Source organism: Ovis canadensis, chromosome 14 (genome assembly GCF_042477335.2).
Source record: "Ovis canadensis isolate MfBH-ARS-UI-01 breed Bighorn chromosome 14, ARS-UI_OviCan_v2, whole genome shotgun sequence".
Taxonomy (NCBI): domain Eukaryota; kingdom Metazoa; phylum Chordata; class Mammalia; order Artiodactyla; family Bovidae; genus Ovis; species Ovis canadensis.
The window spans coordinates 64,988,758-65,123,509 of record NC_091258.1 but is presented as its reverse complement, the minus strand read 5'-3'; the positions used below and the strand labels follow the sequence as shown (position 1 = coordinate 65,123,509).

The window sequence follows — 134,752 nt, the reverse complement described above, 5'->3', positions numbered from 1 at the left end:
TACTGCATCGAGAATGTGAATAAATGTGTTGATGCTGGGAGCCAGTGTTCGCATTGAGGTAGAAAAGACACATTCAGTAGCAATTCAATAGGAATATTGCAAGAAGAAAGGCAGAAATGCACCCATGGAGTTTGATCAGAGCCCCTTTTCATTCTAAACCTTTCTGGTTTGGAAAAGTAATTGTTCATGCTAAGCAGAAACTCTGGAAGTCATGAAGGGGAGGTATGTGACTGAAACATGTGTGTCAAGTACATAAAAACAGGGGAGGATGGCAATGTTCTAAGTATAGTACTTCATGTGATACTTCAACTTACTAATTTCTCTTTTAAAATGGGCTTCCCTGATAACTCAGCTGGTAAAGAATCTGCCTGCAATGCAGGAGAATTCCTGGGTCAGGAAAATTCCCTGGAGAAGGGAATGGCTACCCACTCCAGTATCCTTGCCTGGAGAATTAAATCAAGGGAGGAAGGCAATGTTCTAAGTATAGTACTTTATGTAATAGTGTAACTTACTAATATTCTCTTTAAAAATAAATGTTGGGATTTTCCTGGCAGTCCAGTGGTTAAGACTCCGTGTTTCCACTTCAGGGGGCATGGGTTTGATCACTGGTTGGGAAACTGAGGTCCTTTAAGCTGTATGATGGGGAATAAAGAAATAAAAGAGGTGTTATTATCATCATCTGTTATAGATGAGGAAAACTTAATAAATTACCTGAAATTACAGGACAGTAATGTAGGAACCTTTGAATCCAAGCATGGCTTCTCCATGTCTCCTATCTCAACTCCTACTTTACAGCTAAAGCACAAAGCCGTCTCAGAAAAGGAGGAATTAAACAGCATCTTACTTTCAAAGGCTCATGCCTTTGGTAGTTCTGAGGAAGCAGCTGTTGTATTTGAAGGAAGCGGGGAGGGCTATAGATTAGCAGTACGACCTTAAAGTCCATTTTTACTGGGTTATGGTAAAAGGGCAAAAAAAAAAAAAGGAAGAAAGGAAGGGAGGAAGGAAGAAGGGAGGAAGGAGGAGAGGTGTCATTTTCAACTATTCCCATCAATCAATTTCCAAATATCCAGGAATAATGGCCCATGGGAAGACCTTCACGCCATTTCCGATTTCCAGTGCCAAGCACAGGATGCTGAAGGGACACACACACACACACACACACTCCATCTCAGAGATGTCTTTGATAACTGGAACATCAGTTCTTAGCGGCTCAGATTTGGGGTCTCGTGCCTTTAAGCTAAGCCTCTTGTTCATTATGAAGCGGGATAATCAGCATTTTAGGTCAAGTTCCCGTGGAGCAGAGCCTGTGATGGAGAAGCTGTCAAGCTGCTTAACTGAGAGAACTCTCAGGAGAGAGGGAGGGAGGGAGGCAGGTGCCGCAGGAGAGAGGCTAAGCAAGCCTGTTCCCACAAGGGGGCCCTGGTGCACACACTGTTCAGTTCAGTTCAGTTAAGTCGCTCAGTCATGTCTGACTCTTTGTGACCCCATGGACTGCAGCACATCAGGCTTCCCTGTCCTTCACCATCTCCCGGAGTTTACTCACACTCATGTCCATTGAGTCGGTGATGCCATCCAACCATCTCATCCTCTGTCGTCCCCTTCTCCTGCCTTCAATCTTTCCTAGCATCAGGGCCTTTTCCAAGGAGTCGGTTCCTCACATCAAGTTGCCAAAGTATTGGAGTTTCAGCTTCAGCATCAGCCCTTCCAATGAATATTCAGAACTGATGTCCTTTAGAATGGACTGGTTGGATCTCCTTGCAGTCCAAGGGACTGTAGCACACTGTGGCACAGAGTTAACTCCTCACTGAGACCATAGGCTGGGTTTACAGACCCCACTCCTGTCAATCATTAATCACTGGCCATTCAGGTAATAGCCTTGTTGGTCAGGCTGCTCTTTAATGAAGGGCAAAACTCCTGAGAGATATACAGGTAAGAAGCTTTAGTAGCCAACACACACAGCAACTGGGGACCAGCCAGATTTAAGGGAGTCCCCCCCACACACACTTCAATCTGCCTTGAAGCAGTACAGAGCCATGAACACCAGGGCAGATCCTGTGATAATTCCACAGAATCCCATGTGTTGTGGTGCATGAACACAAGTCATTAGGAACAAGTACAATGCAGAGAGGGGCTTCCAGGTGGCTCAGTGATAAAAAGAACCCACCTGCCAATGCAGGAGACGTGGGTTTGATCCCTGGGTTGGGAAGATGCCCTGGAGGAGGAGACTGCAACCCACTCTGGTAATCTTGCCTGGAGAATTCCATGGACAGTAGAGCCTGGTGGGCTACATACAGTCCATGGGGTTGCAAAGAGTCAGACATGAGTTAGCGACTAAACAATAACAACACAGTGTGGAGATGGAAAACTAGACATGAGATAATGAGAATTAAAAATGTGGAATAAGAACACAGACATCCAGGGACTTTCCTGGTGGTCCAGAGGTTAGGACTTGGCATTTCCAATGCGGGGGGCCCGGGTTCAATATCTGGTTGAGGAACCGAGATCCCACAAGCCAAGCAGTGTGCTGAGAAAAAAACAGACATCCAGATATTTTGGAGTGAGCTTTCCTTTGTCAAAAAACAGCATTACATATAAGGGAAAGAAAGGAAGAGTGAGTTCAAGCAAGTGGTCACATACTCAGACAGAAAAGACAGTCCCCAGGTAAGAAGGGTAATCAATTTAGATTTTCTTTCTTCAGGCATTGGCCTTCAGCCAGCTGGGGGGAAGCAAGGTGGCAACCTTCTCCCTGCAGGCACCAATGACTAATGTTAAAAATATTGGCATGTTCAAATCTAGAGTGGATGTATGTTTATGTATAACAATCACTTTGCTCTATGCCTGAAGTTAACACAACATTGTTGTTAAGGTAACATTGTAAATCAACTAGACTCTAATAAAAAAAGTTTTTTAATAATAAATAAAATAGTCAAACTCAGAACAATAAATAAAATTGTTAGAAAAACCTTTTAAAAAGAAAGAAGTCTGTTTGGTTCCTTTTCTTTTCTTTTTACTTTATCTTGATATTCTGAGAGTTTGGGGCACTGCAGGGAAACCAGGTAGAGAATGAGATCCAGAGAATGACAGAAGGCAAAGATTCAAAAACATCTGGGCCCTGATAACATCATGGAGCCGCTTTAAATAAAAAAGGCATATAGCCTCCCTACCTTCTGGACTTGTTACATGTTACAATAAATCCACTTTGCTTAAGCCAAAAAACAATCATTCCATCATTTCTCATTCAATGGGCTCTTTGCCGGGCCCGGCCCTGGCACGTTTCATTTCCTCTCCAGCACCGAGGGCAGGGTGCGGTCTTATCTGGGCATGTGAGAGGGAACCATCCTGAATTAGAGCCCCAAACTCAGGGCTTCCTGTCCTAAAGTCATGGCTCATTTTGTGACTCGGGCTCAGTGACGACAATGTGGTCCATGAGTGGCTTTACATCTATGCTTGGCTCTGGGAAATAAATTCAGGAATACATCTCTCCTTGGACTTCCCGGCTGGCAGGTGCAATGAATAAGAATCCACTTGCCAGCACAGGGGACATGGGTTTGATCCCTAGTCCGGGAAGATTCCACATGCCTCTGGGCAACTAAGCTTGGGCACGTGCTGGCTGAGTCCATGTGCCTAGAGGCCTGCTCTACAACAAGAGCAGCCACCACAATGAGAAGCCCATGAACTGCAATGAAGAGCAGCCCCTGCTTTCAGCAGCTAGAGAAAGCCAGCACGCAGCAGCAAAGACCAAGTGCAACCAAAAAGAAAAATAACAAATGAATACATATATATTTTTAAAGGAATACATCTCTCCTTATAAGACTCAGAGTCAACAGTTGCATCTCTTCCCTATGGTCTAAGAAGAACTTGAAAAGAATAGGCTTTATGCCTTTTCCTCACACCACCCAAGGGGATAGCTCTTTATGGTTGTTTTTCTTTCTTTTTTTTTTTTATGGTAGTTTTTCTAAAGCTGATCTTGATCCCAGAGAAAACAAGAGAGAAAAAAAAAAAAGAACCAACATTTTCTGTGTCAAAGCCAGACATTTATATATTTATTCTTCACAATATTCCTACAATGGAGGTCCTGTGGTCCCCAGTTTTAAAGAAAAGTTTTAAAAGCTTGGAAGGAAAGGAGAATTCTAGCAAGTCTAATCTTGAGAAAGTATGGACAAAAGAGGTCTCAGGAAGCCAAGAACAAAAAAGAAGATGGGGACTCTTTACCCCCTCGCAGTGTCTATGCTAAGGGCTTTGTACTTTCCTCCTCTCTAATAAGTTCTATCCTCTTGCTTAAAAAAAATAAAGAAGAGAAGAGTAACACAGTAAATGCCATAAACAGGCAAGAACTGGGACTTCCTTGACCATCCAGTGGCTAAGACGTCACCTCCCAGTGCCGGAGGTCTCGGGTTTAATTCCTGGTTGGGGAGCTAAGATCCCACATAACTTGGGGCCATAAAACTGAAACATAAAACAGAAAGAATATCGTAACAAATTCAATAAACACTTTTTAAATGGTCCACATTAAAAAAAATCTAAAAAAACCTGCAAGCGCTAGTAGAGTCCTCACGAAGGTCATAGATTTCACTGTAATCTTCAGATTTAAGGTGACACACTGCTTCTTCCCAACTAAGAAAGCATAGTAGGACTCCAAGATAAAGTTCCAACACCAAAAGTCACTTTGGGGGACTTCTTCTAAAAGGAGAGAAAAGAAAAACATACTCACCAAGCAGCCCTCTGATATATGCCTGGTGAGCCTGTCTCTGCCAGGGTTCATATCTCAGGGTGTGAGAAAGCACCCCAGTTATAGGTTAGAGACACCATGACCTCATTTCCCACTAGGACAGTCATTATAATGTCACTGGTAGCGGTGACATTGTCTGCCAGGAGAATTGATAATACCTCTGAGAAATGGCTGACTTTGGTTAAAAAAAAAAAATAACGACATGATCAATTACTAACACTTGATGAGAAAAATCCAGGAAGACCGATGCACCATGCAGGAAACTTTCCTGTGATGCAAGGAGACAGACATGTCCCTAGGGTGGAGCAGAGGGGACGTGCGTGACTTGCACACAGACTGTGCAGCAACAGAATCAATGACAAACTCCCGTGTCCCCATGCTCACACTTTCTCCTGTGTTGATCGTCTCCACATCCAGCTCCACAGTCTTCTCCCTTCAACCCTCCAACTGAGCCGCTCTGGGTCCACTGCCTACCAGCCGGTGAGGCAAACCTGACTTTTCAGCACCCAGGAATCCCTTTTGCCTAATTGAAGCCTCTTGTTTTCCCACTGTTGGAAGAAAGTGATTGCTTTTAAAAATCCAATTGTAAGTCACCAATACTCTAATAAAATTTTAAAAAACAGATAAACAAAGGGCTTCCCTGGTGGCTCAGTGGTAAAGAATCCACTTGCCAATGCAGGGGACAGAGGTTTAATCCCTGGTCCAGGAAGATTCCACATGCCTTGGAGCAACTAAGCCCAAGAGCCCCAACTACAGAGCCTGCGTGCTGCAACTACTGTGGGCCTCATGCCTTGAACCCAGGGCTCCGCAATAAGAGAAGCCGCTGCAAGGAGAAGCCCGCACGTGGCAATTAGAGAGTAGCCCCTGGCTGCCACAGCTAGAGAAAGCCCGCACAAAGCAACAAAAACCCACAGCAGCCAAAAATAAAGAAATAAAATTATAAAAATTTTAAAAAAGAAGTAAAATTCTAGCTCTTGAGGTAAATGCCTGATGTCTAACTGATACACTGAATGTGGACAAATAAATCCCACTATCTGTCAGATATTTGTCTCTGTGTTGACTATAGAGCAGGAATTGGCACATTTATCCCATAAAGGACCAGACAGTAAGTGTTCAGGACAGGGTGTCTGTTGCAAATACTTGACGTGGCCACTGCAGTGGGACGGCCGCCATTGGCGAGGTCTAAACAAACAGCGGAGCTGTGTTCCCATCACACTTGATTTAAAGACAGTGAAGTTCAAATCGTAATAATTTTCAACTCGTCACAAATCTGTTTCTCTCTCTTTTAAAAAAAGTGACAACCATTTTTTTTTTTCTTAGCTTATTAGCTGTACAAAACAGGTGGTGGGTCAGACTTGACCCAGGGTTTTTTTTTTGGTTTTTTTTTTAAGTTATTTTTTGCTGTCCCACCTGGTTTGTGGGATCTTAGCTCTCCAGTCAGGGACTGAACACACACCCTTGGCATTGGAAGCATGGAATCTTAACCACTGGACCGCCAAGGAAGTCCTGGGAACATAGTTTTCTGACCCTTGCTATCAATGAATATGGAGGAGGAAATGGCAACCCACCCCAGTATTCTTGCCTGGAGAATCCCATGGACAGAGGAGCCTGGCGGGCTACAGTCCATAGGGTGGCAAAGAGTCAGACACGACTGACCAACTAACATACATCAATGAATAATCAAAGAGTCACAACGTCTGACCTAATGGACACTTTATTTGACAAAGAACACAGCCACAGAATAACCCAAATATAAAGAAACATAAAATCACACATTGTGATGAGTTGTAAGAACAAAAAGAAAAGGATTTCTGGAGAACTTGTGATGGGTAATCATGATATGTGAGTGTAGGGAAGGCTTGAAAGAGAAATTAGTGATTAAGCTGCTGTTCCAAAGATGAGAAAGAGTATTTCAGGGGAAGATATGGAGGGGAGAATTTCTGGCGTTGCAAAGACTTTGCAAGGGTAAAGTGCTTTGAGATTTTGAGAGGAACTGAAAGGTCAGAGGTGTGTGGGGGCACCACTTCGGGGCGTGCCCCTCATCTATCCTTCCATGAAAATTTAGTTCTAATGTAAGTGTCGTTTGGCTGGATATCCTCCCTGAACAGGCTTCCCAGGTGGCTCAGTGGTAAAGAATCTGCCTGCTAAACAGAAGAGATAGGAGACACAGGTTCAATTCCTAGGTCAGGAGGATCCCCTGGAGAAGAGAATGGCAACCAAAATTCTCGTCTGGAGAATCCCATGGACAGAGGAGCCTGGTGGGCTACAGTCCATGGAGTCACAAAGAGTCAGACACAACTGATCATGCGTGTAAGTATCTCCCTGAAGGGTTCCCACCAACAGTTTAGTTGGCTGACATCATTGCTGAGCTCCTCCACGACTAAAATTATCTTTCTTTTACCTTCATTGTAAAGGATATTTTGCCCAGTGTGGCCGTCAACGGTGACGTGCTGTCCAATAGCAATTTCCTTTTTTGATGACAGAATTGCAGTTTTGTTTGGTTTGGTTTGGTTGTTGTTATTACTGCTGGTTCTGTTTTTGTTTTGGCCATGCCATGCAGCATGCAGAATATTAGTTTCCCAACCAGGAACCCGTGCCTCCTGCAGTGGAAGTGTGGAGTCCTAAAACCAGTGGGCTGCCAGGGAATTCCCAAGGCTTGTTTTGAGTCATTAAGTTTCAGGGTGATTTCCTGTTGTTGTTGTTCAGTCCCACAGTCGTGTCTGACTTTTTGTGACCCCGTGGACTGCAGCACGCCAGGCTTCCCTGTCCTCCATCATCTCCCTGAGCTTGCACGAACTCATGTCCATTGAGTCGGTGATGCCATCCAACCATCTCATCCTCTGTCATCCCCTTCTCCTCCTGCCTTCAACCTTTGCCAGCATCAGGATCTTTTCCAATGAGTCAGTTCTTCAAATCAGATGGCCAAAGTATTGGAGCCTCAGCTTCTTCAGCATCAGTCCTTCCAATGAATATTCAGGACTGATTTCCTCTAGAATTGACTGGTTTGACCTCCTTGCAGTCCAAGGGACTCTCAAGAGTCTTCTCCAACATCATAGTTAAAAGGCATCAATTTTTTTGATGCTCAGTCTTCTTTATGGTCCAACTCTCACATCCATACATGACTACTGGAAAGGCCATTAACTTTTACTATACAGACCTTGGTTGGCAAAGTAATGTCTCTGCTTTTTAATATGTTGTCTAGATTTGTCATAGCTTTTCTTCCAAGGAGCAAGCATCTTTTAATTTCAAGGCTTCAGTCACTGTCTGCAATGATTTTGGAGCCCAAGAAAATAAAGTGTCTCACTGTTTCCACTGTTATCCCTTCTATTTGCCATGAAGTGATAGGACCAGATGCCATGATCTTAGTTTTTTGAATGTTGAGTTTTAAGCCAGCTCTTTCACTGGCTTAAAAGCTTTTCCTTTTTTTATATAGATTTCCTATGTATCAAGAACAATTGAAACTTTCTCTCAGATGTATAATTGTCTGTGTGCATGCCTGTGTGCTCAATTGCTCAGTCATGTCCAACTCTTTGCAACCCTATGGACTGTAGCCCACCAGGCCCCTCGGTCCTTACATCCCCTCTATATCCTAGCACTCCCTACCTAGAAAAAAAGACTGAGGAAGCTGCCATATTGGATAGAAGTTTGGGAACCTTGTGTTGCAGGAGGACGGGGTGGATTAATGCTCCCTAGAGCTACTATCCACACTCATCACTCCTTAGGCACAGATTCCTCTGGGACCGAAGATTTGCACCTGCTTCTAAACCTGAGCACCCCTGGGTGAATCCTGTAGCTATCTCTGGGGAAATGATCCCATGACATGGTCTTGCCAAAATCAAGGATTTGGTCCACGTTGCTAAGAAATGATCATTCAGAGCACCCATTTTTCAGGTCTTTTATTTCTTTATTTTGACATAGCCCTCCTTGTCCTGTCATCTGGGATTGGTTATTGGGAAACAGGAACAACTAGAACATCCAACATTAAGGAATTTGTTGGTGCAGTTTTAACATCCAAACAATGATACATTGTTTAATAAAGTACTGAAGTACAAAATGTTTGAATGACGGGGGAAAGCCTGTGAATTTGATGCATATTAGGTGCATCAAACATGACCTGGGACTCTACTGCAGAGTGATGACAGTGTTGGCGCTTGGCTTAGTGGAACAAAGGGTATTTTTCCTGTTCTTTTATTTGTATTGTCTTCTCATTTTAATGAGCAGACATTGTTTTTGTCATTACAAAATAAAAAGAAATACATTTTACAAAAACATTTATTGCTGTGGTTTTATTTATTTTTGGCCATGCTGGGGCTTCGTTGCTGCATGCAGGCTTTCTCTGGTTGCGGCGTGCAGGCTTCTGATTGCAGTGGCTTCTCTTGTTGTGGAGCACAGGCTCAGTAGTTGTGGTGCATGGGTTTAGTTGCCCTGCAGCATGTGGAATCTTCCCAGAGTAGGGATTGAACCCATGTCCCCAGCACTGGCAGATGGATTCTTTATCACTGGACCACCAGGGAAGTCCATTGGGATTTTAAATTGATCTCACAGATTTCACATTTTCTGATGCCACAATTCTTCGCTGTTTGACTTTTCTCGTCAATTCCTTTTGCTAATGCTTTTCAGTGAGGAGAAAAACAGTAAGGAGTGAAGTCTTTCAGTATATCAAGAAAGTATATCAAGAGTATATCAAGAAAGAGTAAGCATCTGAGAGGGTAGAAAGCAGCATAAAATCTCTCAAAACAAGTAAAATTATCCATTTGGACTTAGTAATACTGAGTTGATTTTAGTTTTTAAATATTCAAACAACAGAGTCCATGGTGTCACAAAGAGTCGAACATGACTGAGCAACTAATGCTTTCAATATTTCCAATACAGCAACTGGTAGTCACACTGACTAACAAGCATTTGAAACGTGACTGGTTTGACTAAGGAACTGAATATTAAATCTTATTTAATTTTAATGACTTTAATAGCCACAAATAGTTATCATGTTGTTCAGCAGAGACTAACATGTCCTCAAAGGATTAACCAGAGATTAATTTGGCATGACAGGCATGGCTTCATTAAGCCTTACTGTATTCACATCTTCTTTCAAGTCAGAATTTTTGTAAACTAGACTCTTATATGTAACTGCTAAGTCACTTCAGTCGTGTCCGACTCTGTGCGACCCCAGAGATGGCAGCCCACCAGGCTCCCCCGTCCCTGGGATTCTCCAGGCAAGAACACTGGAGTGGGTTGCCATTTCCTTCCCCAGTGCATGAAAGTGAAAGGTGAAAGTGAAGTCGCTCAGTTGTGTCCGACTCTTGGCGACACCATGGACTGCAGCCTACCAGGCTAGTGGTGCCATTGCCTTCTCTGTCTTATATGTAAAAATGCTGGTTTATTAGGGGTTTGCTTTCAGGCATTGTAATAATTATATCCAGATGAATTGCAAAAAGACTGTAGTCGTTCCCTATGAGAGTTCTCATTCCCCCACATTCTCGACAATACTGTATACTACATTTGTTTTTGAAATTTGTTAAGAGACATCATTTTGCCAACAAAGGTCTGTACAGTCAAAGCTATGGTTTTTCCAGTGGTCATGTATGGATGTGAGAGCTGGGCAATAAAGAAGGCTGAGTGCCAAAGAATTGATGTTTTTGAATTGTGGTCCTGCAGAAGACTCTTGAGAGTTCATTTGACTGCAAGGAGATCAAACCAGTCAATCCTAAAGGAAATCAACCCTGAATAGTCATTGGAAGGACTGATGCTGAAGCTGAGGCTCCAGTACTTTGGCCACCTGATGCGAACAGCCGACTCATGGAAAAGACCTTGTTGCTGGGAAAGATTGAAGGCAAAAGGAGAAGAGGGCGGCAGAGGATGAGATGGTTAGACAGCATCACTGACTCAATGGACATGAATTTGAGCAAATTCTGAGAAATAGCAGAGGACAGAGGAGCCTGGCATGCTGCAGTCCATAGAGCTGCAAAGAGTCAGACATGACTCAGCAGGTAAACATCAACAAGCGAAGACATGGTAAGTCATTTGTTTCCATTATTAAACAATTGCCTCAGCTCGCAAAGGTAAGCTTAACCAAAAGAGGGCACTAGAAGGACATTGCAGGTGGAGGAGGTAGGACTCTGGGAAGCTCCCTCATCCCCAGACCAACAAAACAAAACATCAAGTCCTCATTTGTAGTAATTACCAATACCCATGGTGTTAAGTGTCCTGTGATGGCCAATTTCTAGCTACCAATGTGGTATCACTGAAGGTGGAGCTGGAAAGAGATGTCCAGTGAACACCATGATACAGTTATCTCCACCCTACAGACACAACAGACATAATCTCAAGAGCATAGATAATAGTTAGGAAGTGATGTATTGAGTATTTACTACCTTAGTTTTCTAAACATATTTCTTTTAAGTCTATGTAACTTTTAAATATAATCAGCCCTCCATATCATAGGTTTAGCATTCATGAATTTAACTAAGCATTAATTAAAAAAAAATTTTTTTTTAATTCCAAGAAGTTCCAAAAAGCAAAACTTGGATTTGCTTTGTTGTTGTTATGTGGTCACTATGTCATGTCAGACTTTTTCAACCCCATGGATTGTAGCCAGCCAGGCTCCTCTATCCACAGGTTTTTCCAGGCAAGAATACCAAAGTGGGCTGCCATTTCCTTCTCCAGAGGATCGCCCCGACCCAGGGATCAAAACTGCGTCATTAGTTATTAGGTAAATAATATCTAATACAAGTAATCCACAGATGACAATGTGTAGGGAAGGATATGCACGGGCCACATGCAAATACTATGCCATTTTATTAAAGGGACTTCAGCATCCTCAGCACTATCCATAGCGGGTCTCCAGCAGATACTGAGGGTCTACTGTAATGGTGAGGCAGGAGGTAGATGGGCCTCCCTAGGGTAGATACTTCAAAACAAGAATGGCAGGATAGAGAGAGGAGGCTGGGTCCTGCCCAGATAGAATATAAGAGACCACATATTTCTCATTCTCCAAGTCAGGAGACCGCCCCAACTACACATGCACAGAGAGGCTCCTTGGCGGTCAAAAGGGGAATGATGCTAAGTGACGTTAACTACCCATAGGCCTCTTCACTGGAATCCATCTCGGCTAAGAGATGCATAGAGGGGAGGATCCTGAGATATACCAAATATGGACTCTGAACCAGACAAATCAAAATGGTTAGCCAAGGAAAACCAGAAGAAATGCTCCATATAAGTAATTCAAACTTCCATGAAGGTGAGACTCAGCAACTGAGTCTGCCCATGTGTCTATCCATGTATATTGTACTCATTTTTTCCTCCTAATAAATCCTTTGTTACACTACTTTCCATCATTGTGAGAATTCCTTTTCTGCAAAGCTCAAGGGCCAGGACCTTGTCACTGACCATTAGTCTAGTGGCTGGGATTCAGTGCTCTCACCTCCTGGACTGGACCTTGCTCTCTGGCCAGGAACTGAAGCCTTGCTTCAAGCCAGTGCAGGACGAGGCGCTCCAGATCAACGGTTGTGGTAACACGTTTCAATTTTTCTGAGCATCTGACTGTAGGAACCAGCTCCAGAACACCGCCGCACCCATCCAAAGCCATTCAATCTGTCCCTCGCCTGTCACAGTAACCCAGAGTCAAACACAACACTCCTGTTGGGACTCCAGGTGCTTGCGCCCCTGAAGGGACCTTCAGCCTACACTGGGCCTTCCGGAGCGCAAAGGTGCACAGGCACTCATATCGTCCAGCACCTGCTGGCTTCGGAACACTCACCCTTGGCACCCAAGACCAAGGATGGCCAGATCCGGCGCCTGCGCACTATGAGCCCCGACTACAACTCCCAGAAAACTCCGCGGCGAGGATGCTCCAGGGCCCTTAGGCTTCCGGTGTCTTCTGCTTTCCCGGCTCTGGACTACATTTCCCACAGGTCACAAGGCGCGAATGACAGGCGGTCTCGAAAGTCCCCTTAGAGCGGTCTTGTGGTTCTTGGGCTCCGGTTGTGAGCCGGTCCAGTGGAAACAGAAATAGATGTAGGGCGTGAAAGGGAGGACTTTGCTAACTCGGACCCCAGCCGGCGGTGGAGGTGAGAGGAGGGTAGCTGTCCAGGTGAACGCGAGCTGCGAGGGAGGTGATGGTGCTACAGACAAGAAGGGAGGGGTGGTCAAAACAGATGAGGGTGTTTCCTGGTTGCGTGTGATGCAGAGTCAGGCATGGGACAAGGTCGGAGTGTGCTTCCGTGATAGTGAGGGACAGGTGTGGTGTAAGAGCTGTATGTGAACACTGTGCACGTGGTAGGGCCAAAAGTGGGTCACATTGTATGAAAGGTGATACTGTATTTGCATGACTGTGCACACGACAGGGCTGAGATGTCCTGTGACATGGAATTGGGTGTGTGGGTGTGTGTAAGCAGGCATCTGTGCCTACGAAGTGGCCAGTTTGTTTTTGAACTTCAATTAAGTTCAGTCGCTCAGTCCTGTCCAGCTCTTTGCGACCCCACGGACTGTGACACGCCAGGCTTCCCTGTCCTTCACCAACCCCCGGAGTCTGCTCAAACTTAGGTCTGTCAAGTTGGTGATGCCATCCAACCATCTCATCCCCTGTCATCCCCTTCTCCTCCTGCCTTCAATCTTTCCCAGCATCTGGGTCTTTTCTAATGAGTCAGTTATTCACATCAGGTGGCCAAAGTATTGGATCTTCAGCTTCAGCATCAGTCCTTCCAATGACTATTCAAGACTGATTTCCTTTAGGATGGACTGGTTGGATCTCCTTGCAGTCCAAGGGACTCTCAAGAGTCTTCTCCAACACCACAGTTCAAAAATATCAATTCTTTGGCACTCAGCTTTCTTAATGATCCAACTTTCACATCCATACATGACTACTGGAAAAACCATAGCTTTGACAAGACGGACCTTTGTCAGCAATGTCTCTGCCTTTTAATATGCCGTCTAGGTTGGTCGTAGCTTTTCTTCAAGGAGGAAGCGTCTTTTAATTTCATGGCTGCAGTCACCATCTGCAGTGATTTTGTAGCCCAAGAAAATAAAGTCTCTCACTGTTTCCATTGTTATCGCATCTATTTGCCATGAAGTGATGGGCCTGGATGCCATAATCTTAGTTTTTTGAATGTTGAGTTTTAAGCCAACATTCATAAGCTTTGTATGAGCTTATCTGTTGCTTATGATGGAGTGGGAGTGTTTTTCTATGACCATGTGACAAGGCCATATATGTGCACCAGAGAGAAGAGACAGGATGACAGGACTGGGATGAATCTGTGACTGTGGTGAAAGTGTGTGTGTGTTTGTGTGTAGCATGACAGGGCTAGAGTGTGACTGCTGTGTGGCCTGCGGCATATCTCTGTGATTCTGTGTTACATGTGTATGTATGGCCATCTATGCATGTGACATGTCAGCGTATGTCTCTGACTATGTGTGATGGGCATTGTGTATGTTTGCTGAGTGGGTTGTCTGTTGGGTGGGTTATTTAGTATGTTTGCTCTAACTTTCTTTTTTAAAAAAACACACACTCTTAATCCAAAGAAATAAGTTCATTGCAATTATTAGTTTGCTAAAAAAAACTTCATAATTATTATTATAATTTTCTGTTGATTGTTTTAATCAGATGTCTTTTCTGTGTCTACTAATACGACCGTAAAATTTTTCTTCTTTATTTTGATAACATGGTAGCATACCTTGATTTTTTTAAATGTTAAACCAACCTTCCTTTTTTGGAATAAGCCAAGGGAGGGCGTGATATAAGATCCTTTTTGTAAATTGCTGTGTAAGTGAAAGTGTTAGTTGATCAGCTGTATTTGACTCTTTGCAACCCCATGGACTGTAGCCCACCAGGTTCCTCTGTCCATGGAATTCCCCAGGCAAGAATACTGGAGTGGGCTGCCATTCCCTTCTTCAGGGGATCTTCCCAACCCAGGGATCAAATCTGTGTCTCCTGCTTTGCAGGCAGCAGATTCTTTACTGTCTGAGCCATCAGGGAACCCCAAATTACTGTGTACCTCTCTTAATATTTTGTTAGTACCTTGATTTATATTGCTAGCATGTTCTGGGAAATTCAGGCTGAGAAATTAATATAAAATCGATCCCGGGCTTGGAGTGCCAGGGTGTTTGGAAAAATCATCAAGGAAATTCTCTGGAGGATTGTAACTTCCATTCATACATTGAAGAGCTTTTACAGACAACCTCAAATTTAATGTAAGGAAACAAGCCACTATGCATTACAGTAGCAAAAACAACAAACAATATAAGTAGAACACCAAGAAAATTAGGTATTAAACTTAAAATACCAGAATGAGTAACAGGAATTGGAGCCAAGCAAGTGAATTAATGAAGCATAAGCTAATTAAGGAGAAAACACTGAAAGGAAGGAAGGAAGGGACTTCCCTGGTGTTTCAGTGGCTAAGATTCCACTCTCCCAATGCCAGGGGGGCGGGTTTGATCACTGATCAGGAAACAAGATCCCACAGGTGGCAACTAAGACCTGTTGCAGCCAAATATATAATTTTTTTAAGCGGGGGTGGAGGGGGGAGAAGAAAGGTAACAGATGACATAAATTCCTAGAAAGATACAACTTAAAGAATTGACAAGAACAAATAGAAACTTGTAATAGGTAGTTAATCACTAATGATAATAGTGTCAGTAGTTTAGGATCTAAACTCTTAATCATCACCAGGCTCAGATAATTGTGTAGAAGAGTTTAATTAGGGGAGCATTCAGACAGGTCTTAGGCACTACTTCATTCGTAGCCTCTCAGCCTCACCTGTGCCTGGGGCCTTTGGAAACTTGTTTCTCTTGATTCCCTGCTGTGGCAACCCTCCCTGCATGAATTCTGGTCAATTCTACACGGGTACAACCCAGGGTAGTGCCCAACCTCGTGCCTGACCTCATGCCTGCACTGGGCACCTCTTGCCTCAAGGCATCTGGGCCTGTCTGGTTGCACTTTTATCTTGATCACACAAATAAAATAGATTCTCCAAAAGGTTTTAATGGGTAGTGTGCCTCAAACCTATAACTTCTTTGTGGGCAAGAGTTCATGTTTGTGAATATTTCTCTTTGTTGGCCCTTCATTCTTGTTGCAGTTATTGTGTGAATGGGAGATAAATGACTGAGTTTCAAATCATTTAGCTCTTTAAAAATAGCCTGCAGAACTTAAGTGTCCAACAGATGAATAAACAAAGAAGATGCAGTATAAAACGAACTTATTTACAAAACAGAAATGGGGTCACATACTTAGAGAACAAACTTATGGTCACCAGGGGGAAGGGTAAGAGAAAGGGATAGTTAGGGAATTTAGGATTGACATGTACACACTGCTATATTTAAAATGGATAACCAAGGGACTTTCTTGATGGTCCAGTGGCTAAGACTCTGCACTGCCCATTCAGGGGGCCCAGATTCGATCCCTGGTCAGGAAACTAGATCCCATGTGCCACAACTAAAAATCCCACATGCTGTAACTAAGATCTGGTGCAGCCAAATAAATAATAAATAAATAAACATTTAAAAAAATAATAAAATGGATAACTGACAGGACTGACTGCATAGCACAGGGAACTTTGCTCAATATTATGTGGCAGCCTGGACAGGAGGGGAGTTTGGGGAGAATGGACGCATGTATATGTATGGCTGAGGTGCTTTGCTGCACACTTGAAAGTATCACAACATTGTTAACTGAATAAACTCCAATATAAAATAAAAAGCTTTTTTTAATGTTTTAAAAAAGAAGATGTGGAGTGTGTGTGTGTATATATATATATGAAAGTGAAAGTGAAGTCGCTCAGTCATGTCCGACTCTTTGTGACCCCATGGACTGTAGCCTACCAGCCTCCTCTGTCTGTGGAATTTTCCAGGCAAGAGTACTGGAGTGGGTTGCCATTTCCTTCTCCAGTATATATATATATATATATATATATATATATATACACACACAGTGTAATCTTAAACATAAGAAAAAATGAAATGATGCCACTTGCAACAAGACAGATGGACCTAGAGATGATCATACTAAGAGCAATAAGTCAGACAGAGAAAGACAGGTATCTTATGATGTCACATATATAGAATCTAAAAAAAAGATACAACCGAACTTATTTACAAAACAGAAATGGACTCACAAACATAGAAACAAACTTATGGTTCCCAAAGGGAGAAGAGAAGAAAGCAGGGGTTTGGGATTAAAAGATACACACTAATATGCATAAAATAGATACACAACAAGGACCTACCGTATAGCACAGGGAACTATACTCAGTAATAACCTCTAGTGGAAAAGAATCCAACTCAGAATATGTATGTGTCTGTATAACAGAGTCACTTTGCTGAAATACTGAAACTAGGAAAACATTGTGAATCAATGACACTTCGATTTTAAAAGATAGCCTCCAGAGAGGGAGAGGGAGAGTCGTACTCGGGAAAAGATTCATTGCCTACTCCAGGGTTTATATTTAGAAGTTGAGCAAAATGATATCTGCCACTTGCTTTTACTGGTTCAACAGTAGTAGGAAAATAGAGCAAAAGTGCCAGCAAATTTGGAAAACTCAGCAGCGGCCACAGGCCTGGAAAAGGTCAGTCTTCATTCCAATCCCAAAGAAAGGCAATGCCAAAGAATGCTCAAACTACTGCACAGTTGCACTCATCTCACACGCTAGTAAAGTAATGCTCAAAATTCTCCAAGCCAGGCTTCAGCAATACGTGAACCCTGAACTTCCAGATGTTCCAGCTGGTTTTAGAAAAGGCAGAGGAACCAGAGATCAAATTGCCAACATCCGCTGGATCATGGAAAAAGCAAGAGAGTTCCAGAAAAACATCTATTTCTGCTCTCTCGACTATGCCAAAGCCTTTGACTGTGTGGATCACAATAAATTGTGAAAAATTCTGAAAGAGATGGGAATGCCAGACTACCTGACCTGCCTCTTGAGAAACCTATATGCAGGTCAGGAAGCAACAGTTAGAACTGGACATGGAACAACAGACTGGTTCCAAATAGGAAAAGGAGTACGTCAAGGCTGTATATTGTCACCCTGCTTATTTAACTTATATGCAGAGTACATCATGAGAAATGCTGGGCTGGAAGAAGCACAAGCTGGAATCAAGATTGCAGGGAGAAATATCAATAACCTCAGATATGCAGATGATACCACCCTCATGGCAGAAAGTGAAGAGGAACTAAAAAGCCTCTTGATGAAAGTGAAAGAGGAGAGTGAAAAAGTTGGCTTAAAGCTCCACATTCAGAAAACGAAGATCATGGCATCTGGTCCCATCACTTCATGGGAAATAAATGGGGAAACAGTGGAAACAGTGTCAGACTTTATTTTGGGGGGCTCCAAAATCACTGCAGATGGTGATTGCAGCCATGAAATTAAAAGATGCTTACTCCTTGGAAGGAAAGTTATGACCAACCTAGATAGCATATTGAAAAGCAGAGGCATTACTTTGCCAACAAAGGTCCATCTAGTCAAGGCTATGGTTTTTCCAGTGGTCATGTATGGGTGTGAGAGTTGGACTGTGAAGAAAGCTGAGCGCCGAAGAATTGATGGTTTTGACCTGTGGTGTTGGAGACCACTCTTGAGAGTCCCTTGGACTGCAAGGCGATCCAACCAGCCCATTCTGAAGGAGATCAGCCCTGGGATTTCTTTGGAAGGAATGATGCTAAAGCTGAAACTCCAGTACTTTGGCCACCTCATGTGAAGAGTTGACTCATTGGAAAAGTCTCTGATGCTGGGAGGGATTGGGGGCAGGAGGAGAAAGGGACAACAAAGGATGAGATGGCTGGATGGCATCACTGACTCGATGGACGTGAGTCTGAGTGAACTCCGGGGGATGGTGATGGACAGGGAGGCCTGGTGTGCTGCAGTTCATGGGGTTGCAGAGAGTTGGACATGACTGAGCGACTAACCTGAACTGAACTGAACCATGAATTGGTCTTGCCCAGTGGCTCAGGGGTAAAGAATCCACCTGCAATGCAGGAGACACAGGTTCGATCCCTGGGTCAGAAAGATCCACTGGAGTAGGAAATGGCAACCCACTCCAGTATTCTTGCCTAGGAAATCCCATGGACAAACAAGCCTGATGGGCTACAGTCCATGGGGCTGTAAGGAGTCGGACATGACTGAGCACAGCACACACACACACACACACACACACACACACACACAGAGGATCTTTTAAAAAAATCCCTATTGGTATCTGTGCTTTGGCCACGTTCCGTGTTTCATATTGCAATTCATAGTTTCTGCTAATTATTTACTATACCAGACTAGAAATACTGAATTCCAAATTTAAACCCATATATGCTTTCACTTGGCCTAAATCTCTATATAACAACTAACATTTGATTAGGGTGTTAGTAATCCACAAAGAATGTAGGTGGGTGGAAATAAAAGAGTATTACACAGTAGTCTCTTATCTATATTATTACAGTAGTTGCTAATTATTGCTTTAGAAATTTCATCAGCATAAAAACTATTCTAAAAATTAATTACTTGTTATTTACATGTTGTTTTAAGGCGTTAAAATTTTTTAAAAATTAGTCCTATCTGACATCTATCACCTGGAGAAGGAAGTGGCAACCCATTCCAGTACTCTTGCCTTGAAAATTCCATGGACGGAGGAGCCTGGTAGGCTACAGTCCATGGGGTCCCAAAGAGTCTGACACGACTGAGCGACTTCAATGTCAATGTCAAAAATGACATCTATCAAGAAGGAAAAACAGGGAATTCCTTGGCAGTCCAGTGGTTAGGACTCGGTGCTTTCACTGCTGTAGCCCCAGGTTCAAACTGGTCAGGGAACTAAAATCCTGAAAAGTCAAAAAAAAAGAAAAATAATAAGGGCCAGAATATGGAAAGCTATTACAAAACTAATTGGATCACTGAATACATTTTTGTGAAAAATAAGGTGGTGGGTTGGAGGGACTGTCCCAGGTGTTATTTCAGGTGAACGTAGATGAATCCAGATCCATTAATGATTGGTCTGAATTTATCTTCTACCTCCATTTAAACTATGAAGGAAAATTTTCAAGAAATAACTAGAAGAGGAGGAAAACAAAGAATCCTTTAATCTAACTTTTTTTGCATACTTAATTCAACCCAAGGACCTAGCCATGTAATTTGAATATTAGACTCAAATCTAAACTCTAGAAATTTGAATGTTTGGATATTAAATGCAAATTTAAATTCTTAAAAATTATTTGCTTTAAGTAAGAACGTTGGGACTTCCCTGGTAAATTCACCTTGCAATGCTGGAGATGACGGTTCGATCCCTAGCCAGGGAACTAAGATCCTACGTGCCTCAGAGCAACTAAGCCCGCTTGCAGCAACTACTGAGCCCTCAAGCCACAGCTAGAGAGCCTGTGTGCTGTAAGGAAAGATCCTGAATGATACAGCGATGATCCTGAATGCTGCAGCTAAGACCCAACACAGCTAGATTAATTAATTAAAATAATGTCATTTAATTAATTAAGATACGGACGTTTAACTTGCAAAAGATAGAAATGTTGTTTCACCAAATCCTTCCCATTGAGGAATAAATTATCAGATTCAGGTGAGTTTATTTCATCTCAAAGATTCTTAAAATTCATCTTTATTTCAAGCTCTGGAGATGGAAAAAATATACTAAGAAGAGAATGAGTAGAGGATGGTAGTTGCTGTGATTTATCTCTAAGATCTTTTTAGGGATGAAGAACTTGCTTCTCATCTTAGCAGGTTCATGAAGAAGCTGCTAAGAACCCACACACTAGAGCTTCCCAAAGTGGACTGAACCCTTTGTGGGGCTGAACCACAGCCCAGCTTTTCCCTCTGCCCAGCCCTGCCCCCTTGGCTTCCCTTCCATGGCTGTAGAGTCCCACAGTCTTGATCACTTGCCTCTCAAGGAGTCACCTCAGAAATTGACAGACAGCCTGGATCACATGTTTGAAAATAAGAAAATGAGGGGAACAATCCACAAAAGCTTGCAATATTCAAAGTTGGGATCGGATTTAGTATAAATACCAAAGAATTGAAAGAAAGGTCCCCAACTGATGGCTGTACACCCATATTCATCGCAGCCGCATTCACAACAGCCAATAAGCGGAAGCAATCTATGTGCACATCAACGGATGGATGATTAAACAAAATGAAACAGATAAATACAACGGGCTATTACTCATCCTTAAAAAGAAAGGAAATTCTGACACATGCTATGACGTGTGCCATGGATGAACGACAAGGTACATGGACTAACCGTGAGAACTACGTGAAATAAGCCAATTGTAACAAGACAAACACTGTTTTATTTCATACAGAGTAGTCAGATTCATAGAAACACAAAGTTAAATGGCAAATGCCAGACTTTGGGAGGAGAGGGTAAGAGAAGATACTGTTTAATGGGTCTGAATTTTCAGTTTTGCAGCATAAAAAGGTCTAGAGATTGGCTGCACAACAATCTAGATATGTTTAACACTACTGAACTGTTTTAAAAAATTAAGGTCTGATCTGAAAAAGAAATACTGATGTAGCAGAGTCTATGTGAAATAAGAAAATACTGGCACACAATATACACAATTCAGCTTTGGGTAAGGCTGTGACTAAAGTCCCAGAAGAAAACTCCACAGTTCTGATCATGTATGTGAAGAACATTTATGCAGAATATAAAAACTGGCAGGGACTTCCCTGCTGGTCCAGTGGCTAAGACTCTGTACTCCCAAAGCAGAGAGACTGAACTCAGTTCCACTGAAATAAAACGAGGTGGGGGGTGGGGTGGTGATTTCAGCGCTGGACAAACTAGTGGGAAAGTGCCGGAGACAGAGGGGAGGTTGGTCCAAGGGATGGTCCAGCACAATGACTTACTCCTGTGTTTGCAAGTGTTCTTTGCTGTGATCAGGCATCTGTGTTTGCTAATTTGGCTCCTGCCCCGCCATACATAGAGCCTGGGGGACAGGGGTACTATCTTAATGATGACTTTTCGAAGGGATGGCTCCCAGGTCCCTGAGAAAGACATTCCTGGGCTGTAAAACTGGCAAGCAGCTGGGAGAGGATCTACCTACATTTTAAAGGAACAGGGAAAGAATCGGCAATGACAAGTTTTCTAAGGTAAATGCTCTAAGAAAAGGGAGGCTGGGGTCTCCTGTAGTCAGGAAGAAACCCCGTGTCGAGTTTAGTCAAGCTCAGGAAACCATCAAGGCTGTCCTGGTCACTGCCTCTGCCCATCCATCTGTGGGCTCATGACTCTAGGTCTCTGCATGTGCCTGGTGCCCACCCTGTATGGCACAGTGAGTGGGTATGACCCCAGCAAGCAAAGCCTTCAAGCAGCGAGAAGCAAGGCGGATCAGGCAGTGAGGACCTGGGCTCTCTGTCACAGGCCCCACTGCCCATCTGGAAGTCCCCATCTGCCCAATGTCTGAGCGTCCACGTGGGCGTGTCCGCATCCTTGGGCAACAGGGTATGTCTCCAATCATCTGCTTGTGTTTGTCCCCTCCAGTGTTTTGAAATTTATTCATTTAACAATCTAGGGATTTCCCTGGTGATCCACTGACTAAGACTCCACTCTACCAATGCAGAGGGCCTGGGTTTGATCCCTGGTCAGGGAATTAGACCCCATATGCAGCCATTAAAGATCCTGTGTGTCACAACTAAGACCCAGCACAGCCAAATTAGGAAGAAAAAAAAAAAAAGAATCTGACTTGCAATTCAGGGGACATGGGTTCGATCCCTGGCCAGGAACTAAGACCCGACATCCCACAGAGCAGTTGTGCCATGACTAGAAAGTCTGTGTGCCACAACCAAAGATCCCACGTGATGCAACTAAGATCCAACACTGCCAGATAAATAAAGTATTTAAAACAATCTAATAAAAGCCTATCAAATACCTTCTGTGGGCACGTCCGGTTCCTCAGGTCTGGGTTGATTCGTCTGCACAGATTTGCATCAGTCCATACCGGGCGTGTCTGTTTTTCTGCATCCCATGAGTAACTGCCTCTCTGGGAGGCTCTGTCTCCCTGTCAGTTTGTCAGGTCTTTGATTCACTCATTCCTACATCATCACAAACATCCCCTGAGACCCCTGAGGAATTCACAGCCTGATGAAGGAGAAGGACATTAGCCTAACCCAGAGTGACCAAGGCTGGGAGACAGGGAGGTGCTTGAGGCCGAGGGTGGAGGGATGATTGTTGGGGCGGGGGTGCAGGTCAGGGAAGGCTTCAGGGAGGAGGTGACGTTTGCTTCTCTGGGTCTGGAGGCATCGTCCCCTACAGGTGGCATGTATCAGGGTAAAGAAAGAGAAGTTGGAGGCCACGTGTGCCCACCTCAGACTAGGGCTAGGGGAGTGGGGTAGACAGCCCCCCAAACACAAATCCCCCAAAATGAAGGGTTACAAGGCCCCAGCCCCTCCTCTCTCAGACCCAGGAGTCAAGGCCCCAGCCCCTCCTCCCTCAGACCCAGTGTCCAGGCCCCCATCATGATTATCTAGGAGGAGACTAGCCTAAGCAGGGGAGGGCGGGGGTGGAGGAATGCCAGCCTGCCTGGGTAGCCAGGATGCCTGGGGCTTGGCTTGGAGAACCAGCCAGGCAGAAGTCAGAGCAGGAGGAGCTGTCCTCCGTGTCTCCACTCAGGTCCACAACATGGCAGTGGGAGTCGCCAGAGTCATCCTGCTGGGCCTCTTTGGGCCTGTCCTCTGCCTGACCGATGTCCAGACTTCTGAGTCCAGTGGTAAGAAGGGCAGTTGGGTGGGCGGAAGCAGGACTCTTCTGGGTCTGAGGGAGCAGAGAGAGTGGGGGCCAGATTCCAGGGACTCAGGGAAAAGTGAACTGGAGGCCCTGACTCCTGGTCTGGGGGAGGAGGGGCTGGGGGCCTGGACCCCTGGGTCCGAGGGAGGACGGGCTGGGGGCCTGGGCCCCTGGGTTTCAGGGAGGAGGGGCTGGGGGCCTGGACCCCTGGGTCTGGGGGAGGAGGGCCTGGGGGCCTGGACCCCTGGGTCTGAGGGAGGAGGGGCTGGGGGTCTGGATCCTGGGTCTGAGGGAGGAGGGGCTGGGGGCCTGGACCTCTGGGTCTGGGGGAGAAGAGGTTGGGGGCCTGGACCCCTGGGTCTGGGGGAGGAGGGGCTGGGGGCCTGGACCCCTGGGTCTGGGGGAGGAGGGGCTGGGGGCCTGGACCCCTGGGTCTTGGTCAGGGAGACTGTGTCCTCTCCCTTCTCTTCCCCTCCTCTGGTCTTTCCACATCACTCACTTGCTCCACTATCTCTGGTTCACTACTCCAGCCTTTCTCATCCTCTTTGCCCATGTCCCCATTCATTCAAAGGTACTTCTGGGGAGGCATGGGGGCTCTTTGTAGAACTGGCAGGAAACCTTGACTCAGGCAACCTCTTCCCCTACAGGGACACAGTCATATCAGGATTGAAGTGGCTACAAACTTGAGATATTTGAGAGATGGGAAGGAGGCTATGCCTGCACACAACTTTGTGTGCATGTGTGTGTGTGTGTGTGCTCAGCCACAGAAAGAAGAGAGTTCTATTTCTGTGTGTGTCCATGGGTCAGCATGTGCTGTGGGTCTCTGTGCTTGTGTGTGTGTATATACAGCAGGTTTTCATGTCTGGGTATTTGAACAAATATTCTCATGTGTCTGTTCATCTCTGATCCTCACTTTTCTTTGTAAAAGAGATGTGAGTATAATTTTGCATCTCTGCTTCTCTTTGTGCCTCTCTACGCCAGGTAGGCCTGTATTTCTCTCTGTGTACGTGTGTTTGGGTATTATGATGCGTGTCTGTCTCTCTGTGTATCTCTTGTGTGTCTCTGTAAATCTTGTATCTGAATGATTTTAAGTTGTCTGATTTCGTAGGTCTCTTTTTTTTATGTATCTCTATCTTCGCCTAATTGTAGGCTCTGATTTTATTTGTGATTCTTGGGTCTGTATTTCTCTCTCTCCGGGTATGAGTTCCTGTGTTCCTGGGTCTGTGTGTTGTGGCTGTTTCTGTATCCACACATATTTCTGTCTGAGAGTCTGAATTTTGTGTGCATAAGATACCTTGGTTTAGAGAGTTTCTATTGGAGGGTCTGGGTGGTACTTGTTTTGTGTGTGAATGTAGAACTCTACATGAACGCATACAGGGTCCTCTGTGTATATTTCTGATTGGCATGAACCTGCGTCAATTTTGTTATTTTGTGTTTACGTCAGTGTGTCAGTGTTCTGTCCAGGTACTGCAGGGACTGGCTGTGCGTGTGTGTTTGTAGCATGAGATTGCACACCCCGCTGCTAGTACTAGAGTATTTGTTTTCCATCAGCAGCCTTTTAGTGCTACTGGATGTTGTGCATTTTGGGGGGAGAGGGGAAAGCAGAGCAGGAGTGAATTGCTTCCTCCTTTATCAAAATCTTAAAGGGCTTCCTGAAAGAGGGTGGAAATTTGAAACAGTCTGGGGGGAAAAACTGGACTGGCAGGTGCAGAGGCCAATACCCTTGCCAAGAGTCAGGCACAGTCATGAGCAGCCACACCAGCAGACCCTGCTTCTCTCAAGGCAACAAGGCCTGTCACCTCTCAGAGCAGAAGGGCCTGGTTGTCACCTTTAGGACGGAGCCCCAGGTGCCTGGCCCAGGCTCATCGCGGGCCTGCTCCTCTCACCGCACCCCTGCTCTCCCCAGGGTCCCAGGCCCGGCAGTGCTACAGCTTCCAACACATCTACTTCGGGCCCTTTGACCTCAGTAGTGTGAACTTCAGCAATGTCTCCTGTCCGCAGGGATGCTCTGAGGCTGTCTTGTCCCTGAACACTGGTGAGGGGCAGGAAACACAGAATAAGAAAGGGGCGGGGGACGGGGCACGGGGACGGGGGTGCACATCAGCCAGGTGGGGGTGGGAAAGGGGGGACGGAGTAGGAGACAAAGGATGCGGAGGAGCTGGGTAGAGAGGAGAGGAAAGGCGGCGGCAGAGATGCGGAGGTGGAGGGAGGAGGAAGCCGGAGAGAAAGAGGGGATGAAGGGGTGGGAGGTGGGAGGAGGCGACCGTGTGGAAGAGCCAGGAAGGGGCGACGGAAGGGCAGACCCGGGAGAGAGAAAAGGAGGAGAAAAGGGCTGGTGGTGTGGGGCGAGGGGGCGCGGCGGGGAGGGATGTAGGGACAGCGGAGAGGGAAGCGAGGGAGGAAGAGAAGGGCAGGGCAGCAGGGAGAAGAGAAGCCAGGCTGAGAGGAGATGGAGGAGGAGAGGAGACAGGAGGGGGAGACTTGAGACGAGAGGGAGAGGAGTGGGTGTGGGAGAGGAGGGCGGGCTGGAGAAGAGGCGGCGCCCCAGACTCCATCCCCTCGCCCCCAGGGTACCGCTCCTCAGTGACCTTGGTACAGAAGGGCTGCTGGGGAGGCCCGCTTACGGGCCAGATGCTGTCGGATGACAAGTCGCTGCCGCCTGACTACTCGGTGGTGCGCCGCTGTGCCACCGACCTGTGCAACGCGAACCTCCAGAGCCACGACTCCCTCCCCAATCTGAGCCCGGGTATGAGAGAGGGCGGGGCTGGGCGTGGGGCGGGACGGGCCCCGGCGTGCGGGGGCGTGGCCTCCGCCGGGCTCCTCCTCCCAGCGCGCTGGCAGTCCAGCCTTCCAGGCGCGCAAGGTGGGCGCCCTGCGCACGCCCCACGCCCGGACGGCGGGCGGTGACCTGAGTGTGCCTCCACGCTCTCTTGGCAGCGCCCAACCCGCCGACGCTCAGCGGCACCGAATGCTACGCCTGCGTGGGGATCCATCCAGAGGACTGCACCCCGGAGAAGTCCCGGCGGGTCCAGTGTCACCAGGACCAGAGCGTCTGCTTCCAGGGCAATGGACGAATGACCCTTGGTGAGGGGCTGGGAGGGCCTGGGCAAGGGGCGTGGAGGCAGGGCAGGACTGACTGAGACATGGCCCTGATCTGAGGGAGGAGGCGTGGCCCTGGTCTGGGGAGGAGGCGTGGTCCTGATCTGAGGGAGGAGGCGTGGCCCTGACCTGGGGAGGAGGCGTGGCCCTGACCTGGGGAGGAGGCGTGGCCCTGGTCTGGGGAGGAGGCGTGGCCCTGGTCTGGGGAGGAGGCGTGGCCCTGGCCTGGGGGAGGAGGCGTGGCCCTGGTCTGGGGAGGAGGCTTAGTCCTGATCTAAAGAAGGAGGCATGGCTCTAGTCTAAGGAGAGGACTGGAAGGAAGTCCGAGGACCCAGTCCTGGCCTTGGCCTCTGAGGTGAAGGTTCAGCTGTGGCTGCCTCCTTCGGTCCTGACCCCTCATCACCACCCGCCTCCCAGGCAATTTCTCAGCCCCTGTGTACGTCCGAACCTGCCAACGGCCCTCCTGCACCATCAAGGGCACCACCAGCCCCTGGACAAACATCGACTTGCAGGGCTCCTGCTGTGAGGGGGACCTCTGCAACAGGGACTCCCTGACCCAGCCCTTCACCAGCGCCTCGGACACCGCCGCTCCCCGGGCGCCCCATGTCACGGGCCTGCTCCTCATGGTCTCCCTGCTGGGTGGCGCTCTGGGAGGACCCCTTGGGCTCTCCTCATAGTCAGTCCCTCCAGCCTCTTCCTGAGTGGGGGCAGGGCACACATAACTCCTTCTCATTGCTTCACTTCCTGGAATGTGGAAAATCAGAGTTACACACCTGTCTCTCTCTCCCTCCCTCCCTCCTGCTTCCCTACTGATGCCTAGCAGGCCTGGTCAGCAGGCCTGGAAGAAACTGGGCAAGGTCCCCAGCACCCCAGGGTGGGGAGCAATGGCCACATCCCACATAAAGAGCAAACCTGATCCCATGCTGAGCACCAAACAGGCCCAGCCTCCCCACAGCCCATTTCCTGTTGTGGGTTTCCTGGTCTGAGGCTCTCCCAGAACCTAACCAGCTCCAGCAGGGAGCTACAATGATGTCTTTATTAGAACCATCATGGGAGACTTGAAAGGCAGTATAACCAGCATATCCTAGACATTAGGAGTCCAGACCCTGAAGCCAGGCTGCATGGGTTCAAATCCCGCCTCTACCATTTAGCCTGTGGGTGACCTTGGGTGGTTACTTAACCTCGCTGAGACTATGTTTCCTCACCTGTTGGGCAGAGGTGAAAATAAAACCTACGATAATGACAAGACCTACTTCCCAGTGGTCGTGGTCAGACTTTAACAAGATGAACATGGAGTACCAAGGACAAAACTGCCACCCATTGTCATGGTCCTCACGTCACAGACGAGCGGATGTGATGCTTGCAAAGGCGCCTGATTGACCTCATGTATCTCAGGCGTGGGGAGCGTGACTCCAAGCCCTGTGAACCACTAGGCAACTCTGCCTCACAAACACATGAATGTTGACTGACTTGATAGAAAAACACTTGAGACCCCGCAATCCCACTATTGGGCATATACCCTGAGGAAACCATAACTGAAAAAGATCTGTGCCCCAGTGTTCACTGCAGCGCTATGTACAGTAGCCAAGATATGGAAGCAACCTAAATGCTCATTATAGATGAATGGATAAAGACGGTATTGCACATCTTTATCACTCATTCATAAAAAGGAACAAAATTGGGTCATTTGTAGTGATGTGGATTTGGGCTTCCCAGATGGCCAATGGTAAAGAACCAGCCTGCCAATTCAGGAGACTTAAGACACAGGTTCGATCCCTGCATAGGGAAGATCCCCTGGAGGAGGGCTTGGCAACCCACTCTGGTATTCTTGCCTGGAGAATCCCATGGATGGAGGAGCCTGGCAGGCTGTGGCCCTTAGGGTCTCAAAGAGTCATACACAACTGAAGCGACTTAGCATGAATGAACCTAGAGTCTGTCATTCAGAGTGAAGTAAATCAGAAAGAGAAAAAAAATCATATATTAACACATATATATGGAATGTAGGAAAATGGTACTGATGAACCTGTTTACAGGGCAGGAATAGAGGCAAAGATGTAGAGAATGGGCTTGGGGACTCAGGACAGGGAAGGGGAGGGTGGGACGAACTGAGAGAGTGGTATTAACTAGTGTCCATGTGTAAAACAGATAGCTACTGGAAAGCTACTCTATAGTACAGGGAATTCAGCTTGGTGCTCCGTGACTCAGAGGGGTGGGGTGGGAGATGGGGGGGGAGGGAGGCTCCAGAGGGAAGGGATATACGTATACATGTGGCTGATTCACTTTGTTAAACAGCAGAAACCAACACAACATTGTAAAGCAATTCTACTCCAATGAAAAAAATCAAAATTAAAACAAACAAACAAAACACTTGAAGCAAAGCTGAACCAGGCAAAACTCTCTAACCTATGGGGATCAGGGAAGATATCCCAAAGGAAGTAAACAAAGGATAAAGCGTGCGAGCTCAGTCATGTCTGACTCTGGGATCCCATGGACTGTAGTCTGCCAGGCTCCTCTGTCCATGGGATTTCCCAGGCAAGAATACTGGAGTGGGTTTCCATTTCCTTCCCCAGGGGTTCTTCCTGACCCAGGGATCCCACCTGCGTCTCGTGCATTGCAGGAGGATTCTTTAGCACTGAGCCACCTGGGAAGCCCAAAAGATAAAGAGGAACTGGCAAAAAGAAGTAGGAGGAAGGGCATTCTAGATGGAGGAGATAGCCTGGACAAAGATCTGGAGGTAGCAAGGGACTCAGCGTGTGTGGGACATTTACACAAGCTCGTGAACTTCATAGAAATGGAGCCCTCCAGCACATCTGTTTGCACACAGATTTTACAAAGTCCCTTCACATCATTTCCCCACAAACTGAATCCTCCCAGTGACCCAGTGAGGAAGCAAAAAGAAACCTCATGCCCATTTTGCAGAGAACTTGCCCAAGGCACAATGAGAGTAATTTTCAGAGTAAGTGATGTAGCAAGAGTGTATCCTCATATCTTCAGCTTCACCCCAACAGGCAGCCTTGTGGGGAGGAGGGCATCTCAGAAACACTCCTACACTCCTCTGAGGTCATGGGGAGAAGGGCTCTCAATGCCTGTACATCCTGACTTAGGCAGGGAAGCTGAATGTCATTATCTATTCATTCATCTTCTTTGCTGAGCACATTCTGAGTGCCACCTGATGGGAATAGTGACTCACTGGAAAAGACCCCGATGCTGGGAGAGATTGAGGGCAGGAGGAGAAGGGGGTGGCAGAGGATGAGATGGCTAGATGGCATCACCCACTCAATGGACATGAGTTTGAGCAAACTCTGAGAGACAGTGAAAGACAAGGAAGCCTGGTGTGCTGTAGTCCATGCAGTCGCAAAGAGTCGGATACGACTGAGCAACTGAACAGAACTGAACTGTGTGCCAGGCACCATTCTCACTGCTGGACATATAGCAGTGAGGAGAACAGGCAAACATCCCTACCTTCAAGGTAATGACTTTTCTCGTGCGGGGTGCAGAATTGGAATTTTATTACAAATGTGGTTTAAACCTGGGCTGGTCAGTCTGATGTGGACTTGTCTAGGTTAGGCTACAGTACCAGTCAGTCATTCAAATGCTAATCTCAGTGCTGCCTGGGAAGTATTTTTTAGATGTGATTAAAGTCTGTGATCAGTTGACTTTAAATTCAGTAGATTACTCTAAGATCATCTGGCTGGGCCTGATTCAATCAGTTCAAAGGCATCAAAAGCAGAGGTAAGGCTTCCCTGCAAAAGAAATCTACCTAGGTGAGACTTCCCTGGGGGCTCAGTGGTTCAGAATCCTCTTGCCAATGCAGGGGACGTGGTTCAATCCCTGGTCCAGGAAGATCCCACATGTGGCGGAGCAACTGAACCCATGCACTGCAACTTACCAAGCCCGTGCTCTGGAGCCCTCATCCCACAACTACTGAAGCCTTCATGCTTAAAGCCCATGCTCTGCAACAGGAGAAACCACTGCAGAGAGAAGCCTGCGCACCAAAACTAGAGAATAACCTCGACTGGCTGCAAGTAGAGAAAGCCCATGCACAGCAACAAAGATTCAGCGTGACCGGAAACAATAAATGAGTAAATGAAGATTGCCGGGGTCCAGCCCCGGTGGATCCAGGGTGATTCGAAGGTGGGGACGGAGTCGGCGTCCTGGAAAAAACGTATTTAATTTCAGATATAGAGGGAGATTGGAAACAGATAGTGTAGTAGGAGAATTAGTGGAGAAAAGAGGCTGAATAACTGGTTTACATGGAATCCCAATCACCACCTATGTAGGCCACAGGCGTCTTTCCATTCTCCCGAAGGAGAGGAGGCACTGAGGCCTCCCTGGTCCGATCTCAGAAGCCCAGGCGGAATTAGCAGGCTTGGTGAGTACCCACATTTCAGATGGGAATTCAGCCAGGAAAACGGGGAGTGAGGAAGAAACGACACGGGGGAATCAGTCTTTCCAGAAACTGATCCGATTTCTTTATTTTTCAGGTTTGTTTATATACCTTTTTGTTATACATAGGGATGAATACAGAGTCACGCGGGGGTCAGCAGACCTGACCCTTGTCACAATCAGGTGCTTCATATAAAATCATACAAAGGTCTTATGAGTTTCATCATCTTTTAGCCATGAGGTCTGCTGACATTTTATGGCTCTTTCTGATACCGGTCAGTTAACCAGAAAACTTATTTTTCCAGGGGTGATTTTTTTCTTAAATCAGGCGCCACCCTCCAAATAAAGTTGCATTCCTATAGGGTGAGGGTGTAGTGAGTTACAATCAAGAAAGGAATTTACTTAACCTAAGGTTTAACAAGATTAATCTTAAAGGTTAATACTTATTTCTCCTATATGCTAGTTATATTTATTATAAGGGCAGGAATATGAAGTTTTAGCAGCAAATTTTGGCTCAACAAATGTAAACCCTTCACCAATGTTCCCCTTAAGATCTGTTTTGTCTTAAGATAGTTAGAAAGTTACATAGCGTAGTGATTATAGTGATTTATAACAAAGTACAGTGATCTATAACAAAAGAGAAGATTCATTAACTCAAAAGTCTAGTATTGCTAACATCAAAAACTACTATATTTCCTTTTCTATATTCCAAATACATTGATTAATATATTCCCAGGTGCCTAAGGATATGGAGGCCTGATGGCAATCATTGACTCATCAATGAGAAAAGCCCTATGCTAATACTCCAAACTCTCTGTGCTGTTTGTGGCTGAGAGGCTGTCACACAAGCTAGTCTGTCAGCAGAGAGGTTTGACCTGAGACATCCTTGTCACACCCAGGGCAGGGAATCAGCAGTAATTATTGGCAGGATAAATGAAAAAAACCCTTCACCAATATAATTCCTAATCATTCTACTAATACTATGCTAATGATCTTCTAACTTCTCAAAAGAGTCTGTTTTTAGAAAGTTTTAAAACATCCTGTGCCTCTCACAGTTGGGAGGCTGTAAACAATCACATGCGGCCGGACGAGCCTGATCAGGCAGGCCAGAGAACCTCCAGAGTTCATAAGTTGAAACACTCTTATCACGCCCAGGAATTTTTATTAACTGGAGCTGCAAGTTAACTCCTTCTCTAAGATAAATGGTTATGGGGGAGAGCTCCCCGTAAAGTACTCTGGTTTTGGGGTAGATGCTCGGGAACAGGGGGTTTCCTGAGGCTTGATCACGCCTTTGCGTATGCCAAGCTTCCTTCCTCATGGCCTTTGCCATGGGCGGAGTTCCTCACCCTGGCTCCCAACAGAAAATGTTTAAAAATTTTAAAAGCACACAAAGATTCTGGGGAGTGGTGGCATTCTCTCTATGTGTGTGGTGATTTCATGGGCATCCACAAATGTAATTTTTTTCAAAGAATTAATTTATTTTTATTGGAGGAAAATTACAATATTGTGATGGTTTTTGCCATACACCAACATGAATTGGCCACGGAGAAGGGGCACCCCACTCCAGTACTCTTGCCTGGAAAATCCCATGGACAGAGGAGCCTGGTAGGCTGCAGTCCATGGGCTCACTAAGAGTCAGGCACGACTGAGCGACTTCACTTTCACTTTTCACTTTCATCACTGGAGAAGGAAATGGCAACCCACTCCAGTGTTCTTGCCTGGAGAATCCCAGTGATGGTGGAGCCTGATGGGCTGCCGTCTATGGGGTCTCACAGAGTCGGACACGACTGAAGTGACTTAGCAGCAGTAGCAGCAGCAGCATACATGTGTCCCCGCCATCCTGAACCCCCCCCCACCGTAATTTGTCCAGAGTTCTTAGTCACTCATTCGTGTCTGGCTCTTCCGACCCCATGGACTGTAGCCTGCCAGGCTTCTCTATCTATGGGATTCTCCAGGCAAGAATACTGGAGTGGGTAGACATGCCCTCCTTCAGCGGATCTTCCCAACCCAGGGATTGAACCCAGATCTCCAGCATTGCAGGCAGATTCTTTTTGTAAAGAATCTGAGTTACCAGGGAAGCCCAAGAATACTGGAATGGGTAGTCTATCCCTTCTCTAGGGGATCTTCCCAACCCAGGAATCAAACTGGGGTTGCCTGCATTGCAGATGGATTCTTTGCCAGATGAGCTACTAGGGAAGCTCCTATTTGTCCAATATATATCTCTACTTGTATCTACTTTATGCATGTGTGGTATACTGCATTAAAAAAATACTAATGACAACAGTAAAGTCAGACCTAGAGCCCAAGACTCCCACATTATGGCTCTTTAATCTTTGGTGACAGAGGTCAGGATACTGGCCATCTCTGGTGCATCAGTTGGAAGAGGAGACAGGAGAACCTCTTGAGATAATGGAGTTGCTCTATGACTTGCTTGAGGTGACAGTCACACATGTCTACACACAGGCAGAACTGCATCAATCTGGACACTTAGGATGTGTGACCTTTCCAAAGCGTAAGCCATACCTCCACAAAAGGAAGCAAAATTAAAAGTATGACATATAATTGAATGATCTCATTCTGGGATTTGCATGAAAATAATATAGAAAGTGAGGAAATGGGTGGAGGCACTGATGAAATGCAATTAAGCATGAGTTGGTATTTGTTAGATGGGTACGTGGAGGCTTATTATACTCTTCTGTTCACTTCTGTTTGTTTGAAGTTTTCCATAATAATATACGTGTCTCTGTGTGTGTATACATGAACAGATAGATGGACAGAACAACTCCCATTTGAGTCCAGTGACCCAGGCACTCCCTCCCTTCAGAACTCAGATGCCTGCCTCCTCTCAATGGTCTACATGGTCCAGTGTCTGGATCCCGCTCCCATCGATCACCCTTCTCCTATGAGTCCCTTGCCCTCCTCAGGTTAATGCAAATGGGAGCCTAGGTCAGCACCAAGGATAGATCTACACACTGGGTCTCAGAACCACAGACAGCAACTCAGCTAATAAGTGGGACAAAGGACACTGCAATGAGGAAACGACATCCTTCCCACTTCCAGGAGGGTGTGGTACAGGGTGAGAGGGCAGAGTCAAAGGAGAGCCAATCAGTACTACTGAATGAGAGCAGTCCTTCAACCAATAGCCACTGAGCACCTCCTGCGCCCACCGCTGTTCTAAACGTTCGGGATGGCAAAATCCCTGTCCTGAACAACTTGAAAGAGAAGAAAACAGGGTCATTTAATAATCCTAAGGGCCATGATAAAGACATAGTAATGAGATGTGATACAGAGTTATTTATGAGGCAGGAGAGAACCATTTCTAAGTTGTATTTTGTTTTCTGGTATTTTTGTGGCGGGGAGAGGTGCTGTGGAATCTTAGTTCCCTGACCATGCCACTTGCATTGGAGGCTTGGAATCTTAATCACTGGACCACCTGGTAAGCCCCAAAGGGAAGTGGATCTTTTTTTTTAGGTTGCACTGGACAGCACGCTGAACTTCCCCCACCAGGAATCAAACCCACAGCCCTTGTGGTGGAAGCACAGAATCTTAGCCACTGGACTACCAGGGAAGTCCAGGGACCATTTCTGAAGAAGTGGTCAAGGAAGAGACTATATTGAACAGAGAACTGGATGAAGTAAAGAAATGATCCAAGAGGAGACTGAAGATCAAAGCATGCAGGCAGAGAAAAGTAAGCACCAAGGTGTTGAGGCAGGAAACAGCACGGCATGTTTGAGGATCAGCAAGAAGGTCAGTGTGGTGGCGCAAAGTGAGTGAAAGGGAACGTGGCCATAGGGGTTTTAGTAAGATAGACAAGATAGGAATAGACATACAGAGAGAAAAAGATAAAGAGAGATGGGGAAATAGGAAAGACAAGCAGAGACTGAAACAGTAAAAGCAAGACCCAGAGGCAAAAAGAAATTAAGGACTTCCCTGGTGGTCCAGTGGTTAAGACTCTGCATTTCCAAAGCAGGGGGCACAGGATGGATCCTTGGTAGGGGAACTAAGATCCCACATGTTGCACAGTGTTGCCAAAAAATAAAAATAAATTTAAAAAGAGAGAAACAAAATAACACTAGCTATAATTTGTAAACTGTAATTTCTATTATCTATTGCATTACCTATTCACATATACATATTTATGGGCTTCCCTTGTGGCTCAGGTTCGGTCCCTGGGTTGGGAAGATCCCCTGGAGGAGGGCATGGCAATCCACTCCAGTATTGCTGCCTGGAGAATCCCCATGAACAGAGGAGCCTGGCAGGCCACAGTCCATGGGGCTACAAAGAGAGAGCGTCACATGACTGAGTGACTAAGCACAGCACACAGCATATTCATATATACATACTTTTATGATGAAACACTTCAAACAGAAAAGTGAACAGAAAAGTGTAATATTTATTGTTTATTGTATAACGAACCACTTCAAAATTTGGTGTCTTCTTTTTGATAATTCATTGTATTTTTATTCTATTTTTAAAACGTATTTATTTTTAGTTGGAGGATAATTGTTTTCGTGTTGGTTTCTGCCATACATCAACAGGAATCGGCCATAGGTATATGTATGTTCACTCCCTCTAGAAAGATGGTACTGATGAGCCTATCTGTGAATCTGCAGGGCGGCAATGAAAATGCAGACATACTTGTGGACTCCGAGGGGGGCGGGGAGGGGAGGGGGCGGAATGAATTGAGAGAGTAGCAGAATTTAGTGCCTTAAAGCAAAAAGTTACTTCTCATGATTCTGGGGGTTGACAAGGCAATCCTGCTGATTCCTCTGGAATTTACGCATGCAACTGCAACAGATGGGGCTGGGCTGGGGCTGCGGCCAGGGTGCTTTGTACCTCCTCTGCAAGGCCGCTTCATGGGACAAGCTTGGGCTTCCTTACAGCATGGAGTCTTAGAGTTCCAGCTTTTCGTTCTCTTCAGAACTGGACCTGGATCTGGCCCAGCGTCATTTCTGCTACATTTCTATGAGTCGAAGCAAGTCACAAGCCAGCAGATGGAAGGAGAAAGGACACAGAGTCTACCTGTTGGAGGGAGACGCCACCTGCCAGCACAAAGGAGGAGGAATTACTGGAGCCAGCTTGGGAGACAAAGTGCCACAGGGGCTTAACATATGCCAGGCCCTCTGTGTGTGTGTGTGTGTGTGTGTGTGTGTGTGTGTGTGTGTGTGTGTACTTAGTCGCTCAGTTGTGTCCCCATGGACTATATAGCCTGCCAGGCTCCTCTGTCCATACATTTCCCAGGCAAGAATACTGGAGTGGCTTGCCATTTTCTCCTCCATGGGATCTTCCCAACCCAGGAATGGAACCTGCATCTATGTCTTCGACTGGTAGGCAAACTCTTTACCACTGAGCCATGGGGAGCTGCACCTAATCCTCAAGCAACCTTGCGACACAGGGTATAATCACCCTAATTTCACAGGTCTCACAGCACACACAGCTAGGGACAGCAGAGCTAGACATGAACCTGGGCCTGTCTCTAAACAAGGCTGTATGTGTGTTATTCTGTTCCACCCAAAAAAGTCAGTAACGGTGGCCGTGTCAAGATTTAACCCAACTGACCCAAAGTCTCTAAACACCCAGATTGTGAGACTGATAGTTTAGTTGTTAAGTTGTGTCCGATTCTTTGCGAACTCTTTTGGACTCTAGCCTGCCAGGCTCCTCTGTCCATGGGATTTCCCAGGCAAGGATACTGGAGTGGGTTGCCACTTCCTTCTCCAGGGGATCTTTCTGACCCAGAGATCGAACCCTGGTCTGCTGCACTGCAGGCGGATTCTTTAAATATACATATATATGACTTAATAAAACAAATTGTTTTTAATTGGTAGGGAACACAGAAATACAAAGGATAGTATAAAAACAAAGAGGCATGCATTTGGAGACAAAGACCAGGAGACAGAAACTCAGAAGCAAGGCCAGTGAGTACAGAGAGAGAAAAGCAGATTCACAGAGACAAAGCAAAAGCAAGAGACAGATTGACAGAACCACAGGCTCTCCCTCTTTAGCCAGGAAGCTCCATGGGGCAGGGATTTTGTCTGTGTTGTTATTACTGTACCCCAAATGCTTACAGCAGTATCTGACACTCAGTAGGTATTCAACAGATGGATTGTTTAGTCCCTAAGTCATGTCGCTAAGCCTGCCAGGCTCCTCTGTCCATGGGATTTCCTAGGCAAGAGTGGAGTGGGTTGCCATTTCCTTCTCCAGGGGATCTTCCTGACCCAGGGATCGAACTCTCCTCTCCTGCATTGCAGGCAGGTTCTTTCCCTGGTGGCTCAGATCGTAAAGAATCCGCCTGCAATGCAGGAGACCCAGGTTCCATCCCTGGACGATCCTCTGGAGAAGGGCATGGCTACCCACTCCAGTATTCTTGTCTGGAGAATTCCATGGATAGAAGAACCTGGCAGGCCATGGGGTTACAAAGAGTTGGACATGACTGAGCAACTAACACTTTTTTTTTTCCTTTACCGTCTGAGCCACCAGGGAAGCCTAACAGATGAACATTATACTGGAAATGAGTTTGGGTAAGCTCCAGGTGTTGGTGATGGACAGGGAGGCCTGGCATGCTGTAGTCCATGGGGTCGCAAAGAATCGGACACGACTGAGCGACTGAACTGAACTGAGACTGGAGAAACAGAGAACATGCAGTTCCCCCAAAATACCGCCAGGTGGCAGGATCCCCAGGCCCTGACGCCTCCTGATGTGTAAATCCAAAAGACAGCGGTTGGAGGATTTGACGCCACAGGCCTCAGACTTTCAGGATGTCTTCCCCCGGGGCTGAGCCCCGCCTTTCCCTGCACGAGCCCTGGGCGAGGAGTGACCTTTCCGTCTGAGACAACCTCTTCACCCGCTCCACCACCCTGCCGAGTTAAACACCTCTTTGTCTTGGCCCCTTCCGGCTGCGCCCCAAGGCATGTGGGTCCTTTCCAGGCCCGGAGATGGGGCTGGGATGAAGGTGGGGCAGCTGGGAGGAGGCCAAGTGAAAGTCCTAAGGACTTGCAAATAAGTTCTAGTCTTCCCGGACCAGCGCTGCGGGATTGAGGCCCGCTCCGCCCCCAGACCCAGGGGTCTAGGCCCCAGCCCCTCCTCCCGAAGACCCAGGATCCAGACCCCCCAGCCCCTCCTCCCGAAGACCCAGGATCCAGACCCCCAGCCCCTCCTCCCTCAGACCCAGGAGTCCAGACCCCCAGCCCCTCCTCCCTCAGACCCAGGAGTCCAGACCCCCAGCCCTTCCTCCCCCAGACCCAGGGGTCCAGGCCCCAGCCCCTCCTCCCCTCAAAGTCCCAGGCTGCAGCCCCACCCCCTCCTCAGGGCAGAGACCTCCTCTGGAGCTTCCCCTCCCTCTCTCTTCAGAGACCCCTCTCCCCCTGCACTCCCCGCTCCAGGACTGAGAACAAGGCTGAGTCACAGGAAGCACCAGGGCCCTGAGTCACCAACCCCCTCTCTGGGCTGCAGGGAGCTGGCTCTGGAGCTGCGTGTCCTACCAGCTGACCCCCACAGCCCAGAACTTCCCTGTGGAGGCAGGTGCCCTTCCCACTGAACCTCGGCTGCCCACCCTGGCATCTGCCCCGCCTGCCTTCTCTCCGCCTTTCTCTTTTGGTTTTGGTCTCTTTGGAGGCAAAATTCCCCTCTGCTCCACCTTCCAAGTCTTTGGTTCTGACTCCTGCTTTCTCCTCACCTTTGGGTCTTCTGTCTCCATCGCTCTGAGTTTGTAAAAAGAAAATCCCCTCCCCCCCACCTCCCACCTTCCCTCCCTCTGTTCCTTCTCTGTCTGTCTGTCTCTCTGCCTCCCTCTCCTCTGGCTACATTCAAGCTCTCATTATTGTCTCTCTCCCCTCAGTGTTTCACAGTTGCCCGCACGGGCGCACGGAGGCAGTGCAGGGCCTGCGGCTAGGAGCCCCATCTGTGGCTACCGACCCTCTCAGGCAGCTGCAGGCTGGGTGTCTCTGGCCTTTGGCCCCTGACGCGAGGCGGAGGTGGAACGGGGAGGGGGAGGCAAGGCCGTCCCCAGCTGTGTCCCTGAACAGGAGAGGGAAACTGAGGCAGAGATGAGCTTAGAGAGGTCCAGAGACACAGAGCTCTAGAGACAGAGAGAGGATGAGACAGACAGCAAGACACAGAGACCTGGAGTGGGGGTGGGGATCCTCTGAGGTTCAGTGGTTAGGACTCTGCGCTCTCCCTGTTGAGGACCTGGGTTCAATCCCTGGTCGGGGAACTAATACCCCACAAGTCACGTGGCACAACCGAAAAAGAAAGAGAGACAGAGCCCGGAAGACAGAGACACAGACAGTGGGAACACTGAGGAGGGGCATGGACGCAGAAGGACGAGGACAGGGAGAGAGAAAAACAGAAAAGCAGAGGGGTCGCCGGGGATCACCTATATATGGAGTCTTAAAAAACCGGCACAAACAAACTTACAAAACAGATACAGAGTCAGAGACACAGAAAACGAACTTACGGTCACCAAGGTAAAAGGAAAGTGAAGTTGCTCAGTCGCCTCCGACTCTTTGCGACCCCATGGACGGTAGCCTACCAGGCTCCTCCGTCCATGGGATTTTCCAGGCAAGAATACTGGAGTGGGCTGCCATTTCCTTCTCCAGGGGATCTTCCCCAGCCAGGGATCGAACTCTGGTCTCCCGCATTGCAGGCAAAAGGAGGTGGGATAAATTGGGAATTGGGGATGAACGGATACCCACTCCTGTATATAAAATAGAGAAACAAAAAGGACTTACTGTATAGCATAGGGAACTACATTCAAGATCTTGTAATAACCTATCCTGGAAAAGAATCTGAAAGAAAATGTACATTTACACACGCACACACATATATATAACTGAATTACTTGCTGTACACCAGAATCATTGGAAGTCAACTGTACTTCATAAAAATGTTAAAAAGCAGTGAGACAGAGATGCTGAGAGACACAGAGACACCAATAGAAGCAGAGTGAGAGAGAGAAACGGAACCACACAAATGCAGACTCAGAGGTACTCTGAGAGAGCGCGAGCCGGGAGAGACAGAGGGGCTTAGAACAGAGGAAAACAGAGACCGAGAAAGACAGCCGGAGACAGAGATAAAGAGGAACCCGGAGGCTTCCAGAGTGGGAGAGACAAGAGGAGTCGCGGAGAGGCCCCGCGGAAGCCGAGAGGGAGGAGAGGAGAAATGGAGGGCTGCAGGTGGGCGGCTGGGGCAGCGGGCTGCAGTCTTGTGACCGCCCAGAGGCGGCAGCGTCTCCTCCGAGCCGGCACACGCGTGCGTCTCCATCAGCCTCCCGCCGCGTCTCAGCCTCTCATCCCGAGTGGGAATCACACGCGCGGCACGGGGCAGCGCCCCAGCCTAGGTTGTGTTTTTGTCACCGGGTGTGTCTGAGTTTGCGGTTTGGTGCCTCTGGGCGTGTCTGTGTGGGTTGTGTTGGTGTGACGCCAGGCATGTCTGTGTGTGTCTCATTGCTCGGTGGCTGGCGGGTCCATGTTCCTGCTTGACATATGACTCCGGGGAAGGGAGAAGGGTTAAAGTCTTGGGTGTCCCTCCTCCCCACCCAGAGTGGTGTCCGTGGGTCCACGGGCCACACCCTGAGAGGGCTTTTGTGTCACCCCGCCAGCAAGTCCTCGTGCGTTGCTGCGGGAGGGCTTTGACCTGTGCCCAGCTGTCTCCAGCAGAGACCCCTGCGGGACTTCTATGCTGCTGCCCGTGGGCACGTGGCTGTCACTCTGGGAGTCGTCATGCATCACTCTGCGCTGCATTTGCTATTCTGTACATCAGCACACGTGTTGTGTCTCTTCATAGGCTTTGTGTGTGTAAAAGTTGTGTCTCACTCAGCAGTGTGACACGGTGCTCTCCTTCAAGGTGTATGTCCATGTTGGGGGCCTCTCATCTCCCTGCCAAGGACGCAGCCCAGGGACCACTCTCAGAGTGTTGTGACCATGTGGCTGTCTGTTACACTGTACCGGAGGGTGTCCCCCGGTGCTGTGTGGGTGTTGGTGCCGGCCTAGGTGACGGGCGTGTCAGTGGGCCTCGTCCGCCGGTTCACGGGACAGTGTCTGTGCCGGGCAGACTGCATCAGCGCTTTTCATCATGATGTCTTGGCGTCGTGCCGTGTGTATGTGGTGTTGGTGTGGCCCCTGGTGTTGGAGTGTATCATGTGCATGGGTGTGGAATGTGCTGTCTGTCAGTCTGGGGCAACGGTTGGTGTTCTATTCCGCGTACGTGGCTCTTGGGCATCAGGGCCTATGTAGCCTGTGTGCCGGGCCTCCCTCCCCCGGGTACCATTCTGTTGTGTCCTGGGTGATGCAACGAAACAGCTCAGGACGTCTTACGGGGCGGGTGCCACCTGGGTTTCTGTGTGTGGCCTGGGTTTCTGTGTGTGCCTGTGGGCCTTTCCCTACACGCATCCTTTCCTACTGTTCTCTGACTGTGTATTTGAATGGCAGCGTGTGCTCCGGGTATATTGTGTGTTGAGGTGAATCCGTGTGTGTTGTGAGTCATTCCGTGAGCATACGTGCTGCAGTCACTGTGCTAGGTGAGTGCTGACTGCGATGGGTGTGTCACTAAATGTGTGTCTGCATGTACTGGCTGCTGGTCCACGGATGTGTGATGGCTGCGTGCCTTGTTCGTACAGATATGCTGTGCGTGGCACTGGGGGATTGCTAAGTCAATACAGATTGCGTGTTTGTGGAACACTCGTATAGGTCGTGTTTGTGTAGCTACTGACGGGCATCATCCCACGTGCCGTGTCTGAGTGTGGCTGTTTGTGTCAGACGATGTTGTGCCAGTTTGGACTGTGATGTCTGTGCTTCTGTGTGGACAATATTTGGGTGGCCCTGGGTGCCACGGGGACGCTGCCTGCTCGCTAAGTGCCGGCGTGTGTCACACCGTGTGTGTGTGGTGTCTGGGTGTGGCTATGGCTTTCAGAGCTTGTCGGGAGTTGTGAGTCACTCGGTGTCAGTAGTGTTGTGTGCCCATGGGTGTGAGGTTCCGTCTCTGGCCATGCCATGGTTCAGGGTGTAGTGTTGCGTGGTGTCCGGGTGTGGCCCAGAGTAGGTGTGTATTATATGCTGCAGACCGCTGTGTGTCACAAAGCCCATTGTGTGTTGGTGTGTGTGTGTCTGAATCCACGTGGATGCACGCCTCTTCCTTGCTCTGCCCTAAGACACACCCCCGCCCCTCCTTAGTCTGAGAAGGGGGGTTGGGGAGCCTCCCCTCTGCCCGGGGGCCTCCCCAGCACCTCCCCGCCCTGCCCAGCAGTCACCACCTCCCAGAGGGCACAGACTCTGCTGCACCTCAAAGCACAAGCCCAGAGCAAGGGAGCAGAGCAGGCCGGGGGCCTCAAGCCACCGTGGCTGCCCTCTGTGTGCTGCGAGGTGGGGGACCCTGGGCAGGAAGCTGGCTGGGCCCCAAGACCCCGGGAGCCATGGGCGGGGAGCTGGTGCCGGGCCTGGGGGCCCTGCGGCGGCGAAAGCGCCTGCTGGAGCAGGAGAAGAGTCTGGCCGGCTGGACGCTGGCACTGGCAGGAACTGGCATTGGGCTCATGGTCCTGCATGCGGAGATGCTGTGGTTCGGGGGGTGCCCGGTGAGTGGAGGGTAGAGGCAGAGACTTCTAGTCTTGAAGGAGGAGGGGCTGGGGGCCAGGACTCCTGGGTCTGAGGGAGGAGGAGGCGCTGGGGGCTGAGACTCCAGGGTCAGAGGGAGGTGGGGCCGGGGACCCCCGGGTCTGAGAGTGGAGGAGGTTGAGCGCTGGACTCCTGGGACCCAGGGAGGGAAATGGTAGGGGGCCCCCTCTGCAGATGGAAGGGAAGAGGGGTGACAGGGTGTCAATTTGAAGATACTGCAGTCAGGCAGTTGGAGGTCCAAGGGGTGGCTGGTCAGATACTGGAGTCTCCTAAGAGCAGATTAGGGGAGGGGTAGCCCCAGGTTCAGTGAAGGGAGGGTGAGGAGAAAGGCTGACTTCTTCCACTAGGTGGAGGCTCCTTGGTCCTTATCTGAACTCAAATGTTTGCCCAGTATCTCAGAGGCAAAGGGCAGAGATGGAAAAAACTGGCTGGGGTTGGGGGTGCTGGTTGGGGGGGAAGAAGTATCCCCCCAGCCCCGCTGCCAATTCCATCTCCATCATTGAGAAGCTCAGCTTCCTCAGAATTTATTTAGTCTGAGAAATAAGGGAGAAGTAGGTTTCTCGTAGGCTGGTCTCCTGGGTCCCGGGGAGGAGAGGCTGGGGGCCTGGGCTCCTGGGTTTGGAGGGGAGGGCGCCTTAGAGGATGTGCAGGGGCAGAGGCGCGGACTTGGAGGATAGTGTGAATAGGGAAGGAAAGGACAGGTGGGCCGGGACAGGTCTGAGCAGGCTTCCAGCACATTCCAGCCCGGGTCCGGGCTGTGATGGGGGCAGATGAAGGACACGGGTCAGAACTGGCAGCTGGAGGACGGGACGGAATTGCTCAACAGGAAAGGAGGGGCTGCAGATCTGTCTGGGGTAAGGGGCGTGGAAGCGTGGAACTGGGCTCATCAGGGGGGCCCTGGATTTGAGGGTAAGGTGAGGGCATTCCCAGGGACAAGGCTCAGGCTTGGATTTGGGAGTGGGAGAGGCAGGCAGCTTTGAAGTGCCCAGGAGCCCCACAGAGGGTCGGGGCAGGCTGGCTTCCTCTGGGCGGGTGAGGGCAGCGGGCACTGAGGGGGTGGGGCCGCCGAAGCCCTGGCCAACAGGAAGCATGGCTCAGCTGACCCGCGCTCCCAGGCTTCAGCACCCCGCCCAGCAGGGGAGGTGAGGCTAAGGGGGCAGATGCGATGGGTCGGGGGTCTTTCCTTCACCATCCAGGCCCTCCGCCCTCTCACCTCCCCCTGCTTCCCTCCACCGCCCACCAGGCTGCTGCCTCCAGCAGGGCGACTCTGGCATCTGCTGCCTCCAGCAGGGCGACTCTGGCATCTGCTGCAGCTCTCTGGGGCCATTTTGTCAACTGGAAACTGGGGATGAGGGTTGAAATAGATGACCTGAAGGGTCCTCCTCAGCCCCCTTTCTATGACCGCCTTGACAATACCCATGCCCTCTCCCCACCTCCATCACAATCCATCGCAATCTATGAATTCATTCTGCAGGGATCCAGACACCTGCTGGTAGCAGGGAGGGGCTGGAGGAGAGGCGAGGCCCGCGCCCACTGAGACAGCGGAACATGACCGATGCAGCCGGGCAGGAGAGGGAGGGTGGTGAGGGGTACCGAGAGGCTACCCAGGTGGTGCTAGTAGTAAAGAACCCGCCTGCCAATGCAGGAGACATAAGAGACGCTGTTTTCATCCCTGAGTTGGGAAGGTCCCCTGGAGGAGGGCATGGCAATCCACTCCAGTATTCTTGCCTGGAGAATCCCATGGACAGAGGAGCCTGGCGGGCTACAGTCCAAAGGGTCACAAAGGGTCGGACACGACTGAAGCGACTCAACACACGCACAAACACACAGAGGCAGAGATACACAGAAAGACGAAGACAGAGAGAGACCAAGGCAAAGATGCGGTGAGAGACAGCGTGCTACAGACAGAGAAGGGGGTGCAGGATTCGGGGCAAAAGGAATTGAAAGGAGAGAGGACCTCCAGAGAAGTAGACAATGGAGCTGGGAAAGGCTGGGTCAGGTGGGGCGCTGGTTGAGACAAACTAAAGAAAGGGACAGGGAGCTGGGGAGCCATAGAAGGATGAGGGGGTGGGGGAGGGCTAGGGACAACAGCACCATTGTTCAGGGAGGGGTGGGGGGGCAGGCCCCCCGGGGCAGGAAACTGGCCCTTTTCCCCTGCACAGGGGCGGGGCCCTGGCTGGCAGGGAGAGCTGGCAGCGTTCTAGAAGAAACAGGTGCTGAGCTCATTGGGGGCGCCCAGGTGACCCTTTCTCCCAACATCACCTTCCAGGCAGGCACCCCCTCCCAGCCCCTCCTAGGGAATCCAGCAGTCCCATTCCCCTCTAAATCTCTCCCTTAAGAATTCTAGATTCCTCCAAGATATAGACGCACAAAGAGAGGGAAAAAAACTTCCCGTGGTTTCTGGAGGCCATGTGCTTCCGGCCAGATCTGCCCTGGGCTTGGAGCCAGGAGAGAGGGCAGGAGGTGGTAGGGGGGAAGGGACACACAGGGCAGGACTGGAGGCCTTTCTCAGAGCTGGGATTGGGGTCTCAGGGACCCCAGGGAATGAGGGCAAGGGAGGGTGTCATTCATTCCTTGGGGACTGAGTGACAGTTTCTAGGCTCCTTAGGAATTGGGTTGCTGGGTGGGGGGAGACTTGAAGTTGCTTTCTAGGGCAGAGACCAGCTGGGGAGGAAGGGAAGAGGAGGGACACTCTTTAGAGGCTAAATGTCTGTTTCTAGACACCCCTCCGCCAACTGAGAACTATTTTTGATGGGGACCCATAAGCGGCAGTTAGGAAGGAATGTGCATTTTGAGGTCTTCTCTCAGGGGTGTGGTCTTAGGCTGAGGAGGAGGATGAACCCTACGTCTAGGCCAGGGCTGTCCCCTTAGGAAGGAAGAGGGTGCTCTCCTTGGGGACCCGATGACAGTTCTGAGGCTTCCCCAGACCTGGAGGCATCAGGAGACAGCTGGACTGGGGGTGGGGTTAGGAGCCTAGGAATGAATGGGAAGGGAGAAGGGTTGGTGGTTTGGGAGGAGGGTAGAGGGGGCAGAGCCGGTGGAGACCTAGGATCTCATCCCTTTCTCTCTCCCTCCCAACAGTGGGTGCTCTACTTGTTCCTGGTTAAATGCTTGATCACCATTTCCACGTTCCTGCTCCTCTCCCTTATTGTGGCCTTTCACGCCAAAGAGGTCCAGGTAGGGCAGGCCCCGCCCCCAGCCCCTTCTTGCTCCCCTCAGCCCCCACCACGCCCTGTCGGCTCACACTTTCCAGCCTGCTGGGCTGAGTAATGAGCTTCCTCCACCCTGAGATGCATCCACACCCTTATCTACCCGGAGGGGACGAACCATGGACAACAGACAGAGCCTCCCAGAGCAGCCCTGACCTTCCTCCACCTGCTGCCCTCTGACTCACCTGGCAGGCACATCTGTAGGTGCTGAGAGTTCCTGCCCCCAGGCCTCTCTGTCCACTCTAGCTCCAGGCTGCCTCACACCAGGCCCAGCCTCCCAGATCTCCCTTTTTCAACCCTTGGGCCCCCACCTGTTCCGGTCCCAACAACTCAGATCCTAGTTATGTGCCTGAAGTCCTTCCCCACGCCTGAGCTCCACACCTCTGTGCCAATGACCCCCAGATCCAGGCGCCCTTCCCACCCACGTCCCACCTCCCATCACATGTCTCAATCCACACTGGGCTCCCCACCCCTTCCCCTCTCCTCCCATCTTCCACACCCCCAGATCCTGTTCCCTTCCGCCACAACCTTGGTGTATAAAATGAGGGATATTGGCCGAGTGTGGTATGCCCCTTGCAGAGACTGGCATACAAGACATGCTCAGTAAGAAGCACACCTTATCATTCATAGCAGTCATTTCAAGTAGTTAAGCGGCCTGCCCAGCTGTGCAGCTGCACCTGAGCGCCCTGGGCCTCAGTTTCCACATCTATAAAATGGGGGTAAGAATACCTTCAGTCTCACTGTCTTGTGACCATTCCAGGAGTCACAACACCAAAGGGTGCCCCGCATGTGTTGGCTATTGTCACTGTAATGGGATGATGCCAGTTACACTGCTGGGTCCCCAGAGACAGGAGTAAGCCTGGCTCCATGGGTGTGGAATGTAGGCTCCTGGGAGGAAGGCGTTTTTGTCTTGTTCACCCATATCCTCAACATATCTCAACGTCGGGCACACAGTAGGCACTCAATAAGTGTTCCTGGGCTGGAGGTTCTGGAAGTAGGCTGCGCGAGACACGGGAGTGAAGGTGGAGAGATGTCTTCCTCGGGTCCTGCCGTGTCCCTTCCCCACCCTCCCCGGCCCCAGGCCCTGCGCTATCTGCCTCCCTCTGCGGCCCCGCGGGTGCGCCCCCCTTATCTCCTCGCGCAGGCTGGGGAGCGGGCGCCTGACCTTCGCGTGACTCCCTCCTTCTCCGTCCGTCCTCCTCCCCGCAGCTGTTCATGACGGACAACGGGCTCCGGGACTGGCGCGTGGCGCTGACCGGGCGGCAGGTGGCGCAGATCGTGCTGGAGCTGGTGGTGTGCGGGCTGCACCCGCCGCCGGTGCCGGGCCCGCCGTGCGTGCTGAGCTCGGGGTTCCCGAAGACCGCGGCCACGCAGTCCTGGCCCAGCTTCCTGGACCAGGGGGAGGCGCTGCTGTCGCTGGCCATGCTGCTGCGCCTGTACCTGGTGCCCCGAGCCCTGCTCCTGCGCAGCGGCGTCCTGCTCAACGCCTCCTACCGCAGCATCGGCGCGCTCAACCAGGTCCGCTTCCGCCACTGGTTCGTGGCCAAGCTGTACATGAACACGCACCCCGGCCGCCTGCTGCTCTGCCTCACGCTTGGCCTCTGGCTCACCACCGCCTGGGTGCTGTCGGTAGCCGAGAGGTGAGGGTGCCAGGGCGGGTGGGGATGGAGGGTACCTGGAGCCTCTGGAGGAGCCGCTTACAACCACGCTTGCCCTGCACGGTGGTACAGATCAGGACTCCCCGGGACCAGCCCGCGGAGAAAGCTATCTGTCCACACTCTTATGCAGCAGGGTGGGAAGAACCAACAGACCAGCCCCAAAGCCTTTCGTCCGCTTGCAGCCTCCAGTCTCCCCCACCCCAACCCCCCAACACACATATACCCTAGGAAGCCCTGCCCTTCCTGCCTCAAATCTCTCCTGCTTCCAGAGTCCAGGTATAATGCAGGCACTGGGGCCTGGCTGGCCAAGGGTTGCACCTGCTTTGAAGGAAGGAGACTTTCTGCTTTTCCAAATTAGCTCACCTGCACTGGTAGGTGCTGCTAACCACCCCAGGGCTGCCCTGGAAGAAATTCCCAGCTGCCTGCTGGACTCTGACCTGATGCTGGAACTGTACCCCATCAGGGCCTGCACTTACCTTTGTTGTTGCTTTAGTCACCAAGTCCTGTCCGACTCTTTGCGACCCCATGGACTGTAGCCTGTCAGCCTCCTCTGTCCCTGGGGTTTCCCAGCAAGAATACTAGAGTCAGTTGCTATTTCCTTCTCCAGGGATCTTCCCAGTCCAGAAATTGAACCCACGTCTCCCGCATCAGCAGATGGATTCTTTACCACTGAGCCACCAGGGAAGCCCCATTTATCTTACAGATAAAAGAAATTAGGGGTAATCTTAGCCAGTGGTTCTGGGACCAGCAGCATCTCCTGGATTCAGTTCAGTTGCTCAGTTGTGTCTGACTCTTTGCGACCCCATGGACTGCAACACGCCAGGCCTCTCTGTCCATCACCAACTCCTGGAGTTTACTCAAACTCATGTCCATTGAGTCTGTGATGCCATCCAACTGTCTCATCCTCTGTCGCCCCCTTCACCTCCTGCCCTCAATCTTTCCCAGCATCATGGTCTTTTCCAAAGAGTCAGTTCTTTGCATCAGGTGGCCAAAATATTGGAGTTTCAGCTTCAGCATCAGTCCTTCTAATGAATATTCAGGACTGATTTCTTTAGGATGGACTGGTTGGATCTCCTTACACTCCAAGGGACTCTCAAGAGTCTTCTCCAACACCACAGTTCAAAGCATCAATTTTTCGGCACTCAGCCTTCTTTATAGTCCAACTCTCACATCCATACATGACTACTGGAAAAACCATAGCTTTAATTAGACGGACCTTTGCTGGCAAAGTAATGTCTTTGCTTTTTAGTATGCTCTCTATCTCCTGGGAACTGGTTGCAAATCCAGATTTGGAGGCCCCACCCATATCTATGGAATCCAAGACTCTAATGGGCGGGACTCAGCAATCTGCTTTTAACAGTTAATTCTGATGCTGGCTCAAGTTTGAGAACCTCTAGTTTAGTACATCAAGCAAAGGATTCTTGAGGGGAGGTGGAGAATGGGACCATCTGCCCTGAGATTTCTCCTCTCTGAGCTTCTGAGAGGCGGAAGTCCACAAACTGGAGTGTACTTTGGGCTGAAGTAGGGGGTGGGGTGTTTAACGATACATTCAGTCCCCACCTCTGGGCACTAACTTAGTGGTTTTGAGGTTTCTGGGACCCTGGTGAATGATGCTTTCTATGCTCTGGGCTAACTATGGGTCAGAGTTAGACACATCCTGATTTTCAGTCCTTTCTATAACTGGACCTAAATATCCCCTTCCATGAAGGGTGGGGAAAGAAGAGAGTCCCCCCGCCAAAGCCTTTTTAGAGTCCCACGTTTTTAGTCCTGACAGAGCCACCTGTAGGCAACAGAGAATCTTTGTGGAAATCAGAAAACCCACCCTTTCTCTGGGTGGAGGCAGTTCCCTGCCAGGGACTGACAAGTGAGCTTCAGGTTGGGTTTCCTCCCCCTTTCAATCCCTCAGTCACATTAAATGCAGCAGCCCTGGTAGCCTAGCTGAAACCAAATGGTCTTGGGAATTGACAGGATCCAGGTTCAAAGCCCACAGTGACTGAGCATCTTGTCTAGGTCACACAGCAAAGAGGAGGCCAGGCAGGCTTGCCAAAGCCAGGCAAGCTTTGAGTGCTTTTTTTGAGTGCTTTTTTTGAGTGTGGGTGAGTGCTAAGAAAAAGGGTATCAAACACCACAGGAACCCCAGAACTAACCCGCTCTTCCCCTATAGGCAGGCCGTGAATGCCACCGGGCACCTTTCGGACACACTGTGGCTGATCCCCATCACATTCCTGACCATTGGCTACGGTGATGTGGTGCCAGGCACCATGTGGGGCAAGATTGTCTGCCTCTGCACTGGGGTCATGGTGAGTACATCCACTCAGGGACTCCTGCACTGCACACTGCTCACCCCCCGGGCCCCAGGAAACCATGGAGCCAACTGAGGCACTCAGGGACACCCCAGGGAACTTGGGTGTCTGGAGCCCCACAGCCTCACTCCCTGTCCAGGACACAGTCGTTGTGGTTCAGATGCTAAGTCGTGTCCAACTCTTTGCAACCCCATGGACTATAGCATGCCAGGCTCTTCTGTCCTCCACTGTCTCCCAGAGTTTGCTCAAATTCATGTCCATTGAGTTGGTGATGCTATCTGACCATCTCATCCTCTGCTGTCTCCTTTTCCTATTGCCTAAAGGCTCTCCTAGCATCAGAGTCTTTTCCAATGAGTTGGCTCTTCCCATCCAGTGATCAAAAGTATTGGAGCTTCAGCTTCAGCAAGAGTCCTTCCAATGAATATTCAGAGTTGATTTCCTTTAGGATTGACTGGTTTGATCTTGCTGTCCAAGGGGACTCTTGAGTCATCTCCGGCCCCACAGTTCAAAAGCATCAATTCTTTGGCACTCAGCCTTCTTAATGATCCAGCTCTCACATCTGTACACGACTGCTGGAAAAACCATAGCTCTGACTACATGGATCTTCGCTCAGAACACAGACACCAGCCCTATTTCCTTTGAAAATCCCAGGAATCCATCCCCTAAAGTCCTAGCTCTCTCTGGAATCTAGCACCCCAGACCTCATCCTCCTTGGGAACCTCCCAGCCCTTTTTCTCTTTTTCCTCCCAGAATTCAGGAATTCAGCCCTGAGTTCCCCCAAGGCTCAGCATCTTGCTCTCTCCCCTCTTCACCCTCTCAATCATCCAGGACTCAGGGTACCTGGTTTCCCAGTGCCAGGTTCCTTCAGGACCCAGGGATCCAGTCTCCCAGTCTCCTTTAAGGCAATCGCATATAGATATCAGGAGCTTGCCTGTGGGCTCAGGCTGCTTGAGTTCAAATTCTATTTCTGCCACTTCCTAGCTGTGAGTCAGCCATATAATCTTTCTGGGCCTCAGTTTTCTCATCTATAAAATGGGGATGATGATATCAGTGTACTGCTCCTGAGAAGACTAAATGAATTAAACCATGTAAAGGGTCTTAAAAGGGCTTCCCAGGTGGCTCAGTGGGTAAAGAATCTGCCTGCAATGCAGGAGACACAAGAGACACCAGTTCGATTCCTGGGTCAGGAAGATCCCCTGGAGAAGAGCATGGCAACCCACTCAGTATTCTTGCCTGAAGAATCCCATGGACAGAGGAGCCTGACAGGTTGCAAAAAGTTGGACATGACTGAAGTGACTGCGCATAGCACAGCGCAGCACACAAAGGTTCTCAAGCACAGGAAAGGCTCAGGAAATGGGCCAGGGGTGGCGATGGGGAAGCTGTTATTGTAGCTATTCCAAGCACGTGGCTGTCTACTATCCTGGCTCCTGTGCCCTCAAGGATGAGACAGAGGGCTCCCTAAGCCATAGACCCAAGCCTATTCCCCAGAGTTGGCCTCCCTCTGAATCTAGACACCCACCCCCTTCCCTTCATAGACCCAGCACCCAATGCCTTGGCCTCCACCTCCCTATGAGATCTGGCTCCCCTCAAGCTCAGGAATTCAAGCCAACAGCCCCCAGCCCTGATTTGTCCCAGGAAGGACATGCTGAACCCCCGAGTCCTGGGTCCACAGGTGATGCATGGGGTGGCAGGGAAATGCGGCTCACATATACACACAGACACAGACACACACACACACACACACACACACACAGAGTGGTGAGTCCCTGTGACTAGGAAAGAGGGGCAGGGATGCAGCCAGGGACACACTCTCAAAGGGTCAGGGGCCCTCGGGCTGCCTGGGACCTCCTCCTTCATTTGAGAAAGGGAGAAGCTGAGAAAGAAAACTCTCTCATGGTGAGTTTTGCACTAGCTTTGCATTAGAGTTCACAGCCTACTCCCGGCCGAGAGGTTCCAGGGTGCAATAACGGCTAACTTTTATTGGGTCCGTACTCTGCCAGGCTCTGCTCTCAAGGTGCTAACTGACGGAATCCCTGGAGTAATTCTGTGAGGGCGTGCACATTTCACAGATAAGAAGCTCAGGCACTGTGAGATTAGATAACTTGCTCCAAGCTGGGCTTGGAACCCAAGCGGTCCCTGTAGCTAGTAAATTGTTCCGAGGGTCAAAAGCTGAAACATAATGAGATGGGGACAGACTTCAGATGAGTCATTCTAACTCCGGGGACAGTGAGCAGGTGGTACAGGGCAGTTGGGATTTGATGGGGCCTTGATGGATCAGAGGCCTCAAGAAGGAAAGGATGAGAGTGAGGGTTTGGGACAAGGTGCTCAGGCAGGTGAGGGATGAATTGCCTGAGAGGGAGGCTGGGCAGAGAAGGAGTGGCCTGGGCCTTAGCAGACCCTGAGAGCCGGGCTAAGAAGTCTGGGGCCATGGGAGCCCAGAAGGAGATTAGGGTGAGGGGGTCAGGGTCACAGCTGGGTCAGGATGGGGTGAAGGGGAGGCTAGAAATTGTCCAGGAGGGAGAAGATGTGGCCAGAGCTGGGCAGTGTCTGTAGGGGTGGGGAGGAGGGGGAAGAACACCCCCGGTGACCTGATGGCCAACTGGAACGTGGGGAGGCAGGGGTCCTGCAGGAGCGTGAGGTCTGCCCGTCACCCAGCACCAGCCCTTCTCCCCCGTCTCCAATCACACCCTTAACAAAACAGGACATGGTGAAGGTGTAAACACCATGCCCAGGAGCTGCACTCAGATGTGTGATTTTGATCGCAGCTCCACCTCTGGAACCTCTGAGACCTTGGTTCTCTCCCAGGGGGTTTGCTTGTTTGTCAACTAGGGGGGTGGTGCCTGCCAGCTGTGTCTGTTGGGAGGGTTCAGGAGAGAGAGGGAGTTGGTGGCACGCGGCTGGCCCTCGGAGCCCCAGGGCCCCTGTGCCATAACACCTGCTGTGCCCGCAGGGGGTCTGCTGCACAGCCCTGCTGGTGGCCGTGGTGGCCCGGAAGCTGGAGTTTAATAAGGCCGAGAAGCATGTGCACAACTTCATGATGGACATTCAGTATGCCAAAGAGGTGAGCGGGCCTCCAGCACCCAGAACACACCCTCAGAGCCAGGAGTCCAAGTCCCCAGCCCCTCCTCCCAGAGCCCTAGGGCGCCCTCTCCCCTGACCCTGTGCCCCCCACACCCAGATGAGGGAGTCGGCTGCCCGAGTGCTGCAGGAGTCGTGGATGTTGTACAAACATACACGCAGGAAGGAGTCTGGAGCCGCCCGCAAGCACCAGCGCCGGCTGCTGGCCGCCATCAACCGGTGAGGACCTCTGTGTGTGCACACGCCGTGTACAGCCCTGTCTGAGTCTACTCCTCTCTGCAGGGTGTGAGCGTGTGTGTGTGTCCATGTGTGAGCATGAATGCATACCCAGGTCAGGATGCCCGCGTGTGGTCCCACTAAACAGATGCCCACCTGGACGTCACAGTGACTGTGTGTGTGTGATGGTCTCGTTTGCATGTTTCAGAGCCTGCGGGTCTGGCTACCTGGGTCTCTGTGTGGGGGGTGGGCTCATGGGTGCAGCCATTCCCTCCCGCCCCTTCAGTTCTCCGGCAACTTTTCCTCTTTATTCTCCATCTTTGTGAGTCTCTGCTCCCCTCATCCCACCCCTGTGCTAGGCTGCTCTGACCCCCCACCCCCTTCTGTTCGTTTAAACCCCCAGGTTCCGCCAGGTGCGGCTGAAACACAGAAAGCTCCGGGAGCAAGTGAACTCTATGGTGGACATCTCCAAGGTACTGGGACCCCGTGAGAGGGGGTCTAGGAGAAGAGGGAGGTAGGGGGTGGCTGGTAAGAGCTCTGGGCCTGGAATCGGGGACGCTGGCACACAAGGGCACTCAAGGAAGCTCTTGTGGTTGAAGGGACAAACAAACGAATAAGTGAGTGGTGCAATAGAGTTTCTCGTGAAAGGTGCAGCTTCCTTTGAAGCTTAAGGAACTTGTGCAAAGAACTCCAGTGTTTGATGTGAAATTATTCCCATTGTCAAGTTCCCTACATGTGGGTAGATATAAAATTCCTTTCAACTATGACTCTTATACAACCATAAAACCAAAGCAAATTGACAAACGAGGTTCAAACGCAAAGGGCAAAGCAATAAAATGCGAATTAACAGCACCAACACACAGACGAGTGACATTGTTCCGGGAAAACTCAATCTGTGCTGCTGTTGTGAAGAGGAGGAAGGTGGCCAGGAGCGCTGGGCGGGCTTGCCTGGTCAAGGGCTTGCCCTCCTTCTGCTGGGTCTCCTTGATTCTGAAGTGCTTGGGGTCAGTGACGTCACGCCCCGCTGGCTTGGTTAGCAGCTCCTCTTGCTTATCCGGTAGCCTTTGCTTTTTTCTCATTAGTCTGTGACAACTCAAACAGTGGCCCTGGGCCCTGATGCCATGGTAAACACAGCCGCAGGTGCCGGGCCCCTAAACTGCACGGCAGTGGCCTAGATCTGCGGAATCAGCAGGTCCTGATTTCTAAGATTATCCACCTGGCCCCAAACGCGGAAGTCAAGAGTCTTCATAGAAAGCTCCCACGCCCTGAAGGACGAAGCTGTGAATCCTAGTTTGAGAAGGCAGAGAAGGGGCTCTGTGGGTTTTAAAGTCAGACAGCCATCAAGGTCACAAAGATTTAAGTGAGCGCCTACTACATTCTAGGGTCACCCTGATCCAGGCGCTGACTTGGCCATGTCAACTTATCTGCTCCAGGCCTGTTTCCTCAGCTGTTAAAAATGGAAACAGGATTCCCATTCCCGCACTTTTAGGAGGCTTTTAAGCTGCATATGAGGATCACGGGGCCCAGTCGCTGGGCGGTGGCAGGTGGTTGATAAATGGTATAACTGTTATCATTGAGGATAATCTCTCGGGCCTGTAAGGACTTAGGAAATGCTAGTTCCACTGCCTTACTCTGCAGGGCAGGGAGGGAGTCTCCCCCAGGCCCCTGATCCCTCTGACCTCTCTCTGCCCAGATGCACATGATCCTGTGTGACCTGCAGCTCCGTCTGAGCAGCTCTCACCAGGCTCTGGAGAAGCAGATTGATGCGCTAGCAGGGAGGCTGGACACCCTGAGCGAGCTGCTCAGTGCTGCACTGGGGCCGCGGCAGCTTCCAGAACCAAGCCAGGAGGCCACGTAGCTGGTGAGGGGACTGGGACTCGGGCAGGAGAACCTCCTGGAGGAAGGGTGCCCTGTGGCCAGCACCCCATGTGGCTAAGGGGGAGGGGGCTGGAGGGGCTGGAGTTGAGGCCACCGGATCGCTTCTGCTCTGGCTCTGCCTGCGGGGAGGGACACCAAGTTTGGGGCTGGACCGCCCCCCGCCCTCTTTCTTTGCTTGGTCTGTCTCTTCCTCTGGTGTCTGGCCTGCCTTTCTAGCCAACTCTCTGTTCGTCTCCCCAGGACCCATCCAGGAAGAACCAGGCTACCCTTCCCCAGGATTGAGGTCAAGGACATTCTCTCTGCTACTCCTGACCCAGCCGCACATATAAAGACCCCCCTAAGTGTGAGGACTGCTGGGGGCCCCACCTTGGATGGTGAATGCTGAAGGATGCCAGAGGGGATGCTGGATTAAGGAGGGAGGCCGTGGCCCACCCCCCACCAAGGCCCCAGATGGGAAGACGGTCCCCCCTGCCTCACATACCGTCGACAAAAACATCCTCACTCTGCTGCTGTAGATGGCCACCAGCTTTCAGTTGGATGTGGAGGTGCTTGGGGGCTTGGCCTCCTGGGTCCCAGAGGAGGAGAAAGAGGGGAGCAGGGACCCAGAGTCCAGGATCCAGGGCTGCCTCAGTGACCCGCCGGCTGGCCGGCAGAGCTGAAGGAATCAGGCCCGAGGCCGGGACGAGGCAGGAGGCAGCGCCCCCTGGTGGGAGAGCGAGGAGGACACCGTTTCTCCAGAGCTGCAGAGAATTATCTGGTGGGAGAAGGTTGGAGGGGCCAGGGTGCAGCCCACCAGTCTCTGCTCTTATACTTTGCAATAAATGTTAAACAAAGCCAGAAGAAGTTGTTGTTTCTTTCTAAACACATCCACACTCTAAACAGGCAGGTCAGCCAGTGAAAGGCCCTTTTCCTGTCTGAACCTGCTTGGGTGCTCACAGTCGCTACGGCTGTGTTTAACTCTTTGTGACCCTATGGACTATAGCCCGCCAGGCTCCTCTGTCCATGGGGATTCTCTGGGCAAGAACATTGCAGAGGGTTGCCGTGCCCTCCTCCCGGGGATCTTCCCCACCCAGGGATCAATGAGTCTCCTGCATTACAGGCGGATTCTTCACCTCCTGAACAGCTGAGGAAGCCCGCCTGAACCAGCTTTTGCAACTATAAAAGAGGCCTCCGAGAGTACCCTCCCAGGTCTGCAGGCTGGGGAGTCCTCAACACTGTCCCTACCCCTGCCCCAGCCCAGATCTTAGGCTAAGAGCAAGGGCTTTGAATTCAGACAGATTGGGGTTCAAACCTTGGCTCTGCCATCCACTGGCTGTGTGACTTTGGGCAAGTGGCTTCATCTCTCTGAACATTTCACTTCACCTGTGAGATGGGGTCACCTTCCCCCAGGGAGGGGCACAGAGGGTTGGGCATTTAGTAAGAATTCATGAGAGATAATCATTTTTATCAGTGCTACTGATCTTCAGACACAATCAGTACACGGCTGCTCTTTCCTCTGCCCCTCTCTACTCATGGCCCACCAGAACCCAGATGACAACTCATCCATCAGGAGAGTAACGGGAACTCCAAACCATCCCCTGTACTCATTTCTCGTATCTGCTAGGACTTGGCCAGGAAATGGGAAGGGGGCTGGCACTTATGGAGGTCCTCCTGTATGCCCAGCTCTGCGATCCCATTATGTAAGTCACCACCACCTCTGCCTGCCCCGCCCCACCCCAATATACAAATACAGAGACGAAGCTTCGAAAAGAGCAAGGCCCCAAGGGTCTGGCTTCACACCCAGTGCATCCTGAGACTGAGCCTGGCTTGAGGTGAGTCAGAGCCAGAGTGGCCTTGGACCCTGAACCTGGGTCTCACTTCCCACAGCCGCTGCCTTCCACTTTGAGATGCTGATTCATCCCCACTTCCCTTGACTTGTGGGGAAGCCCGGGCTGCGAGTCATCCTTCTCTGCTGAGCTATCTTTGGATTTCCCTGCAAGTCCGCAGCCAGCCCCACCCCTCAGCCCCCAGAGCTAAACTGGGGCTCGCACCACCCACTGCCCCTTCCTCTGGACACCAGCCCACCTGGAGGGCAGAGGAAACAGGAACACTTCAACACCCTCCCCTGCAGTAAGCCCTCTTCAGTGCTGCCAGATCCCTTAATGGGACCACCCTTTCCTAGTTCTACTTGGCTTCACTGGGCAAACTCTTTCCAACTCCTTTGGGCCCCAGCTTACATGTCTCCTCTGCCAGGAAGCCCTCTCTGTCGCTCCCACAGCCCCCTGAACCTGTCTCTATCACAGTAATATTTATTGTGCGAAGTCCCACATTAAATGCTTTATATAAATGATCTCATAAAATCTCTACAGAAGGAAGCAAGGTGGTATTACTGGTCCTGTTATACAGATGGGGAATCCGAGGCACAGAGATTAAGAACCCTACATGACCCCGCAGCAAGGAGATGGCGAAGCTAGGATTTGACCCAGATGGCCTGGCTCTGAAGGCCCAGAGCTTAGCCAATCAGCTCATTCATTTAGGGATCATTATAGCCTACTTTCCGAAGAAGGCGATGGCACCCCACTCCAGTACTCTTGCCTGGAAAATCCCATGGACAGAGGAGCCCGGTAGGCCGCAGTCCATGGGGTCACAAAGAGTCGGACAAGACTGAGCGACTTCACTTTCACTTTTCACTTTCATGCATTGGAGAAGGAAATGGCAACCCACTCCAGTGTTCTTGCCTGGAGAATCCCAGGGACGGGGGAGCCTGGTGGGCTGCCGTCTGTGGGGTTGCACAGAGTCGGACACGACTGAAGCGACTCAGCAGCAGCAGCAGCAGCAGCATTCCCTACTTTCATTTTTGCTCTCTATATTGTGTCTTCAGTGTCGAGGGCCTGCATATGCTGGGCCTCAGTGAGTTATCACTGAATGAACACACTCACTACCTGGGGTGGCCGGAAGTGCTGCACCTTCTATCACTTGTTGGTTTCTCCTGGGACAAGGTAGGAACTGGTGAGAAGGGGCTTTTTGCCTAAGGCACTAAGCGCGGGAGAGCACTGCTGTTCTGAATGCTCAGATCTGCCCCCTGCCACTCTGCCACCACTGACTGTGGGGCACGGGTCCCGACGCCCCCCCTTCCAGCAGTCTTTGCAAACCCCCTCACACCATGACCACTTCCTGAATGCCGTGCACCAGTGTGGGGGCTGCAGGCATGAATCAGCAGGCTCTGCTCCCAAGGGACTTGGTTTCACGATGATTCTGGCAACTTCCCCCTCCTGCTTCAGTTTTGCCTCCATGCCTGTAAGAGGACAGGGTGGGGAAAAGTGGGTCCAGAAAGGGCTGGGGGATTACTGGGGTTCGAGAGCCAGTCAGGGTTGGGGCCACCACCCAAGACACGACTGGGCCCTTCCCTTGCTCAAAAGCCTGCCACGGTTCCCACCTGTATTTCTGTCAAAGTCCAGCTCCTAGAGCTAGCCCTGCGGCATGTGGGATCCTAGTCCCCCGACCAGGGATGGAACCTGTGCTCCCAGCAATGGAACTGCAGATTCTCACCCACTGGACTGCCAGGCAAGTCTCCACTCATTTTTTCTTTTATTGAGCTTTATTTTACATAAATGACACAAAGTTTAAAAGCAGCCTCAATAGATTTTTTTTACAAATGCATTCACCCAAGCAAATACCAGTCAGCTCAAGCTTGAAGTTTCCATGACCCTAAAAACTCTCTCTTCCCTTCCTTCTTGAGTTTCTTTCGCCCAATTTTGAACTTTGAAAAGGAACTCGCTGCACACCCTGGTGTGTACCTTGCTTCCAGGAATCAGCCAGGGCTGCGTTCTTTTTCCCTACAGAATGGTGTTAAGACACCCACAGGCCTCACCTGGGGGGCTCTTCAGGCTGCGGCCCCACCCCTCCTCCAGCCTCCCTACCCCCTCCCTGTCACAGCAGATAATGATTCTGCACCCAATTCCATTGTTGTGGTTTGGGGTCTTTTTTTCCCCTCAAGCAATTCTCTGATATCACAATTCAGTTCAGTCCTGACACTGTCTACTTGGAGACAGCATCAGATTCCACAGGTTAAGGGTTGGGTCCTGCAGGACTGCCCCCAACCCCTACCCCTTCAGATGCCAATTTCACGTCCAGATTGTCACCTGTGTATCTGACCATCTGGCTACAGATCCAACAGCCCCTTCCCTGGGTTCAATGAGTGACTCACAGAACTCAGAGACACAGTTTATTTACTAGATTATAGGTTTCTTATGAAATGATGTAATTGGGGAACAGCCAGATGGAAGAGAGGCACAGGGCAAGGGTTGGGGAAGGGGCAGGGAGTTTCCATGCCCTCTCTTGGCACCGCTCTCCCCAAATCTCCAAGTGTTCACCAACCTGGAAGTTCTCCAAGCCCTGTCCTTTGGGGTTTATTATGGAGGCTTCATTTCATAGCCATGACCAATTAAATCATCGAACTTTGGTGACTAATCCAACCTCCAACCCCTCTCCCCTTCCTGTAGATCTGGAAGTTCTAAACCTCTAATCACCCCTTGGGGCCCCTGGCACCCAGCCCCTATCCTCAGGTTACCGAGATGCTTCTCAAAGCCACCTCATTACAAAAGACACCCTTATTACTCTCTTCACTGGAAGTTCCAAAGGTTTTAGGAGCTCTGTGCCAGATTCCGGGATAAAGACCAAATCCATATTTATTATAAATCCAGTATCACAGCTGCTCCAGCCACAGGGCTCCTCTTCCTTCCCAAGGACTGTCGAAACTGGTCATCTCTCCTGGACTCTCCTGTCCTCTTTTCCCCATCCATGTAGAACAAATATCACCAGTATTTTTCCAGTTCTTTATGAGGGTCCATGAAGGAAGCCAAGTCATCTACATCAATACCAGACTGCAGACTAAAGACTTGTTTTTAGCTTTTCTGCTGTGTAGGACAGTTGCTAACATGTAAAAAGCAGGAGAGTGCTTTTGCAACTTGAAGCAATGTCTTTTCTTTCTTCTAACAGAATGAACTGGCCCTTCTTCTAGTCCAGCCAAGGGTGTACCCTGGCTGCACCCTTTCTCACTTCCTCAAGGGCCACAGTCCTAAGTTTCTTCCCTCATCCATTTTCCCTGCTATTGAAATAGAAGGGAAGGGGCAGGGGGCAACCTTTAAAATAATGACACTACCATAAGACATGACAAACTAGAACCAACTAGATCCAAGATGGCTGAAGATTCGACTTCCGGTAGACCCGAGTCTCATTATACACTCATTGTAATACGTTAGCTAAATGACACACCCACCAGCTCCATGACAGTTTCAGGGCCAACGATAAAAGGTCAAAACGTGGGCTGTGGTGCAATTCCTGGCAATCCCTGCCCCTTCCTAGAAATAGTTGGACTAATCCTCCCACTCATTAGCCTATGAAATTACAAAGTCCATAAAAAACTCACAACCCCAAAATTTCCAGGGCCTGTCGCCTTCTGAGACAGCCCACATTCTGTCTGTGGGGTGTGTTTCTCTCTAGATAAATCTATTTCTTACCTGTCACGTTGTCTTTCACTGAATTCTTCCTGCAAGGGGACATCAAGAACCTGAGCTTCGTTAAGTGCTGAGGCCAGGTGTGTGATCTCAATTAAAAGACCATGGGTTCAAGTCCCAGTCTGGGTTTGGCCAGGTGTGAGTCCTGGCCCATGGGTTCAGGTTCCAGTTTGAGTGGCATGGTTTCACTGTCCCTCCAAGCAGCACACAAACATGCTGTCTTTCCTCCCATCTTAAAACTGGCCCCCCGGGACTTTAAGCACTTTACATCCTCCACTATCCTTAAAGCCCATCAGGTATTCACCACACTGCAAAGCAGCTGGAATTCAACTTGAGTCTTTATTCTCTATATTGTAAAACAACCTGCATGTAGAAATCCTTTCAAAGTTCTTACAGAACAAGCTCCTGATACATTCAACAGCAGGGAAGACTCTCATAGACCAAAGAGCTAAAGAAGGCAACACAGAAGACCTGCTGTCAGATTCCTATCAAGTTTCATTTCTATCAAGTTCAAGAGCAGCCACAACTCATCTGTAATGACTGGAATCAGAGCAGAGGCTGTTTCTGGAGTAGGGGAGCTGACAGGGAAACAGCCCATCAGAAATCTCTGGGGCTTCAGAAATGTTCTCTATCTTGACCTGGTTAGTGGTTACATGAGTACATATACATATTTGTAAAACTTTAATGACCCTTTTCTGCACTTGGCCACATTTAAGTTACACTGAGACAAAAACAGATAAAGAAAAATAAGTGCCTATAAACTTTTCCTTATAGATTCTCTGTTATGGTATTGAGAAGTTTCCACAACAGAGTGAGACCAAGACGGGAGGGAAGGGGACAGGACCCAACCTTTAAAAGAGTGATGCAGATCTTGATGATACAATTAAAACTAGGCCCACGAGGCCCAAGATGACAGAAGACACAACTTCCCTAGACCCTGAGCCTCATTATATGCTCACTGTAATATACCAGCATATGCTAAGTGACACACCACACACGCCATGACCATTCTGAAGCTGACCATAGAAGGTCAAACAGTGGGTGGTGGCCTAATTCCTGGAAATTCTCGCTGTTACCCCAAAATAGTTGGAATAATACTCCCACTTGTTAGCTTATGAAATTATCCAACCCATAAAAACTAACCACCCCCACACCCACTGGCCACTCTTCTTTCTGATATGGTCTCCTTTCTGCCTATGGAATGTGTCTCTCTCTCAATAAACTTACTTCCATTTTATACCATGGCTCACTCTTGAATTCTCTTCTGTGTGAAGCCAAGGACCCTCACTAGGGACTCCTCTGAGGCCTGTGACATGGCCATCCTCTTCCAGACAATTCTCCTGCAACAAGACTGGGGGATAAGACAGCCATGTTTTCTTCATAGTGGACTCACATCTACCTCCAGCTACTGCTCTGTTATCTCTGCTCTCCAGTTGATCACCAGCTTTTAGGAACTCTTCTTTCCCTTGGCCCTAGGTTATCACCTCTCCTGATGTTCCTGCTCCTTCTCTAGGACAGTGGTTCTTTCTCTGATTCCTAAACCAGGGCCCAGTCTCTGCTCAATCTGCCCCCTCAGTGTGGATGGTTTCAACAAATCCCCAGGCTTTAAATGCCGTCTATATATTAACAGCTCCAGAATTTAGCATGCTTGTATAGTTATTGATAAAATGACAGGACATCTGAGAGTCTGCTTAAAAGCTTAAAAAATAAAACAGAAACTCCAGGAGAAAGTGTACTTATAAAATTAGAAAGAAGAAAACAGAAGAAAAAAGATAAGTAAAATGGGCTGACTGGCCATACTGGGTGGTGGGGTGAGAGGAGTTCTTCATAGTGGAAAAACTTCTGTGTGTGTTTTTAAAACTCCACAATGAAAAGTCAGTAAAAAAATTCTGTATCTACAAATGCTGGCTTCTCTCTACTGTGACCACTTACTTGGACCAACGTGCACCTCAAAGCTTGGTCCCATCAAGGCTGCTCCTTCCCATCTTCAAAAAGCATCACTCTTCACCCAGTGGGTCAGGCCCAAACCTCCAGGACTTTTAAGTCATCCCTGATTCATGCTTCCTCTCACCCAACCCTCCTCCTGAGTCATCATCCTCTCTCACCCAGGGAAGGGACAGTGGCTTCCTCATCTCCTGCTTCCACTGCTGCCCAGCTGCAGCCCACTCGCCTCATGGCAACCAGCACTGCTTTAACTTTTTTGCATGTACCTAACAGTCTCATAGTTCAGAAATGTAAAAGTCTTAAGAAAATGTACATCACAACACGCTGGGCCTTGCTTACAGCCCTCCAAAGGCTTCCTGTTTCACTTAGAAGTAAATTCAAAAGCCTTTACCATGGCCTACAAGGCCTCCTGTAACTTGACCCTCTCTATAGCTGTATCCCTAAATAAGCCTATCCCTATTTCACTATGCTTCAGCCACTCTGACTGATAGTCCTTCAACTTGATAATCCTTGAACACCCAGGTCCGTTCTCACTTTGGGATCTTTAATCTGTTTTTCAGCATCTGCCTATGGTTCATCCCCTTACCATCTTTCAGGCCTCTGCTCAAATATCACCTTCTCAGAGGAGACTTCCCTGACCACCTGTCACTCTCTGTGAGCTCTGTCACTCTCAATTCCCTTATCCTGATTTTTCCTTCCAAGCATCTTTTACCTGACATCATCCACCCCACCAGATCTGTTCCAGGAGGGCAGATGATCTGTCCTATCACTAAAGCAGTGGTCCCCAACCTTTTTGGCACCAGAGACCAGTTTCGTGGAAGACAATTTTTCCACAGATGGCATGGGGTGGTTTGGGAATGATTCAAGCGTCTTACATTTATTGCACACTTGACTTCCATTATTACATGAGCTCCAGCTCAGATCATCAGGCATTAGATCCTAGAGGTTGGGGACCCGTGCACTACAGGATCTCCACCCTACACCATGTCTAGCAGATGACTAGAGTTCTAGAATTCATTCAATAGATATAAACAAATGAATGAAACTAAAAAAGTGCCTTGAGAAATGAACAGATCATTTGGCAAAGGGCTCTTAAAATTCCCAGTGCATGTACTCTTTGACCCAGCAATTCTACTTCAAATGAGGTACTCTGTTGATAATACTATCACCTACATGCAATCTGATGTACAGCAATATTCATTGTGATGAATGTTTGTAACAGCAAAAGTTCAGAAAGAACCTGAGTGTTTCTCAATAGGGAAATGGTTAAATCCTGCACATCCACATAACTGCATACCATCCTACTAATACCAAAGGCAGCTCTCTGGGTGCTTGATTGTGACTCACCGTTAGCTAGGCAGGCTGCCCATTGCCTGTGAAAAAATTGTGAGCTCACCCTAGAATGAAACAAGCTAGAGTTTGAATCCAGGCCTTGATGCCTCCTGGCTATGGGGGCTTCAGTAAGGCCCTTCTTCTCAGACTCATATTCTGCATGTGTTAAACAAGGAGGGGAGGTGGTTACAGTGGGCCCACAGTCCAATGCCAAACCTCTCCTTTTCCCTTAACTCAAATTTCCACCTCTAAGGGTTTCCCAGAGGTGAAACTCGCATGGAGGCTCCTCTGGGGTTGAGAAATTCAGGTAATAAAAACAGATGCAACCTAACAGATGAAGATGCTAAAAAGGGACACTGACAGACATAACACAAAGGTGTCCTGTCATGTGTATCTCTGCCAAACACCCACAGTCTTCTGGAGAATCCATAAACAACAGGACTCTCAACTCAGTCTGTGTGATGGTTTTCACCCAGACTGTAACAACCTGGAGAAATAATTCCACCTGCCACCTGTGCTGAGAAAAGGGCAGCAGGGATGAGGCCTGGAGGGGAGGGGAGCAGTTCAGACTCAGTCACCATCACTGTCATTGTAAACCACCGAAGAATAACATAGCGCCACTCTGCACGGGTGCTCAGTCCCTCAGTTGTGTCCCACTCTTTGGGATCCCATGCACTGTAGCCTGCCAGGCTCTTCTGTCCATAGGATTTTCCCCAGGTGAGCTTACTAGAGTGTGTTGCTATTTCCTACTCCATGGGATCTTCCCAACCCAAGGATCAAACCTGCGTCTCCTGCATTGGTAGGTGGATTCTTATTCACTGTGCCACCAGGAAAGTCCACCTCCATTGTACCTTTTAGTTATTTGGCTGTACTGGGTCTTAGTCGTGGCACTCTGGACCTTTGCTCTTTATTGGGGCATTTGGAAACTTTAGTTGGGGCACATGAACTCTTAGTTGAGGCATGTGGGATCTAGTTCCCAAGCCCCTTGCATTGGGAGTGCAGTGAATTAGCCACTGGACCACCAGGGAAGTGGTGATCCATCACTTTTTTCTTTCTTTGGCCTTGCAAAGCTGGATGCAGGACCTTTGTTTCCCAAGCAGGGATCCATCCCATGCCCCCCTGCACTGGAAGCATGGAGTCTTAACCACTGGACCGCCAGGGAAGTCCTCCACTGTAGAAACAGACGAAAAGGCAGAAAGGGTTAAAGAACTTGGCCAGGCTCAAGTTCTCAGCTCCAATGCTTTGGTGTAACAGCAGCTCCAGGACACTAGGAAGCGGTGCGCTAGGAATGGAATATGGGAACCAGCGTGGAGAAGGACTTTTCTCGTGTACCCCATGGGCTGCTCGAATTTTGTCAAAAAGTACATGTATTCCCTGTCCAAATAGAATTTTTACATGAAAAAGGGTAAATTCTCCTCTCATCTACGTAGCTATGAATACATAGACACTTCTCTCTTCTCTTGAAGCATCTATCGTTCCCATGGGTAACCATCAGCTCCAGCTAAGCCACGGAGCCCTTTGGACTGACTGCGCACGCACCCTCTGCAGACAGCGCTCTGCCTGGCACTCCTTTTTGGCGCGCAGTGGGCTCCACACGCAGGCGTTTGAATTTTGACCTTTAGCACTATTCCTCCACCGCGGCTCGCGAAGGGTTTAATACGTGGTCTTCTTCCCACCAGTCCGCGTCTCGTTTCCCTCAGGATCTGACCTGCCCATATCTGATGCCTCATCTCTCACCCGTGGAACTCCAGGAGTCCAAGCCCGTCTGGCTGGACCTTTCTTCCCGGGTTCCCTCGCCTGGAGTGTCCTTGCCCGCCCTTCAAGACCCGCGCCCTTTCCTAAGTGATTTGATTCCCCAACTGTCTCTTTCCACAGGCCGGGATCCCTTCCAGCGTATGCGCCAGGTCTGATTCATCCCTGTGTTCTCAACACTCAAGTCAGCCCAGGACACTTAAATTCTCCCTTGCTGTCTCACCCCACAGCGTCTCGCAGACTCTGCTAAGAAAGAACTCAAACCTAAAGTCCTCGGCGCCACGCCCACCCCACCCCTCTCTGCAAGCCTACGCATGCTCCCTGCGACGCGCACGCGCACTAAAGCAGAATCGGCGAGCCCGTTGAGGCCAACCACCTCCATTGACGCATGCTCAGTCTGGCGCTCACGCTCGATTCTTGCGCGCCCAGCCAGCGGCGCATGCGTGGGGCCGGCAGCCCGCGAGACCTGATTTCAGTTTGGCCTCGCGATATTTCATCCAGCTGTTCCTCCCTCCGGCTGGCCTGCCTTCGGTGCTGCTTCCGGGATGCCCCGACCTGTCCTGGGTTGACCGGTACCGGTTCTCTTACTTCTCTCCTGCGACGCTCCTGGGCCCCCAGACCCCATTTACAGGCCGGTGGCTTCTGGTGGACCCTGCTCACCCCTATCCTACCCCATCTCGGAGAGCCCGCTGCGCCCCAGGAGCCAATCAGCAGCCGCCTTAGGTAAGAGGCCCGCGTGTCCGCTCGAGGCCGGCGCCCCTACCGGGGCGGGGCGCGGGGCGTGTTTCGGGGCCCGCCCCTTCCTCGACCGCTAACTGGTTGCCCCGGCTCCCGGCGGCTGTGTGTCACTGAGTACCCAGCTAAAGCGACCCATTAAATGCTGGCTGGGTTGGCGGGAGTTCGGTGGAGAGGAGACAGATGATATGTATATAGCAATTTCAGTTCTGGAGGACCATTAATAGTGAGGGCCTGTAAACTAGCGGCAAAGTACTGCGAAATCCCTTTAATAACGTGCAAAGAGAAATTTAAGTCCTGGGGACACTCGTAGAGGGCCTACAAACGGCTCCTTGACTTTTGTCTTGCAAATGACAACAGATACTGTGTAAATAGAAATTTAAGTTCTGGGGTTCACCCGTGGGAGGCTTCTAAACAGATTCATAATTATGAGGACGTGTCCTGAGTAAAACATTCTAGACTCAAGTTCCAGGGGAGACTCCGTATAAAGGACTGTACATATATATGTAATTGTTAGAGAGTCTTTTAGAAAAAGTGTGACTAGACTCAAGTACTGGGGTGGGGTTGCTTCATTATACCATAAGTACGGGGTTAGGAGTTGGGAGACTCCCCAGACAACTTGCAGATAGAGTCTTTGATTCTGGGAGATCCCCCAAAAGAGGTGTGTTAAGATATGCCTGAGTACTGAGGAGGTTCCTCAAAGAGCATTAATTTAATTAGGCTCTTAATTTCTGGGGGGTCGCCTTAAGAGTCCTGTAAATAAACACAAATAGACTGGCTTTATTCTTTTGTGGTGGGGGGTAGAATCCCCAGAGGAGCCTAGAAACAATGTGAGTCCCCAAAATGCTTGTAGGTGAACTCTTAAACTCTGGGGAACTTCCCTTCAGGGCTGTAGAATTGACTCAAATACTGCGTGAGTTCCCAGAATAACATGCATAGGAAGAGGGTCCTTATGGGACACCTTGCTGCTCAGGCAGAGTCCCCATTGAGACAAGAAGACAGACACTTCAGTGCTGGGAAGGTCTCCAGGATAAAGTGTAAACAGACCCTTAATTGCAAAGAGGGAGGAGTCCCAATTTCTGAGTGGACTCTCCAGGACTGTAAACAGTCATTTAAGTGCTGAATCAGTTTCCGTAAGCATCTTTAAACTGGCCTTGCCCTCCTTTGTTTCAGAAGGCAGTCTTCCACCTAGTTTGTGGCTGGGGAAGAGGTCATGTAAAGCAGTGGGAGAGGAGCTAGACAAAATTACTAGCTAGCAAAATTACTCCTGCATCCAGTAAACAGTTATTTCTGTTCTAGCGAAAGTGTCTCACACAGGGATCTCTTAATGTCACTGTGTAATGGGGTAGGAGGTGGCGCGATTCATAGAATGATTTGAAGGCACCTAAGAGCTAAGCAAAGGTCAGCATACTTTTTCTGTAAAGGTCCAGAGGGTAGTTATTTTAGACTCGGCAGTCTGTCTCGACTGCTCTGCCATTGTATCAAGAAGCCAGCCGTAGACTGTTTATAAATTGATGGATGTGGCCGTATTTCAATAAAACTATTCCCCAAAACAGAAGGCAGACCAGCTGTCTCCCTGTGAGCTATAGCAGTTGGCCTCATAGTCCTGCCAAGAGACATACTCAGAGATTTCTCTGGAATGAGGTGTAAACAGCTGGATAAACTCCCTAGGGACCTATAAAAAAAGAAAAAGTGAAGTCACTCAGTCCTGTCTGACTCTTTGCGACCCCATGGACTGTAGCCTACCAGACTCCCCAGTCTGTGGGATTTTCCAGGCAAGAGAACTGGAGTGGGTTGCCATCTCCTTCTCCAGGGGATCTTCCCAACCCAGGGATCAAACCCAGGTCTCCTGCATTGCAGGCAGACGCTTTACCATCTGAGCCACCAGGGGTAGAGAGTGGGTCATTGAGGTAACCATATATTTTATAATGTCTTAGATTAAACCCTGGTGAGAGCTTGGAGTTTGAGGGATGGCAGACCATCAGAAATGGAAGGTAAACACACTGAAAGCAGAGGGACACCAGATGAAAATGGGTCCTTGAATATTGGAGCCCCCGCACCCCCCAAACACGTGCTATTGGCTTATCAGAAGAGTAGTTGTCAAACTGGAAACCATGTTACAAATATGTCTGGACAGGATTTGCTACACTTTGGGAAAGAATGTGTCCCATTTTGGGGGCTTCCCTGGTGCTTCAGTGATAAAGAATCCGCCTGCAATACAGGAGATGAGGGTTTAATCCCCAGGTCAGGAAGATCCCTGGAGAAGGAAATGGCAGTCCACTCCAGTATTCTTGCCTGGGAAACCCCAAGGACAGAGGAGCCTGGTGGGCTACAGTCCGTGGAGTCACGGAAGAGTCTGACACGACTGAGCGACTAAACAACAACAATATCCCATCTTTATGTGGCCCTCCTGCTATGTGTTATTATTTATGCTGAGCAAAGTGATTAGTAGTTGGGAATAGTTTTGGCTACAAGAGAAGGGGATATTATTTGTCTCTGCATCCAGAGATAGGCAATGTAAGGTTAATAGGGAATCTCTGAACCTCGTGTTTTGTTCTGTCATGCCTTCTTTCCATTCAGTTGCCTCAAAGGCCAAAATAGCTGCTTAAACGCCAGCCTCCAGACCCACATTCCTTTCAGCCAGGAGGAGAAGGGGACAAACGGCATGTGCCAGCATCTGTGAAGAAAAGCTTCCCAGCGCTGCCAAAACACACTTCTACTGTCTTACTGTTGACCAGAAAGAATTTAGTCACGTGGCCACACCTAACTGTAGGCCAGCCTGAGAAGTGTATCCTGGGTAACCACGTACCCAGCTCAGAACTGTGGGTTCTATTTCTTTGAAAGAAGTGGAGAGTGGATGTTGGGAGCCCATTGGCAATCACTGCCGCAGCCACAGAGCTCTCTTGAAAGGAAGTGCTTTCTTATATTCCAGGGTAAGCCAGATGGAGTGAGGAGGGACTCTCTTCACCCTGGAATCAACCTCATTCTCCCCGCAGGTGACCATGTCTGAGTCTGGGCACAGTCAGCCAGGGCTCTATGGGATGGAGAGGCGGCGGCGCTGGAAGGAGCCAGGCCCTGGCGGCCCTCAGAATCTCTCCGGGCCCGGAGGTCGGGAGAGGGACTACATCGCACCCTGGGAAAGAGAGAGACGGGTGAGTGTCTGGGTCCAAGGGCGGCATTCATGCGTCCACTCATTCCGCAAAGCTTTATTAAGTGCCTGCCTTGTGCCAGGGATGTATCTGTGGACAAGACGAACGGTCCTCAGAGAACGATAAAGGGACTGTCTTAGATGAAGTGGTCAGAGGAGGCTTCTTTGAAGAGCTGACTCATGAGCAGAGACCTGAGGTGAGAGGACAAGCCCCGACAGAGTCTGAGTGAAGAGCCTTCAAAACAGGGAAACAGCCAATGTGAAGGCCCTGAGGCCTTTATCTGGTGGGTTCAAAGAGGAGCCTGGGGGCACCAGTGGCTGCAGTGGATGAAAAAGGGAGAGCAGTAGGAGATGAGGGAACACTGGGGCCAGGCCATGTGGGACCTGCTCGGCCTTGGGAAGCACTTTGGATCTCACTGAGTGGGATTGGCTTTGGAGTTGGAGCTGAGAGGTGCCAGAGCTCCTGTCTTCCAAAGTTGTGTAATCGTAGTGGCCATTTCTGTTTGCTGAGCAGTGTGCTGGTGCTCTGCAAAGTGCTTTCCGTCCTTTGGTTCTTTTTGAACTCCTACAGCTGCCCTGTGAAGTGGAGCCTACATTTGACCTGATTTTCACTGAGGAGTTGAGTCTTAGAGGGGAAGGGACACCCCCACAGTCACAGGTCAATAGCCTTTGGAGCCAGGACTCGAACCCAAATCCAAGGGAGCCTAAGGCATAGCACCCTCACGCCCAGCCTAGAGACTGTCCTGTCCTGGGATTCAGGACTTGGGAACTTGGGCCGGGTCCCCGTCCCACCCTGCTCCTCTCACTGCCAGAACCACACTCCCAGGTTCTTTGTCCAGCGCCCTGCCCACCTCTGAGGGCTGTTTGTGGGGCGGTGGAAGAAGGTAACAGTTGGGACAGTTTCTGAGCCATAAAATGGTAGACATGAAGGAAATTTCTTCACAGAGAGCTTGGCTCTTGCTCCTTCCCTTGGGTCTCAGGGTAAGTGGTAACAACAGTCTCCTGTCCCACACATCCTTCTGGGGAGCGTTACCATCTTCCTGCACTTTCAGCTTCAGTCCCTGAAGAGGCAACTCCCAGATCTCTGGTCTGTGACTCTGCCTTCGCTGCTGAGCCCCGGCAGCCTGCTAACTGGCCAGTGGACTCCCCACAGCCTCCCCATCTCCTGCTGACCCCAGTGTCTTCCTGCCACTTCTCTTCCTCTCAGGATCACTGACAGCCCATCAGGCCTCGTCCTGGACACTCCACACCCCCACCCTCCCTGCACCTGTTGCTGCACAAGGTGCCTCCTGACTGTATCTCCAGTCCATCATCATTTCTCCACCCTCGCCTCTTCTTTTTTTTTTTTATTTTAATATTCATTTATTTGTTCATTTATTTAATTACTTGGCTGTTAGTTGCAATATACGGGATCTTTCCTTGTGGCATGCAGTCTCGAAAGCCCAAGGGCTCCATAGTTGCAGCATTTGGGCTTAGTTGCCAACCAGGGATCAAACCTGCGTTCCCTGCATTGGAAGGCGGATTCTTAACCACTTGTCCCCCAGGGACGTCCCCCTCACCTTTTCTTTCCAAAGTACTTTGATATCCTTTGGTTGTCCGTCGTAGGCCAGTGAGTGAGCAGGATTTAAATGTGTCCTCAATATGTGGGTGAAGAAACCGACCCAGTGAGGGGTCAGGACCCTCCCAAGGTTACTCAGGGCACCGGAGAAGGAACAGGTCTTTAACCCAGATCTTTCCCCTTTCTCAGACAGATTTGGGGTGAGTCAGAAGAGGCCTGAAGAGGGCAAGGTGTGGGATTCAGCTCGCAGGTCTGAGGAGGAGGAGGGGACCGCAGGGCTGTCAGGTAGCAGCTCTAGGTAGCTTGCTCCTGCTGCGTGCCTGAAGCCATGTGAGCAGCTGGGGAGTCCTGTCTACTTTCAGCCTCTTAACAGTCCTGTGAGGAAGGAGTTCCTGTCCCAGTTCGCCAAATGAGCACACAGGCTGGTTCCTGGTCCAAGTCTACACAAAACCCAGGGCCAACTTGAACCTGGTTCCCTCTCCCGAGCCCCAGCTCCTCCCACCCAGGCTTGTCCAGCAGAACAGCTGGCAGCGTGGTTCTGGAGCCGGATCCAGAACTGGGGTCTTTTTCCACCACTTAATGGCTGTGTGACCTTGGGCAAGCCGGTTAACCTCTCTGGATCTCAGTTACTTCATTCGAAACGTGGGGCTCAAGGTACCTGTCTGACACCGCTATCTTCGTAGGTTAGGAGGGGTTCATGTCTGAAGGCATTTAGAGTGGCACTTGGCACTTACCGAGTGTGCAGGGCATCATTGCTGAGTAACTGCCCTCCCTCACCACAGGATGGCAGCGAAGAGACTAGCACGGCGGTCATGCAGAAAACCCCCATCATCCTCTCAAAGCCTCCAGCAGAGCGGGTGAGCAAGGCAGACTCTTTTCTGTGGAAGGGGAGGCTGGGAGCAGTTAGGGCAAGGATCTCTCCTGCTGACCAGCACCTTCTCACTCCCGCAGTCAAAGCAGCCCCCGCCTCCAGCAGCCCCTGCCGCCCCACCTGCTCCGGCCCCTCTGGAGAAGCCCATTGTGCTCATGAAGCCCCGGGAGGAGGGGAAAGGGCCGGCGGCCACAACGAGCGCCTCAACCCCCGAGGGCACTGCCCCACCACCCCCGGCAGCCCCTGTGCCACCCAAGGGGGAGAAGGAGGGGCAGAGACCCACACAGCCCGTGTACCAGATCCAGAACCGGGGCATGGGCACTGCCGCTCCAGCAGCCATGGACTGTGAGTCGGGGGCCGGGTGGGATCTGGTTGGGAGCCGACACCCCCTCACACAGAGCCTCACCATGTCCTCTGTCTCCTGCTTGCTCTCGCCTGCAGCTGTCGTGGGCCAGGCCAAACTGCTGCCCCCAGAGCGCATGAAGCACAGCATCAAGCTGGTGGACGACCAGATGAATTGGTGCGACAGTGCCATTGAGGTACTGGGGTGCTGGGCAGCGCCCTGCTCGAGCTTCTGTGGGTTCCACCCTCCCCTCCACTCCCCGGTGCCCTCCACTCTCACCCTCTCGGCAGGCAACACCAGCCTAGATGGCTTTTGGGCAGTGACAGCAGTGAGAGGGATTCTCTGGTGTCTCAGCTGGTAAAGAACCTGCTAGCCAGTGCAGGAGACACAGAGGACTCGGGTTCCATCCCTGGGTCGGGAAGATGCCCTGGAGCAGGAAACGGCAACCCACTCCAGTATTCTTGCCTGGGAAATTCCAGGGAAAGAGGAGTCTGACGGGCTCCAGTCCATTGAGTCACAAAGAGTCAGACACGACTGAGCGCGTCCACGCAGGGGTGAGAGGGAAGGGATGAGGGAGTTTTCACCTAGCTGGGCGGAATCTCAATGGCTCAGCTGTGCTGGTGGTTCAGTTACTGAAATACTTTGATACCGGTTGGCCAAGAGGGCTCCCCTAGCACTGCAGAGTCCCTGGGATCCCCTCCCCACTCCCACAGCAGGGCAGCCTCCAGGGCCTGCGCCAGTCCTCCTGATTGGCTGAACCCCGTGCTGGACCAGTGCAAACTGGCCTGAGTGTCAGCCCTCCGAGACTCCCCGCTCCATCCCGGGAGTCCCCACTCTGGTTCACACCTCACACTCCTGGCTGTCAGACCTCCTCCAGTGTCCCAGTCTTCGTTTCCCCTCTTCTGATGTGTTCCCCCCGATACCTGACACATCACTTCTCTGCTTGAATTCTTCCAGGTGACCCCCTCTCCTTCCCAGCTTGGCCTGAGTAGGACAGCATGCCAGGCCATCTGCCAGGACAGCATTCCTGGCCCCTGCTGCCTTGCTGGGTCCACTCTCATGTTGATATCAACTGGGGCATGGGGGGAAAAAAAAGATCACTGTCCAGGCCCTGCTATTGAGCGCTTACCCACAAATCCCCAAATATGGCTCATATAACTGAGGAACTAAATTTATAGTTTTAATTTTAATTAAACTTCAGTCATCACATGTGGTCAGCATCTACCATATTGAATAGCGCTAGCCCTTGATATTCTACTTTGATGGGTTCAGGGTTAGGCCCAGGATTAGATTCTTTTTTTTTTTTTCAGAGCTCTCCAGGTGATTCTGAGGTGCAGTAGCCACATAGAGGGCATGACTGTTTTCCTTGAAGGAGTGTGTCTCTCACACCCCCTGGTGGTGAAAGTTAGCGTCACTGGCAGCCCAGAGGCGAAGGTCTCCAGACTCCACAGGACTCTTAAATCCCACAGACAAGAGCCAGGACCTGCCCGGCTCCCCTTCCTGCTTGCTGCTCCCTTTCTCACGCTTTCCCAGTTTTCCCAACTTTCCTGAAGCCCAGGCCTCCCGGGGTCACTGCAGTGGCCCGCAGCTACCCGGTTCTGTCTTCCACCTGTCCTGTTCCTGAGCCTCTCCCTTTCCATCGCCAAAGCCAGGTGCCCCTTGTCCACTGTGTTCCAGCCACACTGACTCCCTGTTAGCTTCTCGACCAGACAGGCTCCCATCTACTTTGGAGCTCTCACAAGTGCTGTTCTTTGTAGCAGGAACATTCCGTGTGTGCCTCCACCACCACCACACACACACAGCTTCTGTGCCCAGGTGAGGGGATTTGGGGCCATATATCTGACAAGGCAGGGGGGCAGCCACGGACGTCTGTAGGGCCCCAATATCCCCCATTAGCAACGGGCACATTTTTGAGGGTTGCATTCCGGCGTCTCCCCACAGTACCTGTTGGATCAGACTGATGTCCTGGTGGTTGGTGTCCTGGGCCTCCAGGGGACAGGCAAGTCCATGGTCATGTCGTTGTTGTCAGCCAACACTCCGGAGGAGGACCAGAGGTGAGGGGGCCCTTGGGTAGGGGTATGGAAGGCTGTGGGGGCGGTGGACACCCACCTTTATCAGCCGGGTGTTGCAAGTGGCATCACCAAAGGACTTTGGACAAAGTCTCTTCCCCTCCCTTAACCTCAGTGTCTCCGTCAGAGGAGGAGGATGATGGGCTGGACCACACTCTCCTCTTGTGCAGCTCCAAGGAAACCAGTCCCGTTCCTCCCTCTCTCCCTTCCTGCCTTACTCCAGGAAATGGTGCAGGGCCAGCTAGGAACTGGGATGGCCCATTCAGTAAGTCTGGATTTAGGTCCACCTTGGTCTGAGCCCTGCACCAGCTGGTTGACCTTGGGCAAACCCCTTCACCTCTTGGTACCTCACTTCCTCATCTGTCAAGTGAGTTTTGGGAGAGTGAGACAAGACTGGGGAGGCAGACTTGAGCATGAATCTGGCACAGAGCAAATGCTCCCAGGATGTGGCTGTTTTGGCCCGGCGGAAGACCAGAGTGAGGGGAGAGACCTGGAAGAAGGCTGTGGCTTCTAGACTAGCCTCTCGCCTGCCTTGTTAGGGAGGATAGGGTATGATTGTGATGGGAGAGGATGTGGGGGAGGGGGGATTTTAAGAACTAGGGCTTCAATCTGAGGGCAAGGAAGAGAGACAGGCAGGGATTATAAGGACTAGAGTAGGGGACATAGACAGTCTTAATTCAGGAAGAATCAAGATGGGAGGTGAGCAGAAGTAGTAGCCATTGGGGATTTCTTTGAAACAGTAGGGGTCTGTTTTTTTATGAAACCAGTGATTTTGCTGTGGACTCCATGGATGGGCCTCAGGGGTCCATGAACCCCCCTAGTGGTGTATGTGGGGTTTTACATACATCTACAGCCAGGCTTTTCTTCTAGGGAAAGGCTCCATAGTTCCCAGCAGATCTCGGAGGGGCCCGAGGGAACCCCAGAACGGGTTAAGTTTCCCTGTGGCGAGAACATACACCCCCAGACCCAGAGCTGCGGGTGCTCTGCCTCCCGGCTGGCTCCGTCCTGCTCTTGCTCACGACGTCAGCTCCGATCTGGCGCAGCTGCGGCTCTCTTGGCTGGCATTCTTTCCATCTCAGCTTCCACCCCCAACTCTTGGCGCAGAGTCCTCAGCTAGACTCCCGTCAGCCTGCCACGTCTTTCTGAGGCAGCTCAGCCTGTGCCGTGGTAGACGTTACTACCACCTTTTGTCATCAGGTCTCATGAGGTTTTTTAAAATTTTTTATTTTGTATTGGGGTGTGGCCAGTTAACAATGTTGTTAGTTTTAGATGAACAGCAAAGAGGCTCAGCCATACATACACGTGTTCATTCTCCCCAACCCCCCCTCCCATGCAATGTAGGCTGCGCGTAACCCTGAGCAGAGTTCCATGTGCTATACAGTAGGTCCTTGTTGGTTATCTGTTACAAGTATAGCAGTGTGTACATGCTAACCCCAAGCTCTCTAACTGTCCCTTCCCCCCGGCAACCATTAGCTCATGTTCTAAGTCTGTGAGTCTCTTTCTGTTTTGTACGTTCATTTCTTTTTAGATGCTGCATTTAAAGAATGTCGTGCAGTGTTTCTGCTTGTCTGCCTGACCGACTTTGGTCAGAGTGGCACTCTGTAGGTCCATGCATGTTGCTGCAGATGGCATGATTTCCTTCTTCTGAACGGCTGAGTAACACTCCATTGCATATATGTGCAGCATCTTTATCCATTCCTCTGCTGATGGGCATTTAGGTGATTTCTGTGTCTTATGCTTTTGTAAACAGAGCTGCAGTGAATCTTGGGGTGTGTGTATCTTTTCAAGGTCTTAGGCTGTTGTAAACAGCACGGCAGTGAATATTGGGGTATGTGTATCTTTCGGAGATACTTACATTTTTTTGTTTGGGATTTTTTTCTGGTCACACCACACATGTGGGATCTTCATTCCCCAACCAGTGATTGTGCCCCCTGCATTGGAAGTGCAGAGTCTCACCCCTGGACCACCAAAGAAGTCCAGATCTCATAAGTTTTACTCCTAATTATCTTGAGAATAGGCTTCCCAGGTGGCTCAGACAGTAAAGAATCTGCCTGCAATGCAGGAGACCCGGGTTTGATCCCTCAGTTGGGAAGATCCCCTGGAGAAGGAAATGGCACCCCACTCAAGTATTCTTGCCTGGAGAATCCCATGGACAGAGGAGGCTGGCGGGCTACAGTCCATGGGGTCTAACAGAGTCAGAACCTTGAGAATTCATCTGCTCCTCTCCTCCTCACACCACCTCCTGGCCCAGGTCACTGCCACCTTCCCTGGAGGAGGCCAGGAATCTCCTAACTGGCCTCCCTGCTTCACTTCAATCAGTATTTACGAGGCAGTTGCCATGGGCCAGGCCCTGTTCTCCACGTTGGGGCTACAGCAATAAACAAAAACTGGCAGAAATCCCTGTCCTTATGGAGCTTGCATTTTAATGGAGGAGATGATAAACAAGCACGTTAGTTGGTAACTGAACGGGCAAGGGTTATAGGGAGGCGGCATTGGAGCCAGGTTACTGTTTTAAATCAGGTGGTCCGGGAGACATTTGAGAAGCAGCAGCCTTGGGAGCAGGGGAGCAGGGAAAGCATTCCAGTCAGGGCAGGAGCTAGGCACCGGGACGCCCACATCCTCACTGTGGGGTGGAGGGTTTTCAGGTCTATCTGTCCTGTGCCTGGTGTTTGGCGGGTACACTTGGCAGTGAATAGGTAGCAAGTTTATATCGCCGTGTGTCAGCCACTCTTCTAAAGGCGTTACGTATGTTAACCTCACGATCACCCTGAGAGGTTGAGACTCCTGTCCCCACTTTACAGATGAGGAAACAGAAGAAAGATTAAGGAACTTGCTCAAAGCCACACAGCCGGGAAGAGGCAGAGCTAGGGTTTGAATCTGGGCAGCCTCGGGGAGTCCCTGCTCTGAAACACCTCAGTCTAGTAATTTTGTTGAGAATTCGCAGGTCCACTTACGGGTTGGGATGAAGTCACATGATATAAAACGCAGCCCCCAGACAGCAGGGCCACAGATGGAAAGCTTTGCAGGCGGGTGGGGAGTCAAGTCCCACAGGCTCACGGCCTCACTCTGGAGGCGGCAGAGGCCGAGAACCTGACCTCTGATGACCCCACCTGCTCCTCCGCAGGGCGTATGTTTTCCGGGCCCAGAGCGCCGAAATGAAGGAGCGAGGGGGCAACCAGACCAGTGGCATCGACTTCTTTATTACCCAAGAGCGGATTGTTTTCCTGGACACACAGGTGCTGGCCCCCACCCACCCCGCCCCGCCCCACCGCGTGCCGTGTTAAGCTCCTTCCCTGGAAGTGTCTAAGCCACACCTCTGCTTGTGTTCCCCGTGGCTCCAGCCAAGCCATGGACATGCTCATGCCTTTGGGCAAGTTGTGTCTGTTCTTGGCCCTTAGTCTCCACTTGTCAGATTTTATCCCCCTCCCCTCCTGTCTGTCGTGTACAGAGGTGCCTCAAGAATTTTGTAACACAGTGGTCCCCAACCTTTTTGGCACTGGGGATCAGTTTCATGGAAGACAATTTTTCCACAGGCTGGGCAGTTCGTGGAATGGTTTGGGGATGATTTCTAATAAGGAGGTCATGACCTAGACCCTCATATGTGAGGTTCACAATAGGATTCGCACTCCTGTGAGAGTTTAATGCCGCTGCTGATCTGATAGAAGGTGGAGCTTATGCGGTAATGCACACACGGGGAGCGGCTGTAAATACAGGTGAAGCTTCATTCAGTTGCCTACTGCTCACCTCCGGCTCTGTGGCCTGGTTCCCCCTGGGGTTGGAGACCCGTGCTGTAACCTGATGGTTAAAAGTGGGGGCCCTGGAGTCAGTCTGAAGCCAGATCTGATCTTCAATTCTTACCAGCTGGGTGACTTTAAGTTTTAACCTCCCCCAGACACCTCAGTTTGTTCATCTGTGAATGGGGTTGATGGTTGTTTTCAGCTTCATGGGAGGGTTTCAGGGAGTCAGTGGACCAGTCCAGGCAGCGTGCTTGGCACAGGAGCAGGCACTTGGGGAAACTTCAGGCACCTTAGTGTCATGGGAGCCGGCCTGTCCTGTGAAGCCCGGCAGCTTTCCTTAGCTCCTCCGGGATCCCTGTTCCTCAGCCTGGCATCCAGAGCCCGTGCGGCTAGCCTCCCTCAGCCTCACCACGGGCTCCTTCCCGAGCTGCACGACCTCGACCAAGTTACTTAACATTTCCATTCCTTAGTTTTCTGAAGCAGGATAGACAGTATTACCTCCCTCGTGGGGCTTCTGTGAGGTGTCAGTGAGTGAGCACAAGTGAAGTCCTGTCAGGGCCTGGCAGGAAGCGGGTTCTCAGTACTGTTGGCCGTCAGGACCCGCACCATGAGAACGCACTCTCTCCCCCTGCCCTGTTCCCTGGCCTCTGCCTTCTCCCTGAAGACTGCTTGGGGGAAACGCCTCCTCCCAGGAGCCGCCGCCTCTGAGTGCCCACTGGTGCCCATGTGGCCATCCCCGCACCGCTCGTGGCTGACTGCGGTCTGGCTCTCAGAGTACTGCGCTCACTCCCTCACTGCCTGCAGCTGTGCGGGGGGAGGCCCGGCCACGGCTGGTGCTCAGGGAATGCTAGTGCAGCAGAGTTCTGGCCGCTGCACACGTGGGTGACGGGAGAGCAGGAGACCTTGCACAGATGTGGGGTGCGCCCTGTGCGCTAGGACCACCGGCCCTTAGAGACTCAGTGAGATGGCTGTGGGCGGGGCCAGGGCCTCCTCGGAGCAGAGCAGAAGTTACGACCCAGACACTGTGCTGTTTGGATCCTGTTTTAGAAAGTGAGCCCTTGGGGAACCTCTTTCTTAAAGGATTCCACCAAGTGCAAAAAGAAATAGCCCCGCCACTAATTTAGGCTCTTGTTTTTCTAAATGGAATGTTCCTTTAAGAAGAGCTGATGAGTTCACCGCTGATTCTTGCACACCCACTGATGCTGCTGTTAAAATCCTCACCAATCTTTACATTAATCATGGTTATTTGACCTAAGTAATTATCTTGGTGAAATTTTGAAGGCATTTGAAACAACAAAACAAGGGTGTTGCAGGGACATGACTCATTCATGTAGGTGTTAGATTTATTGGCCCTGGAAGTGTTCTCCTAGGGCAGGCGACACTGGAGAGCAGCGGGGATTTGCAAAGCGCTGGGGAAGGTGAAAGTGCTTTGAGACTTTTTCCTTTCACCTCCTCTGGCTGATTAGCTCTGTACTAATTAGAAGGAAGCTGCCTGTGTTTCCAAACTTACTTTGTCCTGAGAGGCGGTGTACTTGCCATCACCAAGTGGAACTTGGATGACTGTGTCCCCTGGGGTCCCTACGCCCACCCTGACAATCCTCTCTCTCCCTACCCCAGCCCATCCTGAGCCCTTCCATCTTGGACCATCTCATCAACAATGACCGCAAGCTGCCTCCAGAGTACAACCTGCCCCACACCTACGTTGAGATGCAGGTGAGGGGACCGAGCCAGGCCTGGGGACCCGGGGCAGAGAGCTCATGGGTATGGGTTTGCCAGTTCTACTTGCAAAGAGCCCTGGGTTCCCTCAGAGCTGGTGGGAGAAGACGGCACCAAGAGTCGGGTCTGGCTCTGCCCCTTGGGAAAGTAACCCCCCACCTTAAGCCTCCACATCCACCTGTAGGACCAGGGGCTGATCATTGCCATCTGGCCCGATCTAGGGACAGCTTGGAAGGGAAGTACCAGTGCAGTCTGGGCACACAGTAGGTGCTTATAGGCTCAGAGGCCCTTGTCCTGCGGCCCCCTCAGCTGAGTCCTGAGGCCCCCTCAGCTGAGTCCTGAGATCAGGGATCCCATTCTGGACCCCAAGGACCTTCAACTCTGTTGTCCCTTCCTGCCCCACCTCAGTCACTCCAGATTGCTGCCTTCCTCTTCACGGTCTGCCACGTGGTGATAGTCGTCCAGGACTGGTTCACGGACCTCAGTCTATACAGGTGAGGAACTGGGGCAGGGGTGAGCCAGGTGAAGGATGGACCCCCGACTCAGCGATCTGCCCAGCTCTCACCACTCCCATATGGCAGCCAAGGGACCCTTTGAAAATTTAAGCCAGAGAGGGTCACTGCCGCTGCATTCTCTCTCCGCGCACGCACATAGACTGTGCCTGTCACTCCTGGTAAAACCCGGAGCCCTTCCCCTGCGTGGTTTACAAGGTCCAGTTAATGTGATCCCGGTCACCACACTGACCTCTCCCACCACGTCCCTCACTCCTTCCATCAAGGGTATAGAGGCCCCATAGCTGTTCCTCCTGCTGCTTTGAACCTCTGCACGCCTCATCCCTCAGCCAGAAAAACTCTCCCCGGGTGCCAGGACCACCCTCATGTCCTTGAGGTCAACCCGAGGCCTCCCCTAACCTACTGAGTCTCCTGTGACCCTGCTGTGTACTTATTTGCACCGATGACAAAGCCTTCTTTATGGTCCTTCTCCCTCCTTAGAATGTGATTCCCAGTGCCTCGCACATTGCCTGGCACAAGGTGGATGTTTAACCCTAGTTTGTTGAATGAACAGCGTGCTGAGAAGCTGGCACGTCTGGTTCTTCGAGCCTCATGGTCCATCTCCTCCAAGCACGGGTGCTGTCCCTGAAGTACCCTGCTGGGCTGGGAGGGGAAGGAGCCAGGATCTGGCAGGAGTGCTGCCTAAAGCAGCTGGAGGTTCAGAAATGCCCCCAGATAGGACTGGCTCCCATCCGTAGGTCCCAGGAGGTAGCTGTGGGTTGGCCAGCAGCCCTGGGCTCGAGGCCCAGACAGACAGATGGAAGGAACGGGCGTTCACAGGGAGAGGGAGCCAAGCTGAAGGCAGCAGATGTCCCCAGAGTCAGGCAGCCCTGAGTTTGAATCCGCGTCCTTGTTAGGCAGTGGCTGCTTTTTCCGCAGTTTCTCGTAAGCAAACAGTGTCCTGCGATGAAGTGAGTTAAAGAATGTAAAGCGTTCAGCGCAGTACCTGGTACATAGTAAGATGTTGACAAGTAGGAGCTTAATGTGTGTGCTAGGAACTCTGGGGATGGAGATAGGCTGAGGGTCTGGCCAACAGTAAAAAAACAACTTGTTGCGAGAGCCGGCTGACAGGACCAGATCTAAGTGGCTTCATTCTGAAACATCCCCCTCCTCCCACCATTGTCTGTTGGTTCATTCAGGGGGCAGGTGTATTGGACGTTGTTTAGGCCAGTCGCTGTCCTTTGCCCTGGGGATACAGGTGTGATCGAACAGATAACACAGGCTGCCCTGGGGAGTTCACATTCTTGGTGGGGTAGGGGATGTGCTGTGGGCTGACCTGGCCCACGCAGAGCCTCAGTTTTAAGTCAGTGTCTTCAAGGTGGGCTTCCCAGAGTGGGTGAATAACTGGAAACTGTGGGCAACATATTTGTGCGTGTGTCTGTATGAGGAGAATAGCCAGAGTTAATCAGACCCCATTATCTCTTATCTCAGGTAATAGGTTTATTTTATTTACCTTTATTGACATATGTTTGGAAAAATTTACTTTAAAATTGCGTAAACTGAGAACTTATACTGATGCAAAAACCTGCACAGCTTCATCCATAACTGCCAAAACTAGGGGCAGCCAGGATGTCGTTCAGTAAATCCATGGATCCTAAGTTGCAGCACAGCCACATGTTGTTGTTGTTCAGTCGCTCGGTTGTGTCTGACTCTCTGCGACCCCATGGACTGCGCCGCACCAAGCTCCTCTGCCCTCCACTGTCTCCTGGAGTTAGCTCAGATTCGTGTCCATTGAGTCAGTGATGCTGTCTAACCACATTATTCAGTGTTGAAAAGAGATGTGCTGTCATGCCATGAAAGACATGCAGAAGCTTCAGATGCATATAATTAAGTGAAAGAAGCCAGTTTGAAAAGGCTTCATACTGTACGATTCCAGCTCTCTGACATTCTGGAAAAGGCAAACCATGGAGACCAGTGAAAATACCAGTGGCTGCCAGGATTGGGAGGGGAGAGGGAACAGAGACAGCTTAGGGCTGGGCAGCTGCTCAGTGTGGCGCTCTACGGTGTACTCAGATGATTTTTTTTTTTTTTTGGTCAAAACCCATAGAACACACAAACAGCAGGAGTGAACCCACATGTAAACCAGGGGCTTTGGGTGACAGGGGAGGGTCATCAGCATGTTGCTAAGTTGGGGGCGCGGCGAGGGCAGGCAATCTATGGGAAGTCTCTGTACTTTCCACTCAGTTTTGCTGTGAATCCAAAACTCTCAAAAAATAAAGTCCTTCTGGATGGCATGAATTCATTAAAAAATACATAATATGTTGATCTGGGTCCATGAATTGGTGTCTAAGGGTTGTCTCTGGATTCCCTGAAATTGTGTGAGGAACGTGGTGTCTGTGTGGTGTTTTTTCCCAGCGTGGCTCTCGCTTCAATCAAATCAGCAAAGGGAGCCCCCTCCTTCCCTAGACAGTGGGATACAGAGGGGCCGGTGCTGGAGCGCCAACCTCTCACCCCGAATCCTCAGGTTCCTCCAGACAGCAGAGATGGTGAAACCCTCCACCCCATCTCCCAGCCACGAGTCCAGCAGCTCGTCAGGATCCGACGAAGGCGCTGAGTACTACCCTCACCTGGGTGAGCGGCTTCCCCGGGGGCCGGAGGGGTGGGCAGGGGGAGCGTGGAGGCGGAAACTAGGAGTGCTCTGGGGAAGGGAGCGCCGGGAGGAGCGCCTGCTAGAGCCGTGAGGGGAGGGCCAGGATTGTCTGCCGCTCCCTCTGAAGGCCCTCTCAGGCATCAAGGGCTCGGCCCCCAGGTCTGACTTCGGCTCGTTGATCAGAATGGGAACCTCTGGGGGGTAGGACCCTAGTCTTCCCTTACCTGGATCCCTGGCCTGGAGCTCAGGGAGTAAGTGTCAAGTTGGCCTGAGTGGCACCGTGCACCCTGGCCGCCCTGCCTGGGGCCCCTGCACGCATGTCCTTGGCCTGCTCTGTCCCTGCCCTGCTCTCCTGCAACATCTGGGTCATATTTGACGCCCCAGACAGGCTCTTCCCCATTCTTCCTCTTGGCCTGACTCCTGGTCTTTCTAGCTCAGTCCTGATCACGTGCCCATCTACTCTTCATCTTTTCCATCAGACTGGGGACTTCCTGAGTGCAAAAGCCAGATCTAACTCATTTTTCCAGGTCCCCAGCATCAACCAGCACTTACCCGTGATCAGAACTCTGGGTCAGGGTGGGTCTTTGGAGTGAAGAGGGGAGTCCGCGTGGCGGAGCGCCAGCTGCCTCTCAGGCTCCGCCTCCCCCCCAACCCCCCCTCCTCCCAGTCTTCCTGCAGAATAAAGCTCGCCGGGAGGACTTCTGTCCCCGCAAGCTACGGCAGATGCACCTGGTGATCGACCAGCTCATGGCCCACTCCCACCTGCGGTACAAGGGTGAGGGGCCCCTGGCTGCCCCCAAGCAGGCCCGTGGCCGCCTGGCTCTGATCCAGTCCCATGGCCCCTCCCCCAGACTTGGGAGGGAGGTCAGACGCGGTCTCCGGACCCCAACTTGACCACCCAGCACAGACCTCCCTCCCCGCCCCCTGGCCCTGCACCGCGGTGCCTGCAGCCTCTCACGGGTTCTCTCCACCAGGTACTCTATCCATGTTGCAGTGCAATGTCTTCCCCGGGCTCCCGCCTGACTTCCTGGACTCTGAGGTCAACCTGTTCCTGATGCCCTTCATGGACAGTGAGACAGAGAGTGAAACCCCACCTCGCGCAGGTAGGGGTCCCCCTTGAGGGGATCTGGGCCCTGGGGAGACACGGGCTGCTCTGGTTTGAGTGTGAGACTCTTCCTGGTCTGAGCAGAAATGCAGGCCTGTCCCTGAGTTGCTCAGACCCTTTCTTGGGAGCATGTTTCCAAATTGTGGAAGAATGGGAGGACCTGCACGGAGGCTGAACTCAGAGGTGCTCCTGGGAGGCCAGGACGCTGTTGTGGGGGCCCGGCCCTCTCCTAGCAGGCTGCCACCTCCCCTCCTAACCTCTAACTTTCCAGGACCTGGTTCCAGCCCCCTCTTCTCCCTGCTCCCTGGGTACCGAGGCCACCCCAGCTTCCAGTCCTTGGTAAGCAAGCTTCGGAGCCAGGTGATGTCCATGGCCCGGCCGCAGCTGTCACACACGATCCTCACCGAGAAGAATTGGTAAGAGTGCTCGGCAGAGGGAGGGGGTCAGTGTGAGGGCCCCATGTCGAGGGTCTCGGGGATCTCTCCACCTCAGCACCTGTCCTGGAACATTGATAGCTGCCATCTTGCTGCTGTTCCCTGTGATTTTGAATCCTCAAGAGCCGGTAGTGTGTAGGTCTCGTTACCCGTTTTACTAGTGGGGAAGGTTAGGCTCAAACAAAGGAGTGTTGTGTAGTGAGGTCACACACCTGTAACTGGGTGTCACTTGACTGCAAGGAGTAGGAGCAGTGTGCCTGGCCAAGTTAAAGGATTTATGCTAAGACCCTGAGTGCAGAAAGCACAGCAGCACCGGAGAGGAGAGCAGAAAGCCGTCAGGAGCCACGGGCACTGTTCTGCAGCTCCCGCTGGCTCGCGGGTCCCGTCGTCCCCTCCACTTTCCCACCTCTGCCCTCACAGAACCCAGCACCGCCTCCCTAGCCCTGACTCTACGTGACTTTCTATGTCCAGAGCCCACAGCAGGGCTGCCGCAGATCCAGGGCTGCCGCAGATCCAGGACTGCCTCGTTTCCAAGAGAAACAAGAACCTGAGAAGTAGCTTCAGCTCGGCTCCCCTGGGTCTGTCCAGTCGGCTGTGGGCAGAAGGGGCAAGGGAGTGCGGACGCAGCAGGATGCCGCTTGGTGGCTGCAGGGCCTGGGGGGTCGGAGGTCTGCTCCTCTTGTTGGTCTGAACCAGGACCCAGCGCGGAGGAGAGAACTGGGGAGCTGGTAGGCTTACACTGCTGCCGGACGTTCCTGAGGGGCTTCCCTGGGGGCTCAGTGCAGGAGAGCACACGTGTCAGTGCAGGAGCCTCAGGCTCAGTCCCTGGGCCGGGAGAGCCCCTGGAGGAGGAAACGGCAGCCCACTCCAGTCTTCTGGCCTGGGAAATCCCGTGGGCAGACTAGCCTGCCAGCCTAGTCCGTGGCTCACGAGAGTCAGGCACAACTTAGAGGCTGAGTGACAACACAAGACGTTTCTGATCGTCACACGACTCGGGGGCTGAAGAGATAGGCCCACGCCCACGAAGGCCGCACTGAGGGGAGCGGGGAGCAGAGTGGGCTCGCAGCTGGGGGCCTGCAGACTCCAGCCCCGCTGCCCCGGGGAGGTGAGGGGCTCGGGCCGCCTCACAGTCTCCGCGTCCCAGGCGATGGGGTCGGTCGTGCAGGGCCTGCAGCCAGGGCAGCGCTGACTCTTGGCCTCCCCTCACAGGTTCCACTATGCCGCGCGGATCTGGGACGGGGTGAAGAAGTCCTCCGCCCTGGCAGAGTACAGCCGCCTGCTGGCCTGAGGCCGAGGGGAGGGTTGTCACACAGAAAACCCCCTTCCGGGCCCCCGGTGGGTGGTGACGGGCTCCCACATTCTCCCCCCAAAGGGTGGAGAAGGGCAGCCAGCCTGATGGACGAGGGACCTGACTTCCTCGTCTGGAGACGTGAGGGGTCCAGGGCCAGGCCCCTACCCTCCAGGGAGCGTTGTTCAGGGGGCGACTGAGATTCAGCCCTACAGCTGGGCGGGGCAGTCCATCCTCAGCCCCCAGGGCCAGGCGGTGGGAGGAGCCTGCGTGGTCACCAGGAAGCCCTGCTCCATGCCAGCCTCCCTCTGCAGGGACCAGAGCAGCAGGTCCCTCTGCCCTGGCTCCAGGCTCCTGCCTGGAATGTGAGGCATCTGGGGAGCTCTTCATCGGAGCGTCTGGTGGTTGGAATAAACGCAGTCACACAAGTCTGTTCTGGTGCTTCTCTTCCTCCTCCCCAGCGTGCGGTCCTGAGAAGCCCCGAGATTGCTGTTCCCAGCCCTTGGGGGCAGAGGAGCCGTGGCCTCCCATTGAACTTCTGTGAGGACATGTCCACTGTAGGTCAGAGTTGTCAGCAGATAAAAACAAGTCTGCTGAGGAGGAAGCCTCTAGAGAGGGGCTTTCTGTTTTGTGAGGTACCGTCAAGCCTCCCGTCTATGTGTGTCATGGAGAAGAACATGCAGGCCCTCACGTTTCATCTGTTCCCGTGAAGTTGGTGGCAGCCTTTGGTGATATGGCCTAGCTAAGCGCAGTGCCTGATTCAGTACGTTAAAAAGGGGACAGGCCCCTAGTTAAATACCATACAGAGTCACTCTGTCCACGAGGGGTTGGTCCCAGGACCCCTGCAGATCCCCAAATTGTGGCGGCTCAAGTCCCTTAGGTTAGATAGCATAGCGTGTTCTTGTAACCTATGCACATCCTCCCATCTACGGAAGTCATTTTCTAGACTGCTTAAGGCACCTAATCCACTGTCAGTGCTAATAAATGTGAATACAGTGTAAATAGTTGCCAGCACTTACAGTCAAGTTTTGCTTTTTGAACTTTCTGGGGCTTTTTGTTTGTTTGTTTGTTTGTTTACTATTCTCAAGGGTGGTTGAATCCGCACACGTGGAATCCTCCAATATAGAGGGCCAACTGCCCTTCCCCTTAGTCAAAACAGGCGCTTCTGCTGCTGCTGCTGCTAAGTCACTTCAATTGGGTCCGACTCTGTGCGACCCCAGAGACGGCAGCCCAGTAGGCCCCCCTGTCCCTGGGATTCTCCAGGCAAGAACACTGGAGTGTTGCCATTTCCTTCTCCAATGCGTGAAAGTGAAGTCGCTCAGTCGTGTCCGACCCTCAGCGACCCCATGGACTGCAGCTTTCCAGTCTCCTCTGTCCATGGGATTTTCCAGGCACGAGTACTGGAGTGGGGTGCCATTTTACCCTTGTCGAGTACTCATACGTTATTAACCATTAGACATGATGGCTTCCCCTATATACCTCAACTACTCTTTGAAAAATGGCCCCTCCCTTCAAAACCAGAACCTAACCCTCAAATACACCATTCAGTTCATTAGAGTACCTGCCCTCCCCTACTCAGTTAAATACAGTACACCATCCTAGTTCAGTGTTTCCCAAGATACGTCTCCGAATTGGTCTGGTCACCACACCCTAATCCCAAACTAGTCCTGACCCTCCAGTGATGCCACTCCACCTTTGAGTAAAGCGCTTGGTTCCAGTCTAAGCGGCTTGAGCTGGTCTGCCCAGCCTGCCCCCCATGCCACTGGTCTCCCTGGCTTCCCATTGCTCTCGGGCACATCCTGTACACAGTCCTGGTGTGCAGGTCATGGCAGCCCCGGGGGGACTGGCCTTCGGAGGAAAAAGTACAGCTGAAGAGGGTGAATTAAAGTGATAGTTGCTCAGTCGTGTCCAACCCTTTGCAGCCTCATGGGCCGTAGCCCGCCAGGCTCCTCTGTCCATGGAATTCTACAGGCAAGAATACTGGAGTAGGTTGCCATGCCCTTCTTCAGGGATCTTCCCACCTCGACCCAGGGATCAAACCCGGGTCTCCTGCACCGCAGGCGGATTCTTTACCATCTGAGCCTCCTGGGAAGCCTGAAGAAGGTAGGGGGACAGGGAAGAATGCAAACCTCTGGCCTCAGAGCAGGTCTGGCAGAAAGTCTGACTGGAAGCCGCAGACTCAGAGCAGGTCTGGCCAGAAGTTTGAGTTACGAGGCCCAGGGCAGACTCTGGCCCTGCCACACACTGCCCAAGACCTTAGGCGGGGCCTCCCTTTGTGAACCCCAAGATTGCTGAGAACTGTTCACTGCCCTCTTACAGAAATGCTTCTGGACCCTTTGCCTCAGCCCGCCCCCCTACCCTGACATGCGTGGTGGACACCCTCCTGACTGCCCTCCCCAGCCAGGCAACTGGCTTTTCCCTGCCTTGTCACAACTTAGCAGGCCCGTGTCTGTCCCCTCCCTGCGATTCCCAGGGGACTGCTGGTTGATGTGGGGTTCACCGGAAGAGGGAAAGTGGGAGCCATGGCCAGAGAGGGCAAAAGCACGAGACAGCACACGGCTCAGTCCAGGACAGTGGAGTTTCTTCCTTCCCCTCCCCCAAAACCCCCCCAGCCTGGGCATAGACAGAGCCTGCAGGCCTCCCAGCCCCTCGCTGCCACCTCTGGCTGGCCTAGGCGCCGGGCTGGGACCACTGACCATCTGGGAGCTTGCGGTCGGGGCTGTCGAGGGAGGCCTGAACCAGCACGCTCTGGGCATCACTGACAGCCACGTCCAGGGAGGTGCGGAGCATCCGGTAGACGGTGGCGAAGGATAGGCCACAGGAGGCCAGGGAGCCCAGGACGGGCACGTTGAGGAGCTTCTGGCTGAAGGCCGAGGCATCCCCGGAGGCCTGACCCAGCAGCTCTGCCACCAGCGCCTCAGTGACCTTGGTCTTCGGGCCCTGGAGCACCTGCAGGATCTTGTGCAAGGGCTGGCCCGTCTGCTCTGCCAGCCTGACGAGGGATCCCCCGTCCAGGCCGAAGCTGTGGCGGTAGCCCTCCAGGGCCCGGGTGAGCATGTGCAGGTCACACGCCACCTCCGGCAGGCCTGGCACGGGCCTTGGGTTGGCCCCGCAGGCCACCGTGGCCACCAGCCAGGTGTGCTGCCTCAGCGAGGCTGCCTTCCGCTCCAGTGTGGGCTTGGAGATGTTGGGCAGGGCCACCAGGAATGCGTGCCGCTTGTGACTCTCAAGGTCCCTCACCATCGACTCCTCCAGCAGGTGGAAGTCATACTTGCCCAGCTCAAACATGGACAGCAGGAAGACCTTGGGGTCCCTGAGTCCCTGTGCTGCGGGAGACAAGGGCACCTTGGGTGAGTTTCCCCACTGAGCAGACCCAGGTGTCCTGACAGCTGCCTGTGAGTGTCGGGGTGGGGTGGGGGAGGGATGGGGGGTGAGAAGCTGTGTCTACATAGCACGTGGCTTAAGAGCATCAGCCCTGGAGCCAGGCTGCTTGAGTTCAGATCCCAGCCTCCCTCCCTATTCCCTGTGTGGCCTCAGGCTAGTTACCACACCTATCTCTCTGGGCTTCCATGTAAGTAAGTAAGTGAAGTCGCTCAGTCGTGTCTGACTCTTTGCGACCCCATGGACTGTAGCCTACCAGGCTCCTCTGTCCATGGGATCTTCCAGGCAACAGTACTGGAGTGGATTGCCATTTCCTTCTCCAGTGGATCTTCCCGACCCAGGGATCAAACCCAGGTCTCCTGCATTGTAGACAGACGCTTTACCGTCTGAGCCACCAGGGAAGTCCATGTACTTATCTATAAAACAAGAGAGTGGGTGTACCTTCCTCCTAGGGATATCACGCTGGTGAAATGAGCTGTGAACATGGTGCCTGGCCTCTGGTGAGCCCCCAAGAAATGTTAGCTACCCCCCGGCCCCCCGGCCCAGAGGTGTGTCAGCGTGGGCGTGGGTGCATAGCATTTGCACTGGCCAGGGGGACTTCCCAGGTGGAGCTAGTGGTAAAGAACCGGCTTGCCAATGCGGGAGATTTAGTAAGAGACTGAGGGTTCGATCCCTGGGTTGGGAAGATCTCCTGGAGGAGGGCATAGCAACCCACGCCAGGACTCTTGCCTGGAGAAGCCCCATGGACAGAGGAGCCAGGCAAGCTACAGTCCATGGGGTTGCAAAGAGTCGGACACGACTGAGCGACTCAGCACGCACACACCCTTTTCTTTAGTGCAAGTGACTGGTCTCTGTCACCTGTGACTGAAATTGCAGCTGTAAGCGGCATTTCACCAACAGGGGCCACGTAACTTACCCCACCTTGGGCCTCAGTGGGAAGATGCAGGGGAACTGGGGTAATCCCTCAAGAATCCAGCCCCCCCCCACCAGTCAATGAATAAATAAAATAATTAAAAATAGATAGGAATTTCCAGGCAGTCCAGTGGTTAGGACTCAGCGCTTTCACTGCCAAGGGCCCAGGTTCAATCCCTGGTCAGGGAACTAAGATCCTGCAAGCCGCATTGTGCATCCTAAATAAATAAATAACCCAGGCCCCCAGAGCCTGCCCCTCACCCTCCAGCCGCTGCACACAGTCGTCCCGGATCTGGTTGAGCACCCTCTCCTCCGAGAAGGAGCTGGGGCGGCGGCTGTGGGAGGCGGTGATGTCCACGTCCACCTTGGAGCGGATGCAGTAGAAGTGCTTGCCGTGTCGCAGGATCTCAAGAGCCAGCTCGGCGAGGTCGGCGGTGAAGCTCTCCGAGGTAATGATGAGGAAGAAGTCATACCGGAAGAGCTGCACCCGCCGGAAGTATTTGTCAGCCCGGAAGGCGGAGGTGCCGATGCCCGGCAGGTCCCAGAAGACGACACTGGGGTACTTGGGATGTGGGTACGGTGTGGGGTCCACGGTCATTTCCACCACGCCGGTGCAGGCCGAGTTGGTGTCCTCGTCCCCTAGCCCCCGGATGGCATTGACAAAGGTGGACTTGCCTGAGCCCATCCCCCCGGTGACACCGATGTCCAGCCGGACGTTCTCCAGAGAATGAAGCGTAGATTGTAACTTGGCGGCAACTGCTGGCAGATCCCCCGCCTCAAAGGCCTCCTTCAGGGCCCTGGTGTCTTTTGAGAGCTCCAGGATCTTGCATTGGCTGAGGCATGATTGGAAGACCTCGCTGGCCATGGGCTGCCAGACCCCCAGTTCTCCGTCTTCAGGACTTGATGACCTTGGACAGGGAAGGGAAGGGAGTGTTTTCACTCTGAGTTACCCTATCTTCTCTACATCCCTCAGCTTTCCTGGAGTATTTGTGGCATCACCAGTAATAGCGCTGAGGGTGTTACAAGATGCCAGGTCTGGTGCTAAGCACTTTATTTTAATTCACATTTACTCATCACCGCCAACTTCTCCTGAAGTATCCACAAATCCTCAAACCAGCTGGAGAAGGAATTTCCCTCCCTTCTTATCCACATTTGGCATTGAGAAAATAAATGGGGCCCAAGTCCTCCCCTGGAAAAGGAAATGGCAACCCATTCAGTACTCTTGCCTGGAAAATTCCATGGATGGAGGAGCCTGGTAGGCTACAGTCCATGGGGTCGCAAAGAGTTGGACATGACTGAGCGACTTCACTTCACTTCAAGGTCCTCCAGCTAATTTGTGGGAAAACTGGGAATGGGGCTAAGGTCTTCTGGCCCTAAAATTCAAAGTCTTAACTTTGAGGAAGGGGGCAGGGGTTTTACCATGCCCCCAGCACCAGGATTAAGAGCTGGAACCTTCATCACTGGTAGTCATAGCTTGGGTTTATTTGAGGTTTATTCGGGGCCAGCCACTGTTCTAACCGCATGCACGATTTTATCAAGTCCGTATGATGGACGGGGCAGCCACGCTCACATCCAGGGATTGTGTGACTGTGTCTGGTCCCAGCCATGCCAAGGATTTGCAGGGGTGACACCAGCCAAGTCACAGCCCCTCTGGGGCTTTTATTTTCCCCTCCGTGAAGGGTGGGGGCGCCAGTTTCCTCACCTGTGGAATGGAAAGATGACTCCTCAGAACCCTCCAAGCCCTACTGGTTTAGGAAGACTCGAGGTCTTACTGCTGACGAGGTTCAGGCAGAGGCCAGCTTGGGAAGGGCGTGGAGCATCCGGCTGCTCTTGATCGTTATCTGTGGGTAGCCATGGAAGGGTTCTGAGCAGGGAGGGGAGAGGTCCACTGGGGACATTACCAAGAGCCCTCCTGGGAATTCCTTGGCGGTCCAGTGGTTAGGACACCACACTTTCACTGCCGAGGGCCCAGGCTCTATCCCTGGTTGGGGAACTAAGATCCCACAAGTCTCGTGGGAAAGGCAGTAATTTTTTCCAGAGAGCCCTCTATGACCTTATGGTTCAGGAGACTGGGGCCTGGGAGACAAGGGGAGTGGCAGGGGCAGGACCTGGGTGGGCAGGGCCAAGAGCTGGAACAGGGGCTGGGGGTGGAGATGGGGAAGGGAGAGAGAGAGAGAGGCAGAAGGGACAGGGCAGAATGAGGCCACCAGTTGGAAGCAGGGGACAGTGGTCACCCAGACTGTCTCTTTTAACCTCAGGCCCATTGTATTGAGAGCATGCCCAACCTTTCCATCCCAGCCACTTGGGGCCAATGAGTCCGAGGGTCCTCAGGTATAGGGATGTGGGCTGTGCCTTTTGAGAATAGATTTGAAAGAGACCATCTTTCTCATGCATCTGAGAAATACCTACCATGGAGATTTCCCCCTGGGGGTCTGGAATATCCCTACCATGATCTTTTGTACCCTCTTTGGTGCAGAAAGGTCCATGTGAACCCCAAATAGTCCTTGCAGAGCCAATGGGAGGCCTTCTGGGAAGACAGGAATCTTTTTGGCAAAGCAGAGAGTTCTTCAGCAAAGAAATTTTAACATCCCAGGTAAAAGTGGACCCTCTTAGTCCATTTCCCAGAGTCAGGGGTAATTTGAGGCCCCTAGATGGGGCTAGAGGAGCTTCCCAGGTGGCGCAATGGTAAAGACCCTGCCTGCTAATGCCGGAGACGCAGGAGATGTGGGTTCGATCCCTGGGTCAGGAAGATGCCCTAGAATAGGAAATGGCAACCCGCTCCAGTATTCTTGTCTGGAAAATTCCATGAACAGAGGAGCCTGGCGGGCTGCAGTCCATGGGGTCGCAAAGCATCATACGTGACTGAGCATGCATGCACATAGACTTACGTACAATGAGGCCAGAACCATCATCAGGTCCCGGAACAACTCAGGGAGTGTTAGTGAGGCCGTCTCCGCTGCACCAGAACCACCCTGTGAACTCCTCAAATCCCACCCTTCCCTGCACCCTCGTCCCAGTCCACGGATGCTCTTGGGGCAACCCCTGTCCTGTGCAAGTGCCCCAGTCTGGTGATTCCTTTTTAACCATGCGTGACCCTCAACTCGGCATGTGAGTCTTGGTTTGAGCAGATAAGGGTGTCAGATTCACTTCTGCATCCAGCTGGAGAGCTCAGCACAGAGCGAGGGGCTGTAGCAAGCAGTTGAGGTCCCAAGGCCGCCTCACTGTGTTATACAGCCCGTGTTTTTTGAAACCTCGTGCAGCTTCAGAAATCCCAACAGGCGCCCTGTCAGACCCACGGCCTTACAGCACCATCCCCAAAACTCATGCCCAGCCATGCAGCCAGGCACACACAGACCTGGAACCCCAGTCTCAGCCAGTCACTCACAATCTTAGACCCACCTGCAGCATCCAAATCAGCAAGGCTTACCAAGAGCCCTCCCAATCAGACACACCAGCCAGCGCATTCCCGCATGCATCTACATGCAGACACGCTGGCCATCTTTCTGAAATGAGGCTTGTTCCAGGGGGCCGGTGCCGTCCCTGCCTTTCTCCGTGGATGCTCATAGACGTGCCCAGCCACCCTCTCACCACCCCCACTCTCATTCTGTGTCCCCAGGTTCTGCACAGAGGCCAGTCCAGTGGCCACCTGGCTGCCCCCTCCCTCCTCCCTCCCGCCCTACATCACTCACAGGCAGCAGGGCTGGCTCAGGATGTCCCATCTCCCTGGCATCTGTTTCACTCAGTTGGTTGCTAGGCACTATTGTGCCCAGCCCGTGTACCAGTTGGCTGCCCCTCCCCCACCAGAGCAGGCCTTTGGAGTTCTCAGGAAGGGACACGAGACTGCAGGCCCCAGGGCCCATTCAGCCACGCACCTATGTTGACAGTGGGCTGCTGGCTTGGCTCCAGGCCAGGCTGTCCTGTTGTCCCCAACGCCCCTCCCCCCCCCCCACCTCTCCCATGGCCACTTGGGGATCAGGGGGAGAGAGGCTTTTTCTTTTTAAAGAGTCCTGCCCCACCCTCATCCACACCTTGAACCTCTGCCTCCCAATATCAATTCCTATCCTCGGTTAGGGACTTGGCCTTGGGCCTCCCTCCACCTGCCTCCCTCAGCCTGCCCCACCCTGTCCCCACTCAGCAACCGCATCTCTCATTTTCACCACATTAGGCCTTTTTTGATTGTTTGGTGGGTTTTCAAAAGGCTTGGTTTGTGGGTGAGGCAGTGGGTAAGGGCTGCGCTTTCATTTGTCTTCGGACAAGTCTCGCTTCTTCCAGCTGTCCAGAATGTACTTAAGGAGGAGGCCAATCTTCCGGCGGGTTGAGAGTGGGGCTTCCTCCATGCTCCCCTCCCCGGATCCCCGCTTCTCCACTCCGTTGTCACCAGCCGCCTCCAGGCTGACATCGGGCTGAGTGTCCTCCTCCTCCTCCTCCAGAGCCTTGATGCGGACGCGCTGGGCATCCTCGGCCATCTCGTTTAGGCAGCCCTGGAGCATGGTGTAGACGGTGCCAAAGCTGATGCCCCCCGCCACCAGCGTCCCGAACACCGGGATACCCTTCTCAAAGGCCCGGGCCACCCTCATGGCGCCGTCGGACGACTGGGAGTAGAGCCGCAGGACCGTCTCGGGGGAGACCTCGTTGGCCAGCGGGGAGCGGATGACGGAGCGCAGGTCCCCTGCCTGTTTGCCCACCTGCTCGGCCAGCTTGGCCAGCGAGTCGTCGTCCAGGCCGAAGCTGCGGTGGTAGCCGCGCAGCGAGCGGATGAGCAGCGCGTCGTCGTAGGCGGCCGCCAGCCCGGGCACAGGCAGGGCCTGGATGACGCCGGACACCAGGGCCGTCTTGAGCACCTGCTCCTGGAGCATGTCTTTCTTCTTCTGCAGGGCCTCCAGCGAGATGTCCGGCAGCGACAGCAGGCCGGCGTGGCGCCGGTGCGCGGGCAGATCGCGCTCCCAGGTGGACATGAGCAGCGGGAAGTCGTAGCGCGTGGGCGAGAGGTTGGACACAAGGAAGACGCGCGGGTCGTGGACGCCGGCCCCGCGCAGCCGCTCGGCGCAGTGCTCGCGGATCTCGTGCAAGACCGCCCCCTCGCTGAAGCCCGAGGGCCGCTGCATGCGCGTGGCCGCCAGGTCCTCGTCCACCTTGGTGCGCACGAAATAGAACTTCTTGCCCTGGCGCAGGATCTCGGAGGCCAGGCGGGTCTCCACCGCGCCGCAGCGGCGGGGAGAGACGAGTAGGAAGAAATCGTAGCGGCCGAAGTCCACCTGCTTCAGGTACTTGTCGGCCGAGCAGCCGGGAGAGCCGGCCCCTGGCAGGTCCCACAGGGTCACGTCTGGAAACTGCGGGTGCGGGTAGGGCGAGGGCTCTATTGTGGTCTCCACGACGCCGGTGAGGGCCGCGTCGGGGTCCTCGGCGCCCAGGCCGCGAAGGGCGTTGATGAGGGACGACTTGCCGGCCCCCGATTCGCCTGTGACGCCCACCTCCAGCCGGGTGCAGTCCGAGGAGGCCAGCAGCTCCCGGAGGCGGGAAGCGGCCTGGGGGATGTCGCCCGACTCGAAGGCGGTGCGCAGGGCCTCCAGCTCTTCCTTGGCCATGAGGATGGTGGTCTCCTCCTCCCCGGACACCGCTGGCAACTTCGAAGTAGCCATGGTGACTGGCGGGTCAGAGGGTGCGGGGGGGTGGGGGAGAGTCACGGACGGACGCGTGGTCCTCAGTGTCTGCGGAGGGGAGAGCAGAAGGGAGCCAGCCGTTCAGGCCTCCTGGAACGTGGCGTGGGGCAGGGAGAGACACACCAGGGCTATGAAGGAAGTCTCTCTGGAGCCCCACAGCCCTCTCCTTCTTAGAAAAAAACCCGGGATACCTTTTAGACAGGAGGTAGGGAGGGGGCTTTGTAGTCGGTGGCCCCAGGTTCCCATCCCATCTCTGCCACTAACCTGCTGTGTGACCTGGGGCAAAAGGAAGCACACCTCTCTGAGCCTGTTTGATTCTTGCTTAATGAGTGTACTGACTGACCTGCCTCCCAGGGCACTGAGGAGTCTTCTTCGGGATAACCCTAGGAACTCCCACCCTTTTGTGGGCAGCTTGAGACCCATGCCGTCACATGGGGCCCCACGTCAAAAGGCCCAGCTCTCCTGGGACTTCCCTGGTGGTCTAGTGGTTACGAATCCACCTTGCAATGCAGGGGACGGGGTTCAATCCCTGATTGGGAAACTAAGATCCCACATGCTGCTGGGCAACTAAACGTGCGTGCCAGTTCTAGAGAGCCCAAGTGACCCGACACAGCTAGATAAGATAAACAAAATTTTAAAATAAATAAAAAACAAAACAAAACTCAGCTCCTGCCTTGATGCTTTTTTGACATTGACTAAAATTCTAAACATTTGAAGCAAGGGTGCTGCATTTTCATTTTCGACTGGGCCCTGCAATTCATGTATGTAGCCAGGCCTGCAGTGGAAGGGGCTTTAGCTCAGCTCCTGGGCCCAGAAAAAGGGAGCAGTGGGTCTTCCGCTGCTGCCTCTGCGGTGATTAGAAGCAGCAAGAAGTGATGGCCAGGGGGACCCAGACCCTGGAGCCACACTGCCTGGGATTCCATCCAGACGGGCCCTACCACACACCAGCTGAGAGACTTGGGGCAAGTTCCTGACCGCTGCCTCACTTTCCTCATCTTACAGATCAAAGCGATCTGCAGTCCTTATAGCAGACCACCTCCTAGAGCTTTTGAGAATGAAATGAGTTCATCCAGAAAAAGCACTTAAAATAGTGCCCAACCCAGTATCTGTCCAGCAGAACCCATTGTGAATTTTACCACAGAGGCCAAGTACATTTAGTATGGCATTGAGCTGTGATATCGTTTTACTTTGATGTGCATTTTGAATTTCAGCTACACCTAGATAGATGTAAAATGATAATTAAAATGCTGTAGCCAACTTATCTAATGAAATCAGCACCCAGCCACTATTTTGTTGACTATGAGAAAGTTTATGTTAATTTTTAGGGTCTGATATAGAATATTTCATGTGTATTACTGTGGTATTCATATGCTATGTCTCTAAACTTTATTTTCAAAAGCTTAAGGCCCAAATAAAAACTTCTCTGGGAAAAAAAAAAAGTTCCCAACCCAGAGCAGGCGGTCTGCATTATCAGCATCACTGTTATCATCATTATTACTATTCCTGGCTGTATGACATCCCTGCCCTCTCTGAGCCCCTGCTGTAGCACCTGCATGGTGGAAGATAACCTTGCCCACGTCGCCGGGCTTCTGTGACCATCATGAGCCCCATCACCTGTCTGTCTCTAGGTCACCTTTGAAGATATTCTTGGGTTCAGCCAGGCATGGGGAGGGGTGCCCCCACCCTGGACGTCTCCTTAAACACCCAGCCCTGCTTGGCAGGGCTGGCTAGGCTAAGTCCCCTCCCTCCTCCAGGAGCCTGTCATGGTGGTCTCTCCTGGGACCCTTCTTCCTCACCTGGGAACTTCCCTGGCCCTCCCTCTTCCCGATCACACACTCTCCTTGTCTATCGCCTCTAAAATACCCTTCCTTATTGACTAAAGACTCTTCAGAGAACCCTGGGAGAGATGCTTAGGTCAGGAATCAGTGTCCCCATCAGATGGAGATGGACTGAGGTTCAGACTAGACATGAGATGTCCCCACTCAGAGGCACAGCCAGGGCTCCAACCCAGGTCCTTCTGAAGAGCTGCTCTCCCTTCAGTCACGTGTCTTTACCTCCCCTCTTTCTCCTCAGCTGCGCCTGGCCGCATCCTCACCCAACCTTCCGCAGGAAGACAGTCCTTATTCCATTGTTCCCGCCAGGTCTGATCACCCATCCCAGGTGGGGCCATTTCACCCTGGGGCTCTACCCAGTCCCTCCTTCGACCCGACCCCTGACCCATCTCAGAGCGTGGCCTGGGTAGAGGAGAAAGGGAATCCTTGGACAGGTCTCAGTGCAAGGGGCGGAGGGGCCAGTGGCCACTGGGGTGGACCGAGGAGCTGAGGGAGCTGGGCCTGGGATTGGACAAGGGGAGCTGCCCTCAGGGGGACTCACCTGCCCTGCAGGCTCTCCCTCTCCCCTTCACTCTTCCCGCTGGTGGGGCCTCCTCTCCTGTTAGCACAGGATCAGGGCCTGTTGCTAGGACCCATTATAGTAGCAAACCACAGCTTATTGGTCAGCCAGCCCTGGTGCAATAATGTGAGGGTGATGTCAGGGGGTGGGGTCCCAGCCCCGCTGTGGGACCCCACCCCTAGCTGCTCATGGGACCACCACTGGGTGGTCTCGGGCCCTTAGCCCCCCTCCACCCCCATCCCCCAGGGACCCAGAGAGAGCTTTCTGACACCAAGGCTTGTTCAAAACCCGCCCGTGGTCTCTATCACCCCCAGCACAAAATCCCAGCTCTGGCATCTGAGAATCTGGCCTTGCTCACCATCCCACCCTCTCTTTCTCCATCCCGGGACTCAGTTTCCCAAACAAGTCATTTACTCTCCCTCCTTTGCACTGTCTACCCATTCACCCACCTTACCAAGGGTGGTGTAGGCTCTGTGGGTGGTGACTAAGCTCAGCCACCTCTGGCTGAGTTGGGAGGAAGTGCTAAGGAGAGCCCCGTGCGATTTGGCCTGGTCCTGGCCGGGACTGGTGGTCCATGGGGCAGTGGGGCAGCGCCCACACCCCAATTCAGTATCTGGTTTCTAAGCTCCCTGATTGGCCTTCCTCCTTCCCTAGCATTTCAACATCCTCTGATGCTGGGAAAGATTGATGGCAAAAGGAGAAGGCGGTGGCAGAGGATGAGATGGCTAGATAGCATCACTCACTCAATGGACATGAACTTGAGCAAATTCTGGGAGATAGTGAAGGACAGGGGAGCCTGCAATGCTGCAGTTCAAAGAATCAGACATGACTGAGCGGCTGAACAACATTAGCAACAGTGTGCCCTCAGCCCATCCTTCAAATCCCAGCTCAGGTGCCGACTTCATAACACCTTCCTCCTTTCTCCTGTCTCCCTCCCCTGCTTCCTCACAACCAGTTAAAATGGCATTGAGGGGGCTTCCCTGGTTGTCCAGTGGTTAAGACTGCACAGTCCCGGTGCAGAAGTCACGGATTCAATTCCTGGTCGGGGAAGTAAGATCCTGCATGCTGCATGGCACGGCCAAAAAGTAAAAATAATTTTTTAAAAATAAAATGGCATCTTTTAGTATGACAAAGAGGGAGATGGAAGCAGGGAGAGATGTGAATGAGAAAAGAGAGTTGAGGGGGGGGGGGGAGGCTCAAGAAGAGGAGGATGTATGTACCCTTGTAGCTGATCCACATTCTTGGACACCAGAAGCTAACACAACATTGTAAAGCAATTACCCTCCTGTTTAAACTACATTTTGAAAAACAGAAAGAGTTGGGATGGAAAAGAGACTCCTTAAAGAGGAAACGGAAGGAGAGTCAGGCAGGAATTCAGGGATGAGAGAAGAGGGTGGCAGAAAACCACCAGAGATGCTCTCAGAGGCACAAGTTACAGACAGAGCAAAAAGATGCAGAGCCGCAGAGATGGAAAGCGAGGCGTGGACCTAGGTGCACACAGGGAAGAAGCTGAAGGTCTAGAGACTGAGACACAAGCACACCAGCCTCCTGGGGGATATCTCTGGCTCTCCTCAATTCCAGTGCCCATCTCTACCTTCCAAGCCTCCCTTCCAGTCCAAGGGAATCTTTATGACAGTCTCCACCCTGGCTCTCCTCCCAACCCCCTCTCTTCCCAGGCCACGTGTCCCACCCTCACTCCCATTTCCTGGGATGAAGCCAGAAGCCCCCACTACCCAGAGGCCCCTGCTTCCAAGGTGGCACTAGGGGTAAAGAACCTGCCTGCCGATGCAGGAGACATAAGAGATGCAGGTTCGATCCCTGAGTCAGGAAGATCCTCTGGAGAAGGGCATGGCAACCCATTCCAGTATTCTTGCCTGGGAAATCCTATGGACAAAGGAGCCTGGCAGACTACAGTCCATGGGGTTGCAAAGGGTCGGACATGACTGAGCAACTTAGCACCCACACAGCCAGAGGCCCTGGATACTCAGAGGGTTTTGCTGACAATCTGAAGCTCAATTCTGGAAAGAACCCTCCAAAAGAACAGCTGAGGAGGAGGTGGAGGCCCAGAAAGGGAAGAGAGGGGACTTCACGCCCCCCCCCCAAAAAAAAAGAAGAAAGGGAAGAGACTAGTTGAAGACCACAAGGAGAATGGGAAATGGATAGTCTGCTGACTACACTCAGTTCTTAAACCACAGGCGAGACAGAAATGCAGGTCAGCACACAAACTCGTCCACATCCTCACTGACTGACACAAACACAGAGACCAGGAGTTGAGGAAAGATCCTCAGACGTTCCCAGACAGCAAACACACAAACTAAGGTTTCTCCCCGCAAATCCAGACCCAAAGCCTGGCCCAGGAGGGAAAGGAAAGACAGAGCCTCAAGTACAGAGTCATTACAGACAAGTCCAAAGCAGGCTGACTTACAACAGCCTCGCAAGCCACACACACGCAGGCGCACGCAGACCAGCAGACCAGAGGAGCCACAGTCACATTTGCAGACAGCGTACTCAGACGGTGGCCCCTGAAACCCTCCACGTCCATGCATCCTGCTCCAGCTCCTAAGCTGTGTGAGCAGCCACGAGCCAGGGTCCCCAAAGTAGACACATCAGGCTCTGCCCATGGGAGCTCCTGGAGGAAAGGAAGGGGATGGTCACGGCCAAGGGTAACTCTGGACCAAGACCAGGACGCAGGACGCCTGCACAAATGCATCTAATGCAGGCTGGCACACTGCCAGGGGCACTTCTCCCAGCTCCAGAGAGTGCCAGCCCGCGGGAGGCTGCTCCCGTGCCTGTCCGCCAGACCTCCTCTTCTGTCTTCATTTATCAAACACTCAGCACCTCTCCAAGGCCCTGTGCTAGGCTAGATGCTGGGAACACAGCAAAGACCAACCCCCCGCCCCCGGCTCTGTTCCCGCGGGACTGATTCATAGTGCAGTTAGAGAGTCAGTTGCTCAGTTGTGTCTGACTCTGCGATCCCATGGACTGTAGCCAGTCAGGCTCCTCTGTCCATGGGATTCTCCATGCGAGAATATTGGAGTGGGTTGCCGTTTCTTCCTCCAGGGGACCTTCCCAACCCAGGGATTGAACCCAGGTCTCCTGTATTGCCGGCGGATTCCGTACCATCTGAGCCACCAGGGGAAGCCAGGGTAGTGGGGGAGTCAGATCCATCCCCACGCCATGATGACCCGGAGCGGGCCAGGCTGGGATGGGGAGGGTGGCCCAGAGGACTGTGGGAGCACCAAGGGACCACCTGAACTAGCTCAGGGGTCAAGGAGGACTTCCTGGAGGAACAGGCGCCTGAGCTGAGAACTGAAAGATGGGTAGGAGTGAGCCAGATGGTCTGCTAGGAAGTTGCATCCCAGCCCTAAAGAACCTAGGCAAAGACCCCGAGCTGAGAGAGAGCTCTTATTTGTCTTGTAACTGACTCAGCTGTGTGGTCATCCCACAAACATTTGTGTGGACCTCACCAGTCCCTGTGCTGGTCCCAAGATGTGACTCACACATCCCTGCTCCTACAGACCTCCCAGGCTGGTGGGGGCACTCTCTCCTCACATGCTAAAGCCAAACGCTCACTTATAGGACATTGTTGATACACCAGGTGTCCATGGACTTCCCCGGTGGCTCAGTGGTAAAAAATACAGGAGACGCAAGTTCAATCCTAGGGTCAGGAAGATCCCCTGGAGAAGGAAATGGCAACCCACTCCAGTATTCTTACTGGGAAATCCCATGGACAGAGGAGCCTGGTGGGCTACAGTCCGTGGGGTTGCAGAGAGTCAGACGTGACTTAGCGACTAAACAACAACAAGGTATATGTGAAGCCTGTCAGGTGGAGTAACTCATTTAGCCCAGGCTAAAATTCCGTTCTCCCACCTGTCATCCCAAGATAGACACAACACCCAGGAGCTGAGACTGGAAGGGAGAGAAAGAGAGAGAGAAATATACCAATTCACCCTCTCCTTCTGTGGGTTCCCCAGCTCATCCAATCTAAGGTGCTGTGGTTGTCAGGTGCACCGTTTTCTATCCCACTAACAAAATTTTAAAAGTGCTGCCAATAAAATTATGATGTATTTCACTATCACTTAAAATGTTTAGGAAATTCCCTGGCGATTCAGTGGTTAAGACACGGCACTTCCACTGGAAGGGGTATGGGTTTGATCCCTGTTGGGGAACTTAGATCCTGAATGTCACATGAGGTGGCCAAAAAGCAGAAAATAAAATTAAATGCAAGAGCGCTTGGTAGACTTACTTAGAAAATATAGGTTTGTATCTTATACTATCTGTGTATGCATCTAGCTAGGACAATACAAGAGAAATAAGTTAGCTAAGCTGAGCCTAAAATCACAGACTCTGACTCTGTGGAGTGACTTCTGCTCCAAACAGTGGATGCCCACGCTTTCTCACGCAACACATCTTCTGTCCTCCATGCCAACAGGCACGGCCACGAGGCTATTAAAAGCAGCTCAATTATGGGTAAAGAAGATGTGGTACTTATATACAATGGAATTCTACTCAGCGTAAAAAAGAATGAAATGGTGCTACTGGCAGCAACATGGATGCAACTAATGATTATCATACTAAGAGAAGTAAGTCAAAAGGAGAAAGACATACGTTATCATCTGCATGTGGAATCTAAAATGTGACGCAGCCACAACTAAGCTGAGCCCATGTTCCCTGCAATCTGTGCTCTGCAATAAGAGAAGCCGCCTCAAGGAGAAGCCTGCTCACTGCAGCTAGAGAGTAGCCCCCTCTCGCCACAACTAGAGAAAGCCCACGTGCAACAGTGAAGATGCTGTGAAAGTGTCAGTCACTCGGTCGTGTCCGACTCTTTGTGACCCTGTGAACTGTAGCCCTCCAGTCTCCTCCATCCATGGAATTCTCCAGGCAAGAATACTGGAGTGGGTTGCCATTCCTTTCTCCAAGGGATCTTCCTGACCCAGAGATCGAACCGGGTCTCCCGCATTGTAGACAGACGCTTTACCATCTGAGCCACCAGGGAAGCCCAGTGAAGACTCAGCACAGCCATAAATAAATAAATAAAAATTTTAAAAGTAGTAAAAGGTGCTCATTTATGAGCTTATTTATGAAATGAGCTTATTACAAATGAGCTTATTTATGAAACACAAACTCATGGACATAGAGAAGACTTGTTGCCCAGAGGGGCAGATGGGAGAGGGATGAAGTGTCAGTCTGGAATCAACAGATGTAAGTTATTATATGTGGAATGGATAAACAACAAAGTCCTGCTGGGTAGCACAGGAAACTATATTCAATATCCTGTGATACCTCATACTAGAAAGGAATATTAAAAATAAAATGTGTGTGTGAGTCACTCAGTCATGTCCAACTCTTCGAGACTCCACGGACTGTAGCCCGCCAGGCTCCTCTGTCCATGGAATTCTCCAGGCAAGAATGCTGCAGTGGGTTGCCATTCCTTCCCCAGGGAATCTTCCCAACCCAGGGATCAAACCCAGGTCTCCTGTGTTGCAGGCAGATTCTTTACCACTGAGGCACCAAGGAAGCATACATATGTGTAAACTGAATCACTTTGCCATATAGCAGAAATGAACACAGCATTGTAAATCATCTATACTTCAGTAAGAAAATAAATTTTTAAAAATGCTCTACCACTAAAATAAGGAAACCATCGGGGTGAAACAGTCTTCCTGTTCACACCCAGTCAGTGACAGCTGAGTCACAATGACTGCCTGGATGTAAGGTGTCAACCTCTATGACTCTTCCTGATCTCAGAATTACTAAAAGGCAGGGTGGGTGCGGGGAATGAAGGGTGCATCTTAGAATCGATGAAGGTGCTTCCTGAGTGTTTGCTCTGCACCTGCTAGCCCCAGAACACAGCGATGACGCAGACGGTACTTCCTGCAGGGAGGAGTTTGTGCAACAGACACTGACTGCGGGCCAAGGCTGTTGGTTGACGGGTCTCACCGTGGTGGCTTCTCTGTTGGGGAGCCCGAGCTCTGGGGTGCTCGGGCTTCAGTGGTTGCAGCACACGGGGTCAGTAGTTGCGGCTCCCGGGCTCTAGAGCACATGTTCAGTAGCTGTGGCACACAGCCTCAGTTGCTCCGAGGTCACGTGGGATCTTCTCGTATCAGGGATCGAACCCACATCTCCTACACTGGCAGGCGGATTCGTTACCACTGAGCTACCCGGGAAGCCCCCACCTTCTCCCCATTTGCCGTCATCCTGGGGAAACCTGAAGCTAGCCCCCAGGGGTTCATTCATTCATTCAGATAGGTACTGTCTGCCTTCTGGATCTAGACAGAGTTCTGGGCACTGACACATGGGTGAACAAGCCACAGGTGACCTTTGCGCTCATGGAGCTTATATTTTTGGAAAGATAAGATAATAAACAAAAGCAAGATAGTGTCCAATACAATAGCAATAAGAAAAGAGAACAAGGCAGCAAGTGTAAGGGATGGATTGAGGGGTTGGTGGATCGCCTGCAACTGTGACTGCTGACCATCTCTCCATCTCCTTAGATACACGCCACTCTTCCCCACAAGAGGGGGAGTCTTTGTCCTCTCCAGAATCTGAGCTGACCTTGTAACTTGCTTCAATCAACAGAATGTCTGTAGAGGATTGTCTGAGTTTGGGAAATGAAAACAGGAAGAGATATCTGAGATTGTTAACATGAGGTTCCTGGGATGAGCTTCCCTGGGGAAAGTCTCTGGGGAGAAAAGAGAAAATGCAAAGGGAAAAGGCTTGGTTCAGAAAACGCAAAGCATGGACATAGGTGGCAAAATTGCCACTATCGTGTTTGGGGCAGAATTTATCTCAGGCGAGGAGAGAGGAAAGGCAAGCAGCCAGGGAAAGGGCCGCAGGAGCTTTCAACTGTTTTGTTAATGCTTTCTGCCTTTTAGCTGAGCCGTGAAAAACACTACCCATTTCTTTATTTGTATTTGTAGGTTGATTTTGTGTTTTGTTTATTTTTTAATTATTTAAAACTTTTGTTTGCTTATGTAAGCTTTAAATAATTAATAGTAAAAATTTTACCTTGAATCATGGACCCACATGTATGCCGTTACAGAAAAGTAGGAATTAAAAGACTTGACAATAAAAAGACCTGAACAGTAAAATTCAAGCTTCTGCCCAGGTCAGCCCCACCCCACTCCCAAAGTACCTTTCTCTTCCTGCAGACTCCAGAGTTGCTGCTGCTGCTGCTAAGTCGCTTCAGTCATGTCCCACTCTGTGTGACCCCATAGAGTTACAGCCCACCAGGCTTCCCGTCCCTGGGATTCTCCAGGCAAGAACACTGGAGTGGGGTGCCATTTCCTTCTCCAATGCATGAAAGTGAAAAGTGAAAGTGAAGTCGCTCAGTCGTGTCCAACTCTTAGTGACCCCATGGACTGCAGCCCACCAGGCTCCTCCGCCCATGGGATTTTCCAGGCAAGAGTACTGGAGTCCGGACTCCAGGGTTAGGGTCATTCAGTGACTTTTTCCTTCTATGAGCAGTTCCTGACCACCTGCCATGGGCTCCAGCTCAGCCCAGGTGGATCATATCCTGGCCTCATCCCTGGGGACCTCTGATCTCACAGGAACACTTCCTTCCTTCCTCATCCCCTCCCTGCCACCCCAGGTCACTCGGCACCCACACCTCAGGGCAGGCATCCTCTAGACAGGCCATGCTGGGGAGCAGAAAGAAAGAGATTTTGTTTTTTAAAATAGTGTACGTTGTTGTTGTTCAGTTGCTAAGTCATGTCCGGCTCTTTGCGACCCCATGGGCTGCAGCACGCCAGGCCTCCCTGTCCCTCACTACCTCCTGGAGTTTGCCCAAGTTCATGTCCATTGAGTCGGTGATGCTATCCAGCCACCAATAAACAGTGAGTATTCTTTTTTAAAGACTTATCTATTTTATTTTATTTTTTATTTAGTTTTTTGGCTATGCTGGGTCTTTGCTGCTTTGTGCCCGCTTTCTCTAGTTGCAGCAGCAGGCGTGGTGTGCACACCGCACTCCTCGCTGTGGTGTGCGGGCTTGTCACTGCCGTGGCTTCAGTCACTGTGGCACACGGGCTTAGTTGCTCTGTGACCTGCGCAATCTTCCCAGACCAGGGAAGGAATCCGTGTCCCCTGCACTGGCGGGTGGATTCTTAACCACTAGACCACCAGGGAAGCCCAAGAAAGGGATTTTTAGAGCCAAAGGGCATTCTCCCTCCCAAGTAATAGTAGTAAATGCTCTTGGTTACTTACAAGAAACTCTTTCCACATGTGCCTTTCTGATTTCTGTACACATATCAACTCTTGAGTAGGAAGCGTGATCACCCCATTTCACCAATGGAAACACTGAGGAGTAAGGGCTCACCCAATGTGATAAAACTAGTCACTGGCTAAGCTGGACTTCTAGCCTAGACAGACTGGTATCAGAGTCCATACTCTTAACTACCGTGCTGGACTCTCTCTTTGATGGTGTCTCCTGACTGCAAATTGAACTTTTGACATGATTTTTCTATGAAGACTTTAGAAGAATGTCACTACCCCAGGGGTGAAGTGAGATAGATATCTGAAGGTGAAGGACATTCGGGAGCCTTTTGCTAATGGGCAGGGATGGGGACAGGTCATGCTTGGCTCTCATCAGGTTTATTTAGTTAATCCTCTCTCCCAGGAAGGAGGGGTAACCCGAAGGGACTTCCCTGGCAGTCCAGCGGTTAGGACTTTGCCTTCCATCGCCAATGCTTTACAATGTTATGTGGGTTTCTGTTGCACAACAATCATTCAGCTATATGTAAACATACATTCCTTTCCTCCTGAGCCTGCCTCCCACCCTTCCAGGTCGTCACAGAGCCCTGAGCTGGGCTCCCTGGGCTACACTGCAGCTTCCCACTAGCTAGCTATTTTTCACACGATAGTGTGTATACGTCAATCCTCCTCCCCCAGTGCATCCCGGCCTCCCCTTTTCCCTCTGGGCCCACATGTCCATCCCCTCTCCCTCTGCATCTCCATTCCTGCCCTGCAGATAAGTTTGTCTCTCCCATTTTTCTAGATTCCAATATATGGGCGGATATAGGATATTTCTTTTCCTCTTTGTGACCTGCTTCAACAGATCAGAGTTTTGGATGATGAATCCAGCACCGTCTGAAAGGTTATAGCGATGGCCTGGGAGAAATGGATGATGGCATGATCTTTCCAGACCCGTGACAGAGTAAAGGAAAGACAGGCAAGAAGAAAGAACGTGTTTTATGTTTAGCTCAAGTACAAAGTCTCTGTCTGGCATCTTGGGAGGAAACAGTCCGCCGCAGTGTCAACTACATCTCTTCCCAGTCAATTTGATCCGGAGGTCTCTAGCATTTTCACAGGATCAGATGCCAGGCAGGGCCATTTCAGCTGTGAAATGTGTGTCCAAGTTTCCAGTGCCTGAAGTTTGGCTGCCATCCAGGTAATGAGGAAGACCTGGTGTAGTCCCTTCCAAGGAGATCCAGGGCAGCGGATCCTTTGTTTCTACTGATTGAAACATTAGTGTGGGGATTAATAGCCAGATATCTGTGGAAACTAGCAGAATTCAGGGGCTTCCCAGGTGGCACAGTGGGAAAGAACCCACCTGCCAATGCAGGAGATGCAAGAGATGACGGTTTGATTCCCTGGGTTTTGAAGATTCCCTGGAGGAGGGCATGGCAACTCACTCCAGTATTCTTGCCTGGAGGATCCCATAGACAGAGGAGCCTGGCAGGCCACAGTGCATGGGGTTGCAAAGATGCTGACCACACACACACATACACACGCAGAAGAATTTCCAAGATCCATTCAGTTTATAGGTATATAATAAAACCTCAGAGACTGTTGACAAGATTAGAATATATATAAAGGTGCAAACATAATTTCTTTCTCTCTACAATTGCCCTCATTTTTATCAAAGATACACAGGGAATCCCCTGGCGTTCCGGTGATTAGGACTAAGCACTTTCACTGCTGGGGGCCCAGGTTCAATCCCTGGTTGGGGAACTAAGATCTCACAAGCCACACACACACACACACCAACAAACAAGACCCCAAAACCCACACACAGTCAAAATAAATTTATTTGCATGAAATGTTGCCCAATTGTTGACATAAATACAGTAAGAGCAGTGATTGACCATACATTAATACGCTCTTTTTAAGACTGCTTTGTTAGAAATTTTTATAGGGAGTCTCAGAGTAAATGCTTAAAAAGAACTCTCAAGGCCAGGAAGTCATACCAAAGTTAAAGTCACTCCTTAAAGCTGTCTGGTCATATTTAAGCCTATGTATATCTCTGTTGACTACAATATTCCAGTCAACATCTTGGTAATACATCCAGTGTTTCTAATTATCCTGTTATTAGAAGAATAGCTTTTTGGGGGGAGGAAGTGGGTTGCTGCATGGTATGTGGGAGTTTAGTTTCCCACCAAGGAATCGAAATCATGCCTTCTTCAGTGGAAGCAGAGTCTTAACCGCTGGACCACCAAGGAATCTGTCCGCCAGGGAGGACAGATTTTTATTGAACTTATGTAAATAGCTAACTATATTCCCACGAGACTAATGTGCAAGGATTTCCAAATTTTGGAGAGATCAGGTAGAAAGAGAAAGTAAATGTTTCATTTTTGTTTACAAAGGTATACTTTGCCGAATGGCTATAAGTCATGATAGCTTAAGACAAAAATGTATATGTTCGTCTCTCAGTTGTGTCTGACTCTTTGTGACCCTCGTGGACTATAGCCTGCCAGGCTCCTCTCCATGGTATTTTCACCAGGCAAGAATACTGGAATGGATCGCCAAGCCCTCCTCCAGGGGATCTTCCTGACCTAGGGATCGCACCTACATCTCCTGATTCTCCTGCCTTGGCAGGCGGGTTCTTTACCATTCACGCCACCTGGGAAGCCCAGCTGAAGACAAAAGGTTTCCTTAAACTTGAAAACACAAACACTAAGGAACAGTATGGTTTCAAATGAAAAGTGATTTAAAAATTATAATCCTCTCATTTCATTCAATCCTATGTGATTAATACTTGTTCTTCTTGAATCCAGTTTTTCCATTAGCTCTGGAAATTCTTACCTAGTTCAGTTTGATGATCTTCAAGTTATCAGAAACCTGTACTTGTGAAAAGCCCTTTCCTTGAATCTCTTTGACTATGAAGTACTTCTACAGGAACGTTTTTGTGAAAGCGTCAGGATAAAAGAATAACGGTCTATAAATGACAAAAGGCTTAAAAATGCCAATGGCTAGATATCTGATGAGAGTTTAGTTCAACGCAATTGACAAGAAAATGCCATTGTTTCTGTGACATGCATTTTAAGACAGTAACTAGAATTACAACTGAAAACATTATGCCACAACATATCAGAATGTTAGGATTTTATACAGTTTCTAGAACACATATTAATAATATTCACCCATGCAATATAACTTAAGAACATTTATCATCACTTACTTGACATTGCTTCTCATGTCATTTAACATACCAAAGAAGCCTAGTTAATTTAAAATTCTGTTTTCCATAAAGAGAACAATTTTTTTGCAATGTTCCAGAAGCCCTCTGGAAATCCCCAAAGTTACTTTAGATCAAAAAGACTTTCTTTAGAATTTGGTTTGGGAGAAGTTTGGCAAAAATATCAAAAGATTTTAGACATTGACTAAATTGGATCACAGACTATCATGAAATGATAATTATTATCTACTTTACCAAAGTGACAAAAAGATTTCTAAGGTAAATGTAGAAAGTTTCATAGTTCTGAGCAAAACTTAGCTCTTTAAATATTGAGGAGTCTCTGTTTTCCTTAAGTAATCAAAGATCTGATTAAGATGACATGAAGCCCAGGAAATAATTTTAACAAAACACAGAATCTTTGCTTTCTAGGCATATTACTTAAAAAGTAAGGGAAATTGATTCACATTTTTGTACAGCAGAAACCAACACAACATTGTAAAGCAATTTTCCTCCAATTAAAAAAATTTTTAACAAAAGGGAAGCCTTTAACAACCCCCTCTCAGAAGCAGACCCATACTCCAAGAAGCTGTCATTTTAGCAGATGAAAGAAGGTTAAGTTCCAATTTTACACATAAGTACACTATTTAATTTTTTTTTCAATCTTATCCAGCTTGATCACACCGTAAGATTTCTTTCCCAGATTCCTTTTCCACAAACCTTCAGATTCCTGTGTTCATTTTCATTTCTTTCCCTTTCCGAAACAACCAGCTTTATTTTAAGACAAAATCACTTTCATTTCCCTCAACAAAAATGCATCTCCATACTGCGTACACTTTTTAATTTTTAATTTTCTCGTACACTTTTTAATTGTATCTGTGTTTTTGGCTGCACACGGGCTTTCTCTAGTTGTGGAGAGCCGGAGCTGCTCTCTACCTGCGGTGCCCAGGCTTCTCATTGCAGTGGCTACTCTTGTTGCAGAGCACACGCTCTAGGGTGCTAGTTGCGGCTCACAGGCCTGGTTGCTCCCCAGCATGTGGGATCTTCCCAGACCAGGGATGGAACCCATGTCCCCTGCACTGGCAGGTGGACTCTTAACCACTGGGCCACTAGGGAAGTCCTCTCATACCCTTTCTAACAATAACAATAACAACAAACCCATATCTTACTTTTCTTGCATACTGAGTTATTTCCCTTATCATTTCCAGTAGCTTTAATTGCATATATTAATTAGAATTCTTAACTTAGAAGGGCTTCCCTGGTGGCTCAGCTGGTAAAGAATCTGCCTGCAATGCAGGAGACCTGGGTTCGATCCCTGGGTTGGGAAGATCCCCTGGAGAAGGGAAAGGCTACCCACTCCAGTATTCTGGCCTGGAGAATTCCATGAGCTATATAGTCCATGGGGTCGCAAAGAGTTGGACATGACTGAGTGACTTTCAAGAAACCCTTAGAAACCTCAACTTTTAGTGACTATAAAAGAGTAAAGAATTATGAACTTTCTTTTCTAATTAGCATTCTGTGGCTTGGCAAATTTAGATATACTTTTTATAACTTCCAGAAACATACTTTCTCATGGAACATTTTCTCAGTGTGGCATCAAACATATTTACCAATAAGCCCAAATGTCTAAAGGAAGCCCAAAATGATAAACCTATGTTCAATATTTAGTGTTTCAGTGTTTTATCTTATTTGGAAATGATCTGGATATTCAGTGATTTTGGCTTAACTCATTATTTAACTGAACTTGACTCCCCGGTGGCTCAGATGGTAAGGCGTCTGTCTACAATGTGGGAGACCTGGGTTCGATCCCTGGGTTGGGAAGATCCCCTGGGGAAGGAAATGGCAACCCACTCCAGTACTCTTGCCTGGAAAATTCTGTAGATGGAGGAGCCTGGTAGGCTTCAGACCATGGGGTCGCAAAGAGCCAGATATGACTGAGTGACTTCACTTTCACTTCACTTAACTGATCTTAGCAAAACTAAGGTTTCCAGGTTACCAAAAGATATGGGGAAACTATTTGTAAAATTCTCCTTTAAACTTTTTATTCTACTTACATCTATTTAATTTTGGAGGAGGGAATGGCAACCCACTGCAGTATTCTTGCCTGGGAAATCCCATGGACAGAGAAGCCTGGCAGGCTACTGGGCCACCCCTGGCAGGGGTGGCAAGACAGTTGGACACGACCTGGTGACTAAACACCAACTATTTAGATTATTTGTGAAAGTTTCTTCAAACCAACTTACTTTTCTTACTGACAAATTTTGTGGCCTGAACTTATTTTACTAATAAACCCAAGTAGAATAAAAATTGTATGTTTGCATTACATCCCATGTTTATAATTCAAAGACATGTCTATTTTAATCGAACCAACAAACAAAGTAGTTCTAATATTGAATATTTTCCCAGATCACATGAACCTGAAAAGCATTTTGGTGATGTTCTACTGTATTTCCTAAAGTTTTATGAATACTTAATTTATGCAAGCACTTGATTTTCTTTAAGCCAATTCGATAGAATTCTTTTACACATTCATTTTTGTAATACCATCCAAAAGTAAAAAAAAAAAAAAAACCACACATCTATAACACACTTATTGACACACATAAGCAGAGACAGATACAGAGACCTTAATAGTTTCATTTTAACATTTCTTCCATGAATCAGGTACAACAATACAAAATACACACTAGTTATAAAAGGACAGTTGGAAAAAGTTCAGCTTATCTTCTCAGATGGCTATAGCTCTCCTCTACCACCCAGGTATATTTTAGCTTAAAAGAAAGGGCCTTAAAGAAAATTTATCTCAGGGACTTTCCAGGTGGTGCAGTGGATAAGAATCCACCTGCCGATACAGGGGACACGGGTTCAATCTCTGGTACCGGAAGATTTCACATGCCACCGGGCAGCTAAGCCGGTGCACCACATCCACTGAAGCTCCAGCACTCTGGAGCCCAAGCTCTGCAACGAGAGAAGCCACCGCAACCAGAGGCCCGGGCACCGCAACCAGAGAAAGCCCAGGAGCAGCAATAAAGGCAGAGCACAGCCAAAAATAAACCAGTGAATAATCATAGTAGTAAAAGAATCTGTGCGTTCACTGCAGAGGGTATGGGTTCAATCCCTGGCTAGGGAACTAAAATCCCACGTTTGTGCTTAGTACCTTAGTCGTGTCTGACTCTTTGTGACCCCATGGACTGTAGCCCACCAGGCTCCTCTGTCCATGGGATTTCCCAGGCAAGAATACTGGAGTGGGTTGCCATTTCCTTCTCCAGGGGATACTCCAGGAATCGAACCGGCGTCTCCGGCATTGCAGGCAGATTCCTACGTGTTCTGCAGCAAAAAGGGGGGAGGGGGAAAGGAAGGAAAGAAAGACAGTGGTTATCTCTGGGAGAGGAAGAGGTCTGGATCTGGAAAGGAGGAGACAATGTGAAATGTTATATTCTTCTCTCAACTGGCCACTACAGATGGAGATGCGGGAGAGCTGATTCGGGTAAGAATTTTCACCTTTTGTTGGCTCCTGCCAGGTTTTTTAAGGGTCCTGTCTACAGGTTCTATGTGGGATTTAAAGTGGATAGTGTAGCTCCAATATTTACCGGGATTTGGCAAGGTTTTCTTATTAATTTTTAATTTTTGTTTCCCCTTATCTGTTTAAGGGTATAATGTAGCATTTACCAGGAACTCCCAGAGACTTGTCAACTCTAGGGGAAACTACGTGTCAAGACAGGAAGTGGCAGCTGGAGAGCCAGAGAAAAGGGGAAATTCAGTGAGAGGGTTAGAATGAGGAAGAGGCGGGTATGAAGGAGACTGGGTAGGAGCCAGAGGCAAAGAGGAAACGAGTGCAGTGGGGTAAAGGAGGTGAAGAGCCTTCTGATGACTTTTATATTCTTTCAATCATTTATTTGCCTCTGTCAATTTAGAGATTGTTGTCATTCAAGCTAAGTCACGTCCAACTCTTTGCGACCCCATGGACTCTAGCCCGCCAGATTCCTCTGTCCATGGGATTTCCTAGGATACTGGAGTATCCTAGGGCAAAAATACTGGAGTGGGTTGCCATCCATTTCCTTCTCCAGGGGATCTTCCTGACCCAGGGATCGAACCCATGTCTCCTGTGTTGGCAGGAGGATTCTTTATCACTGAACCACCTGGGAAGCCCTTGAATCTTGATTAGGCAAAGTCAGTCGAGATAATCCATCACCTTGCCACAGATCGGCTGACGGGACATGACAGAGTCTGCTTGATGATGGGGTTTCTGACAAGACAGAGACGGGAAGCCTCCTCTCCCAGCTTTGGATGTGGTTGTACAAATGATGATGGAGCTCTGGCCACCACTGTGCAAACACCGACATGCTGAGGACAGCAGGACAGCAAGGTAGGTTCTCAGTGACTTTAGGAACTGCTGAATTAATGACCCCTGGGTATCTCCATCCCCGCTCTTTCTGTTATGCTGTATTACATTAGGTATTCCTTACTGCTCTTGAGAGTCCCTTGGACAGCAGGGAGATCAAACCAGTCAGTCCTAAAGGAAATCAACCCTGAATACTCATTGGAAGGACTGAGGCTGAAGCTGAAGCTCCAATACTTTGGCCACCTGATGTGAAGAGCCGACTCATTGGAAAAACACCCTGATGCTGGGCAAGACTGAGGGCAGGAGAAGGGGGTGACAGAGGATGAGATGGTTGGATGGCATCACAGATTCAGTGGACATGAACTTGGGAAAACTCTGGGAGATGGTGAGGGACAGGGGGGCCTGGCGTGCTGCAGTCCATGGGGTCGCAGAGTCAACACAACCTGGCAACTAAACCACAACTGCTCCTACACCGGCACCTTTGTGTTTGACGTTCCTTCTCCCTAGAATGCCTCCCACTCGCTCTCCAGACCTCTGCATGGCCCTCTGTCAGCCCTTTTCAGGTCTTCATTCAGATGACACTCTAAATCCTCTCTGCATAAAAGTGCACCCCAGAACTTCCCTGGTGGTTCAGTGGCTAAGACTCCGAGCTCCCAGTGCAGGGGGCCTGGGTTCCCTAGTCAGGGAACTAGATCCCAAATACTGCATCTATGAGTGAACATGCTGCAATGAAAAGAACCTGCATGCTCCAAAGAAGACTAAGATCCTGTGCGCCACCACTAAGACCCTGCACGGCCAAATAAATAATAAATATAAAATATAAATGCAATTTTTTAGAAAGGGCACCCCTTTGGCAGCATCCGCACTTCTCTTCCCAAACTGTGTTTTCCAGAGTCCTCATTATGATATGGAATATCATGATGTGAAGTGTTAGTCACTCGGTCTTGGCGACCCCATAGACTGTAGACCACCAGGATCCTCTGTCCATGGGATTTTTTCAGGCAAGAATGCTGGAGTGGGTTGAGATTTTCTTCTCCAGGGGATCTTCCCGACCCAGGGATCGAATCCGGGTCTCCTGTCTTGCAGGTGGATTCTTTACCATCTGAGCCACCAGGGAAACCCAAATGAGAGGTTTATTATCTTCCTCTCCCATAAAAACATAAACTTCCTGAGAGCAGGAGATTTTGTTTACTCAGCGTCCCCCATGTCTACAACTGTGCTTGATGTATATAGTATTGTGATCGATACATTTTTGTTAAGTGAATCGCTTCAGTTCTTCTCGTTGGGCTTTCTATTACTTTCAGCTGTGAGCAAATGTTCCTGGCATTCTGTCTGCGGTGAGCTCCTCGATTTTATTATACCTCTCTGCTCCGTCCTTTGGATCCAAAGCTTGCTTTAAAATGACGCTCACTCCACACTGAGCATGTGATCTCAAGGCTCCCGGACCTTGCCATCTGAATCCCCAGGGTATAGAGACCACATCGGGGGGCCCACTTGAGGCTGCAATATCAGCAAAAGGAGGTCCAAACCACTAGGCACTGTGCAACGCGATTCATTCAGCTTTGGTGACAGCTAGGATCAAACCCATCAGTCCTAAAGGAAACCAACTCTGAATGTTTATTGGAAGGGATTTGAGCAAACTCTGGGAGATGGTGGAGGACAGGGGAGCCTGGCGTGCTGAAGTTCATGGAGTTGCAAAGCACTGGACACGACTTAGCAACTGAACAACAGCACAGCTGAGAGACTGTGCCGGACTGAAGAGGGCCCATGGTGGGGCTGGAACGGGCTGCTCTGAAAGCCTGAGGAGCGGGTGTATTTTGTCCTCAAGCCCCAGCTTGGCTGCCAGGACCTTGCTAGACCCTGAAGAGGGGAAGAGGAGGAGCTGTTCTCTAATGTTCTTGAGAAGAGATACAGTCTGAGGGAGTAGCCTGGTATTGGGAACCTCCTAGTTTGAGGAAGGATGTTTATTTAGTCTTTGGGCCCCCCAGTACGAAGGAGAATGTGTAACCTTGGAAGCATCTCTCATCCTAGGAGGAAAAACAGCCTGGTCTGAGGAAGGAGGCACAGCCCTTGAGGCCCTTGGTGAGGAAAGAGGGCCAGACTTGAGGAAGCCCTAGTCCGAGGGAAGAAGCGCAGCCTTTGGGGTCCCAGCGTAAAGAAAGAGGACTAGCTTTGGGGAATCTCTGAGTCTGAGGGAGGAGGCTCACCCCTACTTTTTTTACTTTCTCACGGAAGCTTCCAAACCCCTAGAAATGCCCTGGTAGGGGGACACCATCTGGCGGAACAAGCACGGAGGCTTCGGGGAGGGGGTCGGGGGTGCAGGCGGGCTGGCTCAGGAGAGGGTCGCGGTGCCCAGAGCGACGGTCAGCACCAGCAGGGCGAGGCGGAGGCCAAGCGCCGCACCCGAGTGGCACTTGGGGTCCAGGATGGCGCGTTGCCTGGCGTTGCAGACGGGCGGGCCGGCCAGCCGGTGGCCCGGGAGCGCCGGGAAGCCCTCTTCCTGGCACAGGTCGCGGGTGCCGCAGCCGCGCACGCTCAGGTTCCAGCCGCCTGCGGAGACGAGGGTGGGGCCGGGGGCGTGAGGAGCCTGGAGGACTGCAGTCCATAGGGTTGCACAGAGTTGGACTTGACTGAGCAGCAGGTACACACCAACAGGAAAATACTTAACCACAACTGTTGGTGTTATTTTTTAGGTCCTTATCTTTTAGCCATATGTGGAAATGCTTATGGTTGAGTAATGGGATATCTGCGTGTATTCAAAATAACATGGGGCCTGGGTAGAGATGAAACAGGATCGGCCATGAGTAGATAATGATCACAGTTGGGTCAAAGGTCCACAGGGCTTATAAAACCGTTTACTCTTATATTTGCGTTTGAATTTCTCCATAATAGAAAAGTTAAAAAGAAATGTAGGCCTCACAGCACAGTCTGAGTTTATGTCATCTTGCCCTGAACTGGAGTACACTTCCTCAAAGAGCCATGTTTGTGAGTTATGGTCCCACACCCCCCATCATGCACACCCACCCACACATGTACACACACACACGCACACACACACCTCAATCACAGCCCAGATGAAGCCCAAGAGACCAGAGAACAAACCGTACAAACACACCCAGACTTCCCGCTCACCGACATATCACCCCTCCTCCGGAAACACCCGCACACTTACCCCATTGTGCACAAAAAACCAACTTCCCCAGTTCATCCCTTCCCTGGACAGTGATCGATTAAAGAGCTATTCAGTCCACCTGAGCCTTATTCACATTTAACAGTGATAACCACCAACACTGCTGCTGCTGCTGCTGAGGCGCGTCAGTCGTGTCCGACTCTGTGCGACCCCACCAAGCTCCCCCGTCCCTGGGATCCTCCAGGCAAGAACACTGGAGTGGGTTGCCATTTCCTTCTCCAATGCATGGAAGTGAAAAGTGAAAGGGAAGTTGCTCAGTCGTGTCCGACTCTTAGTGACCCCATGGACTGCAGCCCGCCAGGCTCCTCCACCCATGGGATTTTCTAGGTAAGAGCACTGGAGTGGGTGCCACTGCCTTCTCCGAACCACTAACAGTGAATGGCATCAATTCCAAGATGCAAATCCCTATTCCCCAACACACACGCACACACACACACACACACACACACACACATACACACACACAGAGTTTAGTCACTCAGTTGTGTTCTCTTTGCAACCCTGTGGACTGTAGCCCGCCAGGCTCCTCTGTCCATAGGATTTCCCAGGCAAGAACACTGGAGTGGGTTGCCATTGCCATTTCCATCTCCAGGGAATCTTCCCAACCCAGGGATGGAACCCGAGTCTCCTGTCTTGGCAGGCAGATTCTCTACCTGAGTACATGCATATATTTTTGAACACTTTGGAAGACAGCTGTCTTCCTGTCTTCCCATCACCTTAGATTTGCTGACATGCCATACATAACCCTTACTATGTTCTAGAATTATGCTATTCAGTATAGTAGCCACTAGCTGTATGTGGCTCTTGAGCCCCTGCCATGTGGTTGGTTTGAACCGGAATGGGCTATGAGCGTAAAACCCACGTGAGATTTCAAAGACTTAGTAGGAAAAAAAATGAATGTAAGATATCTTGTTTATCATTTCTCATGTCATTTGCATGTTGAAATGATAACTGTTGGATAAGTTGGGTTAAAAATATATATTATTCGTTTGGTGGAAACCAACACAATTCTGTAAAGCAATTACCCTTCAATTAAAAAATAAATCAATTTAAAGTTAAAAAAGAGAAGCCAGAAGAAAATATATTATTCAATGAATTTCACCTTTTACCTTTTGCATAAGGCTAGGTGAGGTGAGGTGAGGTGAAGTCGCTCAGTCATGTCCGACTCTTTGTGACCCCGTGGACTGTAACCTACTAGGCTTCTCTGTCCATGGGATTCTCCAGGCAAGAATACTGGAGTGGATTGCCATTTCCTTCTCCAAGGAAGGCTAGTACAAGTCTTTAATTTGCATATGTGGACATTGTATTTCTTTTGGACAGCACATATCTAGAAGCTGCATGGATTATCTTATTTAATATTCATAACAGATAAGAGACTTTGATCATCAGATGGGGAAATTGAGGCACAGACAAAGAAAGTCCCCTGCCCAGGGTCACCCAGCTCATAAGGGCTAGGATTTGAACCCAAGCAGCCTGGCCCCAGAGTCCTGCTTTCCGCCCTCTACTGCATCACCTCTCTCATGAACTCATTTCATCCTCATCAAACCCTGTGAGGTATGCTTCTAGCATCCCCACTTATCAGAAGAGAAAAATGAGGCTAAAAGAGATGAAGGTGCTTGGGCCACACAGGGTCAATGATGGGACTGGGCTCCCCAAACCCAGGCATGCCTGTATCCCAAACCAGTGTGTTCAGACTCTCTCGTGCACACGTGCTCGCACACAAACACACATCTTACCTGCTTCGGACACCAGGTTCACGTGGATACACTCCGTCTCCCTGCTGGGACACTGCATGTAGAAGGAGGGGCTGCAGGGCCCCGAGTGGCCCCCAGGACATGTAGGGCTGATGTCAGCCGGGAGGGCTCTCAGGACCTCCCAGGGTCTTTTGTGTGCTCACAGGCTCTACTACAGGGGCATGACCTTAATGGGATTTCCCAGGGAGCTGCAGTCAAGGTGGCTTAGGGCAACCTGACTGGTAATGTGGGTTGAGTGCCCACCCTCCTCAATCCAGGGCAAACTCTCCTCCAAAGTCACCCCACCACCTCCTTGGCCTCCCATCTGACCACTTTCTGGTGGCAGCGCACCGAGAGGACTGGGCTCTTGGCAGTTGCCTTGGCAACAGGTGGTGTTGACCCAGAAGCCAAAACCAATGCTGTAGGTCAAGGCAGAGATGGAGTTGTCAGGTGTGCAATCCTTGGAGGCCACACAGGAACCGTTTCTCCAAGCGGCAGAGTTAGTTGCACCTAGGACTGGAAGGATATGGAGGGTGGGTTCATGAGAAGCAAATACGAGCCATCTTCACTCCCCCACCAGGGACTGAACCCACACCTTCACGGGCACCCTCTGCTGTGAAAGTGCTGAGTCCAAATCACTGGACTGCATGGGAATTCCCCAAATCATTGTTAAGTCATGAAGTCTGTCTTTTTATCATTGTGGTAAAAATATGTATATACATAATACAAAATTTACCTTCTTGGCCAGTTTTAAGCGTGCAGTTCAATAGTGTTCACTATATTACATTGTCGGGTAATACATCTCTAGAATTTTTCGTTTTGCAGAATTGAATCTATCACCATTCTACTTTCTTTATCCAAGATTTTGGCCATTCTAGATACTTCATGTAAGTGGAATTATACAGTATTTATCTTCTTGTGTCTGGTAAGTAAGTAAGTAAGTCGCTCAGTCATGTCTGAACTCTTTGCGACCCCATGGACTGTAGCCTACCAGGCTCCTCTGTCCGTGGGATTTTCCAGGCAATAGTACTGGAGTGGATTGCCATTTCCTTCTCCAGCAGATCTTCCCGACCCAGGGATCGAACCCGGGTCTCCTGCATTGTAGACAGACGCTTTACCGGTCTGGTGAAGCTTCTTTATTTTTAGCTGCTTTGCCATTCAGGAATTCCTATGACACTGCAGCATCAGGTTTTAAACTCCCATCCTCCGTTGCAACCAACCTCTGTCCTTCATAGCCAGGAAAGCGTTACCATGGCTGGAATTGAAGCAGCAAACACAGGAGGGCAAGGGAAGGTCTTGGATGTCTTCTGTCCCGCTTCTGCCTGTCCTCCCCCGTCCTGTCCCGGGGCGCTCACCTGTGATGCCCACCGTCTGAAGGCAGTGGCTCCTGTCTTCAGTGCAGGGGAGAGGGTTGCAATGGTGGAGGTCTGAGCAGGTGAAGCACGTGGTGACCTTAGCCTTGCTGCGGGCCCTGTAGGGACCTGGGGGGAGAGGAAGATGAGCTGGCTGGAGGATGTGTGTGTGCGCGTGCACACGCGTGTGTGTCAGTTTCTGGGCACACAGCTATATGCTAGTGACGGTGCTGTGTGGATGCACTTCTGTGATGATGCAGTTTGTGTGTCTGAGCACCCAGGCCTGTTTCTCTGTGCACACGTGGTCATGTGGCTGTACACGCATCTGTTGCCCTCTGTGTGTTCTGGAATTGTCTGAAGAAAGGTAGGAATGTTTGTGTGTCTGCTTTCGTGAGCCCCTCTGTGTGTGGGTGTCTATGTGCATTTTTGTGTTTCTGTGTCTATGTTGCTGTGGTTGTTTAGTCGCTAAGTCGAGCCTGACATTTTGCAATCCTATGGACTGTAACCTGCCAGGCTCCTCCGTCCATGGGATTGTCCAGTCAAGAATACAGGAGTGGGTTGCCATTTCCTTCTCCAGGGGATCTTCCCCACCGAGGAATCGGACCCCATCTCCTGCATGTTAGGCAGATTCTTTACCACTGAGCCACCTGGGAAGCCCATGTGTCTGTGTAGGAGGCTGGTCTAGGGAGTGTGTGTTTCCAGCAAGGTTTAGGGTGCTTGGATATACATGTTGGTGCACAGATGTGTCGGAGAAGGCGATGGCACCCCGCTCCAGTACTCTTGCCTGGAAAATCCCATGGACAGAGGAGCCTGGTAGGCTGCGGTCCATGGGGTCACGAAGAGTTGGACACTACTCAGCGACTTCCCTTTCACTTTTCACTTCCATGCATTGGAGAAGGAAATGGCAACCCACTCCAGTGTTCTTGCCTGGAGAATCCCAGGGACGGGGGAGCCTGGTGGGCTGCCGTCTGTAGGGTCACACAGAGTCGGACACAACTGAAGTGACTTAGAAGCAGCAGCAGCAGCAGCAGCAGCACAGATGTGTATGTTAGCTAAGTGTTTCAGTGTGTGTGTATATTTTGTACTTTCGTGTATTAATATTTGTGTGTTTGTACCTGTCTCTTTCCCAGTCCATGTGCTTGGATCTGACAACTAACCTTCATCTGTGTGTGTCCCTGCATACATGTGTCATATATCCACAAGGACTGTACCCACAAAAATTCCATGCTCCATCTCCCAGTTGTCAGTAATCCTAGTTTGCCCTTTTCCTCTTTCCACGTTGTAAATTTTAGCTCTCAAGCCTACCATTTTTTTCTTCATCGTCATCATTCATTTAATCCTCTGATTAGTTTTGAAAAGTAAACTGCCTAACAGCTGGTAATCTGAGATAGTAAAGGTGAGAATGTTCCTGCTTTGCCTGTAAATTCAGCAAACATATCTTCTTTATCACAGGACTGTCTTTGCTGTGCAGGTTCTAACAAGAGTATTTTCTATGCCCCCAGGGCTGAGGGGACACTGAATCCAGGTTTGAAAATTACCTTTGCTCCTCTGAAAAGTCTATAATTCTGCTCAGCTGTCACTTAAAAACCTGTTGCTGGGACTTTGCTGCTGGTCCAATGGCTTAGATTCCACTCTCCCAATCTGGGGGGCCCGGGATTTCATCCCTGGTCAGGGAACTAGACCCCACATGCTGCAACTAAAGATCCTGAATGCTGTAGCTAAGACGTGGCACAGCCAAATAAATTAAATAGATATTTTACCAAAAAACCCACAACTGTTAACCTGGTAAATACTATCTCAATTAACATCTCTCTTTTCTGGAAGACAAAGACTATTGTGAGTGTTCTTTGGTAAGCCAAAAGAAGGCTGTTGTCAAATCTGTCTTCTTTCACAAGCCAGGAAGTGAAGAAAATGAAAAGACCATCAGATTTCTTCCAGACCGAGTTTAGATCTCAAATCTCAGTTACACAACAGGATGTTCTCGTTTTGACGTAGGGCTCCTCTGCAGGCGTGTTTTGGGTGCTAGGATGTAAATGCAGATGGTCTGTGGATGTGTGCCAATAGGATTTTCTGCATCCCGGTGTCAGGTGGTGTGAGTGCGTCTGTGTGCATCTGTGTGAGCTCGCACCTGCGCACATACAAGTAATTGCAATTTCTGGGAGCTTGATGGTAGGGAGAGGGGATACTTGGGAACACATAAGATCAGGAAGGGTATTAGGGACCCAGAGAGGGCAAAGAGGGTAGAGTCTCAGGAAGTCAGTGTTCAAAGCACCTGGCTGGGTGGTAGGAGTCACACAGCCGCATTCAGGCTTGGTGATGAGATGAAATCCAGATGCTTCCGGGCCCAGAGTAGTATTCGCTAGCAGGTGGCAGATCTCTGGTGTAGCACAGCCTTTCAGGGTTTGGGGGGGGGTCCCTGCAGAAACAAGGTAAACCGGCGGGGGAGGCTCAGAGCTTGAGTCTTCTCACCTTGATGTCTGTCTTTCTCTGTGTGAAAGTTTCCAGCTCTCTTGATTGTTCTGTATGATTCATTATCAAATCTATCTGGTCATTTCTTACAACCTCTTGTTGCCCACTCATTTGAAGGATTCTAACTTTATTCCTTCATATATGTCACGTATAACTACACCATGTTCTGTGGCTGCTAATTATAATAGCTGAGTTCCTTGTGGACCTATATCCGCTATTTGTTGCCGCTGCTATCATTCATGGTGGTTTGTTTCCTTGTGCGTTTCATGGGCTCTGGATTGGGAGTTCACATGGGGTTGATGTCATCTGTGGGAGTCCTGGGGGCTTTTCCCTGGAGAGGATTTGCCTTTGCTTATACTGAGATCAACTGGCCTGTGCATTGTCAGATAAGTCAGATCAGCTGACTCACTGGAAAAGACCCTGATGCTAGGAAAGATCGAGGGCAAGAGGAGAAGAGGAAGACGTGATGAGATGGTTGGATGGCATTATCAACTCAATGGTCATGAGTCTGAGCAAACTCTGGGAAACAGTGAAGGACAGGGAAGCCTGGCGTGCTGCAGTCCATGGGGTCACAAAGAGTCAGACAGGACTTAGCAACTGAACAACAAAATACTGAGAGCTAGGGGTTCTACCAACCTGGGATCATTTCAGCTTCCTTCCAAGATCCCTGACTTACATAGGGGTTACACAGTCAGTTCTCCAACCATGCTGTGGACCCAAGATCTAGTCACTTAAAGCAGGCTTTTTTTTTGCCCACACTGAGAAGCATGTGGGATCTTAGTTCCCTGACCAGGGATCGAACCCACACCTCCTGCACTGGAAGGTGAGGTCTTAAACATAGGACCACCAAGGAAGTCCGTTAAAGCAGGCTGTTATAAGTATTTGCTCTCAGGACCACTGTGCATTACATGTTCACTCACTGATCTTCTGATTTCTGCTCACATTTTAGTTTTCTTTGGGGACCCTTGGAAATCTCCCTCAAGCTCCCAAAATCATGGCAAAACTTTTGTACAGCATCTAGTTCATCTGTGAACAGTGGAACCAAGGGGGATGGGTGGTGGGAGCAATCCATCCTGGAAGCAGGCTAAAAGATTAGAGTGTATTGCCTGCGGAGCAGTTAAAAACAATAAAACCAACCGAAAGTCAGTCTGCTTTTTATTATCATCATATACCAGCATTTCTAAACAGTGGTAGTGACAAATACCTCTCTCCACCAGAGCAGACCCCTCCTACCATTCTCGTTCCTCTCACGCCCACCCTCCGAGCATGCCACTGTTAACAGAAAGACCCTGCAGAGCATCCAGTCCACCAGACTGCTAGCAGCAGAAGCCCAGACCACTTCTCTCTCTGACTCTTCACAGGTAATCTAGTCTCTGATCACTGTGGTTGTGTTCCAAGCCTTTTGTTCAAAAAGCCTCTGCTCCAGCCCTGTGCAAACACGTGATGATTTAAAAATCCACCTGCAGGGATTTCCCTGGAGGTCCGGTGGTTAAGACTCCACCTTTCAACGCAGAGGATGCTGTTTCAGTCTCCGATGGAGGAGCTAAGATTCCACATGCCTTGTTGCCAAAAGACCAAAACATAAAACAGAAGAGATATTGTAACAAATTCAATAAAGACTTTTTAAAAAATGGTACACATTAAAAAAAAAAATCTTCCCTGGGGTAGGAAATGGCAACCCACTCCAGTATTCATGCTTGGAGAAGCCCATGGACAGAGGAGCCTGGCAGGCTACACAGTCCATAGGGTCGCAAAGAATCAAACACAACTAAAGCGTCTTAGCACGCATATCTAAGGCTTAATAATAATAAACTTATTTTTTACCTTAAAAAATAAAATAAATAAAACGTGCAAATTCTTTAAGACCAATAGGTGAGGGTCTATACCTCCTCTCCAACGAAACCAGATGGACTTCTGTGATGATTTCAATCAATAAAACACAGAAGACACGACAGGGTGTGAATTCCAAGGCTAGGTCATAAAAGACCATGCAGCTGCCACCTTGTTTGCTGGAATACTTGCTCTTGAACTCTTCGGCTGCCATGTAAAGATGGCGGCGGCCATGATGTGAGGAAGCCCAGTGAAGAGAAACCACACAGAGAAGCTTTGAGATTACATGGAGAGAGAGGTGGGCCAACCAGCCCCAACTGCTGCCTCGTTTGCGGCATTAATCAATCTATTGGAGCTCCAGCCACTGTATAAAAAGCCCCAAGGCAGCCACAACGTAAGGAACGCCAATGTAACCAATGTGGAGAGAACACATGGAAAAGCCCAGATTCTGCACATACGAGATGCTCACTAAGCCCCTAGCTGCCCCTCAGTGTCAGCTCCAGCAGCCCTCTAGCTGTATCTATATGAGAGAACAGAACTTTCCAGATGAGCTTTTCCTGAATTCCCAACCTACAGAAACCATAAGAGTTAATAAAATGATTGTTTTAAGACACTACAGCTAAGAGACGTTTAAGTAGCAATAAATAACCAGAACACACGTGCAAATGACCCTCCACACTGGTTTGTGCAGATAGCGTGGAGGCCAGCCAGGCAGCTGACCTCCTGAAGGGAACCCTTACCTCCATGCCATGTCCCACTGAGGGTGAAGCACACCGTCTGGTTTCCAGTGCAGTTCATGACCGAAAGGGAGTCACACAGGCCCAGCTTATTCCTGGGAGAGTAGTGGCACTGCACCCCGTTGGGCTGGGCTTTGGGTCTTGCTTCTGGTGGGAGTGGCTGTAATAAGAGTGAGATGGGGCTGAGGGAGACCCCCCCGTTCACCCCCCTTTCCCCACCTTCAGTTCTTGCTTCTTCCACCCACCACAATCTTCCTCCAAAGTGAGACCAGTCTGGTCTGAGACACCTCCTCCTGGTCCTTGAAGACTGATTCCAAGGAGCAGTGAACAGAATCAAAGGTGGAGTTGGCCCCATGCTTTCCATTTGTCCTAAGGAAACCTTCATGCTGAAGTCCAAGGGTTCTTTCATTCATCCCACAAACATTTCTTGAGCACCTACCCTGTGCCAGGCCCTGTTTTCAAGACATTGGCCACACAGACAAAAGCCCTCCCTCTAAGACCCCAAATTCCAAATGTGATGAAAAGGTGATGCTGTTATTTTAGATTTTAAAATATTGTGGCGTTTTACAAAAGAGTAGTTCACCACCATCTGGTTAATTCCAGGTTCTCCACCATCTGATTAGTGTTCAGAGCTTTCTTAGAGATCTGAAGCATTGAAGAGGAAGCTATTTAAGCATATTTTTTTTCCTTAGTCAAAACAGCCACAGATTGTTTTAACATGGGTTTATAGTGAAACATTGGCAGATACAGAAAAGTAGAGAACTGTGCTGATTAATAGATGGCTTCTCTCTATACGTGGTTATTAAATACTTAAACTGTGGGTGGTTCCCTTTGGGATGTGCTCTGAGTATAAAACACACCCTAGAGGGTGTGTTTTCAGAGGTTTCATTTGGGAAAAGAAAGTAAAAATATCTCATTAATAATTATATATTGACTATCACCATGTTGAAATAATAGCTTGGATATGGTACCTGAAGATCTATTCTTAAAATAAATTTCGCCTACTTCTTCCTCCTTTTGAATGTGGCTACTAGAAAAGCTTTCATTCTCGGTATGGCTCACAGTTTATTTCTACAGACAGCTATGGGCATCTCGCATGCGTGTATGCTAAATCACTTCAAAGGCCAGTTGTATCTGGCCCTTTGAGACCCCATGGACTGTAGCCCGCAAGGCTTCTCTGTCCATGGGGATTCTCCAGGCAAGAATACTGGAGTGGGTATCCATGTCCTCCTCCAGGGGGGTCTTCCCAACCCAGGAATTGAACCCAGATCTCCCGAATTGCAGGCGAATTCTTTACTATCTGAACCACCAGGGAAGCCCTACCAAGGACAATTACTCCAGTACACCTGAAACTAACACAACATTGTAAATTAACTATACTGCAATATAAAATGAAATATAAAAATATTTAAAAAAACTTAAAGAGCAATAAAGTAAAAATACGGACTTCTCAGGTGGTCCAGTGGTTAAGACTCCATGCTACCAATGCAGAGGGTGTGGGTTCGATCCCTGGTCAGGGAATTAAGATTCCACATGTCATGTAGCGTGGCCAAAAGATAAAAATTAAATTAAGATTACCAGTAGAAGAATCCAAAAAAGAACAGATATATGTGTACGTATGACTGAATCACTTTGTTATTCATCTGAGATTAACACAACATTGTAAATCCAACATAAAATTTAAACATTTTAAAGGAACAAAAAAATAAGATAAAAATGATCAGTAGAAGAATCTGGAAAAGCATGGATATGTGTATATGCTTATTTTGAAATTTAAAAGAATGAAAAAAATGAGACAGTTGCTCCAAGTATTCTAAAGTAGTCTCTGCAACATTTCTTTACACATAGGAGCTTTGTCTGATGCGGTGATACTCCTAACTGACAATTTATATGCTGACTAGCACACCCCGCTCTCAGCTCAGACCTGGATGTTGTATTTGGCTGATGTGCACAGTTTAGGAGGGGGGAAGTCCCAGGGGTCTGGACGGATGGCTAGTAGCCCCAAGTGTGGAGCTGTCTAGAGTCTCCTCACTGATACGCCTGCCAAATTCAAAACTCCTTCTCTGGGAAAAACAGCCAAGCAACAAAAAGTGATCTTTATCACCGTTCAGAGCCAAGTTTGGAAAAAGCCAGCGAGGAGATGCTCACTGTCAAGGTTGAGCAAGTGCAAAGTCAGCACCAGAAAATGAGCATTTCCCCTTACCCTAGACCAGAGCCCATCACCAATCATGACATATCTTGTTCTGTTAGACTAGCCTTCAGGCAACCCCTCTCCCAAGGAGAAAGAAGAGTCTGGGGCTTCTGTTAGGCGCCACCCCCTCCCCCCACAATAACTCCATAAGTATAGCTACAATTTATAGAATGTCTACTCTGTGTCAGCTTTGCAACGTCTGCCACTCTGGCACAAATTATTGCACACCCATTTTCCAGATGAGAAAACTGAGGTTCTTCTTGTCCCAATCAGCCAGGCAGAGCTGGAGACTAAGGCCAAGTTCCCATGACACCCCAGCAGGATGTGTGGCCCCCAGGGCCTGGCCAACAGACCTTGTGGGGTAACACTGCTGCAGTTGTCTTCACAACAGGCTGTGTGGATCCAGAGACTCAAGCCAGGACCGTAGGTCAAGGAGTAGACAGCTTCTCGACAGTCCCCAGGGGCCACGCAGGACCCGTTCTTGATGATAGTCCCATTTGCTGGTGACAGAAATTGAGGATGGGAAGTTAGAGACCTCCCTGCCCCAAAGTCCTCCGGGACCTCTGCCCCCTCTGCAGCAATCCCCACAGATCAGTCTGGGGCTTCAGATGGTGTTGAGACCACCCCCCCAATCCCCACCTCCCCACTGCCATCCCAGCAGCCCTGAGCTAGCTGAGCTACGAGGTATGACCAGAGGGGGCTGGTCCAGGCCACTCTCCTCCAACCTCTGCCCACCCACTTTGTCCATCCTCCCTACCCACCCCCGACCCCGGCCGGCCCATCCCCTACCCAGCTGCAACTGGCTAAGCCAGCAGGAGTCCTGGGCCGGAGGACAGGTTTTCTCCATGCAGTTTCCCAGCAAAGGGCAGACTGGACACGTCTTGGCAGTCCCTGTGGGGAGAGAGGGGTGATTATACCTTGAGATTTGAGAAGGAGGAAGGGAGAACACACACACTTACTCACACGCAGACACCCAAGTCAAGAGTAGAGCTAAGAGGGACTTCCCTGGCGGTCCAGTGACTAAGATTCTGTGCTTCCAATAGAGCTAATGGTGGTGGGAGGGCTGCTGGGAGAAGATCAACGAACGTTTTCCTGGTGGTGGGTGAATGGCATTCCAGGTGGGTGAAACATTGCAGGCAACGGTTGGTAGCTGAAATCAGCATCTCCAAGCTGGAGCTTAGGACAGTCTGCATGTAACCTACCAATTCTCACCATGGAACTCTTTCTCCAAACATCTCCCCCCCTCCCCCACCAAGTCCAGAACTGAGCAGATAAGAGAGTCATTTCCTGAACTTCCCGTGTGGTCCAGTGGTTAAGAATCCACCTGTCAATGCAGGGGACATGGGTTCTATCCCTGGTCTGGGAAGATCCCACATGCCGTGCAGCAACTAAGCCCGTGTGCCACAGCTACTGAGCCTGTGCTCTAGTGCCGGGGAGCCGAAACTACTGAAGTCCTGACACCCCAGAGCCCGTGCCACCCAGACCTTGTGGGGTAACACTGCTTGTGCCACCCAAGGGAAGCCACCACAGTGAAAAGCCTGCACACCGCAGTATGAGAGTAGCCAGCCCCACTACTCTCCCGCAGCAGCCAAGTGAAAAGTGAAGTCGCTCAGTCGTGTCCGACTCTCTGCAACCCTGTGGACTGTAGCCCACCAGGCTCCTCCATCCATGGGATTCTCCAGGCAAGAGTACTAGAGTGGGGTGCCATTGCCTTCTCCAGGGAATCTTCCCAACCCAGGGATCAAACCCTGGTCTCCCACATTGCAGGCAGATTCTTTACCCTCTGAATCACCAGGGAAGATCTATCCTGAACCAAAGGTAGCAGAATCATAAGCAGAGGGAAGATAGTCAGGTGAGGTAAAGGAATAATAAATTATTATTAATAACTCACCTTCAGGCAGGGCCACTTATGGCCTGATGTTGTTCTAAGTTCTTAAAAATCTCTTCAAACAAAAATTTTTGTAAGTTTAGAATTATGTTTTATTTGGGGTATTCCTGAGGTCTTAAGCCCAAGATACAGTCTCTTAGATAGCTCTGAGGGACTGTTCCAAAAATGTAAGGGAGGAGTTTTCTGGAATATAGTACAGTATAGGAGTTTTTGCAAAAACAAACAAAAAAAAAACAGATAGTTGAACACCAAAAAGTTACTATTAAAGAAAACCCAGAAGTATCAAGTTATTTAATTTTGCACTTTTCTATCCCCTCTAACACAGTAGTTCAGTGAATGCCCTGCCCCCAAGAGCCCCCCGAGGCAGAGTCACTATCATCCTCATTTCACAGATAGGGGAACCAAGGCATAGAGAGGTTAAGTGGCTTACTCAAGGTCACACAGCTAAGAAGTGGCAATGCCAGGATTTGAGCCCAGGCAGCCTGGCTCCAGAACTACGCTCTCAAACACCCCATCCAGCTGCCTCTGCCGAACAAAAAGCCAAGATACAAGAAGCTGGCACTGGGACTCCCGTCACCCCCTCCCTCTCCGAGGAACCACACACAGTGCAGCTTGCCTTCTGGGATTGCCAGAGCTCCCAGGAGCACTCGAAGGGGGAGGAGCGAGAACATGATCCTGGCTGGGGAGGAGGAAGAAGGACCAAGGTGCCCTGGCCTTTTATTCAAGGGCCTTGTCTAGGGTGTCAGCCCCGGAAGAGGGAGAGCAAACAGGCTGGGCAGATAGAGTCCCACCTGCCAAGCTGGCCACTGGGAGCCGGGGAGGGGCCTAGAGAGCTTGGAGATGGGGAAACTGAGTCCTGAGGGGCTTGGGGGACAAGCCAGAGGCTATTCAGTGAAGCCAAAGAAGGACAGTTGGCCTGTTTTTTTTGTTTTGTTTTGTTTTCTTCTTTCCTTTTTTGTCCTTTTTTTCCTCCCCCAACCTTTTTTTGTTTGTTTTTTTGGCATGTTACTGCTATTAATATTATTACTAATAGGTTTGCTGGTCATTTTATGGGAGACGTTAACTCATTGGATCCTTCTAATAATCCTACAAGCCATTATTATTAACCCTAGGAGGCATATTCCAAAATATTTGACCAGGGACTTCCCTGGTGGTCCAGCAGTTAAGAATCTACCTGGCTGTGCAGGGGACACAGGTTCAATCCCTGGTCAGGGAACTAAGATCCCACGTGCTGAGGAGCCACTGAGCCCACATGCCTCAGCTAAGACCCAACACAGCCAAATAAAAAATAAATAAATATCTTTTAAAAATATTTGACTGTCAGTCCAGGGCAGGCTCTGCAGCAGTAACAATTCAGCCCCATTACTAGAGCGCTGTCCTGGTTCCCTTCACCAACCTGGTGATTCTGTTTTAGTTAGTAGAACTTGGGGGTGTCTAGGAAGACCCAGACACACCACGAGTTGGGGAGCAGCCAGGGTCTTGGAAGAGCAGATTTCTACCAACCAAATCTGGTTAAAGTCTCAATATTTTAACAGCTGGTACGGTTGCAATCAGCCCTGAGTTTCCCCATTTTACAGAGAAGGAAACTAAAGCTCAGAACAGCCCAGGCCCTTGTCCGAGGCCACAAGGTGAGGATTCTGGCACAACCAGGATTTGAACCCAGGCCCCACTGACTTGACTGTTGGGCTCCACCAAGAGGGGAGAGGGAAGACAGCGCGCCCCTCCTGACGAGGCCCACATTGCTCTCTTGCCCTCACCTCTGCAGAAAGGCTTGATTTGCATATCTGCTCAATGGGAATAAGATCCATCTCAACCACCACAAAGGGCCTTTCAGTCCCAGTGCTTGGAATGTCTCTTCACCAGCTTTGAGTCCCACCTGCCTCTCCTTTGAGAAGTAACTCTGGGGCTGCCCCTTCCCTCTCGTTTGGGGCCTCGGTGTGTTGAACACTGAGGTCCATTTCTTTCACCTCTGAAACCCTTATGATTTGAAATCAGAATTGATCATCTTCAACGGGCAGTTCCATCTTCCTGCAAGCTCTGGCTCTGACCCCTGCCCTACCCCCAGGATCTATATCAGGTGTTAGGAAACCACAGCTTGGCTGACACTTCACAGGAAGGATTAGACCCTCAGGGCTCCACCAGTCCCTAAGCAGATAAGAAGAGAGATATATCACTGCCCTGGTGACACTAAAGTGGGATCAACCCAGGGCCCTCAGGAAAGGCTCTGTTGGCTACATTCCTGTACAGGTGATGTACACTAGCGATGCTCAGGCTTCAAGGAAACCACATGCCAAGGAGGGTGAGCACTGAGGAATCAGAAGGCCAGGGTTCAGGTTCCAGTTCTGCCTCCTCAAGCGGGATAATCTTGGACATTTCACACCCCTGAGTCTCAGTATTCTCATTTGTCAAAGAGCGCACGTAGGAGGGCTTATGTCATAGGGCTGCCGTGAGGATAAAACGAGCTGATGCATCAGAGAAGAACGCTGAGGACAACAGGTGCTCGATGGTATCATCGCCTCATCATCTGCTCCCCATTGTAACCGTCATCTTCTGGCAGTGGGCCTGGCAAGGCTGGCGTTGGGCTCCCCTCTTGGCTCAGAGGAGAGATCCCAGCAGAGAGAAAGGACCAGTCCAAGGTCACTCCACAGGCCTTGCTGGGCTTTCCAGGCTCCAGGGCGGGGCCCTCAATCAGGGTGTAGAGTCAAGGAGCCTATTTGGGAAGGTACCAGTCCTAAAGAGAAAGGCAGGAGGCTGGGGCGGGGCGGTGTCTCTTCTCTCCATGGGATGGGATGCTGTGGCAAAGACGAGTCTAGGGAGGAGGCCACCTCCTTCCCAGGTGGATCCCCAGCCTCTTGGTTCAGGAGAGGTGGGAAGAAGGGAGAACAGTCCCCAGGGAGCCTGGGGTTCTTGGAGGAGGGAGCAGCTCCTGGTGCTTCGTGAGTAGCAGCCAGTCTCCTCAAAGGTTAGCTGATAACTGAGGCTGAGTAAACAGGTCGAGGTTTTCTGAGTAAAGATTGTGAAGGGCAGGAAAATGTCCCTTCCATGCCTCCCTGCCCTTAATTTAAAACCTGGAGGTGGGGGACCTCAGGGCAATTCTCTAATGCATGTCCAAGCAAATATTCCCAGGGAGCTGAGTGATGAATCCTCCTGCCAAAGCAGGAGATGCAGGTTCAATCCCCGGGTTGGGAAGATGCCCTGGAGGAGGAAATGGCAACCCATTCCAGTATTCTTGCCTGGAAAGCACCACAGAGAAGCCTGGCAGTCTATAGTCCAGGAGGTCATAAAGAATTGGACACAAATGAGCACGCACCCACCCCCCTTTTATAGACAAACAACAGTATATGATACACACAATTCTGCCCCTAGATTTTTCCACCTGACAAACAGGTAACCTGAATTACATAATTTCCTCTGTCTTTTTCCTGGTGGATAAGCATACCTCTTGTACTGCTGCTGCTGCTGCTGAGTCGCTTCAGTCGTGTCCGACTCTGTGCGACCCCATAGACGGCAGCCCACCAGGCTCCCCCGTCCCTGGGACTCTCCAGGCAAGAACACTGGACTGGGTTGCCATTTCCTTCTCCATACCTCTTGTACAGTTTGGTACAAACCTCTTGTACAGTTCACTGTAATTACAAACGGCTGCGGTGAAAAACATAGGTGCAGAGTTCCACGTTCCCAGAAGCGGTGAAGTGTTTTTGCAACATCAGGAACGTTTTCTACATTTGTAAATTTCACAGCGATTGCCAAACGCCCGTCTGTTTACACTCCTGTCAGTAGTGTGGGGAGTGCCCATTTCCCCATAGACTCCCTAGCTTTGTGCATCATCCAGGTGTTTTATTTTTGCCGACCTTAGGAGAAAGGGGCGTGGCAGGACACCATCCTGTGTGTGCTCAGCTGCATCCGACTCTTTTGCAGCCCCATGGACTGTATGCAGCCCACAAGGCTCCTCTGTCCATGGGACTCTCCAGGCAAGAATACTGGAGTGGGTGACCATTTCCTCCTCCAGGGATCTTCCCTACCTGGGGATTGAACCCCCATCTCCTGCATTGGCAGGCAGATTCTTAACCACTGGATTACCAGGGGAGTTTTGCCATTGCGTGTCTTCTTCCATCCTTTCCTAATTTTTTGTCAGTTCACAGGAGCTATATCCATGTCCTGTGGCTGCCACAGCAAAGTACCACAAACTGTGTGACTCGAAAGAGCAGAAATGTATTATCTTGCAATCTAGAGGCTGGAAGTCCAAAATGGAGGTGTTAACAGGACAGTGCTCTCTCCGCAACCAGTCAGGGGATCCTTTCTTGCCTCTTGGCAGCTTCTAGTGATTTGCTAGAAGTCTTTGGCTGGCAGTTTATATCTCCAATCTCTGCTCTCAGCGTCACATGGGTCTTCTCCCTGAGTCTCTGTTGTCACCTGACCACCTTCTTATAAAGACGTCATTCACATTGGATTAGGGGACCACCCTACTCTACTACGGGTCTTCTCTGGTGGCTCAGACAGTAAGGAATCTGCCTACAATGCCGGAGACCCAGGTTCAACACCTGAGTCAAGAAGATCCCATGGAGAAGGGAATGGCTACCCACTCCAGTATCTCTTGCTTGGAGAAATCCATGCATGATCAGAAGAGCCTGGTGGGCGACAGTCCATGAGGTCGAAAGGAGTTGGACACGACTGAGTGACTGACACTTTTATTTTTCCTCTCCACTCTGACCTCATCTTAACTCATTACATCAGCAACAACATCCTTGTTTCCAAATAAGGTCACATTCTGAGTACAGGGAGTTAGAACTTCAGCATATCTTTTTCCTTGTTTGCTTCTTCTTCTTTTTTTTTTTTTTAAATAGGCACACCCTTCAGCCCCTGATTGGAGCTTTTAATCTATTAGCAATATTAACTCTCAGATCACAATGATTATTTCTGCTACTGTTACCTAAGTGGGGAAACGTAAGCTGCCAAGAGCTAGAGGTAGGAAAATCTTTCATTGCACAAACTCAGCAAATGTTTTTCCTCTGGCTCCCATCCTCTCTCCAAGCCACTGTAATGTCATGAAATCAGGGGGAAGCGTGGCAAAGAGGACTAATGGAGGATGGTCTGGAAAGAGGCTGGGGGCTCCCCGCCCCTGGTTCTTGCCCCACCAGGACAGCACAGTAGTTACCCAAACCCAGTATGGTAGTTTTAAGTGTGAGCCGCAGAGCCTTGGGTCCAAATCCTGACTCTGTACTTCCAAGTCATCAAAGGCAGGTAACTTAACCTCTCACATGTGCCCAGTCCCTAAGTCATGCCCCACTCTTTGCAACCCCGCAGACTGTAGCTCACCAGGCGCCTTTGTCCATGGGATTCTCCAGGCAAGAATACTAGAGTGGGTTGCTATTTCCTCTTCCAGGGGATCTTCTAGACCTCCAGCAGCTCTAATCCACATCTCTGTCTCCTGCATTGCGGGTGGATTTTTTTTTTTTTTTACCACTGAGCCACCTGGGAAGTCCAATAACCTCTGGTATTCATTTGCTATTGTTGCCATAATAAATTACCACCAACGTACTGCTTTAAAGCAAAAGGAATATATTCTCTTACAGCACAGGAGGTTGAAAGTCTGAAATGAGTTTTTTTTTAACATGTAATTACACATTTATATATTCATTTATATTTATTTATACGTTATATATTTTATTTATGGACTGCGCTGGGTCTTAGTTGCAGCATGCAGGATCTTTAGTTGCAGCATACGGGATCTAGTTCCCTGACCGGGGTTGGAAACAGGGCTGCCTGCATTGGGAGGGCA

General features: G+C 50.5%; 6 protein-coding genes across 14 annotated transcripts; 4 read left to right on the top strand and 2 right to left on the bottom strand.

Moving 5' to 3' along the window:
* Positions 1-12,644: 12,644 nt before the first annotated feature.
* On the top strand, positions 12,645-27,758 carry LYPD5 (LY6/PLAUR domain containing 5). 2 transcript variants are annotated; one of them, XM_069549144.1, is made up of 6 exons: positions 12,645-12,795; positions 23,300-23,396; positions 25,320-25,448; positions 25,983-26,159; positions 26,351-26,497; positions 26,930-27,758. In XM_069549144.1, exons 2-6 carry the CDS (start codon positions 23,309-23,311, stop codon positions 27,187-27,189), a joined length of 801 nt encoding a protein of 266 aa, XP_069405245.1. In that variant the 5' UTR covers positions 12,645-12,795; positions 23,300-23,308; the 3' UTR covers positions 27,190-27,758. The 2 variants fall into 2 exon arrangements, with proteins under 2 accessions (XP_069405245.1, XP_069405244.1); XM_069549143.1 differs by lacking the exon at positions 12,645-12,795 and having other exon boundaries at positions 23,235-23,396.
* A 13,131-nt stretch (positions 27,759-40,889) lies between these two features.
* On the top strand, positions 40,890-55,686 carry KCNN4 (potassium calcium-activated channel subfamily N member 4). 2 transcript variants are annotated; one of them, XM_069551001.1, is made up of 9 exons: positions 40,890-42,461; positions 45,583-45,678; positions 46,920-47,350; positions 49,533-49,668; positions 52,622-52,732; positions 52,850-52,968; positions 53,369-53,438; positions 54,659-54,826; positions 55,084-55,686. In XM_069551001.1, the coding sequence occupies exons 1-8, from the start codon at positions 42,303-42,305 to the stop codon at positions 54,821-54,823; spliced, it is 1,287 nt and encodes a 428-aa protein (XP_069407102.1). In that variant the 5' UTR covers positions 40,890-42,302; the 3' UTR covers positions 54,824-54,826; positions 55,084-55,686. The 2 variants fall into 2 exon arrangements, with proteins under 2 accessions (XP_069407102.1, XP_069407103.1); XM_069551002.1 differs by lacking the exon at positions 40,890-42,461 and adding an exon at positions 42,926-43,355.
* Positions 55,687-65,707: 10,021 nt separating this feature from the next.
* SMG9 (SMG9 nonsense mediated mRNA decay factor) lies at positions 65,708-85,939 on the top strand. Of its 2 annotated transcripts, none has more exons than XM_069550995.1 (14): positions 65,708-66,089; positions 69,098-69,253; positions 71,590-71,664; positions 71,759-72,023; positions 72,120-72,217; positions 73,963-74,075; positions 77,215-77,326; positions 79,445-79,540; positions 79,952-80,037; positions 82,559-82,665; positions 83,352-83,459; positions 83,659-83,787; positions 84,061-84,205; positions 85,433-85,939. In XM_069550995.1, the coding sequence occupies exons 2-14, from the start codon at positions 69,104-69,106 to the stop codon at positions 85,509-85,511; spliced, it is 1,563 nt and encodes a 520-aa protein (XP_069407096.1). In that variant the 5' UTR covers positions 65,708-66,089; positions 69,098-69,103; the 3' UTR covers positions 85,512-85,939. The 2 variants fall into 2 exon arrangements, 1 of the variants encoding a protein (XP_069407096.1); XR_011248812.1 differs by having other exon boundaries at positions 65,782-66,089; positions 84,061-84,951.
* A 120-nt stretch (positions 85,940-86,059) lies between these two features.
* On the top strand, positions 86,060-90,607 carry LOC138418965 (uncharacterized). Its single transcript, XM_070289308.1, has 3 exons — positions 86,060-86,068; positions 88,326-88,861; positions 90,208-90,607. Exons 1-3 carry the CDS (start codon positions 86,060-86,062, stop codon positions 90,533-90,535), a joined length of 873 nt encoding a protein of 290 aa, XP_070145409.1. The 3' UTR covers positions 90,536-90,607.
* Positions 90,608-93,954: 3,347 nt separating this feature from the next.
* Positions 93,955-105,162, bottom strand: IRGC (immunity related GTPase cinema). 3 transcript variants are annotated; one of them, XM_069550997.1, is made up of 3 exons: positions 97,838-97,871; positions 97,261-97,425; positions 93,955-95,512 (listed from the first exon to the last, which is right to left on the bottom strand). In XM_069550997.1, the coding sequence occupies exon 3, from the start codon at positions 95,441-95,443 to the stop codon at positions 94,043-94,045; it is 1,401 nt and encodes a 466-aa protein (XP_069407098.1). In that variant the 5' UTR covers positions 95,444-95,512; positions 97,261-97,425; positions 97,838-97,871; the 3' UTR covers positions 93,955-94,042. The 3 variants fall into 3 exon arrangements, with proteins under 3 accessions (XP_069407098.1, XP_069407100.1, XP_069407097.1); XM_069550999.1 differs by lacking the exons at positions 97,261-97,425; positions 97,838-97,871 and adding an exon at positions 104,991-105,162; XM_069550996.1 differs by lacking the exon at positions 97,261-97,425.
* Positions 105,163-115,180: 10,018 nt separating this feature from the next.
* LOC138418961 (uncharacterized) lies at positions 115,181-133,681 on the bottom strand. Of its 4 annotated transcripts, XR_011248810.1 has the most exons (12): positions 132,416-133,681; positions 127,878-127,979; positions 127,442-127,588; positions 124,901-125,057; positions 124,217-124,367; positions 123,791-123,889; positions 122,134-122,277; positions 119,865-119,990; positions 119,628-119,764; positions 118,861-119,025; positions 118,513-118,564; positions 115,181-116,136 (listed from the first exon to the last, which is right to left on the bottom strand). XR_011248810.1 is itself a non-coding variant. In XM_069550994.1 (9 exons), exons 4-9 carry the CDS (start codon positions 124,956-124,958, stop codon positions 115,833-115,835), a joined length of 849 nt encoding a protein of 282 aa, XP_069407095.1. In that variant the 5' UTR covers positions 124,959-125,057; positions 127,442-127,588; positions 127,878-127,979; positions 132,416-133,681; the 3' UTR covers positions 115,181-115,832. The 4 variants fall into 4 exon arrangements, 1 of the variants encoding a protein (XP_069407095.1); XR_011248811.1 differs by lacking the exons at positions 122,134-122,277; positions 123,791-123,889; positions 124,217-124,367; XM_069550994.1 differs by lacking the exons at positions 119,628-119,764; positions 123,791-123,889; positions 124,217-124,367.
* Positions 133,682-134,752: the final 1,071 nt, after the last annotated feature.

Coding starts and splice junctions, on each gene's coding strand:
- LYPD5 (XM_069549144.1), top strand. CDS start 23,309: ATGGCAGTGGGAGTCGCCAGAGTCATCCTGCTGGGCCTCTTTGGGCCT. Junction 25,449..25,982: donor TGTCTTGTCCCTGAACACTG/GTGAGGGGCAGG, acceptor CCTCGCCCCCAG/GGTACCGCTCCTCAGTGACC. Junction 26,498..26,929: donor CAATGGACGAATGACCCTTG/GTGAGGGGCTGG, acceptor CCCGCCTCCCAG/GCAATTTCTCAGCCCCTGTG.
- KCNN4 (XM_069551001.1), top strand. CDS start 42,303: ATGGGCGGGGAGCTGGTGCCGGGCCTGGGGGCCCTGCGGCGGCGAAAG. Junction 42,462..45,582: donor TGTGGTTCGGGGGGTGCCCG/GTGAGTGGAGGG, acceptor CCCTCCCAACAG/TGGGTGCTCTACTTGTTCCT. Junction 47,351..49,532: donor GTGCTGTCGGTAGCCGAGAG/GTGAGGGTGCCA, acceptor CTTCCCCTATAG/GCAGGCCGTGAATGCCACCG.
- SMG9 (XM_069550995.1), top strand. CDS start 69,104: ATGTCTGAGTCTGGGCACAGTCAGCCAGGGCTCTATGGGATGGAGAGG. Junction 72,024..72,119: donor CGCTCCAGCAGCCATGGACT/GTGAGTCGGGGG, acceptor TCTCGCCTGCAG/CTGTCGTGGGCCAGGCCAAA. Junction 77,327..79,444: donor TTGTTTTCCTGGACACACAG/GTGCTGGCCCCC, acceptor TCCCTACCCCAG/CCCATCCTGAGCCCTTCCAT.
- LOC138418965 (XM_070289308.1), top strand. Junction 88,862..90,207: donor GGGAGACAAGGGCACCTTGG/GTGAGTTTCCCC, acceptor GCCGTGTCGCAG/GATCTCAAGAGCCAGCTCGG.
- IRGC (XM_069550999.1), bottom strand. CDS start 95,443: ATGGCTACTTCGAAGTTGCCAGCGGTGTCCGGGGAGGAGGAGACCACC.
- LOC138418961 (XM_069550994.1), bottom strand. CDS start 124,958: ATGAACTGCACTGGAAACCAGACGGTGTGCTTCACCCTCAGTGGGACA. Junction 122,278..124,900: donor CAGTGGGACATGGCATGGAG/GTAAGGGTTCCC, acceptor TTGTTTCTGCAG/GGACCCCCCCCCAAACCCTG. Junction 116,137..118,512: donor GAACCTGGTGTCCGAAGCAG/GTAAGATGTGTG, acceptor TCGTCTCCGCAG/GCGGCTGGAACCTGAGCGTG.